Genomic DNA, 144,179 nt, shown 5'->3' on the forward strand with positions numbered 1-144,179 from the left:
AACAGAGACAAATAGCCACACGGTCAAGCAATGTAATTTATTACGTTCTACGAATCCAACTGATACAAACATGTAGCCTACTGTTCGGGTAATAATCTACAGCAACTCTTGACTTCTATTGAAAGAGATTTAGAAATCCTCAAAACCTGGTTTGATGTTAATAGATTGTCACTCAATAGAAAAATAAAAAACTGATTCATGGTCTTTGGAAATCGAAAAGGAAATAGGTAAGGACATTCAATTAAAAATAAGTGATGCTGAACGAGTGACCGAGATAACATTTCTAGGAGTGGTCATTGACCATAAATTAACATGGAAACCACATGTTTATTATATCAAAGGAAAGATCTCTAAGATGATAGCAATTTTGTACAAATCAAGAAGCATGTTAAACTATAAGGCCCTACATATTATTTACTGTTCACTTATACTTCCCTAGTCCCTACATATCATATTGTGTGGAAGTCTGGGGATTGACATATAAAACAACTGTCAATGAAATCATTATTTTACAAAAACGAGCCATAAGGATAATAAATAAGGTTGATTATTATGCACCCACTAACCCATTGTTTATGAAATCATTTGTTATGAAATTTAATGATCTGGTATATTATAAAATAATGCAAATAATGTATCGAGCTAAATCAAACCAACTCCCAGTCAGCATACAAAGGTTTTTCTCATTTCAAGAGACAAAATATAATCTCAGAGATGTCTGTAAATTTAGTGTACCAAATGCCAAAAAATGTATTAAAAGGAGATGTATATCTGTTGTTGGAATTTCATTATGGAATGATGCTAACATAATCTTAAGAAAGTGTAAGACATTTTTTGTTCAAAGGGATGGTAGCTAAAGCAATTTTTGAGGGCTACAAGTGTCCATAATGTATGCAGGATTTTGTGCTGTTTATTTGGGATCTTGCTTCATTGCTCTTCTTGTGACTAACTTTTTGGAGGCAATTCTTTTGTTTGTTTTTTTATTTCCATTACATGTATTACTTGTAAAAAAATAAAATAAAAATGCATATGTTGATGGGTAGCTTAAATTGGTCAAACAGGACAGGCTTAAATACAAGCATTATGCTTCAGCTTGTGCCTTTTCAGTCACTTTGAATGTATTATTATTTGTGTTGAACTTGTTTGTTGTTACTGTGTGTGACTGAATAAAAACATAATCAATATCAACTTACATTACCACTGCACACTCACAACCTTACAGATAATGTATTGTATAGCATTTGTATTCAGTATGATATGACAGCGCAAGATATATGGGGTATGAGTAGTTGTAACATTGGCAGCAATAGTTGGTCATTAGCGCAGATATGATACAGGTACAAGTCAAGTCAAGTCAAGTCAACTCTTTTATTGTCAGATACACAGAACAACAGAGTTGGACTGGGCACTGAAATGCTTAAGACAGGACACCATACCACACTACCATAGATACTAAACATAAATACACATATTAAACAGATACTAAACAGATAAACAAATTACATGAGCTAAACTGAACATGAGCTGGACTGAGAAAGTAGTGCAAACAGCAGTAAAAGTGAGCCAGTGAAGAGTAAAGTGGCAAGTGTAAAGTGAGGAGTGCATTATTGTTCATTTAGGAGTCTGATGGCCTTAGGGTAGAAACTGTTCTCCAGTCTGCGGGTGCGAGACCGGACACTTCGGAACCGCCTACCAGAAGGCAGCAGGGTGAACAGTCTGAAGGATGGGTGATGACAGTCTTTTAGGATCCTGCCAGCTCTTCGGAGGCATCTTTTAAGGTAGATGTCCTGAAGGGATGGGAGTTTCCTGCCGATGATGAACTCAACGGATCTGACCACACTGCGTAGGGCCTTACGGTCCATGGCTGTGCAGCTTCCAAACCACACTGAGATGCTAACAGTCAAGATGCTTTCTATAGTGCATCTATAGAAGTTGGTGAGGATGTCTGGATTCATGCCAAACTTCCTGAGTCTCCTCAGGAAGAAGAGGCGTTTTCGGGCAGCTTTGACCACCTTGTCAGTGTGGGCAGACCAGGTGAGATCATTGCTGATGTTGATATGATATAAGTACAATGCAACGGAATCTAACCAAAGGAACCATAGCAGAAGAGTGCAGAGTATTCTGCATAGTGGTAATATAAAAATAAATAGATGGGATGTATACAGTATGATATGACAGTACAAGATATATGGGGTATGAGCAGTAGTAACATTGGCAGCAATAGTTGGTCATTAGTGCAGATATGATACAGGTACAGGTGAAGGTAGCAATAGAGGTTATGAATGAGGTAAGACATGATAAGATATATAAGTACAATGAATATGAGGTAAGAGTCATGAGGCATGATATGACATAAATAGATATGAATACACTATAAAATGTTAAGTGGCTGAACAAAAAAATACCAATTCAACACCCACAAGCTAGTTTACACAGCACCAGGTTACAACCATCAAGGCGGCTCCTGGCCTATTGTTTAGGTTGATTGGCCATGAGACCTGGTTCCTGGCTTTTTTGTGTCTTGGAACCAGAGCTCTTACACTGTTTGTTTTTGAAATAAATGACATGAAATGACATTGCTTGAATGTGTAGCTATTTGTCTCTGTTTTGTTACCGACTTTCAACCACGAGAATGAGTAAAATCTTTAATAAGAGTCTCAACAACGTTTATAGGCTACGTGTAGCTATTTGTTTCGTCTTTGTGAGTCAACAACGTATATGTCTCATATGCGCCCGTCTCTGTGCAATTCTGTACCGACTTTCAACCACGAGAATGAGTAAAATCTTTAATAAGAGTCTCAACAACGTTTATAGGCTACGTGAAGCTATTTGTTTTGTCTTTGTGAGTCAACAACGTATATGTCTCATATGCGCCCGTCTCTGTGCAATTCAGATTGCGTGTCTTTGTGAGAATTGTCAACAACGTAGCCTATACTGTATGTCTCATATGCGCCATACTGTATGTCTCATATGCGCCCAAAGTGTCGACTCTCGCCCACTCGTGCCTGATTCGCGTGAAGCGAATGGCGACTCTCGCACATGCGAATTGTACCAATTCTGAAGCGAATGGCGACTCTCGCACATGCGAATTGTACCAATTCTGAAGCGAATGGCGACTCTCGCACATGCGAATTGTACCAATTCCCAGCTTTGGCCTTACCTGTTCAAACACCGAAACGTCCGGCCCGATCCGGTGCAACCTGCTATGACTTTTCTTGGCGGCACTCCTTGCCACTCCTATTTTATTCCTCTTTTTTCATCCCCTTTTCCCCCCATAGACTTGCATGGCAGAACTGTGGGGCATCATGACATCATAATAGGCTCATTAAACTGGCTTGCACCTGTGCTTCACTGACACCTGCGCCAAGGAACCTATTCTCTCTGTTCCTCTCCATTCAACTGTATAACTAGGAATATTAAGAGACACCTTCCATACTCAGGGCTCTACAGTGCGAGTATTTCACTCGCATAAATAGGTACGTGCGAACTTGAAAAACTTGTATTCCCACTACCGTAACGTTAGCTATCCTAGCTGTGTTAAGCAGTGCTATCCTAGCTGTGTTAAGCAGCTGTAATATCTGAGTACGGGGCTAAAGGCTAACTAACACTACGTAACGGGAGTATCCACTGGCAGTTTCAGCTAGCCGTAACGGGGGATCATTTTCCTTAATTCAAGTTGTGAAGTAAACCTGTGAAGTAATTCATGAAATTAGTTGTGTGAATATAGTGAGCTAAGGCTTGTATTCCTACTACGGTAACGTGAGCTATCCTTGCTGTACGGGGCTATGCAAAAGTAGCTTATACTGAAAGAATGGTTAACTTGTTAGCTGAGCTCACCAGTTTATTTTGTTGCTAATGTGGTTGGAGAGGATTAATAAGCGTGACCGATAGCGTGAGTTAACATTAACCCGTGTCCTGGGAGTAATGATTCATGAGAGACCTTGAATCATTAGGTTAACTGAAAAACGTTTAAGGATGTACCTGTTCACAGCGTAGCTGTTGTAGTGTGCTCAGTTTTCGAAAACTAGACTGAAACTAAGAAGGATAACTATGACTAAATGTGACTAAAATAGCTGCCAAAATGAACACTGAGATAGGGGACCCCTTAATCTGCAATTCATGGTTGCTAGCTCTAATCAGATATACTAACTAGGCTTATAAGAGAAGACTAACTTTTTATGCCATCGAACACCAATAACTAGAACTTATTTGACAGACTATAAACCAATGTGATACACGTGCTCTCTAGCTATACACTATACAGCTTACGTTAGATACTAGACCTACAGTCTAACTCTAACTGCATTAAGTCTAACATATAGGCCTATCTTACAATAAACTTTAAGTAAAGCTGGCTATGTAACCGCATTCATTCCAATATTGTTGCAGAGATGTTTCCTTTTACCAAGATAACAATTTCAACAATTCACTTAGCTCAGTAAGTCAGTATAACGAAACTCTGGAACTATTATGACCAAATGTAACACACTAGACCCTTTCACAATAAACAAGCAAACAAGCAAACAAAAACAGAACAACAAAGATACCCTCATATGTCTAAACGTCAGTGGAGCCAAAATATAATGGTTGAGCTTGGTTGCTTGCTGAAATATATTGGAAGAAGGCCCCACTACACTGATTGAGTAGATGTAAATACATGTTAATTCATAGGCACTTGTTCTCTCTGTCATGGCCGCAACAGAGCAAGCACACTCTCGCAGTTCGTTCACGAAACGCATTCTAGTTTATTAATTTATTCCTTCCAATTCCTATTTCTTTTCCTTTTTCTATTTCTTTTTCTTTTTCTATTTCTTTTTATTTTTCTATTCCTATTCCTATTTCTTCTTCTCAATATGTTAATGAGAAGTGTCAATCAAAAATAGGTAGGCGGTATTTGACACACCATTGGCTAATCGTTTTCAATGCGTTGTATTCGATTATGTTAGCCTTACCTTGCTGTCATGGAAGAGAATTGGGCAATTGCCAGAGACTTGGCCAGGCTGGCCGATCTCGTTGAAAACTAAAATGTATAGGCTATCCAATCATACCTTAGCAACCGCTACTAAGAAAAGAAGGGCCGACAACTTTGAGGTCTGAGTAGCATGGCGAAAGTGTGCCTACGGGACTTGTAGATCTGACACAAGGTACCCTGAGAGATTAGAGGGACACGTTGTTTTTGTTCACATTTCCAAAGCCCAAAACATAGGAGGAAAGTTGCCAGCTGTGGATTAAACAGTGTGTGAGACCCCACTCCCAACTCAATACATCGCAAAATACACATATGTCTGCTCCAAATCAAATTAAGCTGCTTGCAGCTACCTATCTATCTAGCAAGCTGCGCTTTCGCTAGTTATGATGACTTACTATCTAGATGAGAGAACATCCCCTAACATAATCTAATACAACGCATTGAAAACGATTAGCCAATGGTGTGTCAAATACCGCCTACCTTTTTGATTGACACATCTCATTAACATATTGAGAAGAAATAGGAATAGAAATAGGAATATTGTATTGTTTTGTGTTGTGATGTATATTTGTGTAATATGTGTAAGCACACTGAGAGCCAAGACAAATTCCTTGTTTGAGCAAACTAACTTGGCCAATAAAAGCTGATTCTGAAATAGAAATAGAAATAGGAATAGGAAAAAGAAAAAGAAATAGGAATAGGAATAGGAATTATTTCTGTCTAAATGCATGGATGTGGCCATTTATTTATTCATTCATTCCTTTGTAAATATGGCAGGTTTGGTCCGCCATACCCTTTTGGATGTATGATTTGTACATAAAACATAAATTGTGCCGTTAATAATACATAATTATGAGGGGGAAAAGTTCAGTGGTAATGGGAATATTCCTTAAATGTATGTTACTTAATAAATCCAGCGATATTCAGTGACTGTTATGGTTCTGTGTGGACTACAGTTTTTCCGATGCGATCCATATAACAATAGTTTGCATACTAGATCAGCGCCCTCTAGTGGTAATAAGAATACGTAAGCACCCACCCCCAAAATAAAAGTGTATATTAATAAGTAAATGATTCATTAAGTCACAATCTTAAGGTGTAACCAAACATGTTATTTTTATTGGTTTAAAAAGTAACACCAGACCCCTAAGGGTAGATCATACTGTTTACACTATTACAGTAAACACCAAAACTACACAGATAGGGACTTGAATATTATAGACATTACAAAAATCCCTCTTTTACTTTAATATACTAAGCATGACAGAGAAACATCATGACACCATGTTTGCTGAGCAGTATTAGAAATCCATAATGTTAAGGGAAGACGTTCCATGGACAGTCTGTAGGCTATTTCATATGAAACATTTTCAGTAAAAACAGGACATCCTTCTTGGATGGATTTGAACATTTACCAGAGGCCAGGTCTTTTAGTGCAAATGTGTTACAAGGCATTCCTGGCAACAAAACAATTTTTATTTGAAGGAGTTACTGTAAATGCAGTGTATATAGTGGACTGTAGGGAACAAACAGTTGAAAGCTATATTTGCAGTCCTACAATTTAAGTTTGACGGGAGGAAATACACAGAGGACAGAAATATGGTAGCAAATGGAAATCCGTCCCTCCTTAATAATTTACAATGTGATTTTTTAAAGAAATATCCATCCAAGAAGAACTGGGCATGGATCCCTATGCAAGTAGAGAGAGCTGGAGTGTCCAACCCTAACATGAACATTAAAGGGTGTCACATCCTTGGCCTGATAGTTCACTATATCACTACTAGTGTGAGGAGTACAGGAAACAATAGCACTTGTCATGACTAGTGAGCAGTTTTTTTATTTAAATAAAAGTCCATTTGTGAATCTGTCACATTCAGATGATACAGGCTGACAAGTGAATTCGTTTGACCGGGAAAAACCAACACTCTTGGCTTCTCTTTGCCATCGTACACATCGAGGAGGTAGATTTGTGTGCAATAGTCAGTGTAGGTCCGTTGTGTAGCTCAGCAAGGTTTCTGAGATCAGATCCAAACATGCTAATTTAAATGTCAAATAATAATAAAAAAGAACAAGTATCAAGATTTAGCCGGGTTTAGTTTTTAGGGAGTAAAATGTTTATTGAATTTAGCACCAGGAGGGAATTGTATCAAAAAATGTCAAGTCTGTTTACTTTGTCTGGTGAGGTAAACACTTGGTGTTCTTAATTATCCATGCTTCTAAATGAGATGGTCTATTGACATGGCACAGTTCCAGAAACACATCACAGCTTATGATGAAGACGGATCTCTGATCGATCACGGGCCTTTACCTCTGTTTGAAAGTGAATCATTTAAGTGAATCAACTTGTTTTCTTTCTTTGTAAACACAAAGTGATTTGTACTGGGAACAAAGTTTGACAGGTGGGAAGAAAACGAACAATATACACAAGGGGATTTAAAAAACAATAATGATCGTTCCAGGGAAATGATTATCAATTTAGAGACACAAATACCTTGTGTTAGATTCTTTTGAGCCTTTCAGTAACTACAGGTCTTCATGAAATATTTACATACAGCTATTAAGAGTGGGATGTGTCTACAAAATAAATCAATCAAAATGTAAACCTACTGTAGGTCCTCAGAAATGAGTGTGTATCCACATATACCACAGCAGCAGCAGCGGCACTGTTCTTAGTGATGCAGCCTAAACGATCAGTGTTTGGAGCAGAGAGCAAAGGAGACCCAGCACATCTGTATGGCGACACATTAGACAGCAGGCGAGAAACTTCCAGCATCTGTGGCGACAAACGAGTTGTTTTGTGGCTCTGCGCACCTGACAATATAGTATACGACAAGTGTGCAGAAGTATGACTACATCTGACCTGAGAGAATAACTTTCAGACTCAACCCATTGAAAGGTGAAAAGAAAAAACAAGACAGTTAATGCCAAATACACGACAGAAAACGACTGAAATAAACCTGGCCAAGTGAGTGAAGGTTTACCCGTAGATTACAACAGGCCGTGCACGGTGGCTCATACAGGGGTCTTTAAAAAGTCAGATGATTTCTATACAAATCTTATGTTGTATTTCAGTTTGAGTGTATGCAATGTTTCATGGCATTCAGAGCACCAAGAAAAAAAAGCCTTTTTTCCAAACACCGGCTTTTGCTGGTATTGTTTTTTTTCGTTTGACACGGGGCAGCTTGAAAAGGGTTGTTTGCAGGGTGTTAACATCTAATGGAGGATAAAACAGTATTTCCACCCAGCTCCTCCCCCTGGTAGGGTTCTGTGAAGATTATACACTTGTGATGGATGCTTTTTGTGTCCTCTCAGTTCGAGCGTTGGGCGCTTCAGGGGGGTGCCGATAGGGATAGGGCGGGGGGTTGCCGCTGGTGTGCCGAGGACTCAAGGCCAGATTCTGACGCCTGCTACTCTCCACGGTGCTGGACGTGTTCGAGGCCAGGCTCTCCCGCGTGCTAAGTGAAGAATACAAAAGACAAAAGAGAAGAAAAAGCCAGAGAAAGAGAATGAAACAGAAGAAAGAAGCAGGCCGAGCAGACTAAAAAGATGATAGATTGTAAATGAGCTTCCTGTGTTTACACAGCAATGTCAACAGATAATTACAGAAACAGATGGCTTTGGGGAAGCTTTGCTCCCATCGGAGGGACCTAGGGTTAGGTTGAGGGGGGTCTCTGCATGCAGACTACAAATAGGACGCCATACAGACAGACTACTGTACACGAGGAAAGGAGGGAAATGAAGGAAAAGAAGAGATGCACAAGAAGAGGAGGTACAAAACAAGGGTTAAGACAATGACGGAGAAAGATCAAGTCTGACCGTCATGAATTTTGAGTTGAAAGGAATAATACATTTTATATTGCTTGGACATTTTTGAAGACCTCGCCTGCTATTATATAAACCACTAAACTGGCAATACTTCTCCAGCTGAATCCTCCTAACTTAAAAAAAAAAAAAAAAAAAACATTTCTTTAAACCAATAACGATAAAACAAAGTTGCGTGTCTATAGTAAGTATGTTGATCCGTTTTGAGAGTTAAAATCAGATCCAGGTTTAAACCAGTGTGATACGTCAATCGGACAAATTCCCCAAACCATTACTACAGATGTGAGTTTGATTGTGTTCACTGCCATATGTGTTGTTGTCTGAACTAATATGGTTCAGTGGTTCACTAATGTGTTCTTAGAACTTTCTGGAAAGCGGAATGATCGACTGTGCCCCCATCGATCATAGATGGAACAAGCCACCCATGAAGGGATTTGAGGGATCAGCAATATTCAATCCAAACAAATGTCAAGCTGTGATTTGTTATAATTCCTGTAAATATTACAGCCAGTAATGTTTGCACATCTTGTGTGAATACCCAACAAAAATCTTTCAAACTCGCCAAGTCTAATCAACTAATATAATCTATTATGATTTTGATCAACTACTATGAAGCTGAAACACTAGGGTGTTAGCATCTGTGCATTATGAGTAGACTGACAGATGTAGTAGAAGTATAAAACACTTTGTAGCTGAGGGTAAGAATTGCTTAGTGCTATATTTCATCAATACCCCTGTAGCATGAGTATCTGATTGTATACTGGATAGATGAGAACCAGCTTCTTTTAGTGGGTTTTTATGGGAAGTCAAAATTCTAGTGACCGCTATATCACATGTGAAACATATATTTAAGTGCACATCTGGTTATTCTGTTTAGTGTTTTGTTTCTGAGCCGAAAGAAGAATGCACAATGTTAGCCAAGCTAATTAAAATGAAGACATGGATCTTTCCAGCAGCTGAGGTGTTGAAAAGCTGTGATTTAATATAATTCCCTGAAATATTACAGCTAGTAATATCTTGTGTGAAATCCTAACAAGCCTTTCAACTTGGCTGAATGTCAACTTTTGATCAACTAAAATGATTTAAAGACTAGGACAGCAAATCCTTGCAAATTGTCAGAAAACATGATGGATTGACTGTGCCGATGACTCTATGTTGTGGTGAACACTTATCGTCTGTGTGTGGGAAAATATTGCAAACAGAGAATGTGTGAATTATTAGCAGCATGTAAATCATCCAACCCACAAAAAATGGTGAAATATTACAGTGATTTCAGTGTAAATACACTTGTGAGGGAGAATATTCTACTTCAATATGGATCCTATTTGTAAATACGTCATTGGATGTTTCATTTAGCACACAAATAATTGAGCAAAAGTAAGGGGAAAAGATGAGAATGAAGGGAAGGGAGGGTGGGGACAGCGATGAATTCAGCACAAAACAACACAGGGACTAACACAGAGATGACATAGCCTAGATACTATGAAAAAAAAACATACTTTAATTAGCAACTTAAAAATACAGTTGAACACTTGCAAAAATGTAACGACAGACAGAACATATTTTTCTTCTGAGGATGTGAGAAGAACTGCATGATACTGATCAGTTAGAAAATGTATTGGCACTTGTTATGCAGGCTGTCTGTCTGTGCAGACATTCACTCCCAGCTGTAGTTTACTGTAACCTGAGAGAGATGGCCCAGTGCTTCGAATCATGTGACCTAAATTGCCACTTCCTCTTAACATGTTCCTTTATGTAAACAGAGCTGCTGAACCCAAGTGATGTATTTGAGGGTCAGTTAAAGTTCTGATGAAAGTAAGTTAACCCATGTCCTAAAAAGTCTTGATAGTCAGGCTAATGATATACTGGACAACATTTTGTTCACATTGTCTGAAACATCTGAGAAACCTACAGAAGAGGATGCACTTTTACAGGTAGGGTTTTCAGATAAAGACAAATACGAAATTTTACTATCATTTGTATAAAATGTATTCAGTCCATGTTTCTCAGCAACGTCCATACAAATCACTTCAGGGGGTTGACCAGTAGATCACTAGTCTGGGTCACGGCTGGGACGGGAGAGTCACAGACAAGGAGAGGTCACCATCACAGACAACTCAGTGGCATCACAAGGGTATCAGGGAGTCAGGGAGTGGGAGACACAGAGCTCAGGTTGGATGGTGTGGTATGAGGACCAAGACATATGGAGGAGAACATCCTTTAGTGGAGAACTGCACACAGTCATGTTACAGCAGTGCCTAATGACAACACAGCTTTCACCCAAACTTTGTAAACTGAGAGAAAACTAATAAGCTAAAGTTGTGGAAGATGGTTGTTCTTTACACACCACACAATCTGAGTCATAGAATAAACAAAAGCAAAGGGGACTCGACTTGGACATGAGTGACTGCAACGAAAACAAAACCACACAAATACGTAACAACAAACAAAACCAAATATGAACAAAAAGAGACTTTGTAAACAAATGTTCAAATTCACAGAAAAAAGCAAAGACAAAACAGGTAGTGGTTCACTTGGAAAATTGGATCATGGTGTTTGAAAGGGGGCAAGGAATATTTAATAAGCCTTTTTTTTGAACAGGGCTTTACCACCAATAAAACACAGGACACATGGGTCATGTTCACTTGAATTCTATGTCATACAGGAAGTCTTGGGTTGAAAAATGCAGCATCACACATCATACTTACACATTTGAATATTCACAGAATAAAAAAACAACTCCTTTACCCTGCCGTCAGTGTGTACCGCATGTATCGGGCCGTCCCTCTAAAGCGAACTACGTCTTACCGTGGCGAGTTAAATCCACTGTCCACAGTCACACTGCTGCTGTCCATACTGTCAAGTCGTGTGGAGTGGGCCGACTTCTGGCTGCTGCCGTTCTCACTCTCCTTGGGGCCTGGGAAGGTGAGGTTCTTCTCGAACTTCCTCTGGAGGTCACGGTCACGCTCCCTCTCCAGGAGCCACTGCATGGTGCCCCCCTCCTCCATTGCCTTCTCCTCTCGGGCCGTCTTACGGGACGCCTCCTCGGAGTCGTCGTCTGACACGTTGTAGTAGTCGTAGGTGGTGTTGGCACTTGGGTCCGCGCACGCAGCCTGTTCTCGGCATGGTGAGGGAGGCAGGGATCGGGGCTTTTCGAACCGCTCTTGACCATCAACAGCGTCTGGGGCCTTGGTGTGTGTTGTTGCGGTGGTGCAAAGAGTGCCGAGCTCTGGGTAACCACTGTCCACGAAGTCAGGTGGTTTGAGCAGCGTTTCCTGGTTATAGACATCTGCTATTTTGTCTCCCTTGTTCATATCAGAGGGGGGCTGGTGCAAAAATCGTCCATTTGGCAAGGGTTCGAGTGCCTGACTAGGCACCTGTAGAGACATGCCACCCTGTCCATTTGCAGTGTCGTCTTTATATTCCACAGGATGAAGGGAGGTGAGGATGGGGGTCTGTCGTTCGGCGTGCATGCCCATTCGCAGGACGTCCATTGCAAAGTTGTGCGGGGAAGGCCCGGGAAGGACCCCTTCATTCAGTGTGTTGCATTGGAAGTAGTTCTCGTCGGCAGCGGACGGCTTCGGCAAAATGGGTTTCATTTCGCTGTAGATCGGCTGTAAACTGTCTCGGCTTCTACTCTTTTGCATTGGCTGACAAAACCCTGTGCTCTCGAGCGTTACCCTTCCCATGTCAGGCACAAAAACGTCCGGACTTAAATTAGCAGCAGAGAGCAGGCCTCGGGAGAAATGGGCGGCCTGGGCCGAAGCCCTAAGTGTCCCATCGTCGGTATAGTACCGACTCCCATCCTCGGGGCTAAACTCATAGTCCTCCGGCATGTCCAAAAAGGGGCCCCCCAATGGCCCCTTGGAATTGTCCATGGAGCGGGATCTTTCTTTGGCCTTGTCCGACCTCTCGTTGCGGGACTTCCTCTCCTGGGTATGACTGTGGCTGCGGTGGACCTTGGAGTGGTTGGATGCCCTGGACGGCTCAGGGAAGGGCACCTCTGTCCGCCGCTTGGCAAGCTCACCAGACACATCCCACTCCGGCGCTGTGGTGAAGTGCGACTCCACAATGTTGGGGTTGCTGTGCACCATGTGCTTCCCCCGGTTGCGCTCCATGGAGTACATCGCTTCACGCGGCGACCGCACTAGCGACGAGCTGTAGAAGCGGTAGTCCCGGTACTCACGCTCTGCCGCTAGGTCCAAGTTCGATCCTTCGGACGGGTTGCCCCGAAAAACCCGTGTCTTGCTGTGGGAGCGCGAAGGCTTGCCCTGCGGCACCTTGCGGTGGCTGCGGCTGCGCTTGCTGCGGCCGCTCTGCTTGGCAGAAGAGCTAGCCTTGCTGCGCTGCGCCTTCTCCTCCTCCAGCCTCTTCATCACCGCAGTGTGCCGCGCCAGGTTCTCCACCGTCAGGTCCGGGTTGATCCGCCGGATGATCTCCATCTCCACATCCCGCGGCACCGTCGTGGGCGTCTCCTCGTCCCGCAGGGGCCACTCCTCAGGTGGGAACTGGGCAGAGAAAGTAGCCAGCTGCTTGGTCTTGTCCTTCTTGAAGCTTAGGCGGAAGAGCTTGAGGCCAAACTTCTTGGACTGCTTCTCGCTCCCACCAACACCAGTGCTGCTGCTGCTGCTGTCTTTGTGTTTACCCATCGTGTCACTCTTGAACGGGAAGCTAAGGGTGCTCTTGGTCTTCTCCGTGGGCGGCGGCAAAGCCTGGGGATGTTGTGTTGGAGGAGAGGGGTGGAGGTCCCGGTGCTCCTTGGCTATCCTCCTCTGCAATGTGGAAGAGTGTTGGTGATGGTGACCAGGAGCCTCCTCCCGGTAGCCGACGACGTAAGGTTCGCTGTGGTTCTTGTGGTGGGACCTCTCCCTCACGCATCCCGAGGAGGAAGGGGTCATGGCTCCGGCGTGAGGGGACGTGCACTGCTGAGGCGACTGCAGGTGCTGCAGCGGCTGGGGCTGCTGTTGCAGGTGCTCTGGTATCCGCTCGTCCAGATGGTACCACTTGCTGCTGCTGCGGATGAGGGACGGCGTGATGAAGTACGTCTGCGGCGTCACGATGAAGTAGCCCTCGGGGCTGGGGTAGATCTTGCGCTCACGCACCAATATGTTCAGCGTATGCCGCAGGATCTCCGGGCTGGGAGTGGGCACACCTGCGTGCGACACAGAATAGGATTTAGGTGATTGAGCTCAGCGGCAGGATTAACAACACATAGAATATAACTTTTGAATGGAAGAGCTTAAAGACATTTAATCAGGTGAGCAGAACATTTCATAAATAAAGATGATGTTACTGTTCAAAAAGAACACTTTTTTTCCATATGTGCCATAACACATTATATGGGCATTCTTAATTTTTGGTAAAGACTGAGATCATGAAAAAAACGATTGGGGAAAAACAACAAACGATCCCCTTGTGTGTATCACATTTATAGTGTAACTGTTATTATTAGTCATCAATTATTTAAATATGGATTCCATATATCCATTGGTCTCTAGAGCATGGGAATATCTTTGGCACAGGGCTTAATAAACAGCTCCCTCCCCTTAGCCTCCGTTGGTCTACGTCAGAGTGCACCGTCACTCCGCTGCATCTAAAGTATTTCTCCCTGTTTCATCATGGTGCCCTTTCCACCAGTCCCATGTGATGCAACCCCCCTCCGACTGCGACTACACGCTGCAGCACACACACAAAAAAAAGAAAAGAAGAAAAAGCATCCTCCCATCCGGTAAAGTCCCATTAAGTCCTCTATGCAATATCAGGATGCAGATTAAAAGCATGGAGCGTGGTACTTCAATGTTTTCCTTTTCATCAGAGCTGCACCAATGTCACATAGCTGGTAAGTCAGAGACTCTAAACTATTAGTGTCCTCGCACAGATTGTGTGCGTGTGAGAAAAGCTGGATCTGGGAGGGATTTTCCTGCCGTAATATATTTGTTGTGTTCTAATCTTTGCACAACACCGCTTGAATCCGCATGACTTCAACCTGAAGATAGTAATAAAGCCGGGTGGATTGCAAATATAGGCTGTCCAAACACCCCCCCCCCCCCACACACACACACACACACACACACACACACACACAGCCTGCAGACAAAAGATCAAACCGGCAGGCTCCCATTCTATACAATAAAGAGCTTGAACTTGTCGGGGGGTTGCCTACCATTACATCATGCCACTGTCTCTGACAGCCCAGTTCAGTACTACAGCCTCCATTTGTTCTTCTTCTCCAAGAATTTAAAACAAAAGTATTCCCAGAGAGAAACAGACCCTGTGAACAAATCCAGTGTTAGGGGAGTGTGCTCTCCCTCTCTTTGTGTTGTGTTTAAGATGGTAAATAACGTGCCGAGTCTAGCTGCATTCATCACCGATTTCATATGAAAGAAAACGATTACCAAAAGTCAGGAAGAGCCAGACTAGACATACAGCTCCTCTATAGTGTGGCAGTCTCAAAGGAGGAACACAGACGACACAGATCCTGCCGTTTAGGACCAGATCTGGTCCAGACCAGTGGCTGGAGTCAGAGCCAGAGGTGCGTTCAAAATACAAACAAAGGCAAATGGTTTTCAAACTATTTTTTTCCTTTGCTTGGACTGCGAACAGTTTGCAAACACACATGAATGGGGTAGTTATCTGCAAACATACATGGACGCTGGCCTACTCTTATAGTTTAAATCGTACAATTTGTAATGTTCACACAAAACTTTTTTTTTTTTTTTTATGTATTTTGTGTCAAACATTCACGGAATTTGAACGCATCTCAGATTTGGAACCAGGAGGGTATCCCAAGAACACGGATTAGTGACGAGCCTGGCAAAGTTACCTGAGCGAGAGTGGTAAACCTCCAAAATAGAAGAGCCCCATAGCGTCACTCTCCATGCAAAACAAAGCCAGGGCTCTTCTAATGAGAGGTTAACCACTTCCTCAGAGTTCACTTACCAAGGTTTATCACTAAACCACGCACTTGCAACACCCTCTACATCATAGTTAGGTCCTGTCCAGAACTAGTTCGCCACCCTTGATTCCTTAATTTTCACTTGCCAGAAATGTTACTGTGTAACCATGCTACCATTAGTCGTTAGCTTCAAGTGCATTTGTCTACTCTTACTAACATAAATGATTTTCATTCAGAAATGATCAGTTTTCTTGTTTTAATCTAAAGAGACAGCAGGGCCATGTTGAGTCCTCATCATGTCTCAGCTTACATATGTAAAGTATACATAAAAGACCCAAACAGATTAGGTTCAGTCTCTGTTTCTACATGATCGGACACTGATTCTGTCAATTTAACCCCACAGCATCACTAGACTAAAGTGTCCCATGACAGACCCATGACTTCATCTTCGGTACCTTGGATCATCGTCATCCTAATCTGACAGAAGCACTGGCCTTGATCCCTCTGAGGATGAGTCGAAGACAGCATCCTCCACCCAGCACACACTCAGTCGTCCAATTAAGACCAGGACTCACGCAAAACTTGGAAGATTGTGTTAGCTGTTGGCTAGTGGCTGCGCTAAGAATGCTACTTGACTCTAAAGAATAGTTTGAGGAAACGAGGTGATACGGAACTGAAAAGGGTTTTATTTGTCTGCAAAATCTTAAGAGGAAGTCAGAAAAGTACATACTCATGGAAGATGTGCATGTATTAGCAGTAGACCACTAGCAGAGTAAGGTCTCTTTTTATTGTGGTTAGATTCTGGTTTGCAGTCTTGCACAAGGATTTAGTTTGGATGATTTAATTAGCTTTATGTGTGTCACATGTTTTGGACGGTTGCACAACCCTTCGTGCCATGAAGGCCTGAAACAGCTCAAACTTGTTTGACTTTATTACTACTAAATAGTCTGGTGTCTTCTTATATTGCAAAAAAAGGTAAACAGTAGCCATTGCCTAAAAGATTGCTCATGCATGGCTGAAGAGGTTTATTTGCAACATCAAATGTTTTTTTTACAAGAGTTTTATATACTTAACTATTTACACTACCGATACGACAGTAGAAACTCCACAGTTTTAGAGGAGATGAAATGGCAAGAAATACAGTGAGGACTCTATCCTCGAAGTTCCTGTGTGCCTGTCCTCCATTGACAACATGTATACCTTAATTGCACAGTCAGTTGTGTCTGCTAAATGAATATGTGTAAATATGAATGTGAATCAACAGCTTATATATCATTATCACAGCTGGGACCTCAACAGTGCCACACAGACGCGAGGCCTCCTGACAGGAGAAGCATGACTATGACCTGCTTTCATTTTTTTCCATGCTCGTGCGAGATAAACCCAGCATGTGGTGAGGCCATGAGGAATACCTGGGGAAAGACATGAATTTCACTCATTTTAAGTACCACCTTGAGTAAGGTTGAAAACCTTCCTGCCTGCAGTAAATTGTTCCTAAATACTCGTTAGTCACCGGTAAAATGCACTTTCCCCGTGGCAGAGTGCCTCATATTTGAAATGCATATTTCACTGAGCTCTGTAATGACCACATCTGGAGGAAATCACTCCGACACTGGGGTGACCAAGGACTGCTGCTCATGGCAAGCCTCTCTTCCAGTTACTCTCAGCAAGGGATTCATTCATTCTGAGGTTCAGGCATTAATCTTGCATCTGGTAGAAAATCCCAGGGCAGATTTGTTCTCCTGATCATGTTGTTTCCTCTCACTTGATACATTTTTTCCTCTTATACTCATTTCAGTCTTTTCGAAAGAGTCTTTTGGCTTCAGACAGAATACAAATATCTCCTGAATGTATATTCAAGATTTTGATTTTGAATTATGAAAGTCACTTCAGTGATGTCAAAAAGACAAAGATTGCTGACACAAAAAAATAATCTGATCAATATTCCATCCAGCATGCCAGTAGAAACCGCAGTAGTATCTGTTAGGGTATTTGTTTGTCAGCACACAAACATCCTGCCAAACCACATCCCAACGGAGGGGCTCAATCCTGTGCGGACACTAAACTCGTACAGGTGCCTGTATCTTATTCTTGTGCTTCATCTCCTGCAAACCTGAAACCTACCCATCAATTCATTTTAACTGTCAGATTCGAGGATTTAACTGGAATGCCAAACAGTTAATTGAGTTGACCTTAAAAACAACCTACCACTTACACTACCTTGAATATTACTTTTAACCAACAGTGAAATTTGCTCAGAAAGATGGAAAGATAATAGTATAATGTTCCAGACTTTATTCCACATAATATCCTCCATTTTACATAACTGTTAAGCATTACAACCAGTAACACAGTGAAGTAAGAACAGTGGTTGATGCCAGGTTTGATATCATAATCCTGACACTAATTCTGACCCTGATGTACATTTAATCAAACACTACAGTCTCTGCTTACTCTCTCACTTCTGCACTTGCTTAGGTAAGTGTGTTAGATCATCTCTTAGATAAGAGCATCTGTCACATAAACAAAAGATGTCAGAAAAAGCCAATGGTCCCATTGTAAACCACAGACCAGAGAGAAAATGGGACACTATCAAAGAAGCCACAAAAACAGAAGGCCACACTGTGAAACACATGTGAACAAGTAAATAGGACCATTTGCAACATGTCAGACAGAGCACATGGGAGATTACAAATCAACTCTTCAGACGTGAATAGGACACTACAAAACAAGTCTTCAAACATGAATAGGACACTACAAAACAAGTCTTCAAACGTGAATAGGACACTAAAAAACAAGTCTCAAAAGGCATATAGGACACTACAAAACACATATGAAAAAGTAAGGGGCTCTGGGAGACAAAGCTGAAAAGGTAAATGACACATTGTGAAACATTTATGCAAAAAGGAAATTGGGCAATGTGAGACATGTGAGAAGAGTAGCACTGTGACATCAACATATGAAGGGGACAGGCCTCCGTTACCTGGGAAGCATGCTGCCAGATGATCGACGAGGGTCTCCTGACTGACGGCCTTGCGGGCCACGTTCATGGCCGAGATGGCCAGGCACAGGATCTCCCCCAGCGGGATGAACTGGGACTGGCTGATAGGCGACATGCTGATAGGAGACACATCACCTGCAGGGGCACAGAGAGGAACAGGGACAAAGAGTCAGACAGAGAGAATGAGAGAGAGAGAGAGAGAGAGAGAGAGAGAGAGAGAGAGAGAGAGAGAGAGAACAATAACGCCTGGAGAAACACCTGCTTGGTGAACTGGTCTAAAGAGCCTGGGACCATACGGAGATGACTGGAAGCTCTTGATAGAGTACAGGTCTGATTTTGTCTGGTTACTAATAGTGAACGAAGAATCAGTCCCATCTTGGTAAAGAAAAGAGTGACACTTTGATTTTGTCCCACAACTGGGCACCACTCACAAGAACAACACAGCAGTCTGACATGCATGTTTTGTCTCCACATAGTGAAAAAGGCATAAGGTTTCCACAAGAGGTTTGGAATGATAGCTGTACTGTTGAACCTGTGAGGCTTTGGCTGTATTCAACAATTAATCTGTACGGTAACGTGAGGCTAGCAAGATAAAAAAGAATTAGCTTCATGTCGTATGCAATAGTTCCTTAATAAAAATATCAGACTTGGAAACTTTGCATGTCTGGACTTTTCCCCAAGAGAATCTATTTGTAACAGATTTATAACATTTATGCGACAGAATGGATTACAAGCAAATTGAGATTAACCACATATATTTACTGAATCATTTGATGGATAAACTTGTAGTAAATCATTGAGAAGAGTTGGGAAAACATTTCTTTGTTTGGTGCGTGCCAAAAGTTAAACTGACAGAACCTCCAGCTGCTTCAAAGCGGTTCAAATCTGATATAGCGCCTGATCATTTCATAGCCAATTGATTGCTCGACAGATGCAGTACATTAAACATATGACATACTTTGCAAATGATTTCCCTAATGTGGAGATAATTTGTCTGTTAACTGTTCACATCAGTCAAAATGTCGTGGATGCAGGACGACTTCTGACTTGATTGCCTCTCTGGAACTACAAGCACCACAGCCAAAACCCAAATCTCAGATCACACTTGGCCGACATGCAACCCAACGGGAGAGTGAGAGTAAACTTGGTGCTCCCTTTACTTGGCCTCAAATCCAAGGGGTTTCCACGGCCACCACACCAACACGAGAGCTGTCCCCACGGCAGCCAATCACCTGTGGCCTGGAGGGTGACTGTGAACAGGTGGGGGTGCCTGTAAACGCGGGGGTTGGTGTCAGGCCTAAGCAGCTCAGCCCAGAGCTCCATAAGGTGGGGTAAGCCGGGCCAGTTCTGGCTTGGGGACGGAAAACACATGGTTAATGCTGGGGCTTGGCGAGGGGGCAGGAAGTAAGCTGATTACCCTCACTCGTCCATGTGAAAGACAGGACACCCTAGACTTGCACCCATGTGATGAAACTCCTGAGTTCCTGCTTGTAAGAGGGAGAAGAGTATCTGTACTCTGTCCGAGAGATGTTAGCCACGCTGCTGTAGTGGGCAGGGTGAAGATGCAAGGCAATCGGATGTTTTAACTGGGCTCCATGCCATGCAGGTAATATTCACTAGAACAAAAAGGGTGACATACAAGAGACAGGGCGGTCGAGAGCGGGCTCTAGCAGGTTTAACTGGTGAAGTGGCTACGGTTACAGTTGGTTAAAAAAAACCACACATGCAGCAGTTGGAGCTCATGTTTGAAGAAGATAACGGTGATGCTTCTTGTTTTGTGAGCAAACACGCAGTTATTAGCCACAATTGAAACTTGACAGCCTAGAATCAAAATTTGACAACGCTACAACTCTACATTCTGTAATATAGCAACTGATCAAACGATAACACAGCGACAAATAATTGACACAAACCAAATTAAGGAGACCCTAGCTGGTTAAGGCTAAAAAGAATTTAACACACTTGTATCCAAAGTGACTTACAAGGTTGCATAAATAGAAGAATAGAATATTACCAATATTAGCTGCTTAACTTTATCTGACAAACTACAACTCTAACAAATGCTCCAAAGCTGAGCAGAAGAGCTAATTTATTACAAATGTGCTATTTCAAATCCGTTATTAAACGCAGATACAGCATACCCCCAGTGTAATCGTCTGAACGGCCAAGTTGAATCCTGGCCTAGTTTCATTGGAAAAACCAACACGTAGAAGAAGTGTACCAGTTTCCACATGGCTTGGATATAGCACTTTCTCAGGTATCAGCTAAGCCGCAATGGAGTTTTTTAAGGTTTTGTTTTTAGACATCAGATTATTTTGCCCACCCAGAAAACTGCCAAGATCCTCCATGGAACAGCTGAACCGCTGTTTCAGCACCAGAGAGGATGTTGTTTGGGGTGGTTCTCCAGGCCTGGTTTGCAGACCTTTGATCTGGCTGACAGTCAAACATCTCTGGGATGAATGGGCTGATAGGAATCAGTTGTAGCAAGTCAAAGCCTCTCTGAATCACAATGGCAGGAGGGAAAACTGAAACCTGATCTGAGACCTGTAAAAACACACTCTATCTGTTAGCTCTGACTGTTAGGCTCTCAACTCAATCATTGTTTTGGAGGAGAGGTACACCTACAGACCCACCAAAATGACCAATTTTTAAACAAAAAAAAACATCAAGTTTGAACGTATGCTAACATGCAATGTTGTAGGATTTCACAAGGTAATTTGTGGGCTAAGGAGTCATATTTAACAATAAATGTATATTAAGAACTCGCATTAAAAAGTGTTAGAAAAAACAAAATAACACAAAAGGTGGTACAACTAACATATTTCACCCTTACACCTCTTCACGCCAAAAAAGCCTTCTCCAAGTGCAATCCAAGTGTACAAAAGCTAACACTAAAATGTGACTTATTCTATCTGGATGGCCATAGTAATAGCAGAGAGAGGCTGACTGAGGAAGTGACCTCATTCATTCAGACGTGTCAACAATACGCTGGGCACAGAAGGGCTGGATAGAAAACATGTGATGTTCCTCTGCGTGCCAGTGCCAGTGCCTCAACCCCAGAGGAGCGAGCCAGGGGCCGGCAGACAGTTCCAGACAGGTCTGGGGCTCGCTCTCGCTCTCATTCAAACTCCAGTTGTCACCCCCCCCCAACACACACACACACCCCTCAACCCCTCCTGGTTTCCCCGACCCCCCACTCCAGCATGGCTGACTGGGGTCCCTCAAGCACAGAGCAGAGCACAGCTGCGGAGTGGTAGTGGAGGAGGGGGGGGGGGGGGGGGGGGGGTCTTAAAGTGGCAAAACCTCTCACACCCCCCTAACCAATTCAATTCTCATTCTTTCCCGGCTAACGACTACACAAGGACTCCCAAGCCTTACAATAAAATACCAAATAAAAAGCTAGCTTTAAATACCCCCCACCCCCACTCCTTCTTTCTGGCTTTCTCTATCTGGTTTGCGGACCAAACAGCAGAGGAGGTGTCTTTCACCGGAGACAAGACTGTAGAGGTCAGGACATGACGTGAGGAGGAGAGAATCCGAGGGGACCTCTTCAAAACACTAAGCTTATGACGGAATGTGTGTGTGTGTGTGGGGGGGGGGGGGGGGGCAGGGGTATAAAAAAGAACCTCTGGTTCCGTATTGCGATCCCTGAATGCATAGACATTTAGGTTTTTCTCCAGAGACTCTTTGCTGTCCGGTGACGGCGCATAAACGCATGAGTTGTGGGGGGAGGATAGGAGAAGGGAATATGTGTGTGTGTGTGTGTGAGTGTGTGTGTGTGTGTGTGGGGAGGGGGGTGGGGGGATGAGAGCACGAGAGAAAAATTCTGCGCCCTGCCATTCCCCTCACAGCCAGCCGCTCTTTGTCCATGCACCTCCTGCTCAACCCCACCCCCTTCTATTGTGATTCACGCCAGCCCTGCTACGTAACACAACCTAATTAATGCGCACACACACTCTTACCCACACACACATACGCAACCGAGACAAGGGGAGGAAGAGCGCAGCGCTCGAAGGGAGAAAATGAAATGAATGAAAGAGATTCAGTACCTTGGCCTTTTATATTTCCCCTCTCCTGCTTCGATGTCTTCAATAATCCAAGCGCGATTCAAAGGTAGCTCTTTTGGCTGCTGTCTTCAGACAAATGAGCATTCACTTCAGGGTCTTACCCAGAATGCTCCTCTCCACACAAAGACAAGGGAGGTGTGACCAATCACATTGTGGCTCGGGTATGCTCCGTTTGCTCCACAGCTCCCTCCCCTTCTCACAGTGAGTGCCCACTGACACACAAGCTACTGGGCGGGCACCCCACCCCCACCCCGGAACACGTCGTCATGACAACGCTTCCCAGCAGTTGCTCGGCGCGCTCGCTGCCTAGTGAGGCTCCCATTAATTCCCTCTCTGTGGCTCTCTCCCTCTTTCTCTCTCTCTTTCTCTCTCCCTCTTTCTCTCTCTATCTCTTTCCTCTGCACTTGCCCTGCGATTGAACCAGCTAATCAAAAATGAAGGGGCCAATGCAGCATAGCTGACTCAGGGCACTGTGCTCTGTGGTGTGTCAAAAAGCAGGTGAGACTCACACTGCCCTCTCTCTCTCTCTCTCTCTCTCTCCCTCTCTCTCCCTCTCTCTCCCTCTCTCTCCCTCTCTCTCCTTCACTCTCTTTCACTAGGGCCAGGCAGGAGAGGTGGGGGTGGGGGGGGGGTAGAGGTGAATGTCTTTTGTTATCTAATTAGGACAGACTCCACCAACAGTGGCTATTTAAAGAAAGGGAGAAGACTTACTTGCCGTTATTTATCATTACATCAGATACCGTAACTTAAAATGGTGGAGCACCAAGGACCAATCATAATGACAAATCTGTACCTGCGTGTTCCCTGTACTACAAGTAAGCTTTCAGTGAAACATCTGAAAAATGACTACACATGTAGGAAACTATTAAAAATAATCCCCCACAATAGATTCAGGGAATATGAATGCATGCACAAAGAACACCAAGGAATAACAAACTAAGCAACATGGAAAAGAGTTTACTCGGGCGGATGGTTGGAGTTCAACATTCAGAACTAGGGGTTCAAGTTGTTAGTTGTTGATAAATAAATAGAAAACAATCCAGCACTAGATTTAAGGAATGAATAGAAATAAACTTAACACTAGATATAAGGAATGAATTGCATGGAGAACATTTAAGGTATGACAGACGGAGCCTCATGGAAAGTAGTGTACTTGGGTTGATAGCTGCAGCCACACTTTCAGAACTGGTGGGTCAAGTTGTTAAGTGTTGGTATCACTGTTGCTAGTAGCTTCTGGCTAAATCTGTTAACGTGACAAGAGGGTGTGAGGAGAGATAGGAGACAGTAAAATGCGGAAACGTGTGTGTGTGTATATATGTGTGTGTGTGTTGTGTGTATTTGTGTGGGTGTGTTTATGTGTGTGTGTTGTGTGTTGTGTGTGTGTGTGTATGTGTGTGGGTGTGTAGAGCCAAGTCATGGGGGGAGGGGAGGTGCAAAGGTCATCAAGGGAATTAAAGCTGACTGCAAAAATGACTGAGAAAATTCTTTACTTCAACCCAACAAGAACAGGATGCAACTTGAGCAACCCCCCCTGCAGCCCTCTCTTGAAACGCCTCCACTCGCAGCTGACTTCAGTAGCAGGGGGAGATCGACAGGATCAAGACTCAGCCAGCTGGCTCACAGCTGAAGAAGGCCTCTGAGACTGTCTCACGGTTACTGACGCTCGAAAACTGTCTGTCAAACTCAGTGCTCAGGACTAATTGTATGCATTTCACTAAGCAGGAGCCAAGGTCTAAACTTCCCGCAATCTGAAGCCAGAGACCAGGTGCTGCCCCTAACAATGAACAGACAAGGGTGACTGCTACAAGCCCAACAAACTCAACACCAATTACGTCCTTGCCATGTACACAGAGCACATAGCAATACTTCAATTACAGTTATGTTCAGTAGACAATCTAAGATTACAAAGAGAAATAACAGGTGCCCATTAAAATCAAGTAATGCTCTTGCAGAACTGGTCATCAGCATCTCTGATGGTGGGTTTCGGTACTATGTTTTACGGGACCCCAAAATCTTGCCTCCATAACCCTCCCTTTGGGACGAACATGAATGCCCACAAAAAGGACAGAAGAACACCTGGCCTCAACGCCTGAAGTGGCTACATTATCCACACAGTAGACACGAAGAAGCTCATGTCCTGTCCCAGTCCTCATGAGAAGCTTTCCTGTTAGGAGCACAATAATTGGAAAAGACATTTGAACTTTCGACCATAAGCTATCGTTTCTGTAAAGGGTTGGTGTGACAGAGTGCCATCACTACAGAAGAGTATGTGCTCTGACTGTTATGCCATCGCGCCTGGCTCTTTGGCGTTGCGGTCAGAGTGCAGGTTCCTACCCAGTAGACCCGGATCAATTGGAGGATGTGTGAGGGATGCCTGTTATGCGTTAAGCAATGTTACCAAACTGCACCCTGAACGCAATGCAATGCCTGTTCATTGGTATGGCAGTCAGAGCACATACTCATACATAGTGCCGGCACTCCGTCACACTTCCCTTCGGGAAGCGCACCCTTGCACTTCACACACACAGGCATGGGTACCTGCACCCGGACCGCAGTCAGACACACACACAGGCATGGGTACCTGCACCCGGACCGCAGTCAGACACACACACAGGCATGGGTACCTGCACCCGGACCGCAGTCAGACACACACACAGGCATGGGTACCTGCACCCTCACCGCAGTCAGACACACACACAGGCATGGGTACCTGCACCCGGACCGCAGTCAGACACACACACAGGCATGGGTACCTTCGCCCTCACCGCAGTCAGACACACACACAGGCATGGGTACCTTCGCCCTCACCGCAGTCAGACCAGACCAGAGTCAGGCTCACATACTCAACCCAAGTGACAGCACTCGGTCACAGTTATGGAAATCAAACTTAAACACCTAAATGCATGTCTGTCTGGAGGTGCACGTGTTTATATGAAAAAATGTATGCATAAAGAAAATGATTATAAATATATAATTCAGTAAAACCATCTGATTCCTAAAAGACCATGAAGGCAACAGTGCTGAGAAATAGCTAGCAGACAACCAGGAGTCCCAGAAGTCTTAAGACACTCACTGAGGAGCAGCTTCACATGCTCAGACACTAGATGGTGGTAAGTAGCCAACAAAGCCCACGAGCCAATGGGATGAAATGAGCATGACATCACTTGACAAAGCAAGGAACTGGCCCTCTTTGTGTGCGTGCGTGCGTGCGTGTGTGTGTTTCTCCTCGACAGTAACCGCCCTTTGTATTATCTTTCAGAGATCAAAACATATACGAGATGTAACCACCTAGCCGTCCTTCTTTATCACCACTAAATCCTAAGACGTGTTCAAGCACATCGCACCGGTGCCTTATCTCTTTCCAGTGCAGCTTGATTTACCTTGAGAGAAAGTTGGAGGGATTCTGCATTTGCACTCGAATACACTGTGACGTGGAATGACACAAACTGCCATTTTCCATTCGTCTGGGATGAGTCCCCCCCCCCCACACTTAGATGCTACTCAGCCCTAATGTTTTTGACTGCCACGCCCATTATTTGAATTCAGCAAGTTAGGAGTAGTGTTAGGGAGTAGTGCACTACACGTAATTAATCTAGGAGCTTAACTATATTTTACAGTAGCTCATTGGTAGTTAAACTACATTCATATCTGCACAGTGTTTTAAGGAGTACACTTTTTGACATTGTTTGTCTAGTTAAATACTAAAAACATCAAACAATTTTGGGCTAAAAAGAAAGGGGTTCTTTTTATTTTACCATTGCTTCTCTACTGCAATTCAACCCCCTTTGATCAGCTCCACCCGCTTCTTCTTTCATCCTGACCGCTGTTAAGGCATGCCCATGCAATGCTTTCATCAGGCAGCCACCACCACCACCACACATTTTACTTTTGTGGAGCGCATGTGCAAAACTGATTTTTATATTGCTATATATTAACAAATGTGCAGAGAAGATGTGAAGCATGCTATTTTAGAAGTTACCTGCCTAACGGAGTAATCAGGCTTGGTTCAAAACCCCACTCTGGTTTCTTGAGGGCAGGCATCTGACTGATGGACATTGGATACAAAGGAAAAGCTGGCATTCCTTGTTCTTTCCCATAAATAGTGGGGTTTCTATTTTGTTTTTGTTTATGTAACCCAGCAAGAAGTAGGCACTTTTTGCAATAAACTGATATTGCAGCATATTGATATTGCTCTTACACGAAGCTGGCTCCTTTCAGCCAAGTGGAATGCCTCATGGCTCCTCTAATGTTTCCTATCCACAAACCACACCGTATTTCCTCATACGCACACAAGAGAGACTTAGCGAGCTCGACTAGTTCTAGACGGCCTCCAGAACTGCACGGCATAACAATGTTTGTTCTGTATTGACCACACTCCTTAAAGTGCCATCCGACCTCGAGCTGATGAAAGAGGTGGCTTGCACAAACTTGAAAATAACATCATATGCTGCTCGCCCCAGAATAATACAGAAACCCATAACAACCATGAGTGACTCACTTCTGGCTACTCTCAAGATGCTAAACAGTACTCTGTATTCTGGCCATTACATGTCAAAACAGCTGACATCAATGTACTTTGTTCACTATAAGCAATAGAAGGACACTGGCGAATAAAGGCCCCCAGCTGCATGGCTTAACAAGACACAAGAAGAACCCCTACAACCAATGACAAGTTTGTCTGTATCGCAATTTGCCTCATTTCCACATAGATCACAACAGAAACACTGGGAGTTTCGTGACTTGAGTTGGACAACTGGATTTCATTTGAACTGAAACAAGCTCAAACAGAGACGAGCTGTGTATCCACATACACGGCCATCACAGTGCTGAGACTATGAAACAAATGTGTTTGCTTTCTATCTGTCTATGGTGTCTGTTTTTCTGCTGAGCTTGACTGAAGCGGCCTGCTGCATTGAGACCTGTGGAAGCGTGCGTCCCAAACAAACATTCCCCCCCCATGACATGCTAAGAGCCAACACTCTGACACTGAGACACACTAGGCAAACATGGCTCTATTCTGTTGTCCTTTGCCATCTCTACCTCCTCCTTTTTCTCTCTCTCTTTCTCCCTCCCTCCTCCTCAATTTCTCTCTCCCCCTCTCTCTCGTGTACCACCGCACTTCACTAGGACTTCAAATAGACATAATAACACCAAACCATCTCAACAATAGTCAATCTTCTTAGCCTGGAGAGAATGACAGGAAATGACAACATGTAAAATGGCGCAGACAGTTATGGGAATGGGTCTGGCTAAAGATTGATGCAGGAATGAAATCTGAATAATCGCACTTCTAATCTGGCAAGGTCTATGGGGCAGAGCTGGCATCTGGCTATGTCTGTCTAAACACACCCACACACACACACACACACAGACACACACAGGAGAAAGAGGTTCCACCGGTAGGAAATCTCCCAGATAAAGCTCCCATGTCTTGTAGGAAGTGAGATTTCAGTGATATCCTCCAGGTCCAGCTGTTGTTTGGCTGGGCCGTGTGGCTCTAGGTCTGCCTGGGCTGAGGCCATTCTCTACTTGATTTAGGTGGAGGTTATTCTCTCTAGGCTATGATTCACACAGTGGAAGTGCTGACCCTCTGATCAGGTGCTCAGTTCAGAACACACCTGTGGACCTAATCTTCTCATTCAAAAAGGATGTAAACAACTACTGGGACACGCTCAGTGAATTCATGATCAAACGATGACTTTTCAAATCCTAATCCCAGAACAAAAGGCAGTTCTTTTTTTCTTTTTTTTTTGAGAAAGCCTCAGGATTTATGTGTGTGGATGTAAGGTCGTTTGTCTATGTGTGTGTGGATGTAAGTTAGTTTGTGTGTGTGTGTGTAAAGGAGATCATTAGTCAGTATGACTGCATTTTACCAGTCATACTGACTAATTGTGCTAGTAGGCCAAGAATAAACACAAGTGCAGACTGACGACACTCCAAAGCAGATAAAGGAAGAGAAAGAGAGAGCAACAGACAAAGCACACACAGGGGGAGAGATAGAGAGGTGGAGAGAGAGAGAGAGAGAGAGAGAGAGAGAGAGAGAGAGAGAGAGAGAGAGAGAGAGAGATGATTCTTCCTTTCAAACCCAGACGGTATGGCAGAAGACAAATGGAAGTCGAGGGACTGCTGTTTTTTCCCCCTTTACCTCAAAAATGTCCATCTCTCCTCTCTCTCTCTCGTTTCCAGCATTCATGAGGTCCCATTTTACCTCCATTGCAGTAAACAGCCTCGAGTGATTTCAGGGGTGATTTATCTGATTTTTTTTTTTATAGATATCGGCACAACATCTCTCTCTCTCTCTCTCTCTCTCTCTCTCTCTCACACACACACACACACACACACGCACACTTTTCCTGTCCTTTCCCTTCTTCTCCTCTCACACCCCGCCCCTCCACTCCTCTCTCTGTCTGTCCCACTCTCTGCTCATTTATCACCCTGAATGCTGACACCACAGCCGTGTTCCATCTTACCTATATAGCTACTCTTGCTCCCATTCTCTTGCTTTCTTTCTCCCTGTCTTTCTCCCATTATCCTGCTTTCCATCTCCCTCACTATCTCCCCAGAGTCCCCCCCCCCCCCTTCCCCTCCCCAAAACCCCCAATCTTTCAACCTGAGGAATTTTGGGAAAAGAGACACTGATTAATGCGCAGGTGGATTATTTCCATATTTGTCCCGTTCTTTTAAAACCCCACCATGGTCTACTCCACTGCTTAGACTCTCACAGGGTTGGCCTGGAGGCTCCTGGATTCACTGTCAACCAGCTGGCCATCCAAAGACAGTTCAGACCATCTACCCCCCCCCCCCCCCACCACCACCACCCTTCCCTCCCCCTCATACATTGTTAATAAGCCAGAGATTGTATTGCTCTGTATGTGCTGATATGTTTCCTCCCCTTTTTTCAGGCTTTTGGATTAGGAGAGGCATTAATCCTGCCGGTTTAGATGAACCCTGCCATGGGTTCCTGATTTGAGAGCGGCCTGTGCCAAACCCTGGAAGCAGAACTAGTCCCGTACAGCTTTCACAGCACCTTCCAAGATACAGTAGCCATAGGAACACTTAGCCATAGGCTCTGTTTACCACTACAGTAGCCATAGGAACACTTAGCCATAGGCTCTGTTTACCACTACAGTAGCCATAGGAACACTTAGCCATAGGCTCTGTTTAACACTACAGTAGCCATAGGAACACTTAGCCATAGACTCTGTTTAACACTGTCGGTTAAATGTGAAGAAAATAAACTATTGGCATGCATGTACATTTAGTCTATTTAAGGTGCACACAAACTGGTACACAGATGAATAGAAACACAAATACATATGGTGTACACAAACACATAAACTCACACATACCCGTACACATACCAATTCACACACCCATACACACAAACTATCTCTCTCTCTCTCACACACACACACACACACACACACAGCTGCTGAGGGTTTTCATCCATCATTAAACACAGGCACTGCAAAGAATAACAGGATAAAAATAGCCATGGCACATATAGGGCAATTTGTTTGCATGGTGTAACATTGGGAGCACCATGGCCAAAATATCTATGAAGCCACACCAGAGATTATTGCTATTACACAACAAACTCACAGCCAGAGCCGCGGAGAGAGAAGGACCCAGAAAAAGTCCCTACAAATAAAAGTGTGCAAAAAGAAGTACAGCATTGCTGCAAGGGGTCGGCATGTGTGTTTTGGCTTTTAGTCAAAACACAAAAATATGCTATTAGCAACTCTCCAGCTTCTCATTTTTCAATCCCCCCCCCCCCCCCCCCCCCCTCTTTATAATGAGTGCAGACGCTAGAATAAAAAACAGCTGTGTGTGTGAGTGTGTGTGTTTGTATGTGTGTGTGCGTGTGCGTGTGTGTGTGCGTGTGTGTGTGTGTGTAACGACATGAAGGCACTGACTCTGTCTTCATTAACTCATCCATACTCTCCTTGGAGAGAGCTACGCGGAGCCATAAAAATAGCATGAAACGCAAGGAGGAGAGAAATGGAACAGGAGCAAGGGAACCTCCCCAGACCCCCTGCTGAGAGGTTGTGCAGAGGAGAGGAAGAGAGATGGTGTGTGTGTGTGTGTGTGTGTGTGTGTGTGTGTGTGTGTGAGAGAGAGAGAGTGACAGAGATAAAGACAGAGAGAGAGAGAGATAGAGAGAGAGAGGAAGAGACCATGAAGAGGCTAAGACAGGCAGAGACCAAGACGAGGATGAGGATGCATAAGGAAGGAAGAGAGAGAAAGAGGAGGAAGAGGTGATTGAGACTGAGATGGAGCTGACAGGAGGGAGAGATGGAGAGACTGAGATGAAAGATATAGAAAGTGGAGAATGAGAGGTAAGAGAAAGGGGGAAAGGGAGATGCTTTAAAGGGAAAAGACTGAGAAAAGGATGTTAGAAGGGGAGAGAGAGGGGGAGACAAAGAGTGGATGAAAGAGGGATGAAAGAGACACAGAGAGAGGTGAATGGTGTGAGGAGAGGGATAGATAGAGAGAGAAAGAAAGAGAGAGAGAGATGTGAGCAATGTGTCACAGCAGGGGATGACTGGAGCCCGCCGCTGATGCAGAAGTGCCGTTTCCATGCAGGCGGCGAGGTTGCGTCAGGCAGCCACGGGGCATCCCTACTGCCGACGGCAACAGCATCCGCAGCGGCGGAGCGGCAGGGTAAACGAGTTCATGCTATCCCATCATGCACTGCTCCCCTCATGCTACATGGAGCGCGTGTGAGCAAACATGTCAGTGACAGTGGGTCTGCGTTGTGCACAGGGAGGATGGGTGGGAAACTGAACACAAGGCAGACCTTAATCATTGCATACCAAATGCTGTATTTTATCACAAATTAGATTGTTTTTCCTAAACTTACACCGCCCAAATGGCAATATGTCCAATCATTATGGTGTACTGTATTGTATTCTGAGACAAAACACCAATACTGTATGTAATTCTGCAATATGTATACACACAGCTGCGCACAACGGTAGTCTGTCAATTCTGGAACTGTAAGCACACAGCTGTCTTGTGTGTCTGATGGATGACACTTGGACCTATGACATACTTTTGGGAGGCTTGTCCCATTTGTACAGTTAGCCTGTAAACTACAGCGGAAATTGGAAAATGCAGTGGAACGGTAACAACATGTATGGGTAATCCATGGAGGATCCATGTATCGATGACACCACGTGAACAATTTAGCTCACATTATGATTGAACGACGCAAGGTCTGAGATCAGGTCACAGAAATCAATGGGCCTTACCGGACACAGCAAACAAACAAACCGAATGGAGTGAGACAAAGAAAGACAGAGACAGAGAGACTGGGAGGGAGAGGGAGAGAGAGAGATGGACTGGGTAGGAGAGGGAAAGAGAGAGACAGACTGGGAGAGAGAGACAGACTGGGAGGGAGAGGGAGAGAGACGGCTGGTACACAAACATCCCCATGACACCTCCAGGTCATCCCTGTGCGCTTACTCATACATGACTGTGACAAACAGCCTCTTTACTCCTCCACCAGCACATTGTCTGTGTGTCTGTGTGTCTGTGTGTCTGTGTGTCTGTGTGTCTGTGTGTATATATGTGTGTGTGTGTATGTGTCTGTGTGTACGGAATGAGTGATGACATCTCTGAGCACTACCACCTCAGTGCCCAGGCAGGGGCCTCTGCATCCATGCGGTCAGTGCTGCACGTACAGACACAGCCTGCGCCGCGGCGTGCATTTCTGTCCGCTGCAAATGAGCCATTGCAAACACGCTTTTCTTTCTGCCTGCATCAGCAGTAGCGTAACGCACCTTTAAAACAGGAGGAATGGCTAGCAGAGCAGGAGGGCAGAACAGCAGTGCAGGAAAGGTGTGATGGATGGAGTCTGGAGCAACATGGCTGGCTGCGGAGGTCACTGGAGTGACCTCAGGAGTGACCTCAGGAGCGAGAGGAAGTGGTGGCTGCCTCTGCACAGTTAATCAGCAGCGGGGGAAAGAGTGGAGGAGCGTGGAGGCGTACAGGAAGAGGCGGGGAAGGGGGTGCATGGGGGGATGGGGTTGGGGAAAGACTTCCATTCCAAGTTCCATGACGTAAAGCTGATAAGTCGGGGCATTCCGTTCATTTCATCTTGGAAAAACCTTCCTAAAGGCACCCCAGTCCTAAAGGACCAGGCAGGGTCAGGATCCACACACTAGCGGAGCTAGCATCGACCAGACGATGAAGACGTAGTGAAGTCTATTTTTGGACTAGACATGTTTGGGTGTTTCAAGGGCCCTAATCTAGATGTAGCACACAACGCTATGAGACAAATGCCACATGTTTTTGTGTAAAGACAGACTGAGCAAAGCCGTGCTGTAAATGTGCAAATACTAAAATTGATTGCTTTTCCAGAAAAGTCCTCTTTTTTTTTTTTTTAAGTATTCCAAAAGATAAGCTCAAACGAGCATTGATATTACCTCATTTTATAAAACAAAATGAACAGAATAAATCAAAAAGGGTCACGGGTCGAACAGCATAATACCTCTTGAGGGAAGAATGCATGATACCAACTGTTGTCTTCGAAAATTGCAAAGAAATACCAAAGAGGACATAAAAGCTTTATATCCCTACTTTGCCTCCAAGGTATGATTTACCACTAGCGCCGTTCTGAGAACTACACAAAGATGAGAAGGGGGGGGGGGGGGGGCTCAATGCATTAAAAAAAAGTACAAAGAGAAGGAATACAAGGGTATGAGACCTTTAAAAAAAAAGTTTTTGAGCTCTCCGCTGCTGTGACATCTATAACGATACACGCATCCTTGAGCTCCGGCAGAATGAAAAAAGAAAAAGAAACTAATAAAAAGTCTGATGCGAACATAGGAGACGTTTAAAATGACTTATGGCTGGCTGGAGAACATGATGGAGTTGCTGGGGAGGAGCCAAGATGCAGCGGTTTTTACAGAAACCTTGTGTCAGCAGGAGCAGAAGGAAACGATGGAAAGAAATAAAGAACGACAGAGAGAGAGAGACCAAAGTGTCCTTTCTTAACAAATGTTCAAAGTCCTCTTTAATATGTAATAACCTGTGCTGTTTGTTTTTCTCCTTTGTGTTGTTTGTCATGTATTCCTTTTGTTAACCCTTTTTATTATTAATATCATCATTATTTATATAATATATGTGACCAGGCATGGCTAAACCAGCCACAAGTCTCCCCGGAGACATTTTGAGTTATTCACAGATTCTGAAAGTGTAGGTGTGAAGCTATCCAATGATGTCTCACTCATGTAGATCTGATAATATTTGTATAAGTTGTGATCATTTGAATGTATACCCCTCAGAAAAGCTTTCGCTGAGAAAAAGGACCTCTAATTTTTCCAAATTGCCACCTCACCTGGGACAAAGGGAAGACAGTTGTGCTCATTTGCATCTCAGTGAGATTAGCCCTCCTCTACAGATGTCACACTGACATCTGGTATCTGTAGCCCTTCCCCTACGTGTCACTGAAGACTCAAGAATTTTAGTGTTGTTAATTATGTAGTGTTATTTTCATTAGGACTTGAACTGGACTTGATTCAGAATTAGAAGGTACTAAAATGGAAATGCTTTTATTACAAAAGGCATTGAATAGCATGCATTAATACACAGGATAAAATGTTACAATCCCATAATCCAAGGTATAAACCAGAACTGCAAAATGGAAGTCAATATGAATCCAATACACTAGACAATAAGAATAAAGATACTATTAAAAAGATTTAAAAAAAGTGTTTGATAATATCAGTCAGGTTGTTTTTGCCAATTTTGAAAAGGGACACAAATAAGTTTCACATCATGGGTCATGCTAACAGGCACTGAAAACACATTGGAACACATAGTGGCTAGGTAGCTAGCTGCTAATAAGTAACATATAAGTAACACATCAGCAGTAATGAATCAAGTGTACTGATATTAAATGTACTACTAAATGTACTACTAACATGCCATTCTCAAATTAAAGCCAGTGACATGATGGTTAACGATTAACGAGTTAACGATGGATACCGACAGTTAGCATACCTAGCTAGGTAGCATTACCATTGGATTTGAATGGCAGTTATGCTAGCTCTGGCTATCCAGACAAAGGAGCCTTGTTTCTGGACACGTTTCACTTGACTAGCGGGGGCAATACAGTCATCTGGAAAGTTTAAAATGATACTAAACGAAGGGAAATCTACTGTAAGTAGACAATGCAGATTCTAATTAGGCTGGTGGATATGTCCAATGTAAGAAGTGTGAAGTTTTAATGACATGATTGATGCAACTCGTTCTCCACAACAACATGGATAAACCTCGCTGGTTGGATGTAGATAGTTTTCAGAACGAACGTCGGCTGCAAAAAGATCTTCAATGGTAAGACTTGTCTGTTGAGCCTCTGTTGGTGTATCATAAAACTTGAGTTTTATTAAAGCATAGCGTGTGTAATGTGTAGCTATTTCATTCCGTTTATTAACCTTTCCTGCTGTCTGTCTCTGAACGTAGAGATTGCAGGGGAGTAAAATGCTCCGCTGCCGAAGTAGAATGTTTTTAACTTCGGGGTTAATTCCCTTTCCTTTACGTCTGCTGCTGGCTATTTGGTGGATGAAGTCATCTCCGAAGTAACTACTTCGTCTGTTTGCCTCAAGATGTCCAATGATTCGCATGTCCTGCCGCTCTCTCTCGGCTGCTAGAGAATCACTTAGTATGTTGTACATAAGCTCTGGAGAAAGTTTGTTGCTACACAAATGTCTCCCGACAGATTCAGAAGTCAGTTTGCCATCTGGATAAGAGTAGTGGAGTATGATGCTGTATAAGTAGCCATGTGTATCGCTTGTAACGTGCAACTGATTGGTCGAAAAAAAAATACCAAACGCGATTCAGCTGTTCATATGGAAATTAGGTAACACCCCCCAAGGAAACGAGAGTGAAGCGTAATTTAACCGAAACTGTATCAACTTCAACAACAAAATGTATACTTTTAAGGTAACCAATACTGGTATCTGAAACATGGAGTGGCTTCTTCATGACTTAAACTTGCACATTCTGCAAAAAAACGAAATCACTAATTTTGAAAAAAAAAACTTCAAATGTGTTTTTCTCGAAATCGTCTCGGCCGACTTGTTCCCCCTTTTCGCGTGCCGGGTCACATATGTATAAACTTTGTTGGCAATACTGTGTATTGTAGTCATGCCAATAAAGTACATTGCATTGAATTGAGAGAGAGGGAGCGAGGGAGAGAGAGAAACAAATTAAGAAAGACACACTCTGCTCTGTCTCCGTCTCCCTTGGTGCAGGAATCATGCCGAGTTGGGGCTATGAGGGGTCAGTGCGACTGTCAGTGAGGGCCAGATTGAGCTGGCTGGGATTTCTCTGCTAACTCCATCGGGGAGACACAGGGCTGGGGGAATCGTCTCACTGGACGCTTGCCAACTCATCCCGTTCCAAACCTCCACAGGACACAACCGCATCACTCAAAGTGGCACTCTGTGTCCTTGTGTCATGGTCGCTCAGTCCACTAACAGCAGGTAAAATACTCCAGTGACAAAGAGGAGCAATACACCACATAAATACATCTGGGACTAGTCTGGGAAGTCCCGCCCCTCTTCTTCCGGCCAATTTGATTTTGCCTCTGAAGTGGGTCTGGCAAAGATTGCACAGCATTTCACTACAGCATTCTCAGGATCTCTGGGACCAATCACAAACTGGCTTTTGGCTACCTGGCGCGCCATTGGCGGATTTAAAATGCCCACGTCGTCTACGTAACAAAAGCGAAACCAAAGAGAAAAGCACAGCAAACTATATACTGCTCTCGCGGCTATCTGGGATGATTTCAAAGGCAAGTTTTCTTTGAAAATAGAACATAAACCTGCTCTGGAACAATTCATACAGAAAAAAAATGTGTTTGCTTTGTTACCGATCGTTGTATCGTTGTAGTTGTATAGTATCGTTGGTCTGATTGGTTAAAGGCGTGTCCAATTACGTGAGTGAAGTGGACCTCCATTTAGTACTTCGCCAGACTAACTGAGCAAATGAAATGCAGTGAAGGGGCGGGGAATTCCCAGACAAATCTGGGACCGTATTCACATGGCATTTTATCATACCACTAAGAGTTCTCCCAGCTCTCACTAAAAGCTTCTAAATAAAAGTTCACTTTACAAAAAGCTGCTTAGACCAACTTTTACTGTTGAAAAACAAGAACTCCCGCGCTAAAAAAAAGACTATGTTGCTGTGGATGATGTCAGCCCTCATGCACGAGCTTGCTCTCAATGACCTCCGTGATTGGCTGATGAGTGTCCGTTCTGTGCTGGTGAGTAGGCATGCACAGCAGTTGGGGGGGAAAAAGAAAGAAAGTAAGAAATTTAGAAGCTATCAGGTGATTGAATACTTCCTCCAAAGCAGGATAGTATCAGGCCAAGACAAGCAACAGCACAAATATTTCAAAGTTCTTCTTTTGTGAAGTGTGAGTGACGTGGTATTTCAATAAGACCTTAAGGACTTATGGGTGCGGCTTTACGTTCCCACGCATGCAGCTGGACTTAGGACCTTTAGAGTGAACACGGAGCAAATCATAGCTTTGACCTACTAACTTGATCATATGTACTAACTTGATCATATGCAGCATACGTGCTGTCAAATACCCACTACGATAAGACTACTAATGCAGCGCAATGTTACAATCCCCTTTTCTCAATCCACTCCACACAATGCCAGTGAAAGTGGGTTAGGGATGACCACAGCATCAGTATCTACACTCTGCTGACCCCATTTGTGAAAATGCAGAGGAATCATGTGAGTGTGAGTGTGAGTGTGTGTGTGTGTGTGTATATATCTGTGTGTGTGTGTGTGTGTGTGTGTGTGTGTATGTATGTATGTGTGTGTGTGTGTGTGTGTGTATGTGTGGGTGTGTCTGTTACTTGCAAGAGTGCAAACGTGAACGATCAAAAATATCTTTAAACAGTTTCTGCTTCAAGCCACAAGGTCATTTTTGAAAACCAGCACACTGTTGACTTCTGGCCTGTAGGCAAGATTCAGGAATAATATGCATCAACACCCATGAAGAGGACAGCAACAGCTCTTCAAACTTTAAAATCACCCACATTCTTCCTCCGACTCTCCAAAAGAATTTTCCTTGGCAGTCGTTATGACTGGAAAGTGGCCCTTACAGCCACGAGTATACCATGTATTCAGAAAACATGAGCACCACCGATGCACATAAACACACATACGCAGATACACAGACAGACACACAAACAGACGTCTACCCCCATAAGCACACAAACCATACAAAGACACACATACACAATACAAACAGAAAATGCAAACTCATTCACACACCCACCCCACAGACAAACTTTTTCTAATAGGTCTGGGACTTGGTCCAAAAGTCAGGCTGTAGTCAGACTGCATAATTTCCAGCTGAATGATGGCCAGGTGTTATAGTCGGAACACAAAAACCTCAGCCCTGCTTCACTGAAATGAGGATTTCAGGGAGTTTTCTGAGGGACTTAAATGGACTTCCTTTGTCAGACTGAATTTGGGTGAAGAGACCCGGACATACTGTTGTTCTGGGTGCATACTGGATAGTCCGTACTAGAAGGTACATACCACAAGAATGTTCCATACTGCATGAAGATATACTTGATGCATAGTAACATTTACATTGGAAAACAAAGATGGTCTTGTGTTATAAGTGGATATCTTAGTTATCTTAAAAAAAACATTATCTTAGTATTCCTGAGAGATCTACCAGGAGACAATTCCCTCTACATTCCTGCAAAAAACTATTTCAACCTTATCCAGCTAAACCACAGCTAAGCTACATGGCAGCTAATCAGTGGCGACTAAGCCTGATTTTACCATTTTCGAGATAATGTTGCACTAACCCACTGTGCTGCAAAACACCTCACAACCGGTATGTGTACGTAAGTGCCTGAGTGTGCCTGAATACATGTACGGCTGTGTGCATAACTGATTGCAGTCAGTGCAGTTAGTGCTAAAAACCTCACAACTCAGCAAAGCAACTGAAGTGCCCTTGCCCACCCACCCACCCACCCTCCATCCCACCCCTCCTTCCTTCCTATTTTCTTTCCAGCCATCCATCAATCCATCAATCCTGCTCTCATAAATGGTAAAAGGGGCGAAACCCAAGAGCATAATCACACTGATAAGACCAAGCACAGGGTCCAGCTTAGCCCCCTTACCCCCCTGGGTCCCTCTCTCTCAAGTTCAAGTCCGGAGGTGTTTATCTCTAAACAATGCGCTTGATTGTGCACCCCCACCCTCTCAAAGTGCTCAGAAGGGACCCCCCACCAGGGGCCACAGGGCAGAAGTCAGGCGCTGTGCTTTCCCCAAAATCCTGTAGGCTTATGCTCCAGTTCATACAAAACTCACTACCCCGTCTCTCAAAATAATGCGGTCACGTGACGCATCATTAGCTCCTGAAGCAGTACAAGCATTTGTTTGCATGTTGTGAATGTGCCCGTTTTTCTTGTGAAGATTTGGGGTTAGACTCTGGGGCGATATGAATGGAAGGTGTGTGTGTGTGTGCGTGTGTGCGTGTGTGTGTGTGTGTGTGTGTGTGTGTGTGTGTGTGTGTGTGTGTGTGTGTGTGTGTGTGTGTGTGTGTGTGTGTGTGTGTGTGTGTGTGTGTGTGTGTGTGTGTGTGTGTGTTGTTTTCATGAGCACTGCTCATTGACTAGACTTGATTTGTAAGCTCTTTCTGTGAGGTCAAGTGAACAGATTACTCAGTTTAACATAAACCAAAAAGACCAACGTGAAACTAAATACATCTGCAAAGATGTGGGAGCTCTACAAATAACATAGGAAATCATGACACTTCAATTTAAACAAAGTTTGTTTCTTTGTGCCTCAAGCTTATATTGTCCATCTTGTCTTCGTTCATTGGGCACAGGCTTTTTTCAGCCTGTAAACAGTTCTGTAAACATCACATTAATGACGTCTTTAAACAATGGAAGCTCATGAAGCAATTTTGCAGACTTGGAGAGACAAAACCGCCTGATAATATGCAGAGCAAAATCTTGGCACAGGTCTGCACCACCAGTCAGTTTGCAACACATGCCAGCTTTGTCATTCTTCGAAAACGATATCCATTCACCATAATGGCCACATCATTTCACTGCTGACCCCTCAGGTTGCTAGGAGACATAAAGAGTCCTCGAACCAATGCAGGACTTGGCGGACCACACTGCACTGCCATTCAGCTTTTCTCGATGGGATCCTTCAAAGATGGAGGGTGGTGGGGGTAGGGTAGGGGGTGCTGGCTTTTCTCCGCCTAAGTAAACGCACAGAGAACATTCTCAAGCGGCCTTGCATATATTTGGAGCTTGATGTGTCCCCAGTGTGTTCATCCGTAAATGAGCCACAATTCAATTGCTGTTGGCTCTCTGCACGCCTTCAGGGTGGGAAAAAAAGGAAAAAAAAGCTGAAACCACCGGGGCTTCACCCCGCAAACAGGGAACGTCCCCAGGACGTTAACAGGACATTCGCAAGGTCCCCAATCGTCCCCAATTGGTCCCCGCCACAACGTTCGCTAGAGGACGTTACCAGAAAGTTTTTGACATTCGTAGCAAGTCTACCTTTGGTCCTTCTGTGACGAGTCTTAAATCGGACTTTTAGGGAACATTATAATTTGGTCTCTCAGCACACGTCCCCAGGACGTCCTTCAAAAACGTCCCCTTTACCTTTACCTGTGGTCCTCATGCGTGACGTTCGCATGAGCCTTAAAACTGACTTTTAGGGAACCTTATAATTTGGTCTGTCAGCACACGTCCCCAGGACTTCCTTTAAAAACGTCCCCATAACCTTTACCTGCAGGTCCTCTGCGTGACGTTCGCATGAGCCTTAAAACGGACTATTAGGGAACGTTATAATTTGGTCACTCAGCACACGTCCCCAGGACGTCCTTTAAAAACGTCCCCGTAACCTTTACCTGCAGGTCCTCTGCGTGACGTTCGCATGAGACTTAAATCGGACTTTAGGGAACCTTATAATTTGGTCTGTCATGATAAGCCGGCCAAATATCTAACCTATTTCTGCTTCTAAATTAGCCTATTGAAGAAAACTGACGGCCTGCGTAGCTTAAATAATAACATAATCAGGTAGTTTAGAATGCAACATGTTTATTTTCCTAAGTTTACAATGGGAAACAAAAACATTAATGTCTGATGCGCGTCAATAAGTGGCCTTTAATCGCAACCTGCTGTGGCGTTTAAATGAGCGCCGCAACATGGTCATTGCTCTGTTCAATGAGAGCAGAGATTCTTAAATTATTCGACCCTCTTGTGAATCTTTTGCGTCGCCTTTTCGCAGTGCTAACAGAACATTTTACTGTGACTATCAATTACCTCGCACCTTAGCCAAGAGAACTTGTCACTCCATAACGACATAAACGCCCGACATTTTGGCTCTTTCTCTGGTGATGCTGTTCGAACATCTAGGGCTTCAGGTATTCAGTGTTTGGAATGTTCACTTTCTACATGAACTAGCTCGGTTAATTGTTCATAATTCAAAAAATTTAACTAAGTTCACAGCTCCAATTTTCAATATGCTGCGAGTGCGAGCTATAATTTTTCCAAATCTCTGTCTGCAATAGCCTGGGCCTACCGCTCTCTGCTCGGCGCGCTCACGCACGGGCATAGACAGTATAATAAAATGAAACCTGTTCAGACGCAACACTGCAGGTATTACAGGTTCATCCTCGTCAGACGGTTTACCCTCATCAGTTGTGTTTGGCCTCTGAAAAAAAGCTTTTAAGGCTAGTCTGCTTGGCCATGTTGGATCCTTCTCACTCAGTTCGCTCCTCGTTTGAAACCGAGGGTTTGCCCTTTATTTAAAATGCAGCATATGCGTGTTGTTAAATAACTTTCTAACGGCAGATTAGCCTGTTCCTTTAAAACATAATAAGGGCAGTGCACGTTTGCTTTATAGGCCTAAATATTAGGATTGTTGTCAAATCCAGACTGTGTTTGCGAGACGGGATTTTGAAGAAATTCCAATCAGACAATTTGACCGGTGAGCTCTAAACGTTCTGTTGCAGCATCTTTGAAGGCCTGTGGAAAGCTCAATGTTAAAGCTAGACACTTGATAGACCTTCCTATGTAGGCATTGTATTGGAATCATGCAGATATTACATTTATAGCACAGATCAGTAGAGAAGCATTCATATTTATTTTATTTCATCATTCTTAATTTGGCTAGTTATTCTGCCTCCCTGCCCGCACGTCCGTGACGTGCCATGGATGTTAATTTAAAAAGGAATCATTAAGGAAAACCCTAAATGCGTAGTGACTGAGATCGCTACAATATGCTTTTCCTCAAACCCTCGGAAAAAAATGACTAAGTTTGTTGGCTGTCTCACACTGTGATAAACGTGTTAAAGTGACACAATAGTTAACAGACTGTGTTAGTACAGTAGGTAGCGAAGTGGTTTAGTAATAGGAAGGTTTACGGTTCAATTCCCATGCCTGCAATCATGTTTGTAAGCGTGTGTGTCTGTGTGTGTGTCTATGCATATCATATGAAATGTGTAATATAAAGTAACTTGACCTTGTGTGTGTGTGCGCCCTGTAAGCAAAATGACGGCTCCGCGATCTATTATTATTTTATTTTCTTAATTTAGCTCAGCAAAAACGGTCGTGCCTGCTACGTCCGCGGTGCGTCCTTGAATAACGTCCCCAGGTCCTTTCCCAGAAGTCACCACAATGCCCTCAGGACGTTCTTGCAACTTCCTGCAGAACGTCCCCAGGACCTATAGAAACACGTTCCCCAGACGTAACCACAATGCCCTCAGGAGGTGCTTGCAACGTCCTGCATAACGTCCCCAGGACCTATAGAAAACGTTTCCCAGTTGTCACCGCAACGTCCTCGGGACGGTCTTGGAACGTCGTGCAAAACGTCCTTGAGTTGTCAAGGGAACCATACACATTTACGCTTTTAGAACGTTAAAAGAGACCATTACAGGACGTCGAGGGGAGTCTTGTCGACTTGCATTCGCTGGGACCTACAGCAGCAATTACATTTTTTGTAAAGGAGGAAAATACTGTACAGCGAGGAGGTGGACTGTCCCTTATTACACGCCACTGATGAGAGTTGTTGCTGGTCACTAATCACAAAGTGACAGATCAGTCTACACTCCCCCCTCTGTCTCTCATTAACTAATGCTGGGGAGGAGGAGTGGGCTTTAATTAACTGCTCTAGCGTGATGAGAAGCAGATCTCGTTTAACAGAGCCCGTCCTCCTCTCAAGACCTCACACATCTCAGCACCTACAACTCCCCAGTGTTTTACTGTGTGTAATCAGCCCTTACAGGCTTCATCCACACAGAAACCAAGTCGTGCCTTCCACTTAAATTAGGTGGTAAAGTTTATTTCTTTGCACTCAGTTTTATCAGGGGACAATACCAGGCCAAGCTTTTAAACTAGGCTTTATCAACACCAGGAGAGGAAGGATTTTAAACTTAACCAGCTGTGGGTTGAATGTTACAACACCATGTAGACTAAAGCAAAGGCTTACAGATGCCTGCATTGCGGAGGAGAAAAGTTGGACAGGCGGATTTAAAAGGTTTTCATGCCACTGTTTCAGATCCGGCTGAGTACCCGGTCTATAGTTTGCTCAAGCTGTGGCCAAACATCTGCAGCATAAAAGACCAAGTCTGAGTAAACATATATTTCGAATGGTGCATCTGGTTTTTGCTCCTTCAGATGCAGGTGGTGAAATGAGAGTCAGACTCACCTGATGTCATGTATCCCCGTGGTGAATGGGCCACGAACGCTTGGGGGTAACGCTTGTGGAGCCGGTAGTCTTTCTCACTGCGCGAGCGGACACGTTCGGAGCCCCGGTCGGAAAAGTCGGAGCTTGGCCAGGCTCGTCGCAGAGTGGTGCTACGCGTTTTCTTCATGCCAACGTCCTCTGGGGAGCCGGACTGTCCACCGCCTCTCACACTTCCATCCACACCCCCCCCTCTCTCCCTCCTACAGAACTCCCCTACCTCAGACCGAGTAGCATGGCGAACACAAACACAAACACAAACGGTCACCTCGACTGGCTCCTCTCTCCACGCTAACAAACACACACAGACCCACACCAACACGCACTTTGCACTCACGCAAGGATTGGCAAATGTCTCCCCGTTATTAAAGAATAAAAAAACACCCACGCAGTTCGGGGGAAAAAAAGCAGGAGTACCACCTAAGCTCCTGGCAGTGACAGCGCTGTTAGGTCCTCTCGATTTGCGGAAAGTGATCCGACGGCAGATGTGGCCGACGACCCATTACCCTGTGTCGTTAATCCAGGCTTAAGGTCGTCCAGATCCACATGAGAGCACTCCGGCTCCTGCACAGAAAGTGTCTTCCCAGGCTTGAGAACGTGAGAAGGGGTGGTGTGGCGAGCGGGAAATGAGGGAGTGGGGAGGTTCAGGGTGAGGGGCTGAGGGGGCTGAGGGGCTTGGTCTGGCTTGGTCAGGGGTGGGGTGGCGTGGAGGGGTGGTTGATGTTAGTGGGAGGTGGGGAGCGGGACTAAAGAGGGGCTGGGGCTAGGGGGTAGTGGGGTTGGAGAAGAGATTCTGCAGTGTGAGAGAGACACCCCCAAATTCAAACAATAGTTCAATTCAGCTCTGAAGCGCTCCGCTAACCACGACTCAGCGAAACAAAAGACCTCACCCTCACCAGCGTCTACCCGTCCCCCCCCCCCCCCCCCCCACACACACACTCCAAAAAAGGAAAAGTCCTGGTACACAGTGGACAGTATTCAGCTATTTAACCCCACTTCAGGAAAATGCATCTGTGTGCACGAGAGCAGAAACAAACCGCCGAGATTAGAGTATTTTCCAGGCTGGGCAAAACCCAAAAAACTCCATGCTGGGGGTCAAGGAGTGAGATCAGTGTTCCTTTTCTAGCTGTTGTCAGATTTACTAATTTGCTTGTCTTCCATGTCTCCTCCTCTTGCCATCCAGCACTCGGTCGGAAAAACAGACATTCAAGAGAGGAAGAGAGGGAGAAGGAGGGCGAAGGGTATAGAGCGAGAAGGAGATGCTGTCTTGTGTTAGGTTTGCTGATTCTGTCCTCTGTCAAGATCTCTTAGTGCAAAACACCTCAAGGGCTCTCCCTCTCCATCTCTGGCTCAAAGCCCAACCTATCGGAAAGAGGCAGTCCCTTTAAATACAAAGTTGTGGTATCTAGTTACTGACAACCTCTTTGCTTGCCTGAAAGCTGAAAGCAAGAGCAAAAGCAAGATCCTTTTATCAGCCTTCAAAATAGACAGTCCCACAGGCGCCTTGTTGGTCTTTCAGCACGTTTTTTCTTTTCTTTTTTGGGAGCAGGGGGGAACTTTCCAAAATCCCTCATTCCCCCGTTGAGTGTCATCCACAGCTGCAGTTCCCCCTCTCTCGTTGCAGATGTCCGCCAGCGAGCTGCATTAGAAATTCCTCTGGAATGCAATTAAAGAGCCCCCTCCATGACAGCAGGAGCGGAAACTACAGAGCAAAACCGGAGTGCAGCTCTCTCCGTTTATTCTCTCTCCCTCTCTCTTTCAGTCGCTCTGCTATCCTCTACGCTCCAACTCTTGGTCACATTTGCAAAAGCTCGCCGTCTACAGGCTAGAGTTGATCTGTGCAGCTGCTCCACACCTCCCAGCCAGTCACTCTCTGTCTACAGCCTATAAGCTCATGGTGGGGATGTGGGGAGGTAGGGAGGAAGACATGGCTGATTTTCACCCCCGCTGCTGAAATGCTGAATTATTTATCGAGGGCCACATTTAGGGAATATGCTTGGAATGGAGAGCGACATGGCAGAGGAGATTCACCGCACCGATTTAGCAGATAAGTGAACTGTTTTTTTTCAACAAGCCAGAAACGTGTGCAAATGTGTGTGCTGTCTATGAACAGGCCGAGAGGCACTTGGAAATGTTTCAAATTAGATTAGTTGTACGATTGCTGACCTGAATCCATTTGAGTGACACAGGGCATAATCAATGAAGCTCCGCCACCAATGCACACACACACACACACACACACACACACACACACACACACGGAAAAACACCCACACCAACACCCAAAACCCACACACTTTTCACAAACATAAATTATTGATGGATAAGTGTGTGTGGAAGCTACTTATATCTTTTGGACAGTAATTATGGGGTACAAATTCTTGGGAGGGGAGTTACATATCTTCTGTTGAACATTATTTAACTAATTTGAAAAATCTCCCTTCTTCCCAGGCTGATCCTTTATCATGGGAGAGCTTATTTTTTTCTTTCTATGCAGCTGAGTGAACAGCCAGAAAGAAATGTTTTTTCAATGAAGGAAAGGTCAAAGGTTACTCTGCCATAATAATGGAGCCCCCTCAACCCCCCTCCACAGTTTTCACACCAGCTCCTCCCCTTCTGTGGCCACAGCTTCCACTAAGAATGATGGTTCACCCAGCCAGCCACATCCCTGAGAATCCACATCTGAATGAAGTCAATGTAATGATTGTTATGCGTTCATATCATTTAAACACTGACTGTTTTAGAGAAATGACACAAAAGTTTATTTAACTTTGTTTCAATTTGTTGGTGTTTGATGCAACGCCGGACCAACACTAGGCCCATATACATGTGCCAATGTGATCAGATCAGTTTATCGTATCGTATTCGTGTGTAGGTGTGAACATTTTCAAGGGAAACGGCTCTTGTCGTTACGTGTTTACATGTGCAAAATGTGATCCGTTTACATTGCCTCGGGCATGCGCAAAGACCACGGAGATGTGCTCCCACCTGGTTTGTTTACTAACAACATCAACGTGGATCCACATCGTGCACAGGCAGTGTAGTGGCTTAAAGTTCCCTTCTTTCTGTCAGCATATAGTTCTTAATATTTTCTTTGAATAACCACTCTCAGATGGAAAGAAAACGAATCTACGCGTGGATGTGTTTCAACAACGGTAGAAAACTGTGTTTGCTCCGTCTTTTACTGAACTCATAATTATATGACAGTGGTATTAGTTACAGTTGAGACACCCGAAATAACTTGCATGCGCAGCAATCCTGAGACGTGATTTTTAGTTTGCACATGAATACTAACGTCTTCTTTGATCCCAGGAAATTTGAGCACATAACCCATCTCCCTTACGGAGATATTGGAGAAAGTTGTTTTACCTACTTCATTGCAAACGTCTAGTTTTGCAAACGTGTCTAGTTTTTGTGCAGTAGTGAATAGAGTCTCAGTCTACTACACCATACATAGCATATCATGTTTGTAGAAAATGATTAAGGTGCAACAAATGCCAATAAGCATATTTAAATTAAATGATTCACATTGCAAGTAAAATGGTGCGGCTGGAGCAGATACAGGGAGGGACAACGGTGACGCAGTTTGGATGTAGCGACAAACATTTATGTGCTGTAACCAACAGTGTTAACCAGTATGTGAGTAACGTGGGTTTTATTAAAACATAGCGTGTGTAATTTGTAGCTATTTCATTCCGTTTATTAACCTTTCCGGCTGTCTTTATTTACTAGCCAGCAGCAGACGTAAAGGAAAGGGAATTAACCCCAAAGTTAAAAACATGTAATCTACTTCGGCAGCGGAGCATTTTACTCCCCCGCAATCTCTCTACAAACTTCCATATAGACGCGGGATCAGCAGAGGAAAATCTACTTTCCTTTTGGGAGAAACAAGGCCAGTCGTTCCCACGACTACAGCACCTTGCAAAACGAATTATATGCGTTCCAGCAACAAGTGCTGCGAGTGAGCGCTCCTTCAGTGCAGCAGGGCGCGTTATAGAAGCCAGGCACTCTCGCCTGAATCCTGACACTGTAGATGCTATTTTATTCCTGCATAGTGCCAAGACAAATTCTAAATAGAACGAAGGTTAGGCATATCAGCAGAGGTATATTTTGGTTACATTAGGATGGCTACGTTTATAGCTTGCGTTTTGGGCGCACCACAATGCCAAGAAGTTTGCCCCGACTGTAATGGCATATTTCATTGTGGGGGTGATTGATAGCTTAAGGCTTACGAGACACGGTGTTTTCCGATGTTTTACTGAGTCCTCTCTGTCTCTATCACACACACACACACACACACACACACACACTAACGGAAGCAAAAAAGGTTTAAATTAAGTGACGATCCCTCAAATGTCGCGTCTCCTTAACCTCTTAAACTCTGTTAGAACCTTGATGTTTTTTGGGAAATTCTATCTAAAATTCCATGCCCAAATTGAAAGGCCTACTTTTGAGTCTTAGGCATAGTATGGTGGCAAATGTCAATTTGATGTTACAGAGTACCCCTCAAGCTATGATAAAATACCTTTGGAGTACCATATATGTTATCTAAAAATTTAGAAAGATGTTGATAACCTTCCCAAAATGTAGGCGCTCCCTAATGTATTTATTTTTTTAGATCTAGATTACTGTGGATGTAAGTGGGGAAATTAATTGAACGGGCCAGTTTTGTTATATAATTGTGTGCCCCCAAGGGTATGCCATCACCTGAACAAATTTGGAACTGATAACACTCCCCAATCAAAAGTTAGACGATAAATAATCGGTGACCTCTCCATACTCTTTCGTGACTTTTGCTGCCTTCTGATTCTCCCAGACTCTCTTTTTCAATCTGTCTCGTCATCCAACCGTTGGAGCTCTTCCAATACTGCTGTTACCCCATAAAAACAATCTTTTTGGGGGCTGTTTCTCTGTTTTATTTTTAGAAGCCATGATGATGTAGAATAAATGTGTTTCCTTGTACAACTGCAATTCGTTATAGAACTGTCTAAAACTTGCGTGGCTAAACATAAAATATTTGCTTTTAACCGTGTACAACACAAGACTTGCCTGAACCGGAAGTAGTTTCCATTTAATCGTAAATGTTCCTGTACTCTTTTTAGTTGTGTGGGTTTATCATGGAAATTATTAATAAAAACATGGATTAATGTGGATAATTATGGTGTTGTTTTACAGTTTATACTTTAGGGTAAGTGATTCTACCGTTTATTTCCACCGAACTTATTAGACTGCACATGAAGATACATCACGCTATAAACTTTTGAAAACTGACGTAAATGTTTTTTTTTTTTTTTTTTTTAATCTGCTACTTGTGTTCACGTTTAGTCGATTTCGGTTCATTATACATAATTTTTACATGCACGATCGTAAAGCCAGTGGTTTTGTCGTTCGATTGACATATAGGTTTTTTACTTTAGTGAACATTGATATTACGCTAGCTTGACAGTAATACCATGAAGATTTAAATAGAATCTCTGCCCGCCGACGGGCCGACAGAGTTTTACGGAGGGTGTCCACGATAGATATGTCTTGCGTTTAGTCGCCATGCGACTAGTTGCCTGGGGGGCGTGGTCAGAAAATTTAGTTTGGCTGTAGCAAATGTTCAAGTATATGAAACTTATTAGCAACTCGCTAGCTAGCCACTATTTGCTCCAATGGGTTTTCGGTTAAAGTTTTCGCGACAAGCTAACAGTAATAGTTCAGAGTTCAGTTAAGATGTTGCGCTGATTACTTTAATTTGTAATTTGTGAATTTATTCTATCCAAACCATATATATCAGCCAGTTCAATCACGAAAACATGGTATTGTAACATATTTAGCAGCTAGCTAGCTACAATGGCTTTTCAATGGGTTTTTAGCGGCAAGCTAACTAATAGTTGAGAGCTTAATTAGAGCTTAATTTAAGACCTACAATATTCTGTTTGACCTCATAGCATTCGTGTAGCATATAAACAACAAACCGACTCGATTAGACAATAAAAAGATAGATAGAAAGATAACGTAAAGATAAAGTCGTGTAGATAACTTTATTCACATAAAATATGTCCCGGTAACTGAGTGCCGTGAGTCCGCCATCTTTGTTCGATATTTTTGGTTACTCCCGCCCCTATGAGCTACGCTGACTTCCAAATCACCCACACGCCGAACTGATTGGCTCTCAGCAGGCAGCAAGTCGCCTTCATTTGCATAGAGTTAAAAAATCCCCAACTTTCAGCAGCCAGGAGAGCCGACTTTTTCCTCAGCCGTTGTCGGCAGGCAACAAGACGCTTCCATTCTATCCCAATGAGAGCGACACGATGTGTCGTCCCGTGGACACCCATCGTAAGAGGTTTTAAAGCGCCGCAAACCTGCAAGCTATGAGTCAGCTGTCAGTATTGGAAGAAGCCTCGTCTCGAAGATAAAACTGCCTGGGTTATTTTGTTTCGCATAGTTATATTTTAAAACAGCCAGTCATTGTAGCCTACCACTCGTGGAATAAGGAATTTCAAAGAGATGATGGAGTGATTTGACTCTGTGTGACATTGGGCATTGGCAGCGCGAGATGTTCAGAACAAGTTAAACTTCTAGCTCAGTAACATCAACAGCTAAGAAAGAAGGTAAGAAAAATAGTCGGAAAACTTTGATTTGTAAGGGAAGCAGGCAAGTGTTGGGGTTGTTACAGTATATAGCTTACAATGTGGTGAAATTTCGGAATTAATAGGCTCCAGTCGGCGTTTCCTTAATATGCTTTCTTTCATTTTGCAAGAAACAGTAGGCTATATTACCATATTAAAATGGTGTACCAAATTGCGTTTTATTACAATGATAAAAAATTGTAGGCCTACTAGCCTATTGGATCAGTCTCCTTTCAAGAACAGGCAAAAACTTTCTAGCCTCTAACTTTCTAGCCTCCTGTCACCGCCTCCCCATGGCACATCGGCCTGATTTGACACGCCCTTTTCTGAGCTGAACAGATCGGGGTAAACCACCTCTCTCGAAAGGCTCAGACGATCAGCGGAAAAACGATCAGATCACATCTAGACCAGTCCTACATGAGGCAATTGCAACCGTTTCGCGAGTTTCTATCGGAACAGACGCGATGTAAACGGATCACATTGACACATGTATAAGGGGCTACTGTTGGCCTAATCAGTCCCCCCAGGATTTTGCTGATTTCGCGGGGGCTTTTCCAAAAAGTTGCGGTGAAAATTGCGGTGTTTTGGGTGTTTGTTGCGATGAAATTGTGGGAGACAGTGAAAGTTGCGATAAAAAGTTGCTTATTTCCCTCTTTGTAATTATAATTGAGTTATTTGTTGAAAAATAAATAATTAAAAAGGCACCCAGTGCAACTTTCAAGGCTTAAAAATAAATATTCAATTTCTAGTCTTTTTTACACGTAGTAAGTTTCAATAACTACATACCATTACATATCGACATTCAAGGAGCAAAGATGAGACGTCGTTGTGTGGTGAGAACTGATAGAAAATCGTAAACAACAACAATCGCCGCCATTTCCCCCCCAAATCTTTATTTATTGGTGCCACCATCGTTGAATTTGTGTGAATTGGCACGATCGCGACATCCTGGAGGGTCTGCCTAATAGTTGTCCACCATATCATCAGCCTACATATGCATCTTCATACTTCTGTCATTTCTATCTACTCAAAGTGAAAACAGATGATGTACTGTCAGAAACCAAGGAGACGAGGGCAGTTGCACACCCACTTGAGAGACTGATAGCAGTGACAGAGATTTATTTCCTCCTTTTCTCTTCGCTCCAATAATAAATGTCGGAATTATTAGTGGGAGCCTTGAAAAAGGAAGCGAAAGAATGTGAAACACACCAGATCCCTGGCGGAAAAGTTTTCATTTTGATTACATTGGTGCAAGACAATGCCAATTTGTATAACGTATGTTTTCTAAGTCATAGGTCGAAGCTGAGGCTATGCAGACACAGTTTTGAATTACAATCCTTTGTAATGGGACCCGCCTGAACTTGAAGGAAACGTAGCCTGGTATGGGTCAATGTCATCCCACTAAGCCTCTTTGGCATGGGGCAACAACACCAAGAGCAATGCTTTAGATGAAGGAACGTGACGTGCAACCTTATTGAATATCATTTTTTATTAAACTACAGTCACCATCCAGGAAGCACTCTGTAACATGTTAACACACAACAGTGTAAAAATACCTTGAATTATTTATTTAACTCTTACTTTATATGGGGCACTATTGCACACAAATGGAGCAAGACACTATTTCTTTTTCCAAACTGTTCATCAACTTCTCAACTGCAAATGCGATGCGCTACATTTCAAAAAAAAAAAAAAAAAAAGTTCCAGTGTAGCCGTTCATGCAACATGACCATTAACCACCACCTCCTCCCTTCCACTGGGCTAGTTTATGGCACTAAGGCTCCAGATACACTTCACTCTGTAGGGCTTCAGCAGCTGCAGGGGCCAACTGCAAGAGGGGCGATGCAAAAGAGTTTCTGGTTTTTTTCCTCGGAAGTGCACCCTCTCTCAACGACTTTAGACAAGGGTCGTCTTTCTACTGAGTTACAGAGTTCTAGTCCATTGTTATGTGTTGCCTCTCTGCTCTGTGTGCATACTACCCGTTCTGAGTACATTTTCAAGGCACTAATAATAGTCTAGAGATCGCCAGGACCAATCAAATCTATTTGATGTGCAAAGTAAGCAACTACTACTTGTTGTGAGACCATTGTGAGATAAATAACTCCATGTAGCTACTGAGTTTCTGTACGTCAACAATTAGATGTATGTAATATTACCCTTACCCCAGTAAACAGGTAGGCTAAGTGTGCAAGAAGCCAAGGCTATATAACCTCTGTTCCATCCTAAAAAGCTAACATTAGCTACTTTCGGTCAGGCTGACAATGCCTGTTGTTTGAAATAGATGAAGATATGACTTCATCTGGTATACTGCAGTAAACATGTTTTACGGAACGCACATACACGTTGTGAGTACATGCTCCTGTTGGACAGCAGGCATCCGTTTTGACATGTCAGGATCTGTATCAATGAAACGGTGCTATCGTTTTTTTGCCGTTCTCAGCTATTTGTGGATGGGTTAATTTTGGGGAGCACTGCAGTTCATGTGTCAGGGTTGTGCTCTGTCTTTGCTTTGTGCTTCCTTGTTCCCGCCATGTGCTTTCCCGTGTTTGTTTGTTTATGCCATGTGCCATAGTAAAATCTCACCTAGGGCTCCTGGGCAGCTGCCTGCTCCGCCCACAACCACAACCACCCACGTACCTACCTATCTATGCCATTCCCACTGCTGACTGTTTTCCACAGTGTGGTATTCTCCACTGGGCTCTTTTTACTGGAACGTACCCCATTTACAGTATGTATATTTCTATATTTCATGCCATGCACTCTACGAACGGTTCATACTCCTCTTGCATCCCCCCTGCCCCGCCTGGGCTGAGGTGAGTGGGGTTTTGGTGGCTGGGGGTATTACCTACCCCGGTCTACCCCCTTGTGCCTCCATATTTCTGTCCGTGTTATGTCAGGGCCGCCAACGATGACAGGAATGTGGGTGGCACACATGCTTCTCCTCACGAACAGCGCTGGCTGACCGAGAAACATTGACGGGGGAGAGGTCCTGGCGAGGCATAAGGGATGTTCCTGTTCCCCATCAACCCCTATTCTATCCCCGCCTTCTTACCCCACTCAGTCCTCCCAGTCTCCTGCACATACCACACATGCCCCTGGTACAAACTCAATTTAATTTGATTTGTTTGTATAGCACCATTACCAATTGACATTGTCTAAAGATGTTGTACAGAGCCCAAGGCCTGAACCCCCAAAGAGCTAGCACACAGGTGACCCACCAAAGGGGAGATCTAATTGAGCCCATGGCAAGATCGTCTCCCTTCTTGTGGTGCAGACTGAGCCTTCAGAGTTTCTGGGATCATTTTAGGGTTTTCCTTTTTTATCTGAGAATCAGGGACCCCGCACAGACGCCAGACTTCCCTGGGGCTTTTGCAAAGCATGTTCTGAATTATCAGCCAAAACCTTTCCCCCACCCACTCAGTCACTTGCTTGCTTTTCGACCACTATCACCACAACCTCCAACCTTCCCCCCCATCTAGTGCGGCTAGATTCCGGGCCTCCAACTTGACCGGGATTCCATTACCATGTGCCAGGGAGTGTTCAGAAAAGAAAACAGCCTCCTTCCATCCTTCCTCATAAACCCTTCGTCAAAAAGAAAAAAAAGAAAAGCGTTTAGCTCTTATTGGACTGTTAGATGAGCTCATACCCTTCAATGCCACGCGTGTCAGTACGCTCCAAGCTGCCTCGGCGCTCCAGGGATTGAGAGCTGAAAAAGAGCAGCGCTTCCTATCTTCTTGCAACTGCCAGCCTTTCTTTGGGGACCTGGGCCACTTGGAGACCAGGGGACTTGTTTAAGGGGGGGGGGGACGGGGGGACGGGGGACATTCATCGCACTAAAAGGACAGGCATGTCAGTTAAAACAGAGACACAAATTTTGGGACATACAGGGCTGGGGTTTTCAACATAGGCTTGCCAGAAACTGATTTTTCCTTCCTTATAGTTTTTTTTTGGAAACAAAACAGTAATTACAGTTCTTAAAGAAATAAATATACAGTATGTTCAAATGGCTGTGAAGCCACAGTTAAGTGGCAGCAGTCCAAAGTAGAACTCAATATGCAAGAGAGTTCGCTGATTATATGGAGTCAGGGTGCATGCAGAATTTTAAATATTTCAACCGTTTCCAGAATATCATCACTTCACAGACAGGTCAAACTCTGTGGATTTCCAAAACGAATGTGGAATAATTACTTCTCCTCTTTATAACCATATAATTGCCCGAAAAAGTAATACAGCTCTCCAACCTAACACGCCAAAATCTATTAGCATGCGATTAAAAGATACTGTTCACACTAAACTACATACAGTTTCAAGGGAGACTGTAAAACGTCCTTCCTACACACAGACATCACCTTGACCATTCTATCCATTCATCTAGTTTTAATACAGGGGGGGAAATCAAGTCAATATGCTGTATCTGATATTTACCCCACACATCAGGATGCCATTTTCTACCCCGTTCCTGGGGAAAGCTGAAAGATTGCAACTCCTCGGGGACAACATTTGACGATCTGATCTTGGACAGCTGCCATTTCCCTTCACAGAGTCCCAGTTTGGTCTTTTGGCGGTCAATTTGCTTACCTACCCGTTTCATATCCATCATCGTGCTAACCAAACACATGGGACAATGTATAGGAATTAGGAACACACAAAAGGGAAACAGCTGGTTGAGATGCATGCTGATTTGTTTCATCATGGTCTTTCGTTAGCGCTGGTATGAGAAACATACATAAATAAATATATTTGTATAAAGATAAATACTCTTTGTCAGCACATGGTTTTCATCAATGTTGTGGATATATATGTGGGGCTAAATACACGACAAGGTCAGCTTTCTATTTTGATGATGAGACTTATGAAACTGTTTTATGTGTATCAATATGGATATTTCAAACAAGGTAAAAGTTGGTCCAAAATGTAGCAGACCAAGAGTTGACAAAGTGGTGAACAATAAGCGCTCCAAAATAGCTTTGTTAAACATATTTAGTAGGCTACTACGTATGAGTCTATGCCACATGGTTAGGAAAACAAACAGAGACATAATACCATGTCTGATACACATCCATTTTGGTGTAATACCAATCGGTCTTCTGTGAATTCTATGGAATCGGTCTTCTGGTATTTAACTATATTAGATTAAATAGAATACATCTTTGTTGAATTGCTTATTGATGAATTCAATATTGCATTGAGAACGCAATCTACAAAAGAAGCTTTATCCAGAAATCCCATTGGTCATACAGATGGATCAACAGAGGTTGTGTGCCTATGAACTCCCTCTGAACCTCACACTGCATCTATAATGCACATGTGTGTGTTTGTATATATATATATATATATATATATATATATATATATATATATATATATATATATATATATATATATATATATATATATATATGCATGCAAGTAGGTCGTCTGAGCCTGAGGAGTTGAAAAGCAGATTCCCGCTGGTTGAGGAGCCTCTCCTCCTCACTACAGCTTCATTAGAGCAGTCTGTGGAGGCGTTTCAAAGAGAATCCAACTGGATTGATATCCACCCAATTACAGGGACACCCCTCTACTCTGCGGGACTCTGAGGACTGAGGTACAAAGGGAGTGCTCTTAGCGAACTGGCGATTTTCGCTTTCCGATCCCGTTTTTTCTTCTTTGAAGTGAATTATGCTTATCGCCAATAAACATGAGTGAAAGGAATAGTTTCATCATTAACCATCAGAAAGTGCTTATGTTTTAGCAACTTTGGGCTGGAGTTCAGAAACAACAAATGTAAAATCAAGTATCAGCCATTTTGCTGCCTCTATGCAACAAACATTGAACGCAACATCTTGCTTTACCATTCTATTGGTCACCATGACATGTCCTTAACAAACTGTAAATCCAACATGTCTTCAAACCATCAAAACTATGTATTTAATATTGAAAATACAACTGATATGAAATGAAATTGTTATATTTTGTCAAATTCTTGAGTGGCCTCCAAATTTTTCCCCACCTGCATGTAATGTTGAAGCTGTTAAAACCATCCAGCCACACATGAATAGATTAAATTGTTTCTCGCTCTGCCTTTCCTTCTTTCCTTCTTTCCTTCCCTCCCTCTCTCTCCCTCTGTATTTCCTGATATTTTGATATCTCTACCAGTCTTATTAAATGTTCCCCCTGCTGTAATATGCACGGGCATTGGCTCCGGGCCCAGAGAGGAAACTTCATCATGATTTGAGACAGCAATATATTCTTTTGCACAAAGGGGCTGAACTCACCTCTCCATTCAGATTTAAGAGTCCCTTATTCCCAGTAACTCATTCCCAAACATGGGGCGATGTGGCCATTTTGAGAGGAGAGGCCTGCAGGCTAAGGTACCGCAGTGGGTGAACAAAGCCGAGTATGAAATAACAAACTCAATTTAGCATAGTTGCAGTCAGCCAGGATTTCAAATAACAGGGCTGGGGTTTTTATGGAAATGCGTTTACACATGTGCAAGCGCTTAAACTGACCCCCAAAATGAAAATGAAAATTCACCCCAATTTCCAGCCATGAGTCCGGCTCCCAGCAATAAGACATATGCAAGGACTGATGTCCAAATTAGCAGGTCGATATGATAAAAAACCTTCAGAGGCTTTCCTTCGTCTCCCGCGGGAAAGTGATGGAATACAAATTCCTAAGGTGGCCTGTCGACAGATGGTGGTCAGATTCTACAGATCTAGGCCAATCCCCCAGCAGCAACTTGGCGCTGAGAAGGTTCCGGCAAATGGAGTAATCAACTAAAACAGCACATCGCACAAAACAGTGACCTCTCATTTAATGGGTATGTGAGTGAATTGGGAAGCGCCGAGCCAGCTTCCACATATGTTATGTATCTAATAAAACAAGGAAACACACACCTCTTGTTTCAAGTGAACATCACCATTAACACTATCATCATCATCATCATCATCATGAGGGGTGGAGGGTGGGACCCGACCACAAGAGTGCTGCTCTAATGGAAAACTGACGACAACTCCCCAAGCCCCAATATCAACCCAGTGACACAACTAATTGGTTCCACTAGATTTAAGCCTTGTCAAATGGATCACATTATGGGATGGGCGGCTCTGTTTCGATGACACGTGCTGGACAGCCGCCAACAACAACTTGGTGCCTCATGTGGGAGTGTTGTGAGAAAAAGGACACCGCAGATGTTAGCTAAGAAACTGCACCGAGCGTGTCAACACGCACTCCTCAGGCCCTTACCTTTAGATCAGTGAGCAGCACTGATACTCAGATAAGAAGACTGCAGGACCGATACAGATTACAGCTAGGAAAACATGGCCCAAATTCCAGTACTGATTGGTTGAAGGTTTCTGCCTCCATAACATTGATGTTCAACTCCTTTTGATTCTAAATGAGTATAAAACATTGCAGCAGACACAGCATTTCCACCACCAATGCAATGTCCACTCCTCTAACTATAATATAAGCTGAAGAATGAAAAATGTAAGTGGACGTTATTATTGCTGGACGTCTGTTGTCCACTGACCAAAAGTGTTTATTTTTGGTTTCATCGGTCAATACTGATCAATAGCAAACACATCCTAGCATGCCCAATGGGTGCCCGATGTAGTGTGGTGTTGTTGAGTGCAAAAGCTTTGTTCTCCCAGAGTTAAACAAAGAAGCTTGTCTTAAAATCCACATGATCATGGGTCCACTCAATTCAGTAAAATGTTTTTTTTCTGCTCATGCCAAGCATGGAATCATCCACCAAGAACACCAATAGCTGCGAAATATTCATGACGCCACACCAAAGTTGTCACTGCTGACTTTCCCATCGTTGCTCAGTGGGATCCCAGTCCTTGGTCTCACGCACCAAACCATGCTGGCTTTCAAAACCATTCCCAGAGCAAGTCTGTATTGTGAAGTAATTGTAACATATGAAAGCCACAACACATTCCTTGCAACTACTGCATGTCAAGCTTTTTTAGTATTTCTATGAGGATCCCTTTGGAGGGCTTGTCATTCCTGCACACCCACTTGTAGGCTGATCTGGGACCACCCCAGGGCGTCAACGAATGGTGCGAGAGAAAGGGCGTAAGAGAGAAAGAGAGAAAGAGGGGTGAAAGGAGAGGACCCCTCTCAAAACTGTTCTCCACACACGCTATCCCGAGTGTCACTTGGGATAAGAGCTGTCCGAGGATGCTGGGTGAACCCAGGTAAAAATGTATATTTTAATGTACTAAAAATTACCTATAATATCACAAGTACATTTCTAGCAAAAAAAATATTGTTTTGTGTGCAAAATATAAGTGCAAAAAACATTACAAATGTTCTTACTACGAGCTCTTTCCACCTCAGTCATACTTGAGTGTACTTAATATAAGTAGTACACTAATTAGCACTAATACTAAATTGATATTTAGTGTACTAGGTATTTAGGTATCTGTAAGGTGGATTCAAATAAACTCCAAGTTTAAACAAGTACATTTAAAAAAAAATACAGAATTAGTAAAAAGATGTACTTCAGTGTAGGCTGTTTAAGTGTTTTTTAATGGTGTCTCGAAATAGCACAGTCAAGTACACTTAGTTGTATTTAAGTATATATTCAGTTGTACTAATGATATATCATTAGCATACTAGGTACATAATTAGTACATAAAATAGCACAATTTTAGTACATTAATCATAAGTGCATGGAAGTACACTAAGTATGCTTTAATTAGGTATATTTTAGTGAACTATCAAGCTATTTGTAATTTCAGTCACACAGAACTGTCTAAACACTAAAATCAATTACAGAGAACCTCAATGGATGCTCTCTGCCAATCTGACAGGGCAGGAAAAGAAAGAAGAAGAAGAAGAAGAAAACGGTTAAAAAGAGTCTGTTTTAAGTAGTTTCCGGGAAACACTGTGGCGCTTTTTTGTGTTGTGCATTCACTGAATCCCGGGGCCCTGTTGGGAATGTTCCGGCGTTTTGTGTTGACACACTCAGTGAGATTGCTTGACATAAGCAGACAAATCCCCTGAAAGAACGTATTCTTGCCTTTGTGTACTGGCATGCCAATGTTGATACACTTAGCCGGTTACCAGTCAGATTGGTGGTAGAGGTCTCTGCTTCTTCTTTGAGGAAATGGGTCACTTCCTGTACAGTTCTATGGATTTTCTACTGTTTTTAAAAAACAAAAGAGATTATTTTGACAGTGGGGAGAAGTGACATGGGTGGATTACACAAAGATACAGGAAAGCCTTTCATGACTGGTCTGCATGCATACTTATGCAGCTTGAATTGTAGAAGAGAACCGTTTGTAAACCATTCGCATCTTCTGTATCTTATATAAAATATATATTTTCAAAGATCCTTTCTTTAACATGAACTGGAAGAAATGGAAGGTATTTCTGACACGGTTTTGCAGACTGCCTCCAAAGGAATGTTTCACTTTATTAGCCATGAAGTTAAAAAAACTAAACAAAATTCTGGCAGTAAAAATGTTGTTTTTGATAATAAACATGACAATGTTTGAGTGCAGAACAGGACTTAATCAGTTTTAAATTCAGTCCATTACAGTTCTGGTATCCACGTTTTGGAGATAGTAAGCATAATCTCTTGAAAACTGCTGGACAACAAATGAATCTGCTCTGATTATAAATGAGTTCAGTGCATCACAAAATATCTACTCAAACTACATTTGTGCTGAATTTCCCAGATACTGCGTATGTGTGTCACCTAAAGAAAACAGATGTGTATCTTAAATAATGTTGTCTGGATGATTACACTGCTGATAATGATTTTACTGAAATAGAATATTATAATAAGAATATTATGTTACCGTCACACAAAATCCATTCCGTGAGGCCGTGCATCTTACAGCAACATTTACTGCTTAGCTTGATCAAATAACCCCGGATAAGAAATAATATAAACATTCCATCAGTTGCTCTGTATCACTCCAGCGATAAGTCAAGGTTTAATAATACCAGACCAGCTCTAAAGCGTGCTACATGAAACCATAACATGTGTGATCACTACAGTGAAGCACACAATGATTCCTGATCTCACTGAGGCCTCTAGTGGCATAAAGGTGGAATTGCATCACTGGCTCCATCTAAGATACCATTGTGATACTGAATCTCAATGTCATACAAAACAGCATGTTACTACAGCTGGAAAAAAGGATATAAAAAATATAATGACACACTATGGGTGTTGCTTTGGCCCTTTTTCTATTGTTTGGAAGTCACTGAAGGAATGAGGATGTAGTGGACTTAGTTTAGGTTGGTTCCATGCACATGCAATATAGTTTGTTTAAATCAAAACATGACGTCACACACACAATGGATACCAGACAGTGAGTGGGGACGGCAATTTAAAGGTGCAGTCAGAGAAACAATGTGTGTTATGATGAAGTGGGAAATTCAAGAGAATGTTGCTGCATGAGGCCCAATGGGTGTTAAGTGCTTTGTAATATGAATCATGCCTTCACAGTTACATCATCATTATTAATCCCTGAAGCATTTTCATTTTTGGACAACAAACAACGATTTACTACACCTTTAAGACATAGAAGCAAATCTGAGGGATAAGAGGCAGAGTCCTGGTGATTGCCAAGCCACAACTAGTTCAATGCCAGAGGAAGGCTGCCCAGAAGCCCTGTATTTATTGGAGTTGTGGTGTGTGTGTGTGTGTGTGTGTGTGTGTGAGTGTGTTTGTGTTTGTGTGTGTGTGTGTGTGGGGGGGGGTGATCCGTCTTAAGTGGATTGGAGGGAACCTCACCGCCTGGAGACGCCAATGAGATCATATCGAGCAGCGATGGAATCCCCCAGCTTAAGGGGGGGGGGGGGGGGGGGGAATCGATGGTCTGAGTCAGACAGACAAGACAAGACGAGACCATGGGCTGGTTGGGACAGGACAGGGCTCCATCTGTCCAGGCTGAGTCAAATGACTTGTCCGTGGCAGCCAGCGCGTGCAGAGAAAAGCCGCAGTGTGCAAACAATGGCGGAGGCTTTGTGTCAGCCTGTGTCACGGAGGGGGACAATTTGTGGAGGCAGACTGCTGGGATTTTCAACCCACAGAGAAAACTACTATGTAACTACTGAGTTAGCCTACTGTTTGGCCACAGTATTCTGGCACACAACAAACTTTAAACCTTAGAGAGATGGATTTAGCAGGTCTACAATCATCCAACAGTCTATGCCAACCGTTTTATTGTGTTTAGAGAATGAATGGAAGAATATCTTACACTGTCACTTTTATGAAATGTTTCATCTCAAAATAAAAACACTTAAACAAGTCAAGCGCTTCAGGGTATGTGACTTCAATAAAAGAGTGGGCAAATGCACACGAAAGTCTTTGCGAGGTGCTAGTGCTAACAGCGAGAATCAAACAGGATAAAATAAGGAAAAAATACTGCACCCTCTATTTTACCATGAAACCAGAGACCATTTCATCACTTGTTGTGTCTAGACATTTTAGGGTCGTAAGGCAACAAAACTCATCAAATGTGTTAATGACCTCCTTTCCCTATTTGTTAATACCTACCTTTCATCTGCAGATTACTTGTAAACATTAGTTTGAAGACATTCAAACACAGTTAAGCTCTAGCTGACAGTATCTCCCCATTCTTCATATTCTTTCAACTGAATTTCATGGTCAAGTGAACAAGCTGATCAAAATACATAGAACAATATTCATCAATGACACTTGTTGTTGCACGGACACTGCAGCTTTGTTTTGTAGAAAATATGCTACCACGTACACTTATCAAGAATGTCTTTGACAACAGGCTCCTGGCAAGGAAGGAAAAATACCAACTTTCATCAAAAACCCAGCCCTCACCTCTTTCTCTCTCTAATAGAACTTCAGGTTTATGATTTCCGCAAATGGCATCATACATGAAAAGAGAGATGAAGTGAAGGGAAGATGGGGGATGGAGTCAGGAAACAACCTGCCCCCGTGGAGATTTATGGGTAGGCTGGGCCACTCCTGACTTGTAGAGGCAGAGGACAATGAACCACAAGACTGCTGAAGATGCTCAGAGCACGGGAGAGACCACACACACCTGTGTCTCACCTAAGGGAAAGATACAGTCTGATCCAACACACACACACACACACACACACACACACACACACACGCACACACACACCACAACGCATTTAAATCTGCTGTCGAACCATGCAGCTCTGTCGTGCCAGTTTCAACTTTCCAGAGGCCATCATTTCTTATGGGCTTAATTTTAAGACAATCTCCCACTTTCCAAACCTTCTATACAGACCTGAAGATGAACTACAAAACATGGCCATATTGCCCTACATACTTTTCTTGTCTGACTTTGAATGGATACTATGATCTTTGTAGACCAAGATTTGGGGAGCTAACATCAGGAGAAAATGGCTCTGGGAAAAAATTAGGGGGTTTTGCCATTGGCCAGCCACTGTAACATTTAAAGTGCCGGTAGGGACAAGTACGTTTTAGATTTCAGATTTAAACTAGTGACAGAATGCCAGTATTTTATGCAATTTTATAAAACACACCCATGTATTAACTGTAGATTATTGAACGTTACCTCATGCCATGTAGTTGTGGTGCAAGCGCTACTAGCCATTTAAAAGTATGATGGGCATTTCAAGCACAAATACTAGCCTACACCTGGACTGTGGGAATGGACACGTTTCAGTGGAATCTTTAATTGATCCCCTAACACCTTAGTACCATGAACAATAATCTGACACACTAACAGTGGGAATGGCAAGCATTGAATCAATGTGTTTGAGAAGGGCAAGGGAGAGAGAGAGGGGGGATATTTAAAAAGCTACGATAGATAGAAACCCTCTGGGTGCCTGTGCAGATTCATATTAACACCAGAGCATATTCACTTCATATTAAAATGAGTTCATATTAGACTCACTAGCAACTATAAACTGTTAAGATGGCTACCTAAGATAGTTCATAGCCAGGTAAACTGGGATAAAACCTCTCACACCCCTCCATAGCATCCCATTACATAGTCTGGTGTGCATACATTAAACCCATTACTTTTTCATTATGGAAGACTGAATGCAAGTGTGATTGAAAATGTGATGTCTATCCTATATTCTTTTTAGCTGATACATTAATGGGATTAATGGGTTAATAGATGGGAAATTACAGTAGTTACTTAGTTAGCTACCTGGGGTAGCCATTTCACTGACATTAGCTAAACACATGACAGTTGCCAGGCAACCCTTATTCCAAGACGCGTTAACTGGTGATATATGCACTGAGTAGTTAGCTTCGGTTAGCTCCCATGTAGCAAAAATCTTAGTTTACCCTCTTCTCAACAAAGAATTTCTAGGTGTTCCTCAATGAGTTCAACCAGGTGTGTAAGTGCTGTGACTGCTCTGAGTTAAGTGAATACAGGGAGGAGGATGGCTAACTGGGTCTACTTTGACAACATGTAAATGGAAATGTTATTCATTCAGAGATGTAGTCCTTCACCAACTGGGCCTGTGAACACCCTCAATATACAACACATTTGAAGTCTCTAAATGTGACAGTGATATAGAAGCGATGTGATGTGATGGCTTCACTGTCAGAGCTACAGTCTGCTGGAAAAGACTGGACTAGTGTGGATGCTATTTGAATGGCTTTACACTCCCACACTCCAGGGGGAAAAGCGTAGGAGTCCAAAGTGGGACAGCATCATATCCCAATTCAAACACGGCCAACAGGTCAGGGAAAGTGACATGGCTCCCCAAACTGAAGTAAGTAACTAAATGAGTTTACAATGGGAGGGCAAAGTCCCCCAATGCTCCGTGGGGCATATTACTTACTCCTGACTAGATTCAAATGGAGATTAAAAGATCGTCATAAACTCATTATAGGGGGCCCCTCACCGAAACACTCTCTGGCTGGTAATTAAATTAAGAAAGGGAGGATTGTGTGCCCTTCAAAGCAAACACGCTGAGAATTTCATGCCTCAACAGCAGGGGCAAGGCCCCCCCAAGCACCTCACCCCCCCCCCCCCGCCGCTCCTACACACAACCTTAGATTGAGGTCAGCTCAGTTCCACTAGATGGGGCAAACACAATAGTGGAAGACACAGGCAATTCCACTTCTCTGCCCATGGTCGCCACTGAGTCCAGTGTCCTGCTGCAACGGGAGCTCCCACAGGCAAAGTACAGCACACAAAATACATTCACAAACAAAATAACTCAACTCTCTCTCTCGTTGACGGACGCTCACTGGCAGACTGATCTTAAATTAATAAAATAAACACCGACCTCATACAAACAGACAATACTGCTATTTTAAGGGGCATGTCTGTAGGGGCAGGCAACAACGCTGTGTACCAGTGGAAAACAACGTGCGATTCATAGTGTCGTCTGCTCTGTTTGGTGCACATAAAGGCAGGAGAAACTATCCCACTCAGCAGGTGACTCTGGGCCACATCTGGCCTGAATGAGTAAGGGGTCTATGATGTAGTACTGTGCTCAGTACTCTGAAAGAAACAGAACAAGCGCCAGGTCTATTGACCACTGACCTGATGTCAGTGAAGAGAGAGGAGTTTGACAGTAATGAATGACAAAAATAAATCATAGATTTTGTTCCATCACCATGGGTCAAAAAAGAAAAAACATTTTTGACAAAGAGGGGCGAGCACCTGTGTTTTACTTTTTCATTCCATCAGATCTCTTAGGTGACCATCTTACGGCCATTTAAGAGCCATTCTGTCACCAAATGTGAGGATAAATTGTTGTCTGTCCATATGTTAAAAATGGATGTTAATGTTAATTGAAGTGTAGTTTTATAGCCACCCACACTAACTTGTCAGTAAGCTATTTAATGAACACAGGAACACAAAGGTCTTTTGAGTAAATAGTCTCTCAAAATATAATAAATATATAAAGCAGTTTCTAGTGTGGGCCATATGCAAGTAGGGAAGACTGTGGAAAACGTGGTGGTAGGCTATTACAAAAGCTAAAATCAGGGGGGGGAAATGTAATAAATGAAAAATGCACATGGCATCAGCCCAGCACTGACGCATAATTTGCCTAGCTGTCACAACAATAGGTCGGTTGTTCGACTTACCCAGGTACTTTATGTCGAAGCCCTGCGGCGGTTTGAGAGTTCGCCTCATCCAGCCCTCTCGAAGAACCTCCAGATGATCCTCTTTGCCTTGGATCAACAGCACGTGCTCGTCAATCCAGCCAAGAAAAAACGTCTCAGCTATGGCGTCTGATACCATTTTATTCCAGAAATGTTGCATGTTTTCTGATTTGAAATCCGCAAATATCTCGTAACCTGTGTGATGGTGCGGTGGGGCGTCGCTCTCTGTAACACCTGGCGAGTCATCCCCTCCTGTCCGCGACAGCACAATGGCAAGAGAATGGGGCGCGATCTGTAAAAACGGCTCCATTCTCGCGTTTTGGGGTTATTGAAATATTCAGAGAAAGACAGCACCGTCGAGTCCTTGATCACAATCCTTTGTTCCGTAATGAATACATGGTATTGGTGAGGATTAGCGTCGGAAACTAGGCTAATCATTGGAGTTGACCAGTGGGCTCAACAGAGACAATTCAGAATATCTTCCTATTACGCTCACAGCGACCAATATTGTGGAAAATACACTCCTTATCAGAAGTAAACAACCACATTGCCTCAAAATCAGTCACCTTTCTAAGGTAAAACGCCCCCGCGTTTATTCACCTTTTGGCACACCATCTTCGCGCATTGACAATGGCATCCTCGACAGACCCTTCGTGTCCACCGAGGCAAAACAGCCAATGTTTTTAAACGAAGGATCTACAGTACTCTTCAGTCCTGTTGCGTAAATGCCACTTGAATGAAAGCATAAGACAAATATTTATGAAGGTTTACTTTCATAATGTGTCGCTCGAAGGTTAGCCTACCTGATCAAAGCAAAGCAATTCATCGCGGTTCCGATTCACCGTCTCCACTACCTACGCTGCAATGGCCTCGTAGGTCGCCCCTCCTCGCTATCGAGTGCTAGTGTGGTTTACATGTTTCCACGAAGCCCGCCTCCGTGTTTATCATAACACCACCTACAGGTAGGTAGCATTCACTACGGCTACAACTGCCGGCTACAGGCTCGCAGTGTAGTTCAGCAACAGGTTCAGTAGAACATTAGAGTTGTAGTTTACAAATGACACTCAGCTTTGTTTATTGTAGTTAATTTATAGCTTGTCACTTTGTCTAAACAGTCAGTCCAGCAGAGCTGTCAATGTTAATACAAATCTTCATTCTTGACGGCATTGAGGTAGCAGCAGCAAAGGTTTCGACATAAAGCCATGAATAATTTAAGACTTTGGGATATTAACTGCTATTGGGGATGTAAACAGCTATAGATAACTTGTCTGTTTATGACAATGTGAAAACAATACAATCTTAGTTAACCTGCAGATTAAGAAATACAACTCTTGAGGCATCTAGGTGGCCTTATTGTTGTGACTGGTATTCTAGAGATCTCACAGTCAGGTTCATTTTTGGTGTTCTTGCCATTTATCAAAACAGGCAGAACCATTCAAGAACAGAATGGCACATGGAAGTGGGTTCTCTTACGCAGACACACTTTACAGACTAAGGGTGGGAAAAGACCCTAAACACAGGGCATTAACAAATCCCACTGTCTGTACATCGCTACAAATACACGCTGACAATAACACAAGATGGAAACACCAGACATTGCAAAGCAGAACAGTAAAAAACTCAACTCTTAAGACAAATGCATTCTATACTATTAACATTGGGACACATCATGACAGGGACATTAAGAAAATACACTCACATAAAGCACACTCCCACTGCACGCTACAGTATGTTATAAGAAAATCGTACAATGGTCTCCCATAGGCCATATTAACTCTGGTGCCACTGCCATTTACATTTCTTGTGGAATTGACAATGAAATGGTCTGGTCTTGTTTGAAAGACCCCATCTATTTGCAGTCATTTACAGATACTGAGTGTGCCCCTCTGAAAGATCTCCATCTTCTTCAGGGTGCTTCTGTTTGGCAGGTACTTTACATTTAGTACAAAACCTAGAAAACAAGGGTTTGCAAAAGGTTAAAAAGGTCAAAAGGGCATAAGCATTTTGTTTTGGTTTTGCACTACAGCATCTGTGCAGGATGTGCGTGTTTGTGTGTCTGGAAGAGAAAACAATTTAGTCAGTCAAAGTAGAAGTATGTCTAAGTGTGTGTGTGTGTGTGTGTGTGGGGGGGGGGGGTTGCTTGTGTGTTCATTTCAGTATTTGCCTTTCACACTCACCAGTTCAGGGTCTGCACCTCGGAGAGTTGCTGTGGGAGGGGAGTTCCTCGTGTCTCAGGCATAAGGATGCTCAGCAGACCAGCAACTAGTGTCAGCAGGCCCATTAAGATGTACGGAAGCTTCTTGTCATAGATATCTGAGAGAAGACCATTCAGGAGAGCTATGAATTATACATCACAAGGAAGAATAAAACAGCCTGCAGTTCGTAATGCTCTATATCGTTGTACAAAATAGCTAATAATAAATAAACTGTAATAAATTAGTTGTTGCTTTAACTAAAACAAACTTGACAACATCTCAGTTTCATTAGAGCTACAATCAACATAATCTGCTAACCCAGAGTTCATCAGTGACTGCAGCAGAATAGTGCTGGGCTACTATAACCTAGCCTGCATTGTGTGAGGCACAGCCCTGCAATGGACTAGTGACTATAACCTTATGCATGGAAGATGGTTTAGAGGCTTAAGGGCTATGGGTTCAAGTGTTTGTTGCCTGTTTTTCAGGGAGTGGAGTTTACACACTGCACAGATCTCTACCCACCGGCATTCGTCACACTATACTGATCCAGAACAGAACCCTAAGGCAGAACTACTTTGCCCACTCCAAAGATGTCTCAGGTGTCTTCAGTCAACACCAAAGTGCTCTTTGATGTATGCAAGCTGAGAGGCCAGACAGTAACCTGAGAATGTAGCCTTCGTCGTGTGCCTCAAAGCTGGACGCGACCCAGAGGCAATCATTTGCCGTGTGAACTGATGCAAGGCCCACTATTTCCACCTCTGTCACTTAACCTGACAATACTCAGTTAAAGATTTGACACTGTACACTTTGTAGAGGTATTTTCAAAAGAGTCTTTTGGACAGACATAGTTATCACCCTTTTGGATGATGTTGTTTTTCTGTGCAGAGATGCAGACACTGATGACATTTAAATGAGTATTTCATACCTGTACAGTAATGGGCAAAACATTTGGCAATGACACAAATTTGGTGTTTTGCAAACTTTGCTGCTTCATTACTTTTTCATGTTTCTATGGCATACTGAAGGACAATTAAAAGCCTTTCATACGTTTCAAAGGCTTGTGTTGGCAAATACATCAAATGTATGCAAATGTAACAGGGTTAAATATGCTTCTCTGAATTTCCCTCCCTTCATGGGTTAATTGTCTAGCACATTCAAGGTGCAGATGATTGGCTCCCAAGTATTGTTTTGATACGTAAGGGATAATGTATAGAACGCAGGTCATTGTCGGGAAAATAAAGGCTGATTCATGCTACCTTACGTAAGCGTAAGCGCAAGCGCAAGAGGCCGCGCAAGCCCCTTGCTAGACCCTTGCGCGACTTCTTACGTCTTGCGTGCGTCGGCCCCTTTTTCTAGACTAGCGTAATTTTTTACGTAAGCTCTTACGCGAGCCTCGCAGCCTGCATTCTATCAACGAATGATACGAGATGAGGTTACTAAAATATTCTGCATGTCTACTCAGTTTTACAGTGCTTCCCAAGTTAAGGTTTGAAAAGAACTTCAAGTTTCAGACTTTCTGTTAGGGAACCTGTTATCTATCTGCAGAGCAAATGTCAGGCTCATACAAAAACATTAACGTGAATTACTTGATGCTAATACCTAGCGCGGTGTCTATAGGATTTTCCATATACGTTAGCATTAAGCTAACGTATTTTCTACCACAGTAAAACATGCAATACTATGTGATTGTTTTTAGAAAACGAATGTTACGTGATGAGATTACTCAAATGTAGTCTGCATGTCTGCTCAGTTTAACAGTGCTACCCAAGCAAAGGTTTGAAAAGAACTTCAAGCTTCAGACTTTCTGTTAGGGAAACAGCTTTCTATCTGCCAGGCAAATGGCAGGCTCATGACAACACGCGCAACCTTTGGGAGCATGAACTGCACCGAGTAAATTTTGCGCAACCGTTAACCCCCAACGCTGTAGCAAGCAGCCGCCTTAAGCCCCGACAGGGCGAACAGCACCCCGACGCGAAGCGAAGGGGTGTTGATTCACCGTGAAGGGGCTTATTTTCCCCACAATGACCGGCGTTCTATACATTATCCCGCTTATTATACGGCTAAAACTAAAAAAATTACTTAACACAGTGTGTCTTTTTACAATGTATTTGCTTTTGTTACTATACGTAGTGAGGTTAAAAAGCAGAGAAATAGTTCGCCAAAGACGTTGAACTTCAAAGACAGTTGAACATTCTTTAGAACACAGCTGCTCAACCGTCCGCTGAAACTCCCTTGATAAGTTACCGTACTACTTGCGGAGTGCTACGAAAGATGTGAATCAGAGGCAAAAAGGCCACTTTCCTTGACAGCGGTCATTAACTGCATAGCAACGGTCAGTTATCGGAAAATAGTTGACCGCAGAACGTTGGGAAGCCCCATTCAAGTGAATGGAGCATTCTACAGCATTAAGAAGAGCCGTGTAATAAATTGTTTTAAGTGGGTGTGATTGAGAGGTTATCTCTATGTTCTCCCGTTCCTCTGTCTCTTTCCCTGGGTGCATGAGACAGAGGTAGGTATATGTCCTGCACACACACACACACACACGCTAGCGAGTTAGCTAACATATATGTGAGCTGGTTTTGTGCATACTGTTTGAAGTGGCTTGCCTGATTTGTATTGGCAGGAGCTGAGCACCGTGCTAACTTCTGTTCAACTGCTTTTCTGTTCGTCATTGCATGTATCAGGTGGGTCACATTTTGCACTTGTGTTTTGTGCACATGTTAGCTTGCTCTTTCCCTGGGTGCATGAGACAGAGGAGCTGAGCACCGTGCTAACTTCTGTTCAACTGCTTTTCTGTTCGTCATTGCATGTATCAGGAAGTAAACGTATGAATACCAGGTCGGTGGCTGTGTCCTTCTTAAAAAACTACACAACGCAGAGTGAAACAGCAGGGGAAGATTACCTCCGTTACACAAAGACTCAATATTTACAGTGTTGCCCTTCTTCTTCATAACTTCTGCAGTTCGCTCTGGCATGCTGGATATCAGCTCCTAGGTCAAATCCTGACTGATGGCAATCCATTCTTGCCTTATTAGTGCTCAGAGTGGATCACAATCTGTGGCCTTCTGCTTGTCAACACGCTTTTTGAGGATTGACAACAGGTTCTCGATGGAATTAAGATCTAGGGAGTTTCTGTCACGATCGTGGCAGCACATATAAATACCTGGCTAGTTTATCTGGCCCTCATCGGGTCGTTACATTGTCTTTTGTCCCCCCTGTGTGTTAGCGTTGTTAGATTTGCTACAAAACATGCAGCTCTCTCCCCGCACTCCCAAGTGCCTCTAGCGCTAGCTAGTTTTGGGTTGGTGTCTTGCCCAGATTTTCAAGCCTTTTGTTTCTCGCTGCGGTTCTCAGTCCGCTTTTGTTCAGGTCCGCCTGAAGAGCTACTTTTTGTATTTTATTAGTTTTTGGCCTTTTGCCCTGTTTCGGATCTTTTGTGTGTTGGAGCTAGCCTGGTGACACCAGCCTACGTATTTCCGCCTGAATTGATTTCAAGCTCATACTCAGTCTGGCCCAACCCCATTGACAATCGTCTCCAGAACTCAAAATTTTGCAGGACCAATCAGCGAACAGTTCAGAGCTGTGACGCAAAACTCGCCTTGGAGGAAAAGACACGAAAAGCTATCGGAAAAGTTGTCTCAACTCTCGAGAACATCAGAAAATTAAAAGGAGAACAAGAGTATTTTCTTGTAAGTTTTATGATTGGAAAGGACGTCGTAGCTCTTCTCCCAACTGGCTTTGGGAAGAGTTTAATCTACCGAATGCTTACTAAACGTTGCTGATTGGTTAAGGGAACTCCAATGATTTTAAACCTCAAGATAAGCACCCGCCGATCTCGGAAACCAAAATGCATTGGGTTGGCCCAGACTGAAAGACGGAATGAAATGGAGTCACAGGCTGGTAATGGCCAGGCTATGTTGGAGCTACCACTGCTGTGAAATAAAGAAACCAAAGAACATCAGCCTGCCATTGGGTCCTCTCTAGCCCACTGGGTTAAGTGCTGGTTCCCCAAACCTAGCATCTTGAGTTCAATCCCTGAGTAAACCCTGATAGTTTCCTGGTCACAGAACCAAAATTTCAATGAAATGATCTCTGAGCCACTTCATTATAACTTTTGCCTTGTGCTCCTTCAAGGTGCTCCATCATGCTGGGAAATACATGGATCGTCACCAAATTGCTTCTAGATCGTTGAGAGCAGTTGCTCTTGGAGGACGTTTTGATACCATACTTTATTCAGGGCAGTGTTTTGGGCAGCCTTGTGAATGAGCCCACTCCCTTAGATGAGAAGCAGCCCCATACATGGATGGCGTCAGGATGCTTCACTGTTGGCACGACACAGGACTCATGGTGGCGTTCACCTTTTCTCCTCCGGACAATCGATTTTTCGGGTGTCCCAAACAGTCAGAAGGGGGCTTTGTCAGGAAAAAATAACTTTGCAACAGTCTTCTTTTGACCAATTCTTGTACTTCTTACAGAATTTTAGTCTGTCCTTGATGTTTTTCTTGGAGAGAAGGCTTCTTTGCTGCCTTTCTTGACACCAGGCCGTTATCCAAAGGTCTTCACCTCACTGTGTGTGCAGATGCACTCACACCTACCTGCTGCCAATATTGAGCAAGCTCTTTGCAATTAATTCAAATGCAACTGATCAGTCCGCACAAGAATCTAGAAACAAAGTGAATTGCCACCACGAAAACTAAAGCAGCACAGTTTGCAAAACACAAAGTTTGTGTCACTGCCAAAACTTTTGGTCATGACTGTATATCAGATGGATATTTCATCTACAAAACTGAAGTATGCGTAGGTGTAAGCCGTAAGTATCAGGATGAAACAGGCCATAAAAACGTCCCAGGCACTAGGCAAGAGGCCAATGCAGCACTTCAGGCTACAGGTAAAATATATGCACCTGGTTTATTTATTTTACATGGGTCGGGTTACGCTCTGAGTCTGTCCAGGGCTGTATCCCTGAGAGGCAACTGTGATAGACTCAGATGGGAATATTGCATTTCACAAGAACAGGTTTTAACACCTGGGTTTATGCAAGCCCAGCTTAGTCTAGTTCTGACTCAGCTAGTCTATGGCATGAGAGACTAAGAGATGGAAACAGCTTTGACCTGTTGCTCTAAAATGTTGTCAAGACTATTTTCTTCTTTAAGGACCATCTGTCTATTACACGCAGACACACACATACACACACACACACACACACACACATACACACATGCGCACACATGTACACTTTACTCATACACACACGCACTATAGTCACACACACATACACACATGCGCACACATGTACACTTTACTCATACACACACGCCCTATAGTCACACACTCACATACACACACAAACACACACACTCACACTTTATTCATACACACACGCATTGCACACTATATTAACACACTCTCAGACAGTCTTACTGTACCCCCATATTAGGGGGCATATAATCAGCAGTTAAGTTGTAAACCTCATACAGATGTGCTGATAGCATGACAAGCGTCCATCACTTTTAACCCTGTGGTTAGCCCACCTCTCTTGAGCCCTGAGGGGACATCTGAAAGAAGTGCACATATAAACGGCAATAAACTGAACCGTGCCTTGCCCTTCCACCGCCCACACTGACCTCTCCGAAAGGATAGACACCAGAGCTCACACTTCCCCTGAGATGAGGCATAACCTGGGTACTCACCTAGAAAAGGGAAGAAGGGAGCGATGGTGCTCCCAATCTTGGAGGCCATGGAGCAGATCCCTATGCCCATGCCCCGCACCACAGTGGGAAACATCTCCACAGCCGAAATGTAGAGAACTGACAAAGCAGTCGTGACTCCACACTTGGCAACCATGGCCAGAGACATGCTCAAAACGCTGTAGTCTGCAGAGACAGCAGAACAGTTGAAGGCTCTGTCAGAATTGGAGGCACAGACACTGCAGTAAAGGCTTTCTATTGCAATTCATTGAAAACCATTGCACAGTGGAGACTGGTTCTTAACTGCTTTCTTTGGTCATGCAAGGAGATCAGAAAAAGGTTTAATGCATTAGTCGAATGGTGCTAGTATATTTTTTTTATCTCAGTTTTCATGAAAATTGAGGGGGAGGGTTTGAGGGGACTTTGTTTAGGTGATCTCATGAAAAAGAAGTCGTAATTTCCACAATAGGAGATAGTTTCGATGCTGATTGGCTCATAGCTGATGAAGTAGGTTTAACAAAGAGTCTCTCGACCATAATTAACACAGTGTAATCGGTGTATTTTTCTCATTGTAACTCACTGTAACCCAGCGACCCACCTGGAGGCACAAAGTGGATAAGACACAGCACCAGACCCCCCGTGAGCATCGGGACTGTGAGGACGGCTCGCCGGGGGACCCATCTAAGGAGGAGCCAGGCTGCAAAGTAGGCCAGAATCTCCACCAGCGCTGAGAGGAAGCAGTTAAGGTAGGGGTCTCCATTCATGTTAGGGGTACTCAAGGACAAGCCGAAGTAACTGATGCTAATGATGAACCTAAATGGATGGATGTGTGAGCAGTGAAAAAAATGATGATGAAGGCAATGGTAGTTTACTCAGTCAAATTAATTAAGGTAAAAATAACCACGTTCATTGATGATTGGAACACTTTCCTGCTCTAATCAGATTGTTCAGGTCACTTGGTAAACAGCTCAGTCATTATAGTCACAGCTGCCCACTGATCCATGTGATTGGTGCAAATAAAATGCTAAATTATGATGAAAAACTAAATATTAAATACAATAAAGTGGCATGGACACACAAATAAAAAAATCCATCACCTGTATATTTAGTATAATTCAACCATTTTGGGACATTTAACCAACAGTCTGCAGTATGAAGGCTCAAAATCGTCAGTTTAGTATCTAGGACAAACCATCCTTGTGATGGAAGATCCTTCAACTAAGCAACATATTAGCCATTTGACATAAGGCATATTACCAGACAGAAGCATGGAGGAAGGTTATGTTCCTGATCTTGGAGAATCTCACAAGGTCCATGTATGTGTTTGTTGCATTATGTGACTGGTTAGTAACCTGTGGGATTTAAAATGTACATGAATGCATTAATTAATAATTATTCCCATCAAAGTGTAACTTTGATATGTAAAATACGTGTGACACATAATAACCTTAAACTTTTCTGGCAGTTCATGCCGAGGGCAATTACTTTTAATGCCATCAAATTTAACAAAATACTAAGATCATGTATATGATTATCTGACCGTGCACCTACTAATGAAACCTATACCTTTCATGTACTGTTAGTCTGTACTGTAATGTAAAAGGAATGTAGATGTATCACCTCTTGCAGTTGATAATCCTTGAATATGACTTCTGGTGCAGTTACTCCATTTTTCCTGGCTATGGCTCGTACAATTGCCTCTGCCTCGTCAATGCGGCCCTGGGCTAGCAACCAACGCGGAGACTCTGGAATCAGCCTACCATAAAGCAAGAAGTGTGTGTGTGTGTGTGTTTTGAGTCAATCTGCTTTGTCATTCAATTTCTCTATTTTCCAAGACTAAAAATTAAATTTCAAAATTAGATTAAAATTGGTATCTGTTTGGCAGGAAATTACGTCTGGCACTCCCACCTTTTCCTCGTTCTCTCCCTTACTCAAGCCACAGGCACCATAAACATTCTTATCCATGCAGTGACACTGTCTTACCACCAGAGGGGAATGTAGAGGAGCCCTGGTAATGAAAGAGCCGCCAGCAGCACTCTCCAGCTTCTAATGAAGTATGCAAGGAGCGGGAGCAGAGCATAGCCAATAGCATAAAACACGCACACACCCAGGGTAGAGAAGGTCACCCGAGTAGACTTCCCCAGCAACTCTGAGCCTACAGGTTCATCACAGGACAGATTTATTGGATAGTATTGTTAGGGTATCACAGTCAGTCGATTGAGGCATTTTACTACTTCAATTGAAAACCATCAATGTGGACACACAAATTAATAGTAAAAGGAAAAGGAAATGAAAAGTAAAAGGAATTTAGTTTGCAAAGTGAAATTTAATTTTCATTTGCAAAGTAGAGAATTTAAAATTCGGGTCAGAGATCGACAAAAGTGCCTGTTTCTAGTGAACAGAAAACTGTTTATTGTATAGCACCTATAATTGCCTTGTGTGCTATTTTCACCCATCACAATACTTAAAAGGAACTGAATCCCCATGCCAGAACATTTGATTTCGTCATTCACATTCACAGACCTCTCTGGAGATACCGAGAGCCAATCATACGTAATATACATAGTAATACATTGAGCCTGTACCTAAGACGAAGGCAGCAACATAGTTGGAGATCTGACCCAGGCCAACAATGAAGTAGAGGAAACAGAACATCACCCAGCTGACAGACATCACCTGCACCAGACTGAAGACGGTCTGCACCGCCATGGTAACAAACAGTGTCACCTTACGACCAAATCTGCAGACATGGGAGAAATACCAACAACACGTGGATCAAACATGACAGAGCTGAACTCATGATGTACCTCATGGCATATCTTCTCATCTCTTGTTAGTTTTGACAGCCAGAAATGCATGAAGTTTTATTTTCTAACCCCCCTGCTTCTCCACTGGCTCAAGAAGATCAAAAAGACCAAAATAACATGGACTAGAACCACTAGATGACTGGACGGAAGAGCCGGTCATCAATACCCTGGCAACAGACATTCTGACTTCAATTCTTAGGCTAGCTTTACACGACAACGATCTGAACACAAACCGCAAAAGTGGCGTTGCGTTCCCACTTTTTATTTCACGTTTAGACGAGCGACTTTGGGTGGAAATCTGCATGCACACGGGGACGCAAAAATGTGTGAAACTTGATGTAGTATGCATGCCAGGTGGCTAGGTGGTACTGTGAAGCACTGTCATACAACAACACCAAGAGCGCGCGCATGCGTTGAAACGTCCTTCTACTTCTCTCCTTAGCGCGAAATCGAAATTCGGAAAACCAAAGCATGGCAAAGAAGCGAACAGAAAACTTTGTCTGGACAGACGAGGAGGTTGAGCTATTGCTGCATACAACTGTTGATTACAAAGCCACAAAGGCACAAGAGGGAGTGGACTGGGAGTCCTGTCAGACCAAATATGTGGATGACGTCAACGCGTAGGCAAGGATAGCCAGCGTGAGCAGCTCAGAGCACACTTTTGCGTTTTCAACCCTTTAGACGGGAACGTGTCGGTGGAGCGTTTTTAAGATTTCCACTCTGGAGGGTGGGTTCATTTTTTTGCGTTTTCAAGCCCCAAAAACGCTGTCGCCGTCTAAACGAAAGGCACATCTGATAAAATATTTTGTCGTTTTCACCCGGGAGGGTTGTCGTGTAAAGCCACCCTTAAACTCCACCTGATTTTTGAGGACATTTGAGTGAAGAGAGCCTCTACTGTTAGTTCTAGTAAATGTTTGAGATCTTTTAGTTCTAGAACATGTTAAAGATCTGTTAGTTCTAGTACCTGTCGGAGATCTGTTAGTTCTAGTACCTGTCGGAGATCTGACCAGACACAAATGAGCCACTAAGCACACCCATGAAAAATACAGACAGGCTGAATGGCACCTTCCAGGAGTCTCCGCACACAAGACTCCACTGTAAAACAGGAAGAGAGAAACATGTGAGACTAACAAAACTCTATACACCCGCCATTACCAGACAGACCAGACCAGACATTTCTATCTCTCTCTTTCTCTCTCTCTTTCTCTCTCACGCTTTCTTTCATGGACAGATGTAAACACAGAGTTGGTTTGAACGATTATCAAATTAAAACTGGGACATGCTGAAGACTGAAGACTACTGTTTGATGCCAAATATTAAATTAGATGACACATCAAAACACAAGTGCAGAATTTCACGCCACACAGTAAGAAAACAGAAAACATCTTAGGAAAAACCGTGACCTGCGTGTCCAGGATGCTTTACATGTTTCATGCAACGTTCTTTTAACATCGACATGTTCCTAAATGTGACAGTGATCAGATGGGCATGTATTTGCTCATTGTCCTTAAAGGAGAAGAACGGTAAGAATGTTTTTGTGAATACCAAAGCAGTAAGGTTATACAGAACAATACATTGCTCTATTCATTATTGTGGCCACACTTACCATCTTGAAATTGTCATAAATTAAGCTAGTTGGTACTTAGCAGTTAGGACTCTGGAGAGACTTAGAAACAATCTTAGAAGTTATTAATTTGCAAATAAACAGTGTGTTCCCCCCCTATAACAGGGAGAGTTCATTTAAATGCAAATAGACCCTTTCACTGTACCTCGGTCACTATCGTGGACTTGTACTGCTCGCTGCCAAAGTGCCAGCCATCCAGACAGCCCTCCGTGTCATTGCTTAATCCTGCCCCTGTGCCATTCGCCCGCCTGTAGCGCTCACACCTGCTAAAAGCCTGCTCTCCCCTTCCTCCTGCCTGCTCCTCCAGGGGCAGTGCCTGGCTCAGGTTGAGGTGATTGCTGGCGTTGAGGAAGGGGAGCTGGCAGCGGTGGTCCGGCGTGTCCCCAAGGAAGACCATGGCCATTCCCGCGTAGCCATTGGGCACCGTGCTCAGGCTGAGCAAGAGGAACACGCCTTTCTGGAAAGCTCCCCACTCTCCGAGGAAAGAGGTGACCTCGTCATAGTCCATAGAGATGGCGACAGCACAGCAACGGCACCGAAGTTGTAATGTGTCCAACAGCGGTCAAAGGTCATGGACGAGAAGAGGCTAAAGAGGAAAGGAGGCCTAACTCTGATGGTGCATCTCTCCTGTCATGTCAGGCTCATATCAAGAGGAAAATAAACCTCCTCTCTGCCTTCTGCACTGTGGGCCAGTAGGGGTGGGCACAGCAGGGCAAGGGGTGGAGCAAAAGGCAAATGTACTGAGGGGGTGTATGCTCTGGAAAAGTGGAGCTGCTGTATGGGTATAAGAAATGCCTGCTTACCACCCCCTTCAAACCAGTATACAGTCATTTGCTTTAGGCTCTGACTAACTTGATTTACTTGTTGCTGACCAACACATTGAGTTCTGACTGAGACCCTTGTTTTTCTTGTTTTCTGGCTAGTACAGCATTCAATTATGGAAATGTGTATAATTAACTTAGTTTCCATTGGCTAAATTAGCACAACTTCCTTTGGGTTGCTGTAAAGGGTGATAATAGTTAGCTGTCGACGTTCAACCCACCTTGTTTCTTGAATGAACACAAGCAAAACATCGAATGAAATATTGGCTTTAATATTTATGTAGGCATGCAGATGTTTTCATCTTCATCTACAGCTGCAATTAAGCCATTTTGTTGTGAACACTTTTTTTGCAAAGACAATACTGGGCAAACTGGTTTAACAGCTGTCTGGAATGCAATATGACTATTTGAGTCTGTTGTAATAAGATGTTGCTATCTGCTGATGAATGCTTGATATTTAAGTTTTTACAAAGCTCAAAAGTTTAATAACGCGCAATTTAGCTGATGATTTTAGCCTGGGATAAATTAACGAGAGGTTAAAATAAATTAGCGCCCGTCGCCAGACGGGCTTGGCCTGTTCTCAATTAGCGAGCTAGTTAATCTCCAGTTGCGAGCTAAATTAATTATTTTAGCTTCAGTTGTACGCCGAACAGGGCCCAGGCCAAGCCCGTCTGGCGACGGGCGCTAATTTATTTTAACCTCTCGTTAATTTATCCCAGGCTAAAATCATCAACTAAATTGCGCGTGCACGTCCCTCTTCAAAAGGCAGGAGAGGTCGATCGCCAAAACCATGATATTTATAACGGCACTATAGTCTAAACTCAAAGAAAAAGGCACATTTTTTTCTCCGCTAAGGCAGGATATGACCATGAACGCGTTATGAAGAGTTCAAGACCATAATCATGTCAAAATTCAACTCTGCTGCGACTACGACAGCATTAAAGGCACCCAGTGCAACTTTCGAGGCTTAAAAAGAAACATTCAATTTCTAGTCTTTTTTACATGTAGTAAGTTTCAATAACTCCATACCATTACATACCGACATTCAAGCAGTAAAGATGAGACGTCGTTGTGTGGTGAGAACTGATAGAAAATCGATAACAACAATCGCCGCCATTTTCTTTATTTTTTGTAACCTACAATAAATAAAGCAGGCTTCCAGTCAATGGAAAAATGGCTTCTCCCCACCGGCGATTGTTGTTGTTTACGATTTTCTATCAGTTCTCACCACACAACGACGTATCATCTTTGCTCCTTGAATGTCGATATGTAATGGTATGGAGTTATTGAAACTTACTACGTGTTAAAAAGACTAGAAATTGAATGTTTATTTTTCATTGAATGTTTACATAAAGTTGCACTGGGTGCCTTTAAAGAAACTGTCTATAGGCTGTCTAACAAGTGATATCTTTTCTCGCGCCAAACATCTGACTTTGGTGCAGCGGTTAGAGCGTATGACTTGCATGCAGTAGATCTCCGGTTCGACTCCCCTCACCTTCGTAAGAATTGTAGTTTTAAATCGCTTCGAATAAAACCGTCTGCTAAATGACTTAATGTGAGAAATTCAATAAATTGAAGCAATGCAAATAAATTGTGTTTATTTCTCTCTTCTTATCATGCATCCACCTTACCATCCACCTCCACCATCCACCATTCACTACAAAAACTTGACACGTTTGCAAAACTAAACGTTTGCAATGATGTAAGTTGAAGTAGGTAAAACAACTTTAGCCAATATCTCCGTAATGGAGATGGGTATGTGCTCAAATGTCCTGGGATCAAAGAAAACGTTAGGCTATTCATGTGCAAATTAAAAATCACGTCTCAGGCTGCGAATGAAAGTTATTTCTGGTTTATCAACTGTACCAATGTCATATAATTATAAGTGCTTTGTTCTCCGCATCGCCGACATTACAAAAATAGAAGACATTCAATGTTCGACGGTGGTGTATGCAATAATTGACTCGAGGAGGTCTTTTAAATTAATTATTCCTTGTCGGGTGGATCGGTAGCACTCATACAAGAACTCATCATGATGGAAAAATTGATCTTCTTGGCGATCGCAAAGAACTCTTCCTACGCTAATCAAACTATTAATATGACTCCTTGTCAATGGGATCCCTCCTTTTGGCGTGGGTGTGGCAAGTTTAGCCAGCTAAACTTAGCTTAGCCTGCCCTGGAGCAGGCTAGGGCTAAGCGATTAATTGCCATGGTTATTGAGCAAAAGTTGCTACGGCGAACTCGCTAAAGCCTAAAGCCTTTTTTAGCCTGGAATTTAGCTCGCTAAACCGCTTAGCGAGCGTCGCCGAACAGTACCCTGAAGCGTGCCCCCACCTTAGCATAGCCTCAAAAATAAAAAAGTAAAAACAACTAGTGGCCGTTGTAAGGACAGGTGTTCAGCAGGAACACCCCTATCAAGGCACTGACTTTAAACTTAACTGATTAGCAACTTAAACACTCACACCCACACTCAACAAACTCCAACACCAAAGAACTAAGACCTATGAGATCACAAATCTAAGGGAAGACAATTAACAATGTAAAGGCAGCATTCCCTCTGGACTCCATTTTCTGGATTTAATCATTCATTGTGTTTGGCCAGGGGTCAACAGTTAGCTGTAACACCACAGCTTCTCAACTTGGACCATTTGTTCTCACAGCACCCCCATGCGTTGGTTGCTATTAGGCCCCCCAGAGTCTGGTCACAGTTGTACTAATTCCCACATGTACTATTCCTTTAGTATTAGCATTGTCACAGAGAGAACCTCAAAAGGTTTTGGATTTCCATGTACAAATATGAATGTAACATATTCATGTTTGGTCTTGAATTGATCTTTGTGATGTGGGCAGAAGTCTTATCATGGTTTCCTTGCAATTTGAAGTACCAGCTATAGCTGTGTAATTTGAGTAGCACATTGTAACCCCTGCCTGAGCATACCCAGATGACCAGGGTTGGTCAGGGAGTCTCTCTCGTCTCTTCTTCATCTGCTCTTTCTGCTGCTGCTTCTCCTTTCCTGTCTGTGAGTGTGGAGATCCTCTCTTCCCCTGCACTCTTATTCTTTTATTCTCTCTCCTTCACTATTTGTCTCACCCATTCATCTCAGGTTTGGTTATTCATCTCAGGTTATGTTATTTTCTATCTCATGCATTCAGGTTTATTTGGATATTTAAATGAAATTGGTCTAATTGGTATCCAACCTGTGTATTTACTGCTATTATTTACAGTTGTACTTATTAATTTGGGTTGTATATTACATTCAGTTTGATTGATAATTGTAACATTTAAGTATTTTATAAATAAACTGTTCATTCATTAACCATTCATATAACTCCTTGTGTGCCATGCCATTACATTAATTAATAATCACAATATTTATCACTCTAATTGTTAGGTGAAAATTCACTCCAGAGTTGTGTGTAAGTATAATTTGTATTCAATATGCATATTGGGCTCACTCATGGTACCTGGTACTCAAGAGAGAGGCACATTCCCAGAATACAGTAGACGAGAGAGAAGCAAAGTTAAATACATCACCCAAGGTTTATATAGCTTGAAGTTAGCATTTCTCTGACGCCAAAGCAATATGTCAGCAAAGATAACGATGCGGTGGGTTTCCCACATCCGAGGTCATCTTGCTATGCTTTTTGCAACACAATGCATCAGAGTTTCACATTTCTCTAGCACTAATGCTTTCTACTGTCCAAAAAGTTTCAGACACGTATAAACCTTCCAGCCTGGTGTTGGTAACATTTTGGCTGGCCTTCAATTCCCCAATTCCCCTCCTGATCCAACACACCTAACTCAATCCCCTGAATGCTTTCTTACCTGCACCTGTCACTCCCTCTACCACTATATAAACTCCTCATTCCCTTCACTCCGTTGTCTGGCCTTGTTGATACAAGAAGAACACTCTGTTAAGCAACCAGTTCCTGAGTACGTCTCCCGTGATAGTCCCTGCTCCGTGTTTTGACTTCCAGGTCTTCAGTTTATCTCCTGTCTTGTTCCGAGCCCCTGCGCTCTTATTTTCCTGTGTTAAGATAATCTCCCATGTTTGTTTTTCTTTTTGCCTTTGTTTGTTCTTTGGACATTTATCTTCTGAGCGTTATCCCAGTTTGTGTTTGTTTTCTCCTCGTTTGTTTCCACGTTCCCTGGCTGTTTCCAAATAAACTTTGAACTTCATTTCTGAGTCCTGAAGTCCGTGATGGTTAGAGAGAGAGAGCGTGAGAGGGGTGTGGCCCGATCTAGCACTTGCAGGTACTCACAGGTGATCCCACGTGAGACCCAAGGTATCTGAAACAGAGATGACAGAGACAAGATCTACTGGATTGAAATGTTCTACCTGCAAAAGTTCAACTATGTGTGGCTTATGCAATTTCAAATATAATTCTTCCCGGCAAAGTCATCTCAAACATTCACTGTCAGATACAATGGTCCTCCTGACTGTTAGAGACGCCACGATGAAGGCACATAAGCACATTGTGGTGGAAATCTTCATTTTCAATTTTTTTAAAACTCACCCAGCTCAATTTTAAACTTCCAACTTGCAAGTGGGGACCAAAACAGAGTGACTCCTAGAATAGAGAGCACACAGCTTTTATTCTCAAGGCCGGAGTGCATGATGCCCGAGCCTAGAACAAGATTATTTCAATCGCCCCCACACCCACGCCACCTAAATATACGCGTGACAGCAGGCTTGGAATAGTCGACGCCATGCTCCATTGTTGTCAACTTGACTCATTAAAAAATCATTAAAAATACAGGCCTGTATATAAGGGATAACAGCTGCCAAATCATTAAAAACACAGGCCTGTATATAAGGGCTAACAGCTGCCCAATCATTAAACCTACAGGCCTGTATATAAGGGCTAACAGCTGCCAAATCATTAAAATACAGGCCTCTATATAAGGGCTAACAGCTGCCAACTCATTTAAAATACAGGCCTCTATATAAGGGGTAACAGGCCTGTATATAAGGGCTAACAGCGTGCGTTTTTAACCCACAAAGGAAACATTTGTTTCTGTTTAAAAAGAAGATATCAGCCGTTCTCCCCTTCATGAGTTAATAGGCAAGGCTACTGTAATATGATTTCATACAAGCCTGTATTTGGAACGTCTCAATAAGAGTCAAGTTTAGTCAATAAAGCATGGCATTCAAAGCTTGCTGTCAATCTTATTTTTAATTTTATTGAGGCGGGGTTCCTTTTAAATATTGTTGTCGCCGGGTCCAGAAATCATGCATGGCAGTCCTGTTCATAGGCCATTCAAAAATGATATATATCACTTAGTAATACTATATGAATTTTCATTCATTTTATGTTGAAATAAAATTCTAAATGCAAATACACATAGATGTAAAACTCTGTTGTCTTTCAATTTCACAATTAACAAAGGCTGCAATTTGTATCAAATTCTAATTCTCAAACAAAGAACTCAATACAATTTATTGTCAGGATAACTTAATCAGGATGTCAATACGTAATAATGAGTCAGTCAACATCATCCAAGGTAAAGAAAAATATTTTCCCACCTTTAAAAACAAGTCAAAACACAGGAGCACAAAAATCCTGCACTTGACGCTACCCTGCCAGTGAAGGGAATCTTCTGTAGCCCAGTGGTCCTAGTACTGTGATTTGATAGGTCCAATACAGGACCGAATTTAAATAATACAACAGACAATAAAAAAATAAAACAGCTCGTAGTAAAACAATTTTTATTACTAATTTATATCTGATTTAAACTCCAGATTGCCACCACCTCTGCACAAAAGACCCCCTTATGTCCGTTCACCTCCCTGCCTTTAACCCTGGCAGCGTATACATGGACACCTTCTTTATAACTATATTTGGTCCCATCTCCGATTAATCTCCTATTCTACTCAGGACCTATAACGTGTCAAGACACAAATTTATGTAAACAAACTGAAGGCAAGACATGCAGGCAGTACAAGAAATCTAGCCATCAACAGCTGTGATAAATAATATTATTTAAGCTATTTTAGGCCATTTTCATCAGGCCAAAGGGACACACACATACACACACATACAAACACTAGTCTATAAAAGCATAGTGTTAAAAGGATAATAAAATAACCTATTGTACATAAACTTAAATATCAAAACATCTGTTTCAGATAAGTTGGTTGCCTTGTTGTCTAGGCCAGTTCCTCCTCAGCTCTGCTGCCTGGAGAAGTGTTTTCTTCTTGTGTGTTCTTCCCTTCTGGTTTCTTTCCCCTACAAAACCTATAGAGCCCAGGTACAAGGAGAAAAATCTGTCAAAATCCCAATTGTAGCACAATCAAATGTACAGCAATAGCAAATAGTTACATCAAATTCCTGTTTGTGAGAATATACTTGGCCAGTAAAATCATTCTGGTTCTGAAACTCAGCTACCCACCATTGGAGAGGTTTCACTTGGCTGATGTATTCAGGAAGTTCTTCATCTTTTGTTTCTGGTAACAGCAGGCTTAGGATAGCACATATTATGGAGATGCACCCCATTATAATATAGGGCAGAGCCTTATTATATGTCCCTTCAAAATCAACAACAGCAAAACTTATTTGTGTATCACATTTCAAATGACAAGCACGCAAATTAAATTGCTATTTAATACCTCCTTACATTTTTAACAACACACATATTAACATGCATAAGACACTTGATCATGCATTCTGTTATATTCTGTTCAAATCATATAACAAACAAAGAATAGACTAATGTTGGCACTGAAGGTAAATACTCACCCATGTAGGCTATGTAGGGAGAGAAACAGCTGCCTATCCTGGAGGCCATAGTGGTGACCCCCAGGCCCATATTACGCACCACTGTAGGAAGCAACTCAATGCCATAGAGGTAAATAAAAACAAAGGCCCCGGTGATAGAGATTTTTCCAAACATGGCCAGGGTGACAGTCAGAGCACCAAGTTCTGTTTAAGACAAGAGGAAGAAGGGATTGGATGAGAATGACAGAAGACAGCATGGCTCGAGTCAAGACTCAAAGAGGTGGAACGAGCTTTAGGCTTGAGGTAAGCTAAATGTGTGACTTTCTAAGCTTGCACCATCCATAGTGTATCTGTACTGTGCTCAACTGTGCTGTATTATACTCACCCTATGGAGGGTCACCAACAAAACAAAACAAACCTAGTGTACTGTTTTTTTTTTATTTCCAGATTATGCACAGCAGCTTCATGCATCAAATTGAACTACATTTATTCATGAAAATCAAAAACGTGACCTGGAAAGCTCTGGGTGAATTGGTGTGGAATGACATATGTGTTATAGAGCAGGGGTTTTCAACTGGTTTTGTCCCAGGGACCACCATTCTGACTAGAAAGTAATCCGCGGCCCACTGATGTGCCTGCGCGCGTGCGTGTGCGTTCGTTCGTGCATGTGTGGGGAGAGGGGAGACCTGTCAGTGTAATATCTGGGCATGGTGAAGTCCACACAGCCTGTCTATTCATGGCAAAATGGTAGACAGCGACAGTCTCATATCATTCTCTTGCCCTGTACTTATTTTTCAAGTACGCAAAAAAAAATGCTCTCACACAGGTAGTTTGAAAGTTTGCAAAATACACCTCATTGCTTTTGCAGCAAGCTCTGGAAATTCGGTCTGGCAACTTATCCAGAACTTAAGTCATATGAAAATCACGCAATATATGTTGCATGTACTCAATAAGCTTGGCAAGAAAACGTAATGCGTCTCCATATGCCGCAATAGTTTCGATGGCTTCATAGCTTCAGTTGACAGTAATGTTAACACACGAAACACAGTGGTACCTCCTCTCCTGCTCTGGCTATCATCACTGTAAATCCGTATTTGATGTATTCCTCATTGTTTTTTCTTTTTCTTTGTTGACTTTGTTTCCCTGTATCCTGTGAAGGTGTACCTTTGTCGTGGCAGCCTGTCTCTCTCCTCACTAAACACCGATCCATTGGTGCTTCTGACCAGCTAACGCCAAGGTAGACCGAAATGTTACTTAAGGACAGTAGATAACTTCAGTCGTTCACCAGATGCTTGTCAACTTCGCAGGCGAGACTGTCCGTTATAAATTATCCGGTATGGCCTGACGTTACGAACGCAATGCATTAACATCAGCAAAGCACAGGCTACCATAGACTGGATAGGTGCAAGGCTAAATTCTGTCAGCGTGAATCACCTTTATTTTATTTTAGACATATTTTTCTTATTTCAGACATTTTCAAGAGTAATCTGGAAATGTGTTGAAATATCAAAGCAAATATTTGTATTTTTTTTTTTTTTTTTGAATCGTGGACCTCCTGCAATACCGCCGCAGACCACCAGGGCCCAGGGGGCCGCGGACCCCCGGTTGAAAACCCCTGTATAGAGGGTGGAAGAGAGACATTTTCATCATACAACAAGCTCCCAATCCACACTCACACACACACACACACACACTACTAACCCGCTGGAACAAGTTTGATGAGCAGCAGCATGATCCCACAGAAGAGTACACTGGTTGACAATGTGAGGCGTCGTGAAATGTAGCGCCCAGCCAACCACATCATGGTGTACCCGACAAACTCCGTACCAGAAGCAAAGAGACAGTTGAGGTAAGGATCTCCATCCATATTAGGGGTGTTCAATGACAGTCCGTAGTAAGTCAGGGATACAATTGACCTTTAGAACAAAAACATAGCTTGAATTATGTTGACCAACAACACAACAAAAAAGAAATCACTCAGTCATTTCAGGCTAACTACATAAAAGGTATGCAAAAACCTTGCAAACATCAACAACAGCCCATTTGGCTCTGATAGAAGCTTGCCAGCACACTAACTGGTGTCTATTTGCAGTATAGATGGCAATGTCATGTTGTGAAAGCTTTTCTTCCATTTTTGCAGGATGTTCCAGCCCGGAACACAGAACTACATAGTGCATTTTCTAGATGGCTAATTGGGAAGACACAGGTGTTTATCTGTCCTTCACATGACCATATGCTATCAAACCGAAATTGAGGATGGTTCCAAAACTAGTTGCCTATAAATCCATACCTCAAAAAGTGTCAAATTGTTGCATAGTGTTGCTTTAAAGAAAGAGAAAAGAGACCCAAAATCTTAAAAAAATCTTACCAGTGTAATCAAGTGGTTATTCAGGATGATCTGTTCTACATATAAACATATCAGCAAATACCAACTCTCAAGTCAAACTAGAAGAACTTTTCCCCTACCAAATGATTATGTTCAGGATTGTGATATTCCTTATATTTGTTGTTCTTAGGAGATCCAGCCATGTATATTTTTTCTGACTATCTACATCTTCCTTTTCCTGGGGAAAAAAAGATACCAGCAAATATAATTACAGACCAACTGGCTGTCTTTACATTATTCATATTTGTTTAAGTTCTTCTTCCGGGTCATTCTTTAATTCTTGTCAACTAGGTGTGTGAGTCAAATTATTTGATTACCATCAGCTCTGCTGTGTCTTCTCGCTTGAAGATGACGTCAGGAGGAGTGATGCCATTCTTCTTGGCAGCAGCTCGAATGATGGCTTCAGCCTCTTCCACTCGACCCTGAGACAGTAGCCAGCGTGGAGACTCTGGTATATACCTGAGAGAGAGAGAGAGAGAGAGAGAGAGAGATAGAAACTGAGCGAGTGAAAGACTATACCTCAACCTGAAACCCAACTATGTTAGCAGTGCTTGTTACTACAGACCACATACCCTGGTTCTGTAAAAATCAAATAAAAAAAGTCAGCTAATCCATGATGTAGTTTGAGTAAGATCCATTTTGGGTTGTCACTCACCACCACAATGGTATGTACAGAAGTCCTGGAACAGACAAGGCCACCAGAAGCATCCTCCAGTCCCGGATGAAGTAGGCAAAAAGAGGGAGACAGGCGTAGCCTAAAGCATAAGCTAGGCTTATACCCAGAGTGGCAAAAGTGATACGATAAGACTTGCTCAGAAGCTCACATCCTGAAAAACAAAAGAAGGAAAACCATCAAGACTCAGGAAAAAATACATTTCCAGTTGTGTTGTACTTTCACAAAAAAATATTCACAGAATATGACACTAACAAACTAATGGCACCTGAACATTAAAGTATTGATGCACTGATGTAAATACTGAAATCACTCTTCTGTTGCCCCTGAGTGCTGACTAAACACAGGGGGAGAACAGCAATTTGAGGCAAGATATCCAAATCCACATAGCATATTTACAGTACACTTTATCATGACAAATAGCACTTTGGTAAGTCCAATAATATTTTAGTTAGGGCTGGGCAACGATTAAAATTTTTAATCGCGATTAATCGCATGATTTCCCTGATTAATCGCGATTAGTCACATTTTTTTTACACAAAATCCAATAATCCATTCAAAAGTAGTGTATAGCGCACTTTTATTTTAAATGTTCTGCCATATGAACAAAAGTTCCACAACATTTGTTGTGCAAACACTTAACATCAGCATTTTTATATTATACCAGAAAGTTGTGTTGACAATATTACAACTCATAGATCCAGTAGGGTGACAGCCTGTCAGGCTAGGATAGCCAGCTGCTTAGCTGCTGCTAGCATCATTCACAGACAACGAACTTATAGATTTTAGCTAAACAGCTGACTGGTTAACGCCCACTGCCGTTAACTTGGAGGTGATGCACAGGCAATGAATCGCCACATTATTTCGAGAAGTTTACCTTTCGTGTATCTGTGTTAACTTGCGTGTGGTCAACCTTTCAAGTATACTGTATATGTCTGTGCCCTTATCCAGGCATGTTTATCCGGCCATTCTTTTGTTTTCCGGTTGCGCAGCAGTCAAAATAAAAGCCTATTGGCAACAGACTTTTACAATAATAAAATAAATAATAAAACCTGCGTTAACGCGCGTTAAAATAATTGTCGGCGTTAATTAATTGATGAATTAACGCAAGATTAACGTGTTAACTTTCCCAGCCCTAGTTTTAGTATTTGTGAATATTTAATAAGAAGCAGTTAGTACTGAAAAAATAAGTTACTTTAAATTCAATGTTTAGTTGAAAACATACAAAATTATGTATTTTTATCATTTCAAATACTTGCTAGAATATCCTAAAAGACCAAGCGAACACACACATAGCCTAGCGAAGATAAAAGATCCAACCTCGCCCCCTCCTGTTCTGCAGTGAGGACTAGCTCAAGAACATCTCAAGAGTAACACCTAAAGGACATCCACTCCTACTGTGTCGTCTCCTCCTGTATAACTATATAACTCCGCTTTCAGGGGTTGAAAATTACATATACTAATATTTCCCACGAGAAAGTCCTAGGTGACTTTCTGTACACATTTTCTCTACTTTATTCTCATAACTCCTGATTAAATGGATCCACCCATATCATCTTATTTGGATTTCCATATAAATATTTCCATCTAAACCACAAACCACGGCAAGTACAGAGATCTGATCAAACAAGATTTTAAAAATTAAAATCCTAGTGATCTGAGATGAGATGTGACCTAGCAATGACAATGACAGAGATCATTTCGAAACACTATTAATGCCTTAAGAATATGTAAATCAAGTGCCTTGTATTAATAATAACCTTGTATGAATCATGTGCTTAATCTAAGTAGGAACATGGTTTTTCTGTGTTTCTGTGTGTGTGTAACTTAGATTATTAGTTGCCACTAAATCGGCATATGTGCAAGAGCATGTTTGGGTCAGAGGCCATAAGAAGGGCCGAACTGTGCTTCTTTCATTGCATGGCAGGAAGCATAGTGAGATTACTTTGGATGTCACAGACCCACCACGTGGTTTTCCCTGCTGACAAATTGTTTTGGCGTCACGAGCGCTAACTTCTATCTATATAAAACTTGTGTGATTTTTAATATTGCTTCTCTCTCGTCTGCTGAAGTCTGGGAGTGAGCCCGTGCTCCCTCTATCTCTGAGAGAGAGCCTGTGCCTCTCTCTGTCCTACCGGGACATCAGTGAGCCCAACATGCTTGTTGTTGTTGTTGTTTAATAAATATACTTTGTTATAATATGTTTCAGAGTCCTGAAGTTACTGATTTTTCACCTAACAGACAATTACATCCAAATAAAACCAGCAAACTCACCAAGAATAAAAGCTGCACAATAATTTGCTATTTGTCCCAATCCGACAATGAAGTACAACACACAGAACATTTCCCAGCTGTTGGAGGCTGCCTGAATTAAACTAAACACAGTCTGCACTGCCATTGTGGCGAAGAAGACAAACTTTCTTCCATACCTATAGAAAAGAAGGGTACAAATGAGCATATGGGTCAGTATACATTACATATCACAAAGATATCTAAAAAAGAAATCCATATGGCAAATGTATAATAATATAATCATCATATTACTTTTAGGGTGTTCCAAACCTCCTTTCAATTTTTGCAAAAATTCTAAACTTTTTTCACCTGTCCGATATCATTCCAGAAAGAAGCGATCCTGCCAATACGCCAAAGAAGAATACAGTGATTGTAAAAGGAGTTTTCCATTTATCCTCACACACCAGATTCCACTGTGGAAAGTGGGAGAAAAACAGTCAGTGTCACATTAAAAAAGATGCTATGAAGGTTTTGTATATACTTGCTGCTAGCTACAGACTTGCCTCTTAAGCATTAATAAAGACGGCACTGATAGAAAATTAGCTCTCTAACTTCGCCTCAGCTCTTACTACAGGCACTGAAGGTGACACTAGCACATCCCCACCTCATATGTTTCACCACCAAAGACAATAAGAAAATAGAACAGACTCGCCCCGATGGTAAACAACAAAAACTAGAAAGAAAATGCTAATTCACCAAACTTGATGCGAAAAATAACCCTATTATTCTTAATTGATTGAAAACTATGTGGAATAATCCTATTGCCTTCCTCCAGGGAGCGAACACCCTTTCCATCAAACATACATTTTTTGTCAGCCATGTTGTTGTGTTTAGTTTGTACTGTGTAGGAGGGTCTTTGCCGATCATGGGTACTGCATGCAGGGCGTGTTGCTGCTGTCGCCAGGCAAATGTGAACTGCTGTCCTGCCACCCCTACTATACTGTATAACTAAAATTCCCATGCACCATGTCAGCCAGCCAACATAACTAAACATGACTCATCAAAACTAAACATATATAAAATGCACAATGGGCTACAGACAGCGCATGCTGTAGGCCTACTGTGTAGGAGGCTTTTTACGGATCCTGGGTACAGCTTGCGGCACATATTGTGGCTGTCGCCAGTCAGTTGAATGTAGGTATTACCCGGCCGGATCCACAGAAGAACTAGTATTCAATAAGAGGAGTAGTAGGCCGTAAGGTGAACACGGTTTTCGTTTCAGCCCGTTCCACTCAAACCAGGCACTCTGGTAAGTAACGCAATGACGAACAGTCAAGTGGGACTCGTGTCTAGGGGTTTTATTGTAGTCGCGGATAACAAACAAAGAGATTTCACAAACAACTGGAGGTCACAACACTAAACGAAGGCCCGAAAAACGTGACGGCACGCAGCAGGGAGAGACCCTTCCGGACTGCCACTCCGGCTTAAGATCCCTCTGGCTCCGCCCGCAATCACCAGCTGCACCTGCATGCAATAACGGGGAACACAAAAACACAGCAAACGAGCAACACAAAGAACCACGACCCCTAGAGGCAGTAGGAGGGCGTAACACCTCCCCGCAAAGATGGTGACTCCAGTCTCCATAATAACTAAACATATTACCACACATTTACTTCGTGCAGGCATCACACCCACGGACAGGGATGCGTGCCGCAGCACAATTTCAATCACCGAAGGGTATACAGCCATGCTGTAATAAACGCAGATCAGGAAACACACACACACTTGCACACGTATCACTTTCATACTCACCACTCCGAACTCCCAGCGTATGCACGCACACATGCCTATAAGAATTCGAAGCTAACACACTAACACAAACTAACAACCAAAACAACGTCATGACATACGATTGCCTTAATCGTAGACATGGAGATTAGACTACGGTACCCTTGACAGAGCGTCAGAGTTTGTATGAGCCATATTCCCCGACCCGTATCTGCCTTCATTCAATGTATTACTAGCTCCTGCAAGATTCATATGGGCAACGGCCTCAGGCGCTCTCCCTGAATCGTCAAGAGTAACCAGAAAAGAATCAGATATGGTACAAGAGTCGGACGAATCGTACCCAACCGGAGAGGACAGAGTTCCACACCCCTCCTCAAAGTGTTGTGCTTGTGCCATGATGACACAACCCAACCAATAAACAAACAAACACACAGAAGTCCCAGTGTCGGGTGGCTGCAACAGGGCGACACTGGACTCGAAGTGGCCACCAAATCCTCCAGAAATGACCACTGGCTCTCTCTACCGTGCCAAGACACGTTACACTTAACAGGTGCAGGTTAGGTTAGACGCACGAAATGGGCAATAACCCGAAACACTATAGCAGCTTACAAATCGTCTAACCCTTTCCAACCCCACCTGCACCGCGATCACGCAATGCACCAACAACACTAAAGCGACTTTTCAGTACCTGGTGAGTGACTGGACGGTCTGCGCTACACCGCAACCCCTAACAAAACCAAAAAAAAACTGATCCCTCTCACTGATCTTCAGTGGGTTCCCTACCCGGTATACTTTGTCCGTTGAGCTCGAGAGGATGCAGCAGGCCAGTGGTACAGCCTACTGCACACCTCTGATAACGCACCGAATAAGGATGACCACCAGAAAACAACAAACTAAAATAATAAAGTGACGGATCGTTCCGCCCGGCGGCTGCTAATTGCGATGCAACGCACCCACCCAGTCAAGTCACAAGCTCTTGGTACTCACCTACCGTCGCAAACACTAAATGGCCTTCACCTACCACAATACACACAATCCTTACTACTGGACGAGATCCCAACTGTTACAAACCAGGCACTCTGGTAAGTAACGCAATGACGAACAGTCAAGTGGGACTCGTGTCTAGGGGTTTTATTGTAGTCGCGGATAACAAACAAAGAGATTTCACAAACAACTGGAGGTCACAACACTAAACGAAGGCCCGAAAAACGTGACGGCACGCAGCAGGGAGAGACCCTTCCGGACTGCCACTCCGGCTTAAGATCCCTCTGGCTCCGCCCGCAATCACCAGCTGCACCTGCATGCAATAACGGGGAACACAAAAACACAGCAAACGAGCAACACAAAGAACCACGACCACTAGAGGCAGTAGGAGGGCGTAACACTGGCATCTACACAATCTTTAGCTTATAAAAAAGAACGAGTCGTGGTTAGTTACCAAAAAAAAGTTCGTCGCTGATTTTCCAGTCGATTGTCTATATGGCTTTGTTTTATGCCTATAGACTATAGACTTCAGAGCGTAATAAGATTTTTGTCGGGAGCCGTGCCACGGTTCGACACGTGATCATGCTACACCAATGAGAAGGCTGCATTTGTCAACAGAATGGAAAAATGGCGGCTCCCGTGTGGTTAGAAAAATCGTTAAAGGAACTGGAAGATAACTGTCCTGACACTGACACTAACAGTGAGGACTGAGTGTCCCTAATCTGTTATTTCTTATTCAGTTTTGTACAGTTTTATATATCATATTTCATGTTTCATGAAGAGTGTTTTTATGGTTCATTAGTGTTGTTTTCATTTGTGGAAGAATGAATGAATGAACAAACAGATGGTCATTGGTATTTACAATTACTGCCTTTTATTGATACATGGAGGTTTATTTGTCACATACATAAAAATACTACTGTTTTTTCTGTGCGAGTGTGAAGAAAGAAAGATCAAGAAATATTTTTCATAAATAGCAAAAGGGAGTTTAAAGAGCAGTGTGTGGAAAAAAGGTGTAATTGATGTTTTATAGTCATTGTGTGTGTTCAGGATAAGGAATGCTTGAGGAAAGAAGCTCCTCCTCAGTCTCTCTGTTCTGGTCTTGTAGCAGCAGAGACGTTTGCCTGACCTCAGTGTTTTGAAAAGTCCATGGTCAGGATGTTAGGAATCCTTTACAATACCTTGGGCGCTGGTAGGTAGGTCTTTTCTTGTAGGTCTCCTGCAGAATATGGAGAGATGCTCTGATGATTCGGTGCTGCAGTCACAGGCTGTACAGTTCCCATACCAAGTGATGCTGTCAGGACACACAGCTGATGGTGCTGAACTTCCTCAGCTGATGTAGGAAGTACAGTCTTTGCCTTGATTTCTTCGGTGGGTGTTCACAGTCCATGTAAGATCGTCAGTAATGGGTATTCCCATACATGTCAAACTTGATGTAAATGACTTAACATAAAAATAACATTATCGTATATTTGCCTCATTGTTATTCTTGGACGCGGCTATCTATACAGCACTAATTAGAATTAATTTAGCCCACTTTTGAGGATGTTCGGATGTTTTCCTCTATCTTTCCTGTACGATGTTTCTAACCACACAAGAGCCGCCATTTTTCCATTCTGTTGACAAATGCAGTCTTCTCATTGGTGTAGCATGATCACGTGTCGAACCGTGGCACGGCTCCCGACAAAAATCTTATTACGCTCTGAAGTCTCTAGTTCTGCATAAAACAAAGCCTTATAGACAATCGACTGGAAAATCAGCGACGAACTTTTTTTTGGTAACTAACCACGACTCGTTCTTTTTTATAAGCTAAAGATTGTGTAGATGCCAGTGAGTGGAACGGGATTCATTTTCTAAAGGACTTTTCGTGCTTCACCTTGCGGCCTATAGCGCACGATGCGAGTCGCCTCACCTGGTGGATAAGACGCGCATTGCATGCGATCTGAGGCGTAGCGCACGAAGCGAGTCGCTCGAGGCGCATTGCGCGCATTGCATTGACTCTTATTAAAGCCAAAGACAAAACAAATAGGCTAGCTACACGGTCAAGCAATGTCATTTATTTCTTTTAAGAAACAAAACAAATACCTACACGGTCAAGCAATGTCATTTATTTCCACGAAAAAAACGAAAACGAATCAAACTTACACTACCACTGCACACTCACAAGTCACAACCTTACAGATAATGTATAGAAGTTGGATTCAAAGTTTACACTTTAATATACCAAAGTACTCACCGTTTAACAATTCAACTCCCACAAGTTGACAATGATAACATGACGCAAATGACAACAGTGGCGCGCACATGTGATTGACAACACTGGCGCACACATGTGACATCACACAGGGGGTTGTGGTCAGCATTACACATGAACTTCCCCAAAAATCAAGAGGTCAAAAAATGTGATTAGATTAGATTAGATTCAACTCTATTGTCATTGCGCAGTGTACAAGTATTGAGGCAACGGTGGTAATAAAAATAAATAGATGGGATGGATACAGTATGATATGACAGTGCAAGATATATGGGGTATGAGCAGTAGTAACATTGGCAGCAATAGTTGGTCATTAGTGCAGATATGATATAGGTACTGCAAAGTGCTGATGCAGGAGTACATGTGAAGGTAGCAATAGAAGTTATGAATGAGATAAGAGGCATGATATGATTTATATACAATGAATATGAGGTAAGAGGCATGATATGATATACAATGAATATGAGGTAATGGTATGATATGAATGAATAGGGACAACAATTTTAAATAAGTAGATATGAATACACTAGAACAACTCAGCAATAATACAATGGCAGTAAAAGGAATGTATTCAAAAGTGCTTTATTAAAATTAAATCTAAAGACTCTAAAATTGAATCTTGTTTTAGAGGTGCTGAGACTTAAAAACACATTGTAGGCTACATATTTTGGAAGTTTTCTTTTTTACTCTGAACCTTGTAAACAGAGGTGTTGGTCCACATATGTGAGTTTAGCATTCAGAAACTGTTTGTGATTTCTATACTTACAATAAGTAACTTAGAAAGTGACACTATTCTTCACCTAGAGCACTATGCATATTGATGAGAGAGGTGTAAACACATTGGGGCACCTCAGTCAAAGTGCTAAAGACAATGGCCAGGGACAAACCTCAAACACAATAGACAGGGTAACTTACACGTCTTCGTGTGTTTTTGTGAGTGTGTATTTTCTATTTCTATCAGTAACTTTTAAGAAATAAATGACATTGCTTGACCGTGTAGCTATTTGTCTGTTTTGTTACCGACTCTGTTTTGTTACCGACTTTCAACCGAGAATGAGTAAGATCTTTAATAAGTGTCTCAACAACGTTTATCGTGACTTGTTACCGACTTTCAACCACGAGAATGAGTAAGAGCTTTAATAAGAGTCTCAACCACGTTTATAGTAGGCTATGTGCGCCGTCTCAACCACGTTTATAGTATAGGCTATGCACCTCGATCGACTGGCTTCGTGCGCTACGCCTCATCGCATGCAATGCGCGTCTCATTCACCATGTGAGGCGACTCGCATCGTGCGCTACTCCTCTTATTGAATACCGGAACTTAGCTCGGATCCAAGCAGAAGCATCTGAGCCGAGGTTCTACTCAAGGTTTGTAGAACGTGTGTTTGATTTAGACCGTGTTATTACCTCCGCCAAGGAGGTTATGTTTTCGCCCCTGTATGTTTGTTTGTTTGTTAGCAGGATTACGCAGAAACGCATGGACCGATTTCCCTCAAACTTTGTGGGGAGATTGGTTAATATAATGGCACTAATTGATTAGATTTTCAGATGTCAAGGTGAAGGTCACAAGGCGGAGGTTTGCATTCTCTGAATGCTCCCATTCTTGTTGCTATGTATTTTTGAAGGCGCGATTAAAACAGTCCATATTAATTTCGTTGTGGGACAGTGCATTGAAATAAAGGCTATCGTTTTATTATACAATACACTACATTATACTGTAAGCTATAATATAGTGTAGGCAACTAAATGCACGAATCACCTAAAACGTTGGTATAGTTATCAGTAGATAATGCTAAGAGAGTGACATACGAGCATTGTGTTTTTTGACATATGATAATACAGTACTCAGAGTGACTTAACTTCTGGCTAGCGTTGGGTATTTGCCCTGTAGATTACGCCTGTAACATTAACTCTACGCCCACTGATGTTTAAAGAGGCATAGTTGAATTGAGTTTCCGCTCAATACAAATACTTAAATAAGCTAGGATACCTGTTAAACTGGGTTATCTAATATCAATAACTTACTCGCTAATTGATGTGTTTTTGCGATAGATTTTGCAACATAATGCTGTAAAAACTGTTCTTATTTTTCAACTCCGAACTCTAGTCAAGAGCCTGGGCAGCAAGTGGGAACGACAGATATGTTTACTTCTTCCTCATATAACGTCATACCATTCAAATCAATCAATTTGAGGATATTAATAATGAAAATGAATTTGACCAAGCTACCAGCAAATAGTTTTGCATAATCTTGCTTTAATTTGAGATTAATGAGCAGTCTCACCTCAGTTACAATTGTGGACACGTATCTCTCCTTGCTGAACACCCAGCCATCCAGACAGCCCTCTGTGTCATTCCTAAACACAGCATCAGAGTCCCCCTGTTCAGTGTAGCGTCTGCAGCGACTTAGGACGATCTCTCCTTTCACTTCCTCAGTCGGGATGGACAGATTGTAGCCCAGTCCTCCATAGCTACTGTTCAAGAATGGAAGCCTGCAGTGGTGAGAAGGAATGTCCGCCAGGAAAACCATTGTCATTCCCACATATCCATTGGGGATGCTACTGAGGCTCAGGAGAATGAAGATCAGTTTTTGATACGGCCCCCACTCACCTAGAAATGCAGTGATTTGATCAAAATCCCTCATAGTGTTTAGAGATATAAAGTATGCCAATGGGAACTACAGCTTGTCTGCAACCTGTTCAAACTAGCTCAGGCTTTTGTGTTTCATTATGAATGGCTAGCAGTACCTGAAATACAGGAAGTATGTGTAATTGGAGCAGGGGTGGCTTTAGCAAATTGGAGGCCCTGGGCATAGAACAATTTTGAGGTTTAAATAGGTTAAAGTTAGCCTTTCTCTGACGCCAAAGCACTATGTTAGCAGAGATAACTACGTGGTGGGTTTTCCACGTCCGAGGTCATCTTGCTATGCTTTTTGCAACACAATGCCTTAGCAAGGCAGAAAAGAAGGCTAATAGTTATTCTTATCAGCCGCTTACACACACACACACACACACACACACACACACAGAAGGTAAGCTTTTAAGTACACATACAGAGACAGAAAGTTCATGTTTTAGCTCACAAAGACATACATATATAGTTGATTAAAGTCAGAGTTTTACATTTCTCTATCACTAATGCTTTCTACTGTCCCATAAGTTTCAGACACGCATAAACCTTCCAGCCTGGTGTTGGTAACATTTTGACTGAATAACTCATAAGGTATTTGTATACAACAAAAAAATATTCTACAAAAAATATGGATCCTTTTAGGTTACAACCCTGGCTTGTTGGGAGGCAACATAATGAGAACACAAAAAACTCAAACATTTAGAACTATATTTATTATTGAAAAGGGGGAAAGGGGAGGTGTAGTGTAAGCTGTATGTCCTGCTGCCAGGTGAGCAGCTGCAGAGTGTGAGTGTCTGCTCCTGCCACACCCCTCCTGATCCAACACACCTTCCTCAGTCATTTTCCCAATCCCCTGATTGCTTTCTTACCTGCACCTGTCACTCCTTCCACCAAGATATAAACTCCTCATTCCCTTCACTCAGTTGTCTGGCCTTGTAAATACAAGAAGTACACTCTGTAAAGCAACCAGTTCCAGACTACGCCTACCGGGATCGTCCCTGCTCCGTGTTTTGACTTCCAGGTCTTCAGTTTATCTCCTGTCTTGTTCCGTGCCCCTGCGCTCTTGCTTTCACTGTGTTTAGATAATCTCCCATGTTTGATTTCCTGTTTGCCTTCATTTGTTCTTTGGACATTTATCTTCTGAGCGTTATCCCAGTTTGTGTTTGTTTTCTTCTTGCTTGTTTCCCCATTACCTGGCTGTTTCCAAATAAACTCTGAACTTCATTTCTGAGTCCTGAAGTCCGTGATGTTTCCAAATAAACTCTGAACTTCATTTCTGAGTCCTGAAGTCCGTGAAAGAGAGAGCGTGAGAGGGATGTGGCCCGATCTAGCACTTGCAGGTACTAGCAGCCCGGCAAACAGGGGACGTCCCCAGGACGTTAACAAGACCTTTCGAAACGTCCCCAATTATCCCCAATTGGTCCCCACCACAACGTTCGCTAGAGGACGTTACCAGAAAGTTTTTGACGTTTGTAGCAAGTCTACGTTTGGTCCTTCTGTGACGTTCGCATGAGTCTTAAATCGGACTTTTAGGGAACATTCTAATTTGGTCTCTCAGCACACGTCCCCAGGACGTCCTTCAAAAACGTCCCCGTAACCTTTACCTGTGGTCCATTGCGTGACGTTCGCTTGAGTCTTAAATCGGATTGTTAGGGAACGTTCTAATTTGGTCTCTCAGCACACGTCCCCAGGACGTCCTTCAAAAACGTCCCCGTAACCTTTACCTGTGGTCCTCTGCGTGACGTTCGCATGAGCCTTAAAAGGGACTTTTAGGGAACGTTCTGATTTGGTCTCTCAGCACACGTCCCCAGGACGTCCTTCAAAAATGTTGCCGTAACCTTTACCTGTGGTCCTCTGCGGGACGTTCAGATTCGGTCCTTCAAAAGCGTCCCACTGACATTCGCATTGGGTCTTTCACCTCTTTTACCAACTAGCTTAATTTCCATACTTTTGAAGCGCGTCTGTGAACCATGCTCATGAACAGGGGCGGCGCTAGGGGGTGCTCTAGCTCCCCCTGGATTAGCCATTGCACCCCCAATAAAATAATGGTTTATTTATTATTTTTATTTTTAATTTCATCCTGCGTTATTTATTGTGTGATAATAATATTTAACTCACAAAATACAACTATAACAGATTGAAATTAACAGATTGTTTTGGACACAGAGCAATCATGCTGTCATAACCTTTGACCCAATGTTCACGTCGCACGCGTGAACGTTGCCTCACATTTGAAGGAGAAAGCGAGCTAGTGCTTGGTAGTTTCGAGTTAACATCAACAATGCATCGGTTTTTTTCTACCTAAATGTCCACGTTTGGAAGAACGATTAAGAAACGAGAGTGACGCAGAAGAAAGAGAAATGCCAGGGGTATCTGGTGTGGATTTTTAAGGAGAGGAACATTTTGGTAAAGGAGGTCAACCCTGCACCACTACTGAGGGTGCTAGCCATGCTACTTTTAATGTCAAAACAGTGAAAAAGAGGGAGAAGAGAGAAACAGACAGAGGGAAACAGACATGGAGACCTCTACAACGCTAATACGGAGATCCGTTTGTTTTGATATTGCTGGTAGCTTAGAGTTCAGAATGCCAGGCCATTTGTGGTCTTAGAGTGCCACCTTGTGGTATAGTAATGTAACAGCATTGCAATTACAGTGTTGTTGATACACTAGGGTTAGGTTTGTCTGGGAAGTCCCGCCCCTCTTCTTCCGGCCAATTTGGTTTTGCCTTCAGAGTCAGTCTGGCAAGGCGTCTATACCAGGTTAGTTCAGCATTGTAAGGATCCTTGGAGCCAATCTCCAACTGGCTATTGGCTACCTGGCGCGCCATTGGCGGATTTAAACTAACCACGACTACGTAACAAAATAGGTGTGTTGAACGGGTTTCTCAAAAACCTATAAAGAATATCAGTTTATTCCGTTTACATGAGCACTAGTAACCAGATAGTCTAACTAAACCCGAAAATAATTTGTTTTTATAGTGTGCATCTAAACGCTCTCAATGATTCAATTGAAAACGGGATGCAAAGTACGTCACCTGTATCGCTGGTCTGATTGGTTAAAGGAGTGTCCAATTACGTGACTTAAGTGGACCGCCATTGCGAGGTTCGCCAGACTAACTGAGCAAATGAAATGCAGTGAAGGTGGCGGGGAATTCCCAGACAAGGGTTTGGTATTAATATATTATTATTTCAGTTGGTTTGCATAGCAATTCTGTTTATTGCGTAATTGAGAAGTATATATTATACATGATTCATAACTGATTGGTAATTGTGTATATTGTTCAGATATGTATTTTTTAACGTATATTAGTACAGATTGCGAGTTATGAATATTTATGTTATATTCTGTATTTCTTTATTCTACAGAAACCACACGAGCACTTACAAATACTTATTTTTATGTATGATTATTCCACTTCAAGCACTAAATGCACTTGATCAACCCGCTGGAGGTTAAACACAAATAAATCTGTTTTTACTTCACCTGAAGGTTGTGGCAACTCTCTGACCTGAGTACGTAGTCAGATAAGGGCAAACCAGTGTGTAACGCATACGGACTTCACACATAGGCTATCACCCTCATTTTATAGCTCCCCATAGCACCTGCAGAAAAGAAATGTCTGGCGCCACCACTGTTCATGTAAGTCATCGCTTTCCTTTATGTTTAAAATTTCACCTGAGTGGATCATAGCAGTATCACAGTTTTTCTCTCCCTCCAGTTTTTATGTAAACATTTCAGTGGATTTAATACTTGAGTGATTGACTTGTATTAACCCATAATGCTTGACATTCACATAAACTACAAAAATGCAAATCTTAACTGTTTTGGCATTGTAACTGGGGTCAATCACAAACAAGAATAACATCAAAGGAAAATAGACATGTTTTAGCAAGCTCTTTTTTGCATTGTGTTCCAAGGGGGCAAAACATTCTGGCTGGTTTTGTAAAAAAAAGTAAAAAAGGAAAGAAAAACACTGACCATGCTGTTAATACAGCTATAAGAACTTAAACACATCTTTTAACAGACTGGGAAATGCCCCCGTTGACGATGAGGGCGAACAAACGGAAACAGAAGTGGAAATGGAAGACGGAGTTCAAATCTGAACTTTTGATTGTTTTATGAATTGTTGAATAAATATAAATATCACCCAATTGTATCCTGAATATGTCTTTCTTTTAGCTTGGAGAAAATAAAATAGTATAAGTGTAGTAAAGTGTATTTACTGTTTAGCAGTCAAGCCACTAGGTAGCAGTAATAGTGTTGCGTGGGTTGTCTGTGTGTTGGAAGTTTCTGTGAATGCTAGCAGTTCCATAGCGCCACCTGCATGATACTGTACTGTTGTATTACACTGCAATAAACAGTTTGGAACATAAAACTGTTCATGTTACTTCAATACGTCTAGTACAAGTACGTCACAGCGACAAAAACAACTAATAATAATAATAATAAGTGCCATATAAGGCGACTAAAGGTCGTCAATAAGCACATCTGGCTCTGCAAAAAACGGTCGTTACCCCAGCGTCCCTGCTATATTTGCGGTGCGTCCTTTGAACGTCCTTGAATACCGTCCCCAGGACGTCTTATAAACGTTTCCCAGACGTCACCGCAATGTCCTAGGGACATTCTTGGGACGTCCTGCAGAACGTCCCCAGGACCTATAGAAAACGTTTCCCAATTGTCACCGCAACGTCCTCGGGACGTTTTTGGAACGTCGTTCAAAACGTCCCAGAGTTGTCAAGGGAACCATACACATTTACGTTTTTGGAACGTTCAGAGAGACCATTAGAGGACGTCGAGGGGACGTCATTTTGCTTACAGGGAGGTGAACACAGGTGAGACCCAAGGTATCTGGAACAGAGATGATAGAGAGACAAGATGTACTGGACTGGAATGTTCCACCTGCAGAAGTTCAACTATGTTTGGCTTGTGCATTTTCAAATATAACTCTTCCCGGGAAAGTTATCTCCAACATTCACTGTCAGATACAGTGAGGTCCTCCTGACTGTTAGAGACGCCACGACGAAAGCACATAAGCACATTGTGGTGGAAATCTCCCTTTTCAATTTCAAAAAACGTACCCAGCTCAATTTTAAACTTTCATCTTGCAGGTGGGGACCAAAACAGAGTGAGCCCCAGAATAGAGAACACACAGCTTTGATACTCAAGGATAGAGAACACACAGCTTTGATACTCAAGGATAGAGAGCACACAGCTTTGATACTCAAGGATAGAGAACACACAGCTTTGATACTCAAGGATAGAGAACACACAGCTTTGATACTCAAGGATAGAGAACACACAGCTTTGATACTCAAGGATAGAGAGCACACAGCTTTGATACTCAAGGATAGAGAACACACAGCTTTGATACTCAAGGATAGAGAACACACAGCTTTGATACTCAAGGATAGAGAACACACAGCTTTGATACTCAAGGATAGAGAACACACAGCTTTGATACTCAAGGATAGAGAGCACACAGCTTTGATACTCAAGGATAGAGAACACACAGCTTTGATACTCAAGGATAGAGAGCACACAGCTTTGATACTCAAGGATAGAGAACACACAGCTTTGATACTCAAGGATAGAGAACACACAGCTTTGATACTCAAGGATAGAGAACACACAGCTTTGATACTCAAGGATAGAGAGCACATAGCTTTGATACTCAAGGATAGAGAACACACAGCTTTGATACTCAAGGATAGAGAACACACAGCTTTGATACTCAAGGATAGAGAGCACACAGCTTTGATACTCAAGGATAGAGAACACACAGCTTTGATACTCAAGGATAGAGAACACACAGCTTTGATACTCAAGGATAGAGAACACACAGCTTTGATACTCAAGGATAGAGAACACACAGCTTTGATACTCAAGGATAGAGAGCACACAGCTTTGATACTCAAGGATAGAGCGCACACAGCTTTTATAGAGGGCACACAGCTTTGATGCCTGAGCCTGGAACAAGACTATTTAAATAATTATAAACGCAGGCCTGTATATAAGGGATAACAGCTGCCAAGGAAAATACTGTATGAGGCAAAGAGCGCCAAGTTCAATGTTCAATGAGTCAAAAAAGCATGCCATTAAAATATTCAATCTTATTTTTACTTTAATTGAGACAGGGTTCCGTTTAAATAATGTTGGCTCCGGGTCCAGAAATCATGCATGGCAGTCCTGTTCATAGGCCGTACAAAAATTGTACTGTAATGTTTTAATAATACTGTTTCATTTTTAATTCATTTTATGTTGAAATAAAATTCTAAATGTAAATACAATATAGACGAAAAACTCTTGTTGTCTTTTAATTTCACAATTAACAAAGACTTATATCAAATTCTAATTCTCAAACAAAGAACTCATGACAATTTATTGTCAGGATAACTTATTTAGGAAGTCTGTATTAACGCCACTAGGACAACAGACATAACACAAACAATATTCTAAAAGAATTACAAACTGTATATTTACAGGTTCAACAGTCAATATGTGATAATTAAGCAACCAATAATGATTCAAATTGCTCAACATAAAATCAGTAGAAAGTATTTTATACATCAAGAGTCCCCACAGGCTGCAGTGTTGGCATACTTCCTCAAATGTCCTTACGTATTAAAGAGTCAGTCAATTTAGGCTGCAAATAAGAAAAATCCCAAGTACAGAAAAATATTCCCCCCCTCTAAAACAAGTCAAAACACAGGAGCACAAAACTCCTGGCACTTGTCGCCACCCTGCCAGTTGAGGGAATCTTCCGTAGTCCAGTGGTCCTACTAGTATGATTTGATTGGTCCAATACAGCATGGAATTTAAATAATACAACAGACAAAAAAATCAAAAGAGCTCATAGTAAAACATTTTGTATATTGGGCTGTCTAGATTCGATCTGATTAAAACTCTAGCTTGCCACCACCTCTGCACAAAAGACCCCCTTATGTCTGTTCAGCACCCTGCCTTTTACCCTGGCAGCGTATACATGGACACCTTCTTTATAACTATATTTGGTCCCATCTCCGATTAATCTCCTATTCTTCTCAACACCTATAATCTGTCAAGACACGTATTTATGTGAACATCACAAACTGAATGCAAGACATGCAGGCAGTACAAGAAATCTAGTCATCAACAGCTGTGATAAATAATATTTAAATAAATCAAGATAATGTAGGCCATATTCATCAGGCCAAAGGAACACACACACACACTCACACACATCCAAACACTAGTCTATACAAGCATAGTGTTAAAAGAGTAATAAAATAAACTATTGTAAACTTAAATAGGCTATTTAAACATCTGTTTCAGATAAGTTGGTTGACATGTTGTCTAGGCCAGTTCCTCCTCAGCTCTGCTGCCTGGAGAAGTGTTTTCTTCTTGTGTGTTCTTCCCTTCTGGTTTCTTTCCCCTACAAAACCTATAGAGCCCAAGTGCAAGGACAAAAATCTGTCAGAATCCAAAATGTAGCAGAATCAAATTTACAGCAATAGCAAATAGTAATATAGCTGCAAGCAGCGATGGCGGTTTCCTCCTCCAAACATTGCGAACCAGGGAAAAATGTAATTTTGTGACAATTTGTCACTGTATAGAAAAATCCATGCTGCAGACTTGCCAATGGGATATTACATTTCAAATCCAACATTTACAATGCTTTTCCCTGAAGTTTAGACTGAGTGGAGGTTGTGTGTGTGCGCTTACCCTGTGTGTCTGTGAGAATGTATGTGTGTGACACCAAGCTGTGTGTCTGTGAGAATGTGTGTGCGTAAAACAAAGCCTGCGCGTGTGTTAAGGGGAGACTGAGTGTGTGAGATTTAGGAGCCGCGCGGATGAGGAGACAGAGACATTCTATAGAGAACCACCCTAGCAAGTAGTCAAGCATGCATGTTTCAAATATTCACCAAAAATCTACTTTTTATCTTACAGTCAACTTTTTTTCAGATTTGTGTACTAAACACTCTCAAGTGTCTTCATATGAACTTGTGATTGAATCAGAGTTTCACTTTTTGACCTGCAGATGTGTAAAGCATTATTTTAGCGTTAACAATGTATCCAATTTGCTTTATATCAATCATTTTTCAAGATATGAAGTTGCCTTTGCACATGGGAACATGTTGTAGTGTCTTCCAAGTGACATACCAGTTTGGTGTTGATATCTCAAAGATTAGCTGAGATATGACTTCACTTCCTGTTTGACCGGTTTTCTGCTGAATTTGAGTGGCTGTACCGGACAAACCATATGGTAACTTTTTGTGATATATGGCACAATCATTAAGGACAGTCCCTTCTTTATTCATACAAAGTTTCATGTCTCTCATTATACCACTCTAGCGCCACCAACGGGTCAACGTTGGACTTGTGTTAACACACGCAACTTTTGAACCGTATAACCGATTTTCAAAAATGAGGTACCATTGGATTCCCTAGATCAAGACGAATTAAACACACCCTGTGGCGTAAATTTCACTCAAATATTTGCTGACATATGACTTCACTTCCTGTTTGGCCGCTTTTCTGCTGAATTTGAGTGGCTGTACCGGACAAACGGTTGTGAGGATCAAAATTATTTCCATAACTTTTGTGAGGCTAGGTCTGAAGATCATCTCTGGTGATTTTGAAGAAGATTTGCCCAAAATTGTAGGAGGAGAAGGCTTTCAAAGGTTTTTGATAAAACTAGAAATAGCGGGAAATCTATATAACCGGAAATTGACGCCATGGGGTGGGTTTAATTCGCCTTGATCCAGGGAATCCAATGGTGCCTCATTTTTGAAAATCGGTCATACGGTTCAAAAGTTGTGTGTGTTACAAAAGTCCAACTTTGACCTGTTGGTGGCGCTAGAGTGGTGTAATGAGAGCCATGAAACTTGGTGAGAATGAAGAAGGGACTGTCCTTAATGAGTGTGCCAAATTTCACAAAAAGTTACCATATGGGTCTAGGGGCTGCCATTGACTCCCATTGCAGCAACATAATAAGAAAGCCTACAAATATAGCTGCAAGCAGCGATGGCGGTTTCCTCCTTCAAACATTGCGAACCAGGGAAAAATGAAATTTTGTGACAATTTGTCACTGTATAGAAAAATCCATGCTGCAGACTTGCCAATGGGATATTACATTTCAAATCCAACATTTACAATGCTTTTGCCTTGAAGTTAAGACTGAGTAGAGGTTGTGTGTGTGCGCTTACCCTGTGTGTCTGTGAGAATGTATGTGTGTGACAGCAAGCTGTGTGTCTGTGTGTCTGTGTGTGCGTAAAACAAACCCTGCGCGTGTGTTAAGGGGAGACTGTGTGTGTGAGATTTAGGAGCCGCGCGGATGAGGAGACAGAGAGACATAGAGAACCACCCTAGCAAGTAGTCAAGCATGCATGTTTCAAATATTCACCAAAAATCTACTTTTCATCTTACAGTCAACTTTTTTTCAGATTTGTGTACTAAACATTCTCAAGTGTCTTCATATGAACTTGTGATTGAATCAGAGTTTCACTTTTTGACCTGCAGATGTGTAAAGCATTATTTTAGCGTAAACAATGTATCCAATTTGCTTTATATCAATCATTTTTCAAGATATGAAGTTGCCTTTGCACATGGGAACATAGTGTAGTGTCATCCAAGTGATATACCAGTTTGGTGTTGATGTCTCAAAGATTAGCTGAGATATGACTTCACTTCCTGTTTGACCGCTTTTCTGCTGAATTTGAGTGGCTGTACCGGACAAACCATATGGTAACTTTTTGTGAAATTTGGCACAATCATTAGGGACAGTCTCTTCTTTATTCATACAAAGTTTCATGTCTCTCATTATACCACTCTAGCGCCACCAACGGGTCAAAGTTGGACTTGTGTTAACACACGCAACTTTTGAACCGCATGACCGATTTTCAAAAATGAGGTACCATTGGATTCCCTGGATTAAGACGAATTAAACACACCCTGTGGCGTAAATTTCACTCAAATATTTGCTGACATATGACTTCACTTCCTGTTTGGCCGCTTTTCTGCTGAATTTGAGTGGCTGTACCGGACAAACGGTTGTGAGGATCAAAATTCTGTTCGATAACTTTTGTGAGGCTAGGTCTGAAGATCATCTCTGGTGATTTTGAAGAAGATTTGCCAAAAATTGTGGGAGATGAAGGCTTTCAAAGGTTTTTGATAAAACCGGAAATAGCGGAAAATCTATATAACCGGAAATTGACGCCAAGGGGTGGGTTTAATTCGTCTTGATCCAGGGAATCCAATGGTACCTCATTTTTGAAAATTGGTCATACGGTTCAAAAGTTGTGTGTGTTACAAAAGTCCAACTTTAACCTGTTGGTGGCGCTAGAGTGGTGTAATTAGAGCCATGAAACTTGGTGAGAATGAAGAAGGGACTGTCCTTAATGAGTGTGCCAAATTTCACAAAAAGTTACCATATGGTTCTAGGGGCTGCCATTGACTTCCATTGCAGCAACGTAATAATAATAATAGGAAAGCCTACAATAACAATAGGTTACCTCCTACCGGAGGAAACCTAATAACAATAGGTTACCTCCTACCGGAGGAAACCTAAATATAGCTGCAAGCAGCGATGGCGGTTTCCTCCTTCAAACATTGCGAACCAGGGGAAGAAAAAAAACATTTGTCACTGTATAGAAAATCCATGCTGCAGACTTGCCAATGGGATATTACATTTCAAATCCAACATTTACAATGCTTTTGCCTTGAAGTTTAGACTGAGTGGAGGTTGTGTGTGTGCGCTTACCCTGTGTGTCTGTGAGAATGTATGTGTGTGACAGCAAGCTGTGTGTCTGTGAGAATGTGTGTGCGTAAAACAAAGCCTGCGCGTGTGTTAAGGGGAGACTGCGTGTGTGAGATTTAGGAGCCGCGCGGATGAGGAGACAGAGACATTCTATAGAGAACCACCCTAGCAAGTAGTCAAGCATGCATGTTTCAAATATTCACCAAAAATCCACTTTTCACTTTACAGTCAACTTTTTTTCAGATTTGTGTACTAAACATTCCCAAGTGTCTTCATATGAACTTGTGATTGAATCAGAGTTTCACTTTTTGACATGCAGATGTGTAAAGCATTATTTTAGCGTTAACAATGTATCCAATTTGCTTTATATCAATCATTTTTCAAGATATGAAGTTGCCTTTGCACATGGGAACATGTTGTGGTGTCTTCCAAGTGACATACCAGTTTGGTGTTGATATCTCAAAGATTAGCTGAGATATGACTTCACTTCCTGTTTGGCCGCTTTTCTGCTGAATTTGAGTGGATGAACCGGACAAACCATATGGTAACATTTTGCTAAATTTGGAATAATCATTAAGGACCGTCCCTTCTTTATTCATGCAAAGTTTCATGTCTCTCATTATACCACTCTAGCGCCACCAACGGGTCAAAGTTGGACTTGTGTTAACACACGCAACTTTTGAACCGTATGACCGATTTTCAAAAATGAGGTACCATTGGATTCCCTGGATCAAGACGAATTAAACACACCCTGTGGCGTAAATTTCACTCAAATATTTGCTGACATATGACTTCACTTCCTGTTTGGCCGCTTTTCACCAACGGGTCAAAGTTGGACTTGTGTTAACACACGCAACTTTTGAACCGTATGACCGATTTTCAAAAATGAGGTACCATTGGATTCCCTGGATCAAGACGAATTAAACACACCCTGTGGCGTAAATTTCACTCAAATATTTGCTGACATATGACTTCACTTCCTGTTTGGCCGCTTTTCTACTGAATTTGAGTGGCTGTACCGGACAAACGGTTGTGAGGATCACAATTATTTCCATAACTTTTGTGAGGCTAGGTCTGAAGATCATCTCTGGTGATTTTGAAGAAGATTTGTCAAAAATTGTAGGAGGAGAAGGCTTTCAAAGGTTTTTGATAAAACCGGAAATAGCGGAAAATCTATATAACCGGAAATTTACGCCATGGGGTGGGTTTAATTCGTCTTGATCCAGGGAATCCAATGGTACCTCATTTTTGAAAATCGGTCATACGGTTCAAAAGTTGCGTGTGTTACAAAAGTCCAACTTTGACCTGTTGGTGGCGCTAGAATGGTCTAATGAGAGCCATGAAAATTGGTGTGAATGAAGAAGGGACTGTCCTTAATGAGTGTGCCAAATTTCACAAAAAGTTACCATATGGTTCTAGGGGCTGCCATTGACTCCCATTGCAGCAACATAATAAGAAAGCCTACAAATATAGCTGCAAGCAGCGATGGCGGTTTCCTCCTAAAAACATTGCGAACCAGGGGGAAATGTACTTTTGTGACAATTTGTCACTGTATAGAAAAATTGTCCCTTCTTTATTCACACAAAGTGTCATGTCTCTCAATAGATTCATGCTATCAATGCTTGCCAATACTGTAACTTGCTTAAGTGAATGGCAAATAGAACATAACATTTCATAATTATTTCAGTTAATTAAACAACTGCAATACCCAGTGAAATATTAAATACAACTAACTGACGTTAGTTATCAACAAAATGGCTAGCTCACAATTGATGGGCTGTCGTTACAACCTTCAAGCTGCCCATAAAACCAAAATGGCATTTTATTTTGTTTGAGTTTTACCTTATCTAAGTGGGCAAAGACCATTTCTTTTCCACTTGGCCTAAAAAAAACATATGTCCAAAAGAAGCAGTCAAACCGTAATAATGTCAACCGCTAAAAACCATACTGGTCTGATATTGCCATTCCATACTGAATATTCTGTCAAATTCAAAAAATGTTGCGACATAGCATGCTATTTCAGATGAAAGTTGTGTGGTAGCCTGGCTATGTAAACATTACAAAAAAGGTGACCGATTGTTTGACCGAACGCGTTAATTCACTGAACAAATACTTTCAAATTACTCTTCGACCACTTGTTAGTCATGTCATCCATTCAAATAGCTGTGAATCAATCAATATTTATACAACTTTAACTGTGATGTGTTTTAGTTTCATTTCACACGTCATTTACTGTATTATCAAGCCATAGCCGCTTGTCAACATTCCACATACAATTTGAACTAGGCCTAACTACGTCACTGCCATATACGCTGAGATAGTTGCCCCCCCATGGATAGAGAACCTGGAAGATTATCTCTGCTTTGCAAGATATTAATTATAGGCTAACATCCACAACACAATACGAAACCACATCTAACATCCACAATACAATACGAAACCAAAAAGCGATGCTGGAAGATGTCAATAAAGCTTTACTTTTCATTCATCAACGCAAACGAACTGTGTCAAAGTTCTATCCTTTGGTTAAATCACTTTCTGAACACATCTAGCTATTGCCTCTGTTAATTGCCTTCTAGTCGAGCCCTGCAACTATGCTAATATTTAAAGCTTACACAATTACCTCTGCAAACACATGAACATCACAGCATGAACGGGGCCGAACTTTTCTGTCCAAGCCCAATCAGCGTTCAACAGAGTAATAACCAAGCCCAGCCCAAGTCCGCCAGAAATTTGAACAACACAATTAGTTACATGACGAACAAATAACCTAACTGTACATGCACATACATTACATTAACTTCACTCGCCGTCCCACAAGTCAAAATGTTTTATACCTTGCTATGCTAAAAGACATAGCCCATTGCTTACGAACACACATTAATTCAGCACCTCAACTTTACACAGCAACCGAGAATACAAACACAATTCAATTGTATTGAGGTTAACATACAAATTAAACAGTAGTAGACATGCTTCCATTACTTACGGTCAAATGTAAATGACAATCTTCTAGACTCCAAAAAAATCGTGTACATTGCTCAGTGACAAAATGGTTGTCTGTTCACCTTCCAGCGTTGTTATGGGTACCATGTGTCGTCACTGTGTCTAAACCACGCGGCGCAAAGGCACACATTCCTTTGAGAATCACCCTAGCTCTTACTCAACCATGCGTATTTCAAATATTCACCAAAAATCTACTTTTCATCTTACAGTCAATTTTTTTTTTTGATTTGTGTTCTAAACATTCTCAAGTGTCTTCACATGAACTTGTGATTCAATCAGAGTATCACTTTTTGACCTGTTGATGTGTAAAGCATTGTTTTAGCGTTAACAATTTATCCAATTTGCTTTAAATCAATCATTTTTGAAGATATGAAGTTGCCTTTGCACATGGCAACATGTTGTAGTGTCTTCTAGTGACATATCAAGTTTGGTGTTGATTTGTCAAAGATTTGCCAAGATATGACCTCACTTCCTGTTTGGCGACTTTTCAGCTGAATTTGAGTGGCTGTACCGGACAAACGGTTGTGAGGATCAAAATTATTTCCATAACTTTTGTGAGGCTAGGTCTGAAGATCATGTCTGGTGATTTTGAAGAATATTTGCCAAAAATTGTAGGAGGAGAAGGCTTTCAAAGGTTTTTGATAAAACCGGAAATAGCGGAAGATCTATACACCGGACGCTTTCGCGGAGCGGGGTCCGTTTATTCGTCTTGATCCAGGGAATCCAATGGTACCTCATTTTTGAAAATCGGTCATACGGTTCAAAAGCTGCGTGTGTTAAAACAAGTCCAACTTTGGCCTGTTGGTGGCGCTAGAGTGGTCTAATGAGAGCCATGAAACTTGGTGTGAATGAAGAAGGGACTGTCCTCAATGAGTGTGCCAAATTTCACAAAAAGTTACCATATGGTTCTATGGGCTGCCATTGACTCCCATGGTACAAGAATGTTTGCCTACAATAACAATAGGTTACCTCCCTACGGAGGAAACCTAATAACAATAGGTTACCTCCTACCGGAGGAAACCTAAATATCAATTTCCTCTATGTGAGAATATACTTGGCCAATAAAATCATTCTGGTTGTGATTCTAATAGAACTCCGCTAACCACCATTGGAGAGGTTTCACTTCACTTCACTTCGCTGTTGTATTCTGGAAGTTCTTCATCTTTTGTTTCTGGTAAGAGCAGGCTTAAGACACCAGAGATTATGGAGATGCCACCCATTAAAATATATGTTATATGTTCCTAGGGTAAAAAAGAAATACAATATTTAAGAGGAAAATATATGTAAAAGACTGAAATGACACATTTGACACAAATACCCACCAATGTAGGCTATGTATGAGGAAAGTATGCTGCCGATTCTGGCGGCCATGGAGGTTACACCCAATCCCATGTTACGAACAATGGTGGGGAAGAGCTCCATGGAGTAGAAATAGACAAAAGAAAAGGCCCCGGACACAACCAGTTTTCCTGTCATCGCCAGGGCGACGGTCAAGGTAGAGAAAGAAAATTGAGTCCAGGATGAGCAATTAAGTCCCATCATGGTTATGTAGCTACAATACAGGGGACCTGCCATGTGACACACAGGCCTGCACTGGCATCTAAACCTGCCAGCAAAGCTGCACGTTTCACCAGTAACATATCCCTTAAGGCAGCAGTAAGGGGTTTTTGTTTAGCTAGGCAAAAGCCAACAGGCTTGCCTTGAGAACACCAACAACAGCAACGTTGGCATTGACAAAAAGCTAGCTAGCTTGCTGATGTATTTTGGTGACATATTTGGCAGAGCTGTTTTTACTTTTTGGATGGAGTTTCAGACCCAGATACATTTTTTTACATAATCAATAGCCTAGGTGTCTTGGGGAATGGCAGGTTTGTTTATCTATCTATCTATCTATTACATGACCATATAATATCAAAATGAAATAAAGACTAGTAATCTGCATAAAAACACCTCAAACAGTGGCAAAACCTGTCTGTAAAAATATTAATGAAAAACAGAGGTATTATATTGGCCACCACTGGCTCACAGCAATCCAAACCACAACATCTATCATATATCATTGCACTTACAGCAGTTACATTCCTGCACTTTTTTTTCTAAGTCTTATGTAAAGTAGTATTTTTTGTTACACTAGGGGCCTGATTTACTAACATGCGACCAGGGTATAAAATTAACTTTTAGGCCTACCTGCCATTGGCATGTAAGGTGTAAAATTTACCGGACAAAATATTTTTTTACCGGCCACTGAACTGCTCACAACACAAAATCATTAAAAAAGATTACAGAAATAATTGCTGATTGACCATTGGTCTTAGTACTACTAAGTGGGGAACTATATGAAGGTTTCAGACACTGTTAAAAGAATCATATCGTTTATTAAAAATAATTCATATCATATCTTATATACAGACTTAAAGAACATGTGAACTACATGCGCCACATAACCATATAATGAGAGAGAGAGAGAGAGAGAGAGAGAGTTCTATAAAATACTATTAAATATAATGTAATTATCATTAGCCTACGGTCAGGGTTCGAATTAAGGGGGTCTCTGTCATACAAAAGTTTGAAAATATCCCTTTAAATAGTGTCCTCCAGTGGGTTTTAGGAAGAGAAATTAACTTATCTAGATTTAAAATATGGCACAAAAATAAACATATTAAAGATATCTGCTGAGATAGGTGCTAATTATACTGTAGCATGGTAGAGATTTGCAGCTCAAGTGAGTAGGTAAACGTTGTAAGCTAGAGTTCACTAGCTAGTTATAGCTGGCGGAGCTATACTGTTATATCCAGAAGCTGATTATGGAAGCTATCATCGTCTGTCTGCAGGCTCGCGAGGCTCACTTACTCACTAGTCACGACCAAACAGAGCAGGGCGCTTGCCACCACAGTCTCAAACAGGCTGTGTTACTTGAGACTGTTTTATTTCGTACTGCACATTTTTTTTTTTACAAATTAAGTTAACTAAATCGGTTGTTACGTGTGAATTTGACGATCTAATACGGCTAGAAACGCCTCTGGTCTTGTCGTTTGCAATTCAATAAAACGTAACTAATTTGAAGGCGACATACACATGCATGCCGTCGTCTTAAACTTGAACACAAGGAAAATGCATCTGGCAGAAAAGCCATTGTCCTACCATGATGTTTATTGTAGATGTATTTATCTCAAAAGCACGTTAAGCTAAAAGCACAAGACGACTTCTGCCTTTATGACCTGTCAAATTGATCGTATCTACTATACGGTTGGCTCTTACCGTGGTGTGTATGGGGCGCCGTTTGTAAAATGTTGCACGTTCTAAAATCCTGCTCAGTTTTGGCACATTTAGCATTATAATACGGGGGGAAAAGCACGACAATATTCACATGTCACCTTTTCAAACATTTAGAGAGAAATTGTTGTTTAAGTTGTTGTAAATAAATGTTAATGTTAATGTTAAATGTTATATGTAAATGTTATATATATATATATGTAAATGATAAATGTAAACGTAAATATTAAATATAAACTTAAATGTTTAATGTTATATATAAATGTTAAATATAAGTGTTAAATGTAAATGTAAAATATAAATACTTAAATGTAAACGTAAATGTTAAATGTATATCTAAATGTTAAATGTCCGAATTATGTTCAGTCTACATTTAAGATTTGGCGCCAGAACATTACAATATTTACGGTAATTCGCTCGTGAAGCAACGGGTTTTTTGAATGGAGAAAAGCGCGGTCTTTTATTCACGAGATAACGACAAGACAACAAGATGGCAAGTCCAAATGAATTAGATTTAGCTTTAATTATAGAGAAAGCTGTTGCAGCTGGCGTTAGGGCGGCTCTCCAAAACCGACCTACATTGGGAACAAGTGCTGCAACCAACACCACATCCCGCTCCACGAGCGAATTACCGTAAATATTGTAATGTTCTGGCGCAACTCAATGGAAATGCGCTTCCTGGTTAAGACGTGCTTTTATGAGGCGGAGAATTCGCCCGCAAATCAGAGCCGTGTGCTCGCCAGGCAGCTTTAGTAAATACCACGCAATACATCATTAGGCGCACTTACCTTCTCTCCACCCATTCAATTGCGCTTCACGCCCACGTTACCACCCACGTTTCCGTGCCATCCCACTTGTTTGCAAGTTCACACCCACAAAGCGTTAATATGCGCATGTACTCAAATGCGCCCCCTTAGTAAATACCGTTTTATGTTTACGACCGCTATTTTACGCCTGAAACGGGCGCAATCCTGTTAGTAAATCAGGCCCTCGCTTATATATAAATGAAAAAAGATCTAAAATAGACCATTCATTGACAGTGCGCCTTATAATCCGGTAGTGCGGAAAATACGGTACAGTAAATATGAAATTTAGCTATATGCTTCAAGGCAGCTTTATCTTAGTTTTTCTGTGGTATACTATAGTACAATTTTTTTTTTTTTATCCACACCATATTCCACAAACATGTCAAGGCAAGCAGTTATCATGACACAATTCCTCTCATTGATAGCCCATGATTTACATATACAGCAGGGTTCTTCCCATCCAAACGGGACAATGGCTCCCACTCGACCGTCTCAGATTTGGCTGAAAAAAAATCAAGGTTGTTCATACACTTAATAGGTATAGTCCAAATTATTAGCTCTCTACTCCCAATAGTTTTGTCATAAAAAGATGCCTGTACTTAAAACGCTTTTTAGCAGCATTTTCTGAAGAGCCATTTTCAAATTTGTTGTGTTCTTTCCTTTTAATGTGACACAGGAAGTACCTATACAGGTGGTTTGTATGTAATAAGTAACACTTCCTGCAGGTGCCATGTTAGTTCTACCACGAGTAATGTACCTGTTGGTTAAGCTCTGCCTACTCCGTCATTTCCCATACAGTAGAACACTACAAAATTGGCGACAAGATTTATTTTAGAAAGAAAGAAAATGACGGCTGCAATGTTCCTTTCCCAAGTTTTTTTCTCCCATGCCCCGGTGAGCCTGCTGTGCCGTTTAAAACGTGGATACAAATATTCCAAAACTACCTGGTCGTTAACGACGCTACCAGAGATGCTTGGCCAGTTGCCAGAAGAAAAGCTGTTCTCCTACACTGCCTCGGAACGGAGGGACAGAGAATCTTTTACAATCTTCCAAACACAGGTGCCACTTATGATACAGCCGTTAATGCATTGAAAGCACACTTTAATCCGAAGACTATTACAGTGGCGGAGCGTCATGCTTTTCGTAAACGTTCTCAAGCTCCCCACGAGTCACTTTTACAGTTTGTTGCTGCTCTATGTGACCTTGTGATTTTGGTGCTAGTGAAAACGAAATGATACATGACCAATTGATAGAAAATGTGTGCAATTCAAGAATACGGGAAAGACTGTTGCTAGAGCCTGAACTGTCTTAAGAAAGAGCATTAACTTTGGCTACTCAAATCGAGTCTGCTGCACACCATGCCAAGGCAATTGCTGATACGCACGTGGCTCCAGTACAAGCGGTGCAGCACACTTCAAACAGAAGGGGGAGAGGGGAAAGAACTGGCGCCAATGCTCCTGTCAATCAAAGTAGAACGATGATTTGCTATTGATGTGGATCAGATGCTCACTTGGCCAATGCAGCTAACTGCCCAGCTGCTACAGCAACATGCAGGCAATGCAAAAAGACTGGACATTTTTCTAAAGCTTGTCGTTCTACACAGCCCCGTACTGATGTGCGTGAAGTCGAACTCCCTGAAGTCTTAGCATTATACACAGACCATGCTGCGAATGGTACTACTAAAATGACATGTACAGTGGAAATTACTGCCCATCACTCACAACCCTGTACAGTAGACTTAGTTGTCGACACTGGGCCTTCTGTATCCATCCTGCCACAAAGCCTCTACGTGCGCCATTTCAACCAAGTTCAGCTGACTCAGTCCAAGGTCAGGCTTGTGTCTTATTCTAAAACGCACATCCCTGTTCTTGGCTGTTTGTCTGCGAATGTGTCACGCACAGCTCCATGCACATTCTACATTGTGAACACTGGGACTCCACTGCTGGGGAGAGACCTCATGACAGCACTACAGCTCCGCATAGCACACAACAGGGTCCTGCCTCCTGACGCCTCTACTTCTCCTGCTCCAGTGCTGGAATGCGCTGCTACACCTACACCTGCTTTTGGCTGTGCAAAGAACTTTGTTCACTTAGTGAAAATTGATGACACCGTTACACCAGTGCGCCAAAAGCTCCGTCGCCTGCCATTGTCAGTTCGAAGTGCCGTGACAGAGGAACTGAATCACCTGCAAGCAGCGGTCATAATTGAGCGCATTGATGCTTCAGCATGGGTGTCACCAATTGTTGTCATTCAGAAAAAGTCAGGCAAAATTCGCATGTGTGTTGATCTGCGCGAACCCAATAAAGTGCTCATTGTAGATGCCTTCCCATTGCCCCATATGGATGAACTGCTGTCCAACCTAAAAGGTGCCACCATCTTCTCTGCTATTGACCTGACTAGTGCTTACTACCAAATGCCTTTGCATGAAAACAGCCGTGATCTCACAGCATTCATTACACATGATGGCTTGTTTCGCTTTTGTCGTGTGCCATATGGACTTGCTTCTGCACCTTCTGCGTTCCAGAAAATGATGAGCATCGTCCTCTCTGGCCTGCCAGGGGTAGACAACTACCTGGACGACTTCATTGTACATGCCCAAGACATGCCTGCCCACGACAAAGCTCTGGACGCTGTTCTACATCGCCTGAAATCTGCTGGCTTACAACTGAACAATGAGAAGTGTTGTTTTCGTCAGCCCAGCCTGCCTTTCCTGGGACACATCGTTTCAGCTGATGGACTGCAGCCTGATCCTGAACGTATACAGGCCATTGCCAATGCCCCTGCACCTACTGATGCCTCAACTCTCGCTCTTTCCTTGGACTGCTGTCATGGTACTCCAAGTTCCTGTCCAACCACGCTACTGTGGTGGAACCAATGAGAGCATGCCTGAGATCAACTGACAGTGCTTTTCAGTGGACTGATGTGGCACAGACTAGTTTCGAGAATGTTAAAAACATGCTGCTAGATAGCCAGCCCTTAGCTTTGTTTGATCCCACATTGCGCACCATAGTGACTACAGACGCATCAGACTATGGCCTAGGTGGCGTACTGTCACAAGTGGACTCAGACAACATTGAAAGGACTGTGGTGTTTGCGTCTCGAACTCCCTCTGCTGCTGAACGCAAATATGCCACAGTGGAAAAGGAAGCCTTAGCATGCGTTTTGGCTGTCGGGCGGTGGCGTACATACCTCTGGGGACGCCGTTTTACCCTACGGACAGATCACCAGGCGCTGACGACACTTCTGACCACCAAGGGCATCGAGCGTGCTGGTCTACGTGTGTCAAGATGTTGAAAATGCTCATGCTGACTGCATGTCTCGCTTACCTTTACCTGCTGATCTTTCACCTGATGGATCCATTGCTCCTGCTAACAGTGACGACTCTGATCCTGAATACGTTGCCCTCCTGACTACTGCTCGTCACACTCTGTCTGCCACTGACCTTGACTCTGCTTGTGCTACATGCCCTGAGCTCACAAAACTCCGAACACAGATCACGTGTGGATGGCCTCCTTCACCCAAAGGCCTTGACCCTGACCTGTTACTATACTACAAGCTGCGCTTGAAACTCTCAGTCAAAGAACTTTTCATTTTTCGTGGCTCTCGACTGATTGTGCCCATAGTCCTGACCTGATCGCCATCGCACACGAGTCTCATCAAGGGGTGGTACGGACAAAGCAACGACTACGCAAACTTTACTGGTGGCCAAAGATGGACGCTGATGTGCTCAGTGCCATCCGCTCCTGCTAGCTGTGCCAGCTGAATGACAAAACAGCTAAGCCGCACCCAGTTCCACTGCAACCAGTGCCTCTGCCAGATGGTCCATGGCAGAAGGTCGCTGTGGACATAGTGGGCCCATTCGAAATTGCTTCTCCAGAATGCAGGTACGCAATTACACTGACCGACTACTATAACAAATGGCCAGAGGTTGCCTTCACTCGCACTATTACTACTAAAGCTGTGATCATCTTCCTGTCAACTATATTCAGCCGCCATGGCAATCCTCTGGGCATCATTACAGATAATGGTGTTCAGTTCACCTCTGCTGCTTTTGCTGCTTTCTTACAAGAAAGACAAATACGCCATCACCGTTCATCTCTCTACTATACTGCTGCCAATGGACAAATTGAGAGATTTAACAGGGTGCTCAAACAGACTGTGCAGTTGGCCATTCAACAGCACCAGCTGTGGAAACCAGCTGTGACTGACTTTCTGCATGTCTATCGTGCCACACCGCATGCCACAACTGGGACTTCACCTTTCCAGCTTCTCCATGGACGGCCGATGCGCACAAAGCTGACACTGCTACCTCCTGCTTCTACACCTCCTGCTCCTACATTGACTGACATGGACATAAGTCACAGGGTCAGCCAACGTCAGCACAAAATGAAGACCTACACGGATGCCAGACATGGTGCTCGTCCTCCTGCCTTTCAAAAAGGGGACAGAGTGAGGGTGAGAAACCTCACCTAAAGGTCACAGGAAGTTCAGTGATCCTCTGATAATAAGCAAGAAGATTGGAAAGGGTACATACAGACTTAGTAATGGAAATACCTGGAATGCCTCCCACCTTACTGGCTTTCCCACCACTACACACAAACCTACACACGAGGACACTAAACACACTGACGAATCACCTGAGCCTTACCCATGCGAGATACTCGCCAACCTACCTGGCTGAAAGACTTTGTAACTGAATAATGTAACCATACAGTAGAACACTACAAAATTGCTATTACTAGAAATCTATTTAAGCTAGCTCCTTCAAACGGCTAGGCTTAAAATCTGATACCATAACTTGAATCATATGGATTTCCAGGGGTGTGGCTTGGGTATATCATAGTATTCGGGTGCTTGAATTTGCGCGAACAATGTACTCTATGCTTTGTTGCAGCATCTTTGAAGGCCTGTGGAAAGCTCATTGTTAGAGTTAGAGACTTGATATAATTATTAGACTTTTATAGTTTAATTTGTCTGTCTAAATACAGCATCTTTACATTCTGTTTTGAAAAAGTGTGGTATTGAGACCAGTGTGAAAATGATTGAAAAAAAAAACTACAAGAAATTATCTTTTTATTGTGTGTATGCACATTTTTCACTTGACCATTATATAGTAAACATAAGGAATGCTAGCATTTTAGCTAAATTACATTACAGAGCTGCTTAATGAATCAGTGTGTGATGTACACACAAGAAAATTACCATACAGGGATGTCTTTTAATTTTGAAGTTTGTTATTTTTTTTGTTTGGGGAACCATGTTGGTTCACCTTCCAACTGGTGATTACAGGATCCAGGCATTTGTACTGTCTAGTGTCCACATAGTTGCCAGAATGTAGGGCCAGCTATAAGTACCCGGCTGGAGCTTTGTCTGCACTTCATCATACATACATAAAAGTGAACTTTGTAATGTTCCATGAGGAAAAAGCTTTCTGAGGGGGTCCAACTAGCGCCTCTGCTGGAGACACCAGGAAAGACACTCTTAAGGAGACGTTTCTCTGGGTCACTTTATGAATGTCTCTCAGTCCCAGAGGAAATCACTCTACCTGAGGTTACTGAAAATTAACCCTACAACAGTTCATGTTAGTCCTTTAAAATAATAACTGAATTTACAGCAACGTTTTGTCAGCTTTGTCATTGACAAGGTCATTACGGTTGTTTGAAATGGATTCACAGGTTAGTTGTGTCTTCTGCTTTACTTTTGTATTGCTTAGAGTCTTTTGTTCTTTCCAAAATGTACAGATATAAATGTGTTGGAAACTCTTAACAGAATGAGAAAATATCCTTAGCCCTTGAACACTTGGTCCATGTGCAATGTATTTATAGCCCATACCGGAGTGGCTATAAATACAGCTGTGTGTTGCTGCACTGTACTACAACGGCTGAAGTTGGAAATGAGATTTTGTTCCTTGTTGTCAAAGTATGTTGGAGTTTTTTAAAGTCGTTTTTGTAGGTTTTTTTATCTGATGAAAGCATGAGGGACTATGAAGAAATCATTGCATTTCTAGGAGAATGGGGACCTTTTCAGAAACGTATTTATGCTCTTCTCAGCCTCAGTGCTATCCCAAATGGATATGTGGGAATGGCGATGGTTTTCCTGGCTGACATTCCTCCTCACCACTGCAGGCTTCCATTCCTGAACAGTAGCTATGGGGGACTGGGCTACAATCTGTCCATCCCAACTGAGGAATTGAAAGGAAAGCTCATCCTGAGTCACTGCAGACGCTACACTGAACAGGGGGACTCTGATGCTGTGTTTAGGAATGACACAGAGGGCTGTCTGGATGGCTGGGTGTTTAGCAAGGAGAGATACGTGTCCACCATTGTAACTGAGGTGAGGCTGCAAGTGTGTCACCATCTGGGCCTTACATTGCTTTCTGGTGTAAATCATGAGAAAAACAGGCAGCTGATATTGACACTAATTAAACGATGCACGGTATCATGAACTTGTATGTTACTGGTGATAGTAAAATGTGGGTTATAATAATTGCAATAGTAATGACATGATTACAATATAAATTAAAAATAAAAGTAACATAATAACACCTATAATATTAACAGATATAATATTGACGAGTTCACCTACAAGACGTGCTCACACAATATTTGTCTTTGACAAATGATCATTTTCTAATGTCCATAGTGGAATCTGGTGTGTGATGACGCTTGGAAAGCTCCCTTTACCCTAACTGTGTTTTTCCTTGGAGTACTGGCAGGATCATTTTGTTCAGGCATCATTTCAGACAGGTATGAAACAAATATAAGGAAGATCTTACATGAGCATGACCAAGAACTGCAGGAAAACATATTTAAAGATAAAAAATGATATAGTGTTTAAAGCCCTTCCCTATGAGTATAGACAGACATTAAGAGTTAAATTCTGTTCACATGAATATAATATGCAACATTGCCTGGCAAGTAAATATATGGATTATACATGTTCTAAAAACTCTAGCTAGAGCCATAATTTGGAGCTGCATGTCCTGATATTTATCCTGAAGCGTAATGCTTCCTCCTCAGGTATGGCAGGAAGCTCACCTTCTTCATCGCCATGGTGATGCAGACTGTCTTTAGTGTGGTCCAGGCCATCTCCAACAGCTACCAAATGTTCTGTGTGCTTTACTTTGTGGCCGGGATGGCGTATGTTTCCAACTACTGTGCAGCATTTGTGCTTGGTGAGTTCAATTTGCAGGCAAAATTGACCCAAATCAGATTTCTTTTGCTCATATATGACTCAGATCTGTTTTTTTAATCTGACCTTTTCAATTCTAGCCACTTCCATCGTGGTCCTTAGTCAGATACAGGTCTGATTTGGAAAGCTACCTCAGTCTGAACAGTCATATCAGAATCCATGAACCTTAACCCAGTCACTCTGTGGACACAAACATAGGACAGCTGCAATGGAGAAAGTCTAAAAACATCTCTGTTCAGAAATAAAAATCACTTCTCCACATAAAAACATCATTAAAAATGTGTCTCTTTTTCCTCATCCTCGTTATCATCAGCTCACAAATCATGTTATAAATGAATCTGTAAATGTTTCTGTTCTTTTGCACCTGGTCAGTTCAGGACTGTGACCAGTTCACACTGAAATCTGATACAGGCCACATTTAAAAAATAATGTCAACAGTTACAGCCAAACAAAACAATCGGATCTGCGTGAAAAATCAGAATAGAGCACTTTAGCTTGCAGTGTGAATGGAGCGTTATAAAAGACATCTGATGGGGATATGGGACATGTTATCACCGCATCAAATCTAGCTCAATTGAATTCTGGATATTTTGTCGTTAGGTTCAGAGCTCCTCAGCAAGTCAGCCCGCATGAGCTTTGGAATTCTGGGAATCTGTTCATGCTTCGCCATTGGCTACGCCATTCTGCCACTCTTTGCATACTTCATCCGGAGCTGGAGGACCCTACAGTTAGTACTGTCTCTCCTGGGATTTCTTTATATTCCTCTTTGGTGGTAAGTTACACACACACACACACACCATATGTTGTGTAAGCTATCATGCTACTGTGAAAGTACTTTATGTGAGGTAATGTGTTTTTTAATGAGTATTTTAGGATCACAACTACCGGCACATCATCAAGGGCTCCCTCTGAGCCTGTAGCTGGTGCTTCTCTCCCCAGATTACCAGTGATCATTGTATGGCAATGAAAAATTAATGTTACATGTCATTTGAATAAATGCACTGCGATAACTTCAATCCCTGATACCCAAGCATGTTATGGCTCTCCTCAGGTACATACCAGAGTCTCCTCGATAACTTCAATCCCTGATACCCAAGCATGTTATGGCTCTCCTCAGGTACATACCAGAGTCTCCTCGCTGGCTCATCACGCAGGGCCGGTTTCAGGAGGCTGAGGCCATCATTCGAGCTGCAGCCATTAAGAATGGCATCACTCCTCCAGACGACATCTTTCAGCTGGAGCACAGCACAGAGGCAGAGGTGATTCCTGAGAATCCAGTAACATTTGAATCCAATTCCTCCTGGCTACATACGGTAGATCAGGAGGTAGGATAACTGTTAGCTGGGGTAGATTTAGTTGATGTGTTTTGTTTATGCCACAATAAATGGACATTTAGGGCCTGATTTACTAATATGCGAGCGCTTCTTAATCTGCGTTCGCAAATTAACGCACGGTGTTTTTGCGCATATTACTTGGTATTTATCAAGCCAGATCTGCGCTGGGCAAACTGTGCTTACTCCGCCCTTTAAAGAGCCTGATTTACTAAGATTGATTTGCGAACGCATCTTTGCCAGGCGCACATTAACGCACGGTGATTCCCCGCATTTTTTTTATCAAGCCAGATACGCGCTGGGCAATCATTATTTAGCGCACCGTTAAAAGACTGGAGAACTTGCCAGTAAGTTACTGCCACCATGGAGATTCGAGGAAGAAAAAACTAAGGTTCAGCGAATAGATAGCGAATAGATAGCGAATAGATCGCTCAATCACTGAACCTGATTCAATGGGTTATATTGTTGTTTTGCCCGCCATCATCTACAGCGAGATGTTTAAAAGAACACGATTATAAATAGTATGCTATTGGTGGCATTAATGCATAAACTGTCTATTATAACAATATATATGTGTATGGCGAGATTAATACGTTCTACAAGGGACATGGGTTCACTACAATATATCCCCACTGAAACAAATACATTTACCAAGTAGACAGGCCTCTCCAAAATCACCGTTGCTCAATCATGGATAAATGGCACTATTCCGAAAGATAAAACTGTCATGGACAGACCACTTCCACGTAAGTAATGGTCATGTTGGCATCACATATGACCTGGACATTCATTGAATATGTGTGCGTTCTGTCGGTAAACGTGTTCGCGGATTGAAGGTGGGACTGTTTGCATGTGGGTGCGATCAATTTCTCCAATTACGTTCGGAAAATTGAATTTCATATATATGAATATATGAATTATACGAGTTGAAACAAATATTTCTGTTCGCTGTCTCTGTCTATGTCTTTGCCTTGCTGCTGCCATATCAACGTTTTCAGACTCAGTGGAAATGCGCTTGGTTAAGACGTGCTTTTATGAGGCGGAGAATTAGCCTGCAAATCAGAGATGTGCGCTCGCCGGGCAGTTTAGTAAATACCACGCAGTTCATTATTAGGCGCACTCCTCCCATTAAATAGCGCTACACGCCTACGTTACCACCCACGTTTCCGAACCATCCCACCTGTTTGCATGTACACACCCTCAAAGCGTTAATATGCGCTGCGCCAGCTTAGTAAATACCGTTTTTCGTTACGACCGCTATTTTACGCCAGAAAATGGGCGCAATCCTGTTAGTAAATCAGGCCCTTAGAAACTTGAATTTTAAAACTGAGAGACAAGTGCAACTATCTGATACCTGCGTCCTCAACTGTGCGTTCTCTTATCGTACTGTGCGTATCTCTTTTCAGGCAACTGAGAATGACACAGGTGGTCAGACTAAGTACACATGGTTGGACCTCCTAAAAACAGAAAATATACGGAACATCACAATTCTGAACATCATAATTTGGTGAATGAACATTTTAACCAGTTGAGTTACACGTTCTGTTGCACATTTATGTATTAACAGCCACTGAAATAATCATTTCAGGTACTAAACGACTGACCAGGTCTTTACTCTACAGGATCACACTAACCATGACTTACTATGGATTGTCCTTTAACACCCCCAATCTGGATGGAGATCCTTACCTCTACTGCCTTTTTGCTGCCTGTACTGAGTTTGTTGCCTACATTTTCATCTGGTTCACCACCCGCTACGCTCCTCGTCGCTTCACTCTGCCATTTACTCTTCTTCTTGGTGGGACCGTGTTGTTGCTCATCACGTTTGTTCCGGAAGGTTTGTGGTACATTTGTCAAGCCTTGACATTATTATGTGTATGTGTGTGTGTGTGTGTGTCTTATATCGTTATATTTGAGAGCCGTACAGCCATAACCATATCTACTTTACATAGACATCGTCTATGAATCGCATTAGATATAAACACACTGATATTACACTGATTGTTACTATAGCACAATGCACATTTAACTACTACTCTGAGTTGTCATAACTCTCAGCGTTGGCCCCATTTTCTTCTCTACCTCAGAGCTCAATGCCTTGACTGTCACCCTGGCGATGACAGGAAAACTGGTTGTAACCGGGGCCTATGCTTTTGTCTATTTCTACACCATGGAGCTCTTCCCCACTGTCGTGCGGAACATGGGACTGGGTGTCACCTCAATGGCCGCCCGGATTGGCAGCACAGTCTCCCCATATGTAGCTTATATTGGTAGGTAAAAGTGTGCTCAGATAATGATATTCAATAGTCAATAACACTTTTAATTTGCATTTCTAACTCAAATATTATTACATTTATATTGTTTTCTGATTAAAATTGTTTATTCATAATTCATAATACAAAATAAGAATTTAATTCATATTATATTATGTTCAATGCTACTGGATTCTTTTTTGTTTTATTTTCAAGGGACATATCACAAAACAGCACCCTATATTCTAATGGGTAGCCTCTCCTTAGTATCTGGTGTGTTAAGTCTGTTGTTACCAGAAACTAAAGACGAGAAACTTCCAGAACTACTCAGCCAAGTTAAACCACCCAGATGGTAGGTAACTGAACTACATGTTTCATGTTGCTTTGCTCATTTCATTTCTCAGTCACGCCATTTTAGTTTGAACTCTTACCCTTTGCCTGTTTGACAGCTTTTGCCAGAAGGAAAGAAGAAGCCAGCAGATAAGAACAGCAGACACGCAAATGCACATATGAAGAATGGAATAGATATGGACTTAATGCTGAATCAAAGAGTTTTGACCTTAATTTTCTTCTAACTATTAAACTTCTGTAGATGCAAGCCTAAGATATATTTTTCTGCACACTAAGAAATACTCTTGACTCTTGTTTGTTGCTGGCAGGCAAGGTTTCTTCAGTGTTCTTATCATATAGAGTCTCAAGGTACAGAAACATCAGATGCAAATATTGTTTGGGTTTTTCAGTCTCCTAGAGTAGGGGTACACCCAGAGTGTGGACATATTTCTTTATATGCAGCCCCTGCGATAATTTTGGGATATCAATCTCTGTTCCACACCCAATAGCACCGCAGAACTTGGCCATAGGCCCAGCCGATCAGTGACTGGAAAGTTGGTGCACTGGACAATATTGAGAGCGGAGGAGGCGGGACAAGGGGCAGACGGAGACTGACAAGGGAGAAGATGGCGACGTCCAGAGAGTTCCCACGTTATGGGGAATGAATGACAGAAGACTAAGGGCCTGATTTACTAACAGGATTGCGCCCATTTCTGCGTAAAATAGCGGTCGTAAACATAAAACGGTATTTACTAAGGGGGCGCATTTGAGTAGAGTCGCATATTAACGCTCTGAGGGTGTGTACCTGAGACGTGGGTGGTAACGTAGGCGTGAAGCGCACTTTAATGGGAGGAGTGCGCCTAATGATGTATTGCGTGGTATTTAATAAACTGCCTGGCGAGCGCATGTTTCCGATTTGCGCGCTAATTCTTCGCCTCATAAAAGCTCGTCTTAACCAGAAGCGCATTTCCATTGAGTCTGAAAGCGTTGATATGGCAGCAGTGATAAGAGCAAGGCAAAGAAAGAAGACAGAGACAGTGCACAGAACTATTTTTTTCAACTCGTATAACACATTTTCAGTTAAGCGAACCACAAATCATTAGACGGTACAGGTTAACCAGCCACGCAATACTTCAATTACTGGACCAGATCAGAGAGACATCCAACCCCCACCCAGCGATCACATTCCATTCCATCAGTTGTTAAAACTAATTTGCAAATATTGGCCTCCGGATAATTTCAACCAGTTTGTGGAAAAGTGAATTCCCCTTTCCAACGTCAACAGTAACATTGACTCACGTTGCCCCGCAGACACGGGAGAAAGACACTTCACTCTCGTTGCCCGCAGGAGCGAGAGAGAGAGAGCGAGAGGCATTGAACTCGCGCACACACACACACACCCACACACACACAGAGCCATGACTATCTCTAGCTACCCATACAATGCCGCGAGTTCGGCTCTGAACGCAATTGTGGACTTTGAAATCGCAAACTTTCCGAACGTAATTGGAACCATTGATTGCACCCACGTCCATATATATTGTAGTGAACCCATGTCCCTTTTAGAAATTATTAATCTCACCATGTACACATCTATATTGTTATAATAGACAGTTTATGCATTAATGCCACCAATAGCATATTCTTTATAATCTTGTTCTTTTAAACATCTCGCTGTAGGTGATGGCGGGCAGAACAACAATATAGCAGCGCACACATTGAATCAGGTTCAGTGATTGAGCGAAAGTGAACCATTATATATAGCTCCACCTCGCTGAACCTTAATTTTCTCTTCCTAAATAAATACCACGGAAAATGCGCAAAAACACTGTGCGTTAATGTGCGACAGCAGTTTAAGCAGCGGTCACAGTGTTAGTAAATCAGGCCCTATATAGGGCGGAGTAAACACAGATTGCCCAGCGCGATCTGGTTTGATAAATACCAAGTAAAATGCGCAAAAACACTGTGCGTTAATGTGCGAGCGCAGATTAAGCAGTGGTCGCATGCAGGGAATAAAATTAGCACCCGCCACTCGCCAAATGCGAGTAAAAATATGGTTTGGCGATTAAAATAATTAGGTAACTCGCCATTGGCTGCTGCCGGTTTCTCTATTGAATCTACACTACTTCACATCATAATGTAAAACAGACTTTGGCTAATGTTATTGCATCAGCGAATTTACTGATTGGTTCATTATAGCTGGCCGTCATCATTCTACATTCAAAAATATACCGTTATCTGCAATAACGTTAGCGTTCACATTCAGTCCGTCAGTTGGTCAAGAAGACGCGTACCGTAGGCAGTGTTCGAATTACGTGGCCAGAGGGAGCCGAGCTCCCATAGAGTGAGGACTAGCTCCGATGAAAGCAACAAAGTCAAAAATCTGAGGGGGTCTCTCATATCTGAAGGTGTCTGCCATATGTGACATTGTAATTTAATGTTAAATAACGCTCATTATCCATCCCTGTGTGGTCTCTTACCATTCATTCTTGCCCAGGGCCTCGTTTCCCGAACGCTAAAAAGGACTTGAAATCGGTCGTAAGAGGGATATTGCAGAGCGGTTTCCCGACGCCGCACTTACGGCAATGATGAGTCTATGATGTCGCCAAAATCCTCGTAGGCCGTTAAGATACGTCGTTATCGGGAAACGAGGCCCTGATCATTAGGACTTTAAAATAATCTTATATGTCTCTATCCTGTCATTAAACATTAAAAAAGCACTATAGGCTACATTATGTAAGCGGCAACTTTAATTCTGACATTTTGTAAGTATTATACATGAGTTAAGACAAGGAAAATGTATGCTATGTTGTTTATTGGGCAAACAAAACATAATAGCATTTGGCCAAACCTCGGGGCCCAATCAGTGCATTATTGTCAACAGAGACAATACAAATATTACAAAACTACAATGGTATCTACATACATCCCTCAATGTTGTATTTGGATTTGTTAGTCGCGGGGTCAAATGAATAATGCTGCCGCATAGGATTCTCGCAATGTCTTCCCATCTGAACAAAAAAGTTAAAATTCCAAATATGAGAACTACCGTATTAGCCCACGTTTTAAATAAAGACTTAACAAACTAGGGTCGGTTATGCTGGACAATAGTAGTAGTCTACTGCCAATGCTAACTGTCCAACTTAGCTATAATTTCATTAACTTGACCCTGCAGATTTTTACAACAATGCATTGGAAATTCGTAGCCTATCTTATAGAATTCCTATTTAAAACAAACATGTGTGAGATACTTGGTACAATATTTACCTCTTCTTAAGATTGAGTTTGAGAGACTGGTGGCTACAGCTTGCGCATAGATTTGATCCGATAAGGCTACTAGCTGGCGGCGCGCGGCACGGTTCTCTAGTATCTAAGTTAACGACCGGAAGAGAACATCACCAATCATATTGCATTTAGGAATCTTGTGAAAGAGCGAAAAAAATAACGTTATTAACCGGTTACCATTATTTTAGGTAAACGATTCTGATCCGGAACATATTTTTTTTTTAAGTTTCTGGTTTCGTTTCTGTTCCTAGCAAAACATCAAAAGTTTCTGGTTTTCGTTTTCGTTCCGTGAACCGGTTCAAAGCCTTGGTTGTGAGCAGTTCAGTGGCCGGTAAAAAAATATTTTGTCCGGTAAATTTTACACCTTACATGCCAATGGCAGGTAGGCCTAAAAGTCAATTTTATACCCTGTTGACCCCTAATGTTTAAGTTAGGAAGAGTGACAGTTGGCAACTAATGGCAAGATTAGCCAAGGCTTCTACATATGTGTGTATTCATACAAAAACACTGACACTCACACTGACACTTTTTTTCAAATCAAGCATTTGGGACTTTATTTAAAAGGTGGCCAGGATTCTGTACAGCATTGTTGGAGTGAGATAAGCTGGGCTTAGGAGGTCCGTCTACAACACCTGCCTCCTCTCTCCCTTGCTCTCCATTCTCCTGGGGGAAGGGGAATGATTTGAAGAGGGTAGGCGAAAAAAAATTATGAACAAAAAATGACAAAAAATGGAAGGAAATTAAAGAGCCACAGTCGGAGCGCAGGAGAGAAAGAGAAGAGCAGAGAGAGAGAGAGAGGAGACCCGGGAATGGGCTTTGGTGTTCAGGGGCGTGGGCCGCGGTGTTATTGGCCGGTTCGAAAGAGAGCAGGCGGTCACAGAGACAGGCAGTCCTGCTCTAATCAGACCCACACACGGAGACTCCATTCCTCCCTCCCCCAATCCTCCCCTCCCCCCACGGAATACCCGGGTGGAACGTTCAGCTCCACTCCCATCTCAGAGGGAGTGGAGGCATGACCTCAGACGTCTCTTCTTCTCTCCTTCTTCTTCCGCCCCTCTCCCTCCCTTCCGATCCTCCTCTTTCGCTCCTGGCTGGGCCATCACTTGTTGCTAGCCATGGTGTAGCATCCGTGTGGGTGCCACTGCATGTCACGGATGCGGCGCACGCTCTGGAACTGTGGGCAGCGGGCACCGAACTCGTTAAAGTGTCTGTATTCACCCTTCTCCAGCAGGAACTGGCTGCCACGGTATCCGGGGAACTGGTATCCCACCCAGCTGCAAAAGCAAAGCCAATTGGTTAGGAGGTCAGAGCTGGCTAATGCATGATCACACATGACTGAAGCATACTATATGCAGACTTTATGTGGACACTAATTTGCATTCATAGACTGTGGTCAGATACACACAATATCACAAATATATATAATTTCATATATATTTCCTATTTTTATTTTTTATTGTGGCTCAAGCAAACAATCACAGCTCCATTGGAACTAAATGTGGTTTCCAGGGCAACTTACGTTCCACAGCTGACCATAACGCTGCCAACTCTGTCGGTGAAGCCGTAGGAGAAGAGACTGGGGACGTCATCGTCCATGATCTCCATCTTGCGGCCCTTGAACTCTCCCACCTCGTACAGGCAGATCTTGTGCTTCTCGGGGTCCTATTGAAGGCACAAGAAACAGAGGAGAAGACAAGGTGTCAGGATCACCACTTTCCAATGTCAGTAAGAAAACAGTAAAAGAAACACCAAAACATCTGTTTCAGCCAGGAGGCTGATCTGGGAAGATGAAGGATGAGAGCGGAGCAAGAAGGGAGGGAAGAGGACAGGGTGCAAGAAAGAAAGAGACCAAAAACCCCAGGGTGCACGAGGGGTTTCCATACCATTCTGATGGGTCTGAAGGACAGCAGGTAGTCGTTCTTCTGGCAGTTGCTCCAAGAGTCCCAACGGGGGTACTCTCCCTTCTCCAGGATGTACATCTCACCACAGAGGTTCATCTGCTCGTAACCCACAAAACTACAGAATGCAAAGAGAGAGAGGTGGTGAGACTCCGTAACACTAACACTGGTTCAATTCAAGCCAAATGGAGATACAGAAAAACAGAAAAAGGGAGTCCCACTTACGGTCCACACTCCACACGTAGTGAGCGCACTCTGTCCATGCCCATGTCACACACGTTCATGCACTCAGCGTTGATCTCGATCATGCGACCCTGGAAGTTCTCCTGGTCGAACACATACATCTGAGAGGAAGACCACAAAATGATTACACATATGACTCCGGTAGCCCAGAGGAGTATGAACACATACATCTGAGAGGAAGACCACAAAATGATTACACATATGACTCGGCTAGCCCAGAGGAGTATGAACACATACATCTGAGAGGAAGACCACAAAATGATTACACATATGACTCGGCTAGCCCAGAGGAGTATGACAACATTTACGCCATATCTAGTATAGGGGATGTACATATCCCCTGTCTGTCTGTCTTTCTGTGAAATGATTTTAGGTGTTAGTTTGTGAGTCTGTCTGTGTGTGTGTGTGTGTGTGTGTGTGTTTTACCCTGTAGTTCATCATTCCCATCTCGGAGGTCTTGCTCTGGGCAGCCTTTCCGTCGGTCTGGGAGGCGGTTTTAGAAGACATGATGCCTGAGAGAGAGCGAGAGAGAGGTAAGGAGGGAGAGAGAAAGGGAGGAGGTTTTTAAATACACTGTTAAGTATACAGGAGGTGCCAAGAGAAATAAGGTAACAAGTACTAAACATTCTGTGTACTGCCTCAAGTGAAGGAGAGGGGGTCACATAGACAGTTGTGTGAGTGACAAGCATTTTTGTGTGTAAGTGAGGCTTTATACAAGAGGGAAACCATTCCCCGGAGTATATTTGATGGACTGATACATTTGAGCTGTAAAACTGTTTTTCTGTGTGTGTATAAGTGTAATGTGGATGTGCGACCTTACCTGTGTGCTCAGCGAGTGTGTCGGAGACGCTGTCCACTCTGTGAGTGTGTGTGTGCTGGGAGCTCGTGGTACGCTCTTATAGTCTGGCGCAGAGAACAGCCGGATTACGACGCCACAATAGGACCTGCTGACCATACAGCTGCCTGCCAGCCAGAGAATAGAAGCACAGCATCATCAGAGAGGGAAAGAGAGGGAGAGAGAACGAGTGGGTGGTCCTCACCACTCAGGTATACAAATGAGAAATGAGATACATTCACATGAAGGGGTGTGGCGTACACTCTGTTTTGGGGTGTATATGTGCCTGTCATTGTCCCCCCACACAGCTCTAGAATGCACTCGCACACACACATGACCAGCCTTGTGGGGTTAATCCCGGTGACACTGTATTCCGCACAGGTCAGCACTCCAGCAAGAGTCATCTCTTTGTGCCTTCACTGTCCCATTCAGAATCAACAACCCGCTTTCGAGCCCCCCACCAGCCCACACTAGTATGTGCTGACCTGGCTACCCTGTGCGTTGTCCCAGGAATGCGTGAGAGGTTGACAAGAAAAGAGAGAAATGGGTGTTGCGCGCCGGTCCGACCTGGCACACGCCTCCGGTTTGGTTCTCCTGGACCCGCGCGTGCTCGTGGCAGTTGATATAAAACCCAAGCGCCAGGTCCTCTCAAAGCTCCACGCGAGACAGGCGTTCAGGCGCGTGCCACTCCCAAGTTCAGAGAGAGTCAGTGACAGCCAGTACGGTAAGGTGCTAAACACTCCACTTCACCTTCTCCACCAAAACACCTAACTGGATCAGTTCGCGAATAGTCACTGACTGACAACCAATTTACTGATAAACACCAAGTACAGGGATTACTACACAAATTAAATCACTCAACGGTCGCCACAATTCACAACAAATCTGAAACTTTTGTTAAGTGTAAAGAAATATATCTGAATATTCTTACTGCGCCAAATCAGTATTAGCAACATAACTTATTTAGTCCTAATGTTTTAACAAAGTCGTATATGCTACCAAACAAGGCAGAACCGATTAAGACGGACCACTATGGATCTTGTCTGGAAGTTTAACTATTTCGAGTGTTGTAAAGGCAGCATAGAGAAGCGAAGGAAGGACAGATGGATAGAGTGCAAACAGGTAGGACCTGATGGACAGGGAACCAGACAGAGCAGCAAAGACAATCTTCACTGAAAGTCAAGTGTCAAGTCAAGTGATGTACCGTCAATTTTGAATTGGAATGAGACCACAATAACAGTCTTCTTACAGACCATTCTTTGTTGTCTCTTCATCCCTCACTTTCTCTCTTAGGTTAAAAGATGTACAGATTCACTCGTTCGTCGATGATGCAGCCCATGGCCCACTCTGGCATGGGTATGGCCCCCTTTTTTAAGGTAACATATAAGTGTATGTGGTATTTGCTCATCTGAATACAGACACGCGCACATGAACAGGCACACTAATCGTTTGGTCTGATTGGTGTCTCCTAGGTGACAGTGTTCGAGCAGGAGCACTTCCAGGGCAAGTGTCAGGAGTTCACCTCTGAATGCTGCAACATTCAGGACTGTGGCTTTGACAACATCCGTTCCATCCGCGTGGAGTGTGGAGCGTGAGTTCAGTGTGTGTGTGTGTGTGTGTGTGTGTGTGTGTGTGTGTGTGTGCGTGCGTGTGTTTGGATGCAGTGTCTGCGGTTGTGCATGAGTCGGGGTGTGTGGGCATGAATATGACTGTGTGGTAAGGATATACTTAAGTTATTCTCTGTATCAAACTAGTTTTATCTTTGTGGAGAAAATGTGATTGTACTGCATTCAATCTTGCCTGTATTTCAGCTACAGAGGTTGTGAGTTTCTTCAATTCTGCAATTGCCTGACAGACTGAGAAACCTTGTTCTAATCAACACTTTCTTTTTACTTTTCTGTGTATGCATGTGTGTGTGTGTGTGTGTGTGTGTGTGTGTGTGTGTGTGTGTGTGTGTGTGTGTGTGTATGCATCCATATGCGTGTGTGTGTGTGTGTATAGCTGGGTGGGCTATGAGCACCATGACTTTGAGGGCCAGCAGTTTATCCTGGAGAGGGGAGAGTACCCTCACTGGGACGCCTACTGTGGAAACCTGTCCTACCACATTGAGAGACTCATGTCTTTCAGACCCATCTACTGTGCTGTAAGTATGAGCTTGCACTGGAGTCTGTGCGTCCTAATGTGCACAGCATGTGAATCAGATCATGTTGTCCAACACTGCGTCTATGTGTATGTGTTCTTCAGACAGTGTAGTGTGCTCCTGACTCTTAGCATGATTTCTTAGTCCCACAGGCCTAGCAGAGTAGTTGTGTGATCTGTGGCAGTGAGTTGTGCACATGAGTGTGTGTGAGTGTGTGTGTATGTGTGTGTCTGTGAGTGTGTGTGTGTATTGTGGCAGTGAGTTGTACACATGAGTGTGTGTGTGTGTGTATTGGTGAATGCTCACTTCTCTCTTTCTCTCTCTGCGTCACAGTCCCACCAGAGCAGTCGTATGATGATCTTTGAGAAGGAGAACTTCCTGGGTCGCACCACAGAGATCTGTGACGACTACCCCTCCCTCCAGGCCATGGGCTGGTGTGGCACAGAGGTCGGCTCCATGCACGTGCAGTGTGGCGCGTAAGTCTGAACACTCACACACACACTCACACACACACACACTCACACACACACTCACACACACACTCACACTCACACTCACACTCACACTCACACTCACACTCACACTCACACTCACACTCACACTCACACTCACACACACACACTCTAACTCACACACACACACACCACACACACACACACACACACACACACACACACACACACACACACACACACGAACACTACACACTCACACACTTATTATATTGCAGGGTATCTTAGACATGGTCATGCTGTTCTGGGTCTTTATTTCCTTCTTTGTGAGCTGCTTTGCTCTCTGTAATTCCCACCCACCCATGCACGTGTGCCATGGCCCTCTGCCCCTGCAGGTTTGTGTGTTACGAGTTCCCTGGCTACAGAGGCAGACAGTATATGATGGAGTGCGAGAGACACAGCGGAGACTACCAGCACTGGAGGAACTGGGGCTCCCACAGTCAGACCCCTCAAATCCAGTCTATCCGCCGTATCCAGCACTAAGGACCTCATCATGCCTGTAACCGCCCAGTACCACCAAGACCACACACACACCAGCACTCATTCAGCTACTGCAAGCCAGTGTCTTTTTACTGCTAGCAAAAAAACACCTTCATTCACATCTGCATTTCTATACTGTATGACGTCTGGAACTGACTAACTTTGCCCCCCCCCCCACACACACACACACACACAACTCAGCCACACCTCTGGAGGGTTTCATCCAATCAGCACAGACCCTGTGTGACCTAGACCACACACCCCTTTGTGTGATTTGTGAAGGGGTGGGGGACGAGGCAGTGGAGAGCCATCCTTCTGCTGGTCCAGTCTAGGTGTGTAGGGGGATGAGAGAATTACAAAGTTAACAATCATATGGAAAAAATAAACTTGTATGCACTTCAGTTCCTCCCCTCTGTGCTATCATTAAGAGTGTGTGTGTGTGTGTTTGTGTGTGAGTGTGTGTGGTTATATATATGTTTGTGAAATGAGAGGCCATCTGTCTTGAATTAGAGTGTATAACCATATTTTGTAAGTAATAATGCATAATTAGCCATACAGAGCGTAGTTCATATATTGGTAAACAATTAAATAGATTTGCATGAAATAAGGTTGACTGCCTGTGTTGTCAATTATGGCTCATTTCTTACATGCAGTAGCTACCAATATCCACTAGGTGGAAGCAAACTTTACTCAATGAGAAGCTACAGGTGTGTCTGTGTTCACTAATGTTGAAACGGTAATATAATGACATCTGATTTAGATAAATGTGCCATGTGAAGTTAAAAGAAAACATTCACTAAAATAAACCACACAGGCCTTGAATAGTCTATATTAAAGAACACTGCAGCTCTTGCAAGGTGTGTCAGAAGGCCATAGACACCCATTCCAAACCTAGTTTTCATTATGCTACGACCTTAGATAATCTTGCATCAGTCATGGTTATACCTTTCCCTGTCATTTTGACTGTAACACATCAGCCTTCACTATTGCTCTTATCTGCTATTCCTAACATGCAATAAGCCTAGTAAATTCTGTTGTCCAGAAAAGCTGGTTGAATACGTTATTGAATAAATCAGAATACAGTAAGTGTTTCGCTGGAGTTTGCTGAGGTTAAGTCTAATGAAAGGCACTCCAGCATCAATGTCTGCGCAGTCTCATAAACACACACACTTTGTACTAAAAGAACAACTTTATTTTGAAAACGAACATTGACGTCAAACTAACAACAACAGCAACACAAGTGAACTCGATCTGAACCTGTCCAATTCTCTGAACTCAAACTCCAAACACTTCCTGCTTACACACCAGAAACCTCTGGTGGAGTGTCACAACCTTTAACCTAAGTCACAGAATGTCTCTTTATCCTGTGCATTGCACAGTCTCTGTCAAACTCAATGGTGTTTCTATGGGGTCACCCCCCGTGGGCTGGTCCTGGCCTGGGGACTGGAAGCCGTTATGCTGAAGGCCGAGCTTAGGCGCTTTACTGGAGCTTGGAGATGTCTCAGCACACTCACTCTCCCCAACCTCTTCATCCTCCTCTCTCTTTCTCTTCCCAAGTAATTTTTGTCGCAATATTTTCATGTTCTTGCCCCGTCGCGGGTGCTTTGGAGCTGGGACACCTAGCCCTGTGCTGGTAGCACCTGCTGCAGTAGTGCGTTCATGGGATGTCCTCAGAATATTTGCCTGGTTTCTGGTCATCCTTCTCTCCTCAAACATCTCCTCCTTCAGGCTTATATCAGCCTTACGTCTACATTTTCTTTTGTATTTGGATGGCTTACAGTGAGGACGGCGCGAAGGGCCCAGTAGCGTGGCCCCAGACAGAGAAGCTTTTGGCATCCGCAGCCACTCATTGCTGCCAGAGGGTGAAGCCTCAGACCAGTGCTGTTGTGGTTGACTGTGTGAAGGTTCTGGTGCTTTCCAGAGTGCAGTGTGTGTGTGCAAAAGCGGTGTGTGTGCTTGCGGCAGGTCATACGCAGCAGCTCTCACCTCCTCCCTCCTGTGGCCCTCCTGTAAGTGTTTGATGATGGTGTAGGGTCTCATGTCTACTGGCTGCTCAAGAGACAGCAGCAGGTGGTCCAACATATCATTCACCTCCCTCTCGGGCGCCTGCTGACAACTTCTGACATCAGCATTTCCGGACGAGTAAAGCATTCTGGGACTTGTAGTGTTTGCGGGCAGAGTGATGTGACTGTTCAGCGTCTCTACAGCGCCACTAGGCTGATTCAGCTCTGTCAGGAGTTGGTCCCATGAGAACCTGGGCTGAGTGGCAGGGGGGAGGGGCAAAGTGTGCAGGATGGATGGAGAGAGGTAGGACGGGGTGGGGGTGAGGGTTGGGGTGGGGGGCAGAGTATCAAATTCGAGGTGAGCCTGTAGAGGAAGAGGCTGTTTGCGCGGGCGTCCTCTTGGCTTTCTGATGGCAGGGATTTTGTTCTATGATAGAGAGGGAGAGAAGCATCTTACAACAAATAATACCTCAATACCTCAGTACACACAAAAACACATAGACACATACATATAAATATGCACATTCATAATCCACACTGACCCTCATGCAAATACACACAATTTGAACAACAACAAAGAGGCTACATAGTGTACAATTCAGTGTGCATTCACTAAGCATGCAGTGCATGCAGGCAATAATACAACAGCTGTTCAAAAAATACACTCACTCACATATAATCACATCCCAACATAAATACACACACACACCACCAGGTAGGCCTTTGTGTTGACACACAGATTCACTGCATACCTGGCTAGGCTCTGCCTTTTCTTGCGTACTGCTTTGCCTACTATAGGGTCTGGACCGGGCCTTCTTTCTGGGCGGCAGGTGGATCAATCTTCCAATCCGCCCCCCTCCGAGGCCCCTCCAGGTGAGGACCACAGGACGGCCTTCTCTCAGGGGAAAGCGACGCACCACTTCCTCGATCACCTGCCTCTCTTCCCCATCTTTACCCATTCCTCCCTTCAGCCGCCTCGCTCTTTCACTCCCTCTCTTCCCGTCTCGTTTCATCCGTCTGGGGTTCCTCCGCGCCTGCTGCCCCCCCCTCCTGGGCCCCGCCAAATCCAGGAAGTAGCTGATGAACTCTGGGATGTTTCCTTCAAACTGCTCGAAACCCTCGACCAACTCCCCACCGCCTTCCGTCACACCCGTGCGGTGCCTTTCCTTTTCCTTTGGCTGCTCCTGTGGGGGAGAGAGGGGGAGGGAGGAGCCACTGTCTGGGGGCCCAACAGTCACCTCACTGATCAGCTGAAACACTCTGGCATCCTCGAGTGTGGACGGTATTACCACAGCAGTGCTAGGTTCATCAGTGAGGGTCGTGAGAGGATTTCCGCCGGATGATGCTTGAAAACATCCTTCTGTAACCCACGGAAACTGACTCATGTTGCCAACTGACTCATGTGGCACGACCGTTTGAAACTCCACCAAGCTCGGCCTCTCGCACATGAACTGAGCATCCTGGGAGGAAGTGGTGTCTAGGTCTGTCTCCGCCATGTGTCTCCCTCCGTTTGTCTGTATCACGTCAGTCTGTGTCTCTGCATCATTACACACTCTTCTAGCGGTTCCTTTTCCTCCCACACCCTCTTCAGAGCCCCCTTTCCTTCTTGAGGTCTCGTCCTTCAGTGGTCCTGGTTCCCACTCCCCTGTCTCCTGTGGGAGGGTGATACCCAGTGTGTCAGCTGCCTTCTGCAGGTCTCTCCTCTCACCTTCCACAGTGCCCGTGTACAGCGCACTGACCAGCCTGAGTAGGGTGTAGGCCTCTACAGCCTGGAGCTGGATTACTCTGCTCTTCCCTCCAGGGAGGGCTGGGAAGGTGGACAAAAACTCACAGAGCCGAGGGCTGAAGGCTGACAACACACAGCTGTGGACAGGCACAGAAACACCTGCAGGAGAAGAAGTGGATTCAGTTAGAAGCCACAATCGCTGCCACAGAATTTGCTGAATGACCAATGCAGACACTGAGGACATGGGGCTAGTCTTCTACTATTGATTGTATCCAGCATCTAACTGAAGAACACATAAAGATGCAGCCAAATATTTATTTAGCTACACATGACCAGCTACAAGTGTCTTTGTACATTCCAGGTCTTGAGAGTTAAGAGCTTTAAATAGCTTTTAGTCTTCAATCAGCTTTCTATCGTCTTCAATTCATCTACTGAGCCTGAACGCAGTGGGTGTATAGATGCATGTGTAGAAAGTGTTTGAGGGAGTGTGTACCACTGAAGTTCAGGTACAAGTGTGCTCACAGCAAATGAGAGACTGACAAAGAAGGAGAAGGAAAAAGGGAGGGGCAGGAAAGAGAATGATTACATGTGAGTGCAAGTCCAACAGCTGGGAATGTGAACATTGTCCTATTTACCTTTCTGGGCCAGCCTGCCAGTAACACTCATTTAAAGCTAAACCTGACCACTTCTTTAAAACCTAAATGAGAGAACCTATACATCACCCTCTTTCACTGTTTATGACATTGCAATTACATTTACGTTGTTGTACATCAATGTTAAATGTACAAATATGATTGAGAATTCATCCTAACCATCCCTGTATTATTGTGTGTGTGTGTGTGTGTGTGTGTGTGTGTGTGTGTACGTGTGTACACTTGTCATTTTTAAAGTGTGTTTGTGTATCAGTGTGCATTAGCCTAAGTGGCCTACCCTGTGCCTGTAGGACAGTATCGCAGAACTGGGTTCTGTGCTGTTGCCTCTGCAGCTCCTTGATCAACAGTTGTTCAAACATCCCCATCTGGTGAAGATAGACAGAGAGTTCCAAAGTGAGAGTGTGTTTATAGGCATATAGGTGTGTGTTTGGGGGCACCCTATGATCCTCATGGATTGGCACACCACAGGAAAGAGGAAGAATGTGAGAGAGGCAAGGACAGAGACCTGAGATGGTGGGCAGGAATATGTGCTACAAATAGCAAGATTTATTTCTGCTGGAGTTCCCTCTTTATGCCATTCTGATAGAGGGCATCGAATATTTGCTCAACAGGACATATGACAGCAAGATTTCGACTTTCTAATGGAGATTATAGTGTACACAAAGCCATTGTTTCTGACAGTTTTGCTAATAGGACTTCACAATAAAGAAAGGTAACCATTCACAATTCACAAATCATACCATACAAGCACTTCAAGAGAATCTTTCAAAAATTATAATAACAGTATTAATGATTGAGTAACAATGTCCCTCTTGGACTGCACAGTATCCCAGTGTGACATTTAAATGGCGAGCTAGTCTATCTATGCTAACGACAGACTCTTGGGTATTGCTTTTAGCCTTCTTGCCAGCACGACCGCATCTGATGCACAAGGTTGCGAGTCCGACCCTGATGCGGCGATTAGCTTGTTTTGTCAACGCAGGTTCAACGGGTGCCGTAGATCCGAATGGGACTTGAGGTGGGTGACTGCCAGCGGGTACAGAGCTTCGCTAGCCAGTGGGTGAAATCGTTCTAGCTAGCACTAGCATGGGTTTCAGCAAAGTCCTACGCTAACACGCCTCCTCCCATGTCTGAGTTTGCTAGCTTACATAATTAACATGAACCTACTTACGTAGCGGCAACAAGCAGATCATTTCTCTTGTAATGTATCCGGTTAGCTACCTAGCTAGATGTGCAAAAATGGACTTCCCTTGTATATTTCCTTACCGATCTATTTTTCAGCGAGTACGATCTCCTCCAGCCTTTAGTATGGTCTGTTAGCTTACATTACATTTGAACTTAAGTTTAACCTTGAGTGAACTTTGTTCAGCCTTTCCATAATGTGCTGTATCATAAAAGTTCACCAGCTATGCAATCATGGCGTTGCGTTGCTGTCCTGTCAGTTAGGCATCACCTGCTTATCCTAAAGCTTATCATGATTACCCACTTGAACCCACTTTACACTTTATTAACAAAATTCATGAAACACACAAAATAATATGAAACAAAAGCTCCATATGTAGCCTTAGATTATATTAAATATATATTTATAATAATCATTTAAAAAAATGTTTTTACTTTTTTCATTTGTCTTTATAAACCTACATCGTCAATCTGGCCTAGTTAAATGCAATGGTTAAAATACCATAGCACTTAAAACTACAACCCAAATTCCGGAAAAGTTGGGACGTTTTTTAAATTTGAATAAAATGAAAACTAAATTACTTTCAAATCACATGAGCCAATATTTTGTTCACAATAGAACATAGATAACATAACACATGTTCAAACAGAGACATTTTACAATTTTATGCACAAAATAAGCTAATTTCAAATGTGATTCCTGCTACAGGTCTCAAAATAGTTGGGACGGGGGCATGTTTGCCATGGTGTAACATCTCCTCTTCTTTTTAAAACAGTTTGAAGACGTCCGGGCATCGAGGTTATGAGTGTCTGGAGCTTTGGTGTTGGAATTTGGTCCCATTCTTGCCTTATATAGGTTTCCAGCTGCTGAAGTGTTCGTGGTCATCTTTGACGTATTTGTTTTTGTTTAATGATGCGCCACATGTTCTCTAAAGGTGAAATATCTGGACTGCATGCAGGCCAATTCAGCACCCAGACTCTTCCACGATGAAGCCATGCTGTTGTAATAGCTGCAGTATGTGGTTTTGCATTGTCCTGCTGAACTACACAAGGCCTTCCCTGAAAAAGACGTCGTCTGGAGAGGAGCATATGTTGCCCTTAAACCTCTATATACCTTTCAGCATTTATAGTGCCTTCCAAAAAATGCAAGCTGCCCATACCGTATGCACTTATGCACCCCCATACCATCAGAGTTGCTGGCTTTTGAACTGATCGCTGATAACAGGATGGAAGGTCTCCCTCCTCTTTTGCCAGGAGGACACGGCGTCCATAATTTCCAACAAAAATGTCAAATGTGGACTCGTTGGACCATAGAACACTATTCCACTTTGAAATAGTCAATTTTAAATGAGCCTTGGCCCACAGAACACGAAGGCCCTTCTGGACCATGTTCACATATGGCTTACTTTTTGCATGATAGAGCGTTAGTTGGCATTTGCAGATGGCACGGTGGATTGTGTTTACCGACAGTGGTTTCTGGAAGTATTCCTGGGCCCATTTAGTAATGTCAGTGACACAATCATGCCGATGAGTAATGCAGTGTCGTCTGAGGGCCCAAAGACCACTGGCATCCAATAAAGGTCTTCGGCCTTGTCCCTTACGCACAGTGATTTTTCCAGTTTCTCTGAATCTTTTGATGATGTTATGCATTATAGGTGATGAGATTTGCAAAGCCTTTGCAATTTGACGTTGATGAACATTGTTTTTAAAGTATTCCACAATCTTTTTACGCACTCTTACATAGATTGGAGAGCCTCTGCCCATCTTTACTTCTGAGAGACTCTGACATCCTTTTAAGGCTTATCATATTACAGACCTGATATCAATTAACTTAATAAGTTGCCAGATGTTCTCACAGCTGAATCTTTTCATTTCTTTTTGCTTTTTCAGCCATTTGTTGCCCCCATCCCAACTTTTTTGAGACCTGTAGCAGGAATCATATTTGAAATGCCCTAATTTAGTGGATAAAAGTGTAAAATTTGTCAGTTTAAACATTTGTTATGTTATGTATGTTCTATCGTGAATAACATTTGGCTCATGTGATTTGAAAGTCTTTTAGTTTTCATTTAATTCAAATTAAAAAAACGTCCCAACTTTTCCGGAATTCGGGTTGTAAGTGCTATTCCGTTTGACTATCAGACATTCAGGAGACACAGCATAATGTCTCATTTAAAGCAATGGTATGGTGCACAGGATAGGAACTTGACTTTCAGAAAAACTTTGGGATTTTTCAATAGCCCTTATTTTTTATCTTTTTGCGTCAGAATTTTAACAGGGGACAAAATGATAGAAATTGATTCAGTATTGATTGAGGATGCTAAA

The 144,179-nt window shown here is 42.9% G+C and overlaps 6 protein-coding genes across 9 annotated transcripts; 2 read left to right on the top strand and 4 right to left on the bottom strand.

Annotated features, from left to right (window-relative positions):
• Positions 1 to 8,243: 8,243 nt before the first annotated feature.
• Positions 8,244 to 65,484, bottom strand: stox2b (storkhead box 2b; the record flags this gene model as incomplete). Its single annotated transcript, XM_080840582.1, has 4 exons — positions 8,244 to 8,424; positions 11,600 to 13,943; positions 18,670 to 18,822; positions 65,157 to 65,484. 4 exons carry the CDS (start codon positions 65,482 to 65,484, stop codon positions 8,244 to 8,246), a joined length of 3,006 nt encoding a protein of 1,001 aa, XP_080696708.1.
• Positions 65,485 to 67,347: 1,863 nt separating this feature from the next.
• Positions 67,348 to 77,995, bottom strand: LOC308367130 (solute carrier family 22 member 4-like; the record flags this gene model as incomplete). Its single annotated transcript, XM_080840948.1, has 8 exons — positions 67,348 to 67,487; positions 73,060 to 73,242; positions 73,655 to 73,869; positions 74,684 to 74,812; positions 75,040 to 75,211; positions 75,642 to 75,796; positions 76,855 to 76,958; positions 77,633 to 77,995. The coding sequence occupies 8 exons, from the start codon at positions 77,993 to 77,995 to the stop codon at positions 67,348 to 67,350; spliced, it is 1,461 nt and encodes a 486-aa protein (XP_080697074.1).
• A 6,465-nt stretch (positions 77,996 to 84,460) lies between these two features.
• On the bottom strand, positions 84,461 to 97,989 carry LOC308367131 (solute carrier family 22 member 4-like; the record flags this gene model as incomplete). The annotated part of the gene is made up of 10 exons (XM_080840949.1): positions 84,461 to 84,548; positions 84,703 to 84,838; positions 85,050 to 85,232; positions 86,730 to 86,944; positions 87,495 to 87,592; positions 87,732 to 87,873; positions 88,070 to 88,241; positions 90,362 to 90,516; positions 90,689 to 90,792; positions 97,630 to 97,989. The coding sequence occupies 10 exons, from the start codon at positions 97,987 to 97,989 to the stop codon at positions 84,461 to 84,463; spliced, it is 1,653 nt and encodes a 550-aa protein (XP_080697075.1).
• Positions 97,990 to 121,660: 23,671 nt separating this feature from the next.
• Positions 121,661 to 127,169, top strand: LOC308366463 (organic cation/carnitine transporter 2-like). Of its 4 annotated transcripts, none has more exons than XM_080840175.1 (11): positions 121,678 to 121,715; positions 121,922 to 122,129; positions 122,439 to 122,542; positions 122,816 to 122,970; positions 123,588 to 123,759; positions 124,105 to 124,246; positions 125,725 to 125,825; positions 125,941 to 126,155; positions 126,406 to 126,588; positions 126,787 to 126,922; positions 127,020 to 127,169. In XM_080840175.1, exons 1-11 carry the CDS (start codon positions 121,690 to 121,692, stop codon positions 127,081 to 127,083), a joined length of 1,506 nt encoding a protein of 501 aa, XP_080696301.1. In that variant the 5' UTR covers positions 121,678 to 121,689; the 3' UTR covers positions 127,084 to 127,169. The 4 variants fall into 4 exon arrangements, with proteins under 4 accessions (XP_080696298.1, XP_080696299.1, XP_080696301.1 ...); XM_080840174.1 differs by having other exon boundaries at positions 121,691 to 121,715; positions 121,847 to 122,129; XM_080840172.1 differs by having other exon boundaries at positions 121,661 to 122,129.
• Positions 127,170 to 127,290: 121 nt separating this feature from the next.
• LOC308366466 (beta-crystallin B1-like) lies at positions 127,291 to 132,838 on the bottom strand. Its single transcript, XM_080840178.1, has 5 exons — positions 132,753 to 132,838; positions 132,309 to 132,427; positions 132,069 to 132,201; positions 131,705 to 131,847; positions 127,291 to 131,459 (listed from the first exon to the last, which is right to left on the bottom strand). The coding sequence occupies exons 1-5, from the start codon at positions 132,831 to 132,833 to the stop codon at positions 131,285 to 131,287; spliced, it is 651 nt and encodes a 216-aa protein (XP_080696304.1). The 5' UTR covers positions 132,834 to 132,838; the 3' UTR covers positions 127,291 to 131,284.
• A 17-nt stretch (positions 132,839 to 132,855) lies between these two features.
• On the top strand, positions 132,856 to 136,552 carry LOC308366465 (beta-crystallin A1-like). Its single transcript, XM_080840177.1, has 7 exons — positions 132,856 to 133,373; positions 133,594 to 133,885; positions 134,455 to 134,537; positions 134,634 to 134,752; positions 135,163 to 135,304; positions 135,635 to 135,777; positions 136,149 to 136,552. The coding sequence occupies exons 3-7, from the start codon at positions 134,463 to 134,465 to the stop codon at positions 136,294 to 136,296; spliced, it is 627 nt and encodes a 208-aa protein (XP_080696303.1). The 5' UTR covers positions 132,856 to 133,373; positions 133,594 to 133,885; positions 134,455 to 134,462; the 3' UTR covers positions 136,297 to 136,552.
• The last annotated feature ends 7,627 nt before the right edge of the window (positions 136,553 to 144,179 follow it).

The sequence above is a fragment of the Sprattus sprattus genome (assembly GCF_963457725.1).
Source record: "Sprattus sprattus genome assembly, chromosome: 6".
Classification (NCBI taxonomy): Eukaryota; Metazoa; Chordata; class Actinopteri; order Clupeiformes; family Clupeidae; genus Sprattus; species Sprattus sprattus.

Excerpts from the sequence above, each read along its gene's own strand:
- LOC308366463 (XM_080840172.1), top strand. The coding sequence starts at position 121,770 with ATGAGGGACTATGAAGAAATCATTGCATTTCTAGGAGAATGGGGACCT. Across the intron at positions 122,543-122,815 it reads TCAGGCATCATTTCAGACAG|GTATGGCAGGAAGCTCACCT; the intron begins GTATGAAACAAA and ends CTTCCTCCTCAG. Across the intron at positions 123,760-124,104 it reads CTTTATATTCCTCTTTGGTG|GTACATACCAGAGTCTCCTC; the intron begins GTAAGTTACACA and ends GGCTCTCCTCAG.
- LOC308366466 (XM_080840178.1), bottom strand. The coding sequence starts at position 132,833 with ATGTCTTCTAAAACCGCCTCCCAGACCGACGGAAAGGCTGCCCAGAGC. Across the intron at positions 132,428-132,752 it reads TGGGAATGATGAACTACAGG|ATGTATGTGTTCGACCAGGA; the intron begins GTAAAACACACA and ends TCTTCCTCTCAG. Across the intron at positions 131,848-132,068 it reads CCTTCAGACCCATCAGAATG|GACCCCGAGAAGCACAAGAT; the intron begins GTATGGAAACCC and ends TGCCTTCAATAG.
- LOC308366465 (XM_080840177.1), top strand. The coding sequence starts at position 134,463 with ATGTACAGATTCACTCGTTCGTCGATGATGCAGCCCATGGCCCACTCT. Across the intron at positions 135,305-135,634 it reads TCAGACCCATCTACTGTGCT|TCCCACCAGAGCAGTCGTAT; the intron begins GTAAGTATGAGC and ends TCTGCGTCACAG. Across the intron at positions 135,778-136,148 it reads ATGCACGTGCAGTGTGGCGC|GTTTGTGTGTTACGAGTTCC; the intron begins GTAAGTCTGAAC and ends CTGCCCCTGCAG.